At 47.8% G+C, this 144,179-nt stretch overlaps 1 protein-coding gene across 2 annotated transcripts; it reads left to right on the top strand.

Annotated features, from left to right (window-relative positions):
- The first annotated feature begins 35,282 nt into the window (after window positions 1–35,282).
- On the top strand, window positions 35,283–132,671 carry TMEM44 (transmembrane protein 44). Of its 2 annotated transcripts, XM_075338528.1 has the most exons (11): window positions 35,283–35,514; window positions 61,863–61,989; window positions 70,901–70,994; window positions 82,045–82,199; window positions 84,170–84,256; window positions 85,018–85,188; window positions 87,639–87,794; window positions 88,862–88,960; window positions 90,188–90,364; window positions 130,928–131,133; window positions 131,428–132,671. In XM_075338528.1, the coding sequence occupies exons 1-10, from the start codon at window positions 35,360–35,362 to the stop codon at window positions 131,102–131,104; spliced, it is 1,398 nt and encodes a 465-aa protein (XP_075194643.1). In that variant the 5' UTR covers window positions 35,283–35,359; the 3' UTR covers window positions 131,105–131,133; window positions 131,428–132,671. The 2 variants fall into 2 exon arrangements, with proteins under 2 accessions (XP_075194643.1, XP_075194642.1); XM_075338527.1 differs by having other exon boundaries at window positions 130,928–132,671.
- Window positions 132,672–144,179: the final 11,508 nt, after the last annotated feature.

Genomic DNA, 144,179 nt, shown 5'->3' with positions numbered 1-144,179 from the left:
TATAATCTAAAAAAATAAAAAATACTTGGCAAGCTTTTTCAAAAATATATAACACAAAAACCTTAATAAAAAAAATATAGGTTGTTCTGTGATGATACTTTCTCTTAAAGGGAACCTGTCACCAGATTTGGGGCCTATAAGCTGCTGCCACCACCAGTGGGCTCTTATCTGCAGCATTCTAACATGCTGTATATAAGAGCCCAGGCCGCTGTGTAGAATATAAAAATATAATATAAATATAAAAATAACTTTATAAGGCCATGTGTGCACTTTACGTTCAATTCCGCAGCGTGTAAGTCACTCTGTGCGTCTCAGAATGCAGCCGAAAAAGCTGTGTTCTGAGACTCATTCGGCAGAACGCAACGTGCGCACATTCCTGGAGAATTCATGTGTTCTGGATGCTTTATCTGCCATAGACAGAGTGGGAAAAGCATCCAGAACGCACATTTTTGACAATGCGATCCCACTCGGCTCGGCAGCATCCCCATAGACTTGCAGCAGAGCCGAGTGGGACCGCACTGTCGAAAAGAGCATGGCTGGCTGCGAGACAGTGCCGCGCGATCAGAATGAACTCGGATGAACTTCACCCGACTTCATTGTGATTGCGTGGCTACATCGGAAACTGACAGGAGCGGCAGTAGAACACCGCCGCTCCTGTCAGCTCCATGCAGCAACTGAAGTGAGTAGCGCAATCAGCTGTGCTGTCACTGTGGTTACTCGAGGCCACTGCTCTCAGGTGGAGGACTGCAGCTGTGATCGCAAATCCCCTGAGTGACTGCAGTGAGTCGCGCGATCAGCTGTGCTTTCACTCAGGTGACCCGCGGCCACAGCTGCAGTCCTCCACCTGAGAGCGGTGGCCGCGAATAACCTCAGTGACAGCACAGCTGATTGCGCGACGCACTTCACTCCCCCCCAATTTTAATACCAGCCAGATAAAGCCATACGGCTGAAGGCTGGTATTCTCAGGATGGGGAGCTCCACGTTATGGGGAGCCCCCCCAGCCTAACAATATCAGTCAGCAGCCACCCAGAATTGCCGCATACATTATATGCGACAGTTCTGGGACTGTACCCGGCTCTTCCCGATTTACCCTGGTGCGTTGGCAAATCGGGGTAATAAGGAGTTAATGGCAGCCCATAGCTGCCACTAAATCCTAGATTAATCATGTCAGGCGTCTGAGACACCCTCCATGATTAATCTGTAAGTTACAGTAAATAAACACACACACACATGAAAAAATCATTTATTAGAAATAAAAAACACAAACAAATTCCCTCATTACCAATTTAATAAGCCCCAAAAAGCCCTCCATGTCCGCCGTAATCCACGGACCTAGAGCGTCGTTTCCAGCTTTGCTGCATGGAGGTGACCGGAGCTGCAGCAGACACCGCCACTCCTGTCACCTCCACGCAGTAACTGAGGTGAGTAGCGCGATCTGTTGAGGTGTCACTGAGGTTAATCGCGGCCACCGCTGGATCCAGTGGCGGCCACCGGGTAACCTCAGTGGCAGCTCAGCTAATCGCGCTACTCACCTTAGTTGCTGCGTGGAGGTGACCGGAGCGGCTGTGTCTGCTGCAGCTCCTGTCACCTTCATGCTGGAAGCGACGCTGGAGGTCCGTGGATTACGCCGGACATGGAGGGCTTTTTGGGGCTTATTAAATTGGTAATGAGGGAATTTGTTTGTGTTTTTTATTTCTAATAAATGATTTTTTTCAGGTGTGTGTGTGTTTATTTACTGTAATTTACAGATTAATCATGGAAGGTTTCTCGGGGAGACGCCTGACATGATTAATCTAGGATTTAGTGGCAGCTATGGGCTGCCAATAACTCCTTATTACCCTGATTTGCCAACGCACCAGGGTAAATCGGGAAGAGCCGGGTACAGTCCCAGAACTGTCGCATCTAATGTATGCGGCAATTCTGGGCGGCTGCTGGCTGATATTGTTAGGCTGGGGGGCTCCCCATAACGTGGAGCTCCCCATCCTGAGAATAGCAGCCTTCAGCCGTATGGCTTTATCTGGCTGGTATTTAAATTGGGGGGGACCGCACGCCATTTTTTTAAATTATTTATTTCACTGCACAGTATAGACCCGCCCACCGGCTGCTGTGATTGGTTGCAGTGAGACACCTGTCACTCAGCGTGGAGGCGTGTCTCACTGCAACCAATCATAGGCGCCTGTGGGCGGGGAAAGCAGGGAATACGAAATTGTTTAATGAGCGGCCGGCTTTTTCAAAATAGCAAAAGCCGCCGGAGCAGTGTGAATGCCGTGCAGCGCGGCGCCGGGGATCGGTGAGTATATGAGAGAGGGCTGCTCACTTCTGTCACTCAGGGGATTAGCGGTCACCGGTGAGTCCTTCACAGGTGACCGCTAATCAGGACGCGACACAGACAGAGCCGCAGCATGACAATGAAGTCGGGTGAAGTTCACCCGAGTTCATTCTGATCGTGCGGCTCTGTCTGTGTCTGCTGTCATCTGCCTTTCAGCTCTGCTACATGGCTGTCTGTGTCTGCTGTCAGCGGCCATGTAGCAGCGCTGAATGGCAGATGACATAGTAAAAGATACGCATTACACACGCATTACAATTACGCTAGTAAAATCATTAATTTATTCAGAAAAAGCATCGCACTTGCGTTGCACTCGGACCTAACGTGAACTAAAATCAGCCGAGTTTTTTTCAGCCCAGTCCGACCGATTTTACTCGCATAGATGTGTTTCCACCCATAGAGATAGAGAGAGACCGACCGAAAGAGAGCGAGACAGAGAGAGACAGACTTACCTTTGTTATGTTAAAAAAACATGCGGATCGCAACAATAATGCAATGCAAGCGCACTGCTTCACATTTTGGCAGCAATATTCTACAACTCATTGATTTTAATGGGTGTAGAACGCAGCCAAAATGGCAAAAACAATTGCCATGTTGCTTCTACAAACGCATGGGTTTTTGACAAATTTTTGACAATCAAAACGCTGCGTTTCAAAAAGCATAGTGCGCACAGATTTTGCATGATTCTCATAGACTTTGCTGGGGAATCAACGCATGCATTTTGTCAATGACACAGTGCAGTTGTAAACGCAGCCAAAACGCAGAAAAAAACGCAACGCGCGCACATAGCCTAATACCTAAACGGTCGTTTCGGTGCAGATGGGTGTCTCCGTTCTCTGGTACCGGCGCCTCCTTTTTTTGGCCATCTTTGTCGTCCTCCTTCTGAAGCCTGGGTGCACAACGCATCCTACGTCATTCACACTCACCGGCATTGAGGTCCTGAGCAGGACAGATCAAAGTATTGTAATGCAACTGCGCAGGATCTCAATGCCCGCCTAGGTGAGTATTGGAGGGCCTTTTCAGGTGGCAGTCATTTTAACAGAAATAAAAAGCAAACTTTGGCTCTGCCACAAGTGTGAACCCAATAGCCAGTTTCCTACTCCACACTGATGTGGGGCAAATACCTCGAAACAGCTGACTGTGGATGGATACCATGTTTTGGTATAGGCGGTTTCCTTGACTGGAGACTGCCCTTCCCGTGGTTGTTCCTTCCCGGTGAAAGACCTGGCTAGTTTCCTGCCAGCGTTGAGAAACGTGATGGTGTCTCTGCGGCATTCTTGTTTTGCATATTTTTCCAGGGGGTCTTGTTCTAGTGTCACTGCATTGAGAAACACGTGATGGTGTCTCCGCGGTGTTGGATGTTGATCTCCCCAAGTTCAATCCATCCTTACCTATGTAGTCTTGTACTAGGCAATGCTCCCACTAGCCAGTTTCTTACTCCACACTGATAAGGGGCAAATATCCCGAAACAGCTGTCTGTGGATGGATACCATGTTTTGGTATAGGCGGTTTCCTTGACTGGAGACTGCCCTTCCCGTGGTTGTTCCTTCCTGGTGAAAGACCTGGCTAGTTTCCTGCCAGCGTTGAGAAACGTGATGGTGTCTCCATGGCATTCTTGTTTTGCATATTTTCCCAGGGGGCCTTGTTCTAGTGTCACTGCGTTGAGAAACACGTGATGGTGTCTCCGTGGTGTTGGATGTTGATCTCCCCAAGGTCAACCATCCTTACCTATACAAGTGTGAACCCAGACATACAGAAGTTGGGTATTTTTCGTAGCATGTCCTATTTAGTAAAGCAACATTTCCATCACCTTTTGCTGCCCATTTAGCACTCAGAGAGGGGCTGCCATCTGAGTCACCATAAACAGTGTTCAGGTATTCCCCTCACATAGATTTTCAGTTGAATGAGGTAAAGAGTAGAAATTATGAATTTTTTACTCCGTTTCCTTGTAAGACAAGGAAACTGCTGAACAGAAGGTTGAACAGTGTGTAAATTTCATATTTTAGACTCGTTTTACCTCATTCTACTGAATGACTATGTAGGGGAATGCCCGAATACTGTTTTTGGCTGCTAAGATGGAAGCATGTAATGGTCTAGGTTCAGCGTCCGTAAACTTAAACCTTGACATATCCAAATATCTACCACACAGTTGTATACATCACCTATAGGCTCCGATCCCATAATCATGAGATATAAAAATTGCTGAATTTTTTAAATTCAGTGAAATTTAGAAATTATGAACATTAGGTTATAGGAAACCTGCAGCATTTTACAGTGCTATCAGTGCACATGTGATTTTAAAGGAGTTGTCTAGGCTGGGGGTGCAAGTCTGCTGTCACTATGTTAGCATACTGTCAGGATCCTCAGGCATCAGGAGCAGGTGGTATCGTAACTGCAAGTGTGCACTACATACTTCCGTCCGGCCACATTCCTACTAGACGTGCCTGGCCTCGGTCAATTCACTTATATTGAGCGAGGTTACGCATGTCTAGTCAGCAGGTGACCGCATTCATGGAAATCGTATACTTGCAGATACGCATCCGCCTGCTCTTGGTACCAACACCAGGGAATCCTGACAATATGCACACACTATGTGACTGCAGACTTGAGCTGGACAACCCCTTTAAGTAATCTCATGCATACGCTGTAGAGTAAACATGCATCATAAATTGAGTAGCATTGATGATTTTATATAAGTACCTCTTGGATTTTACCATTTGCAATGCAGTCTGCAGTATGTCAGTAGCATTTGCGGAGCTGAAATAGCTGCGATATTCATATATTTTAGTGCGAATATTGCTGCTGTGGAATTTCTGCACAGAATACGTCCCCGGAGAATGTATCCTGAAAGCTCTCCTTGTGGCTAAATTCACAGTGCAATGTTTATCCTGGGAAGAACATTCTGAAACCTTCACAGAACATGAGGTGAAGCATTTCCAATGTAATGCCAATATACAGCTGCATGTCTGCCATCGTGGTGTACGTTTCTTTTATAACACAGTACTAAGAGCTTTTCTAAGGTGGCAGAGTGCGATCCTGTCATATCCAGACCAAAAGGACAACTGGTGGGCACTGCCTCCCCTCCATGGTTTACCAGTCACAGATTTGCACTATTGGTAGCTCTTATGCCTGATGTTAAAACAATGGGGCACATGGAATTTACATTTTTTCAGGAAAGATGAGATGACTCTGGCAGCGGCTTTCTCCTCACCAACAGCTCTTGTGTATGAGAGAATCCGGTGAGATAGGTATTGTGCAAACACTAAAATGCTGGTTTCTCAATTCGACCTGATCAAACGCTCGGACGAGCTCGACGCAAGTAACGAGCATTATGGAAAGTCAATGATTGGCCTGTTTGGGTCTCTGCCCACATACAGCAGCCATAAACACTATTGGTGGGTGTTGTTTTGCATACATGACGGCTGAGAACCTTGTTTTATCAATCGGGAGAGCCATTCAGAGGCTGCGACTGACTCTCCCTTGCAGTGAAGCAGGCGTGTACGTTGTGGTCATTTCACTGACTAAATATCCGAGCACTGGTGATACTCGGCCAAGCTCTGCGCGCACTTGCGCATGCTAATTCTCAATTGAGTGCCGAGCACGTTCACCCATCACTGGTAGCTTGCAGAATGGAGAGTGCAGGGAGCTGCCCTAAATTGACAAACTGGTGAATCCCTTTGAGCGCTGCTTCTTCCTGGGACAGCAGCACACTTAAAGGCAAGGTGCCATTAAAAAAAAATGTAATAACTGAAAAAAATGTAAATTATTAATGTTTTGTATAAACATCATTTGTTTTTAATGGAGCAAAATCTGAAAAAATAATATTAAAAGTTTAATATGTCTGACTTTTATACACTAGAGGGAGCAGCTGCTGAAAACCAAAAACTAGCCTGGATTACAACTGCAGTAAAAGTGGGCAGAATCTGCTCTCATGTGTGCATCACCCCCCCCCCCCCCAATCTGGGTGTTTCCAAACGGATAATTGAGGATGAAATTTAGGGACACAGTGCGGAGCCATTTTGTTGGTGACTACAAACTGATCTTAAACTGTGAAAAATGTCCTGAGGATGGCTGGCATAGTGCCCAACTGTATAATGTGCCCCATATACTCTGCACCCATAATACTGTGTCCCCCAGTGCCTCTCTAGCATACCTCAGTGCTCTATGTGCCCCTCAGCGTCCCCCAGTGCTCACTGTGCCCTCCAGCATGCCTAAGGCGTGGTCAACATATACCAGCCACTGGCTCCATGATCACAGACAGGTACATTTCAATGAAAAACATACTTTTCATAGTTAGGGACCAAGCCATGCTGTGCACTAGTTATACAGGCAGGTCCCCAGCAGTTTCTCTCCACCCGCTGACTGTAACTGAGGTCTCTGCCTATACATGCATGTAGGCAGACACCTGTCAATCACTGTCAGCGGTTCCCTGGTGGTTATTAAATGTATGTTTTCAGAATGAAACATACCTGGCTATGATCATGCAGCCTATGGCTGATGCATGTCGCCCACGGTTTTGGCAGTGGGTATCGGCTGACGGGTTCCCTTTAATACTTCTTTATAATCACTGTAATTTCTGTCACTGTGTTACATTTCATACACAGCAATTGAGATAACAAAGATCTTAAGAAATGTAGGGTGCTCTGGTCCACAGGGGAACGACTTGTTCAGTCCTGTTCTGCTTTTATGTACAGTGGAGCCATCTGAGAAATATTCTCCACAATGGCAGCTTATTATCTATCAGCTTCCTGCTCCCTGACACTGCGAGAGCACTTAATACAATGAGGCAGCACATACTCCCAAATATTTAATGCCTTGTCATTGACAAAGTATAAAGTAGTTTTACGGTTTTATTTTAAGAACAGATCCACTGCGGTCAAAAAAATAAAAATGTATACACATCAGCCAATCCTCTGTATGGCTGCTGCAACTATCAAAGAGTGAGCCGGAGTATGAGATGGTATACATGGAACTTGTGAGACCATGTTCACACTGGCTATGAGACAAAGAGAAACCAAGGAAAAAATTGTGAAAACATACCCTGCTGTAACTAAATAAAAGCATAGTGCATATAAAAATAGGGTACTTAGTAAACACTGTTTTTGATCAAAAAAAGCATAAAGCTATCCCACCAAACGTCAAGGTGTACCCAGTTGGGATAGTACCTACACTCTCTAATATTAAAACCTTACCATGGGTCTAAGATAGGCCTCAATGTGGCTAAGGGCTGAGAGCGACCGGGTCCCAACAGGACACACACAGTCAGGGGGATTCACAGAATGAATGTCCAGCTCGCTGAGAAGGGGGCCACTCCCTGTTTGTACTGAATACAAAAAAAAACTACATAAAAACAAAAAAGTGAGCCGGAGTATGAGATGGTATACATGGAACTTGTGAGACCATGTTCACACTGGCCATGAGACAAAGAGAAACCAAGGAAAAAATTGTGAAAACATACCCTGCTGTAACTAAATAAAAGCATAGTGCATATAAAAATAGGGTACTTAGTAAACACTGTTTTTGATCAAAAAAAGCATAAAGCTATCCCACCAAACGTCAAGGTGTACCCAGTTGGGATAGTACCTACACTCTCTAATATTAAAACCTTACCATGGGTCTAAGATAGGCCTCAATGTGGCTAAGGGCTGAGAGCAACCGGGTCCCAACAGGACACACACAGTCAGGGGGATTCACAGAATGAATGTCCAGCTCGCTGAGAAGGGGGCCACTCCCTGTTTGTACTGAATACAAAAAAAAACAAAAAAAAAAAAAACTACATAAAAACAAAAAAGTGAGCCGGAGTATGAGATGGTATACATGGAACTTGTGAGACCATGTTCACACTGGCCATGAGACAAAGAGAAACCAAGGAAAAAATTGTGAAAACATACCCTGCTGTAACTAAATAAAAGCATAGTGCATATAAAAATAGGGTACTTAGTAAACACTGTTTTTGATCAAAAAAAGCATAAAGCTATCCCACCAAACGTCAAGGTGTACCCAGTTGGGATAGTACCTACACTCTCTAATATTAAAACCTTACCATGGGTCTAAGATAGGCCTCAATGTGGCTAAGGGCTGAGAGCGACCGGGTCCCAACAGGACACACACAGTCAGGGGGATTCACAGAATGAATGTCCAGCTCGCTGAGAAGGGGGCCACTCCCTGTTTGTACTGAATACAAAAAAAAACTACATAAAAACAAAAAAGTGAGCCGGAGTATGAGATGGTATACATGGAACTTGTGAGACCATGTTCACACTGGCCATGAGACAAAGAGAAACCAAGGAAAAAATTGTGAAAACATACCCTGCTGTAACTAAATAAAAGCATAGTGCATATAAAAATAGGGTACTTAGTAAACACTGTTTTTGATCAAAAAAAGCATAAAGCTATCCCACCAAACGTCAAGGTGTACCCAGTTGGGATAGTACCTACACTCTCTAATATTAAAACCTTACCATGGGTCTAAGATAAGCCTCAATGTGGCTAAGGGCTGAGAGCGACCGGGTCCCAACAGGACACACACAGTCAGGGGGATTCACAGAATGAATGTCCAGCTCGCTGAGAAGGGGGCCACTCCCTGTTTGTACTGAATACAACAAAAAAAAAAACTACATAAAAACAAAAAAGTGAGCCGGAGTATGAGATGGTATACATGGAACTTGTGAGACCATGTTCACACTGGCCATGAGACAAAGAGAAACCAAGGAAAAAATTGTGAAAACATACCCTGCTGTAACTAAATAAAAGCATAGTGCATATAAAAATAGGGTACTTAGTAAACACTGTTTTTGATCAAAAAAAGCATAAAGCTATTCCACCAAACGTCAAGGTGTACCCAGTTGGGATAGTACCTACACTCTCTAATATTAAAACCTTACCATGGGTCTAAGATAGGCCTCAATGTGGCTAAGGGCTGAGAGCGACCGGGTCCCAACAGGACACACACAGTCAGGGGGATTCACAGAATGAATGTCCAGCTCGCTGAGAAGGGGGCCACTCCCTGTTTGTACTGAATACAAAAAAAAAACTACATAAAAACAAAAAAGTGAGCCGGAGTATGAGATGGTATACATGGAACTTGTGAGACCATGTTCACACTGGCCATGAGACAAAGAGAAACCAAGGAAAAAATTGTGAAAACATACCCTGCTGTAACTAAATAAAAGCATAGTGCATATAAAAATAGGGTACTTAGTAAACACTGTTTTTGATCAAAAAAAAGCATAAAGCTATCCCACCAAACGTCAAGGTGTACCCAGTTGGGATAGTACCTACACTCTCTAATATTAAAACCTTACCATGGGTCTAAGATAGGCCTCAATGTGGCTAAGGGCTGAGAGCGACCGGGTCCCAACAGGACACACACAGTCAGGGGGATTCACAGAATGAATGTCCAGCTCGCTGAGAAGGGGGCCACTCCCTGTTTGTACTGAATACAAAAAAAAACTACATAAAAACAAAAAAGTGAGCCGGAGTATGAGATGGTATACATGGAACTTGTGAGACCATGTTCACACTGGCCATGAGACAAAGAGAAACCAAGGAAAAAATTGTGAAAACATACCCTGCTGTAACTAAATAAAAGCATAGTGCATATAAAAATAGGGTACTTAGTAAACACTGTTTTTGATCAAAAAAAGCATAAAGCTATCCCACCAAACGTCAAGGTGTACCCAGTTGGGATAGTACCTACACTCTCTAATATTAAAACCTTACCATGGGTCTAAGATAGGCCTCAATGTGGCTAAGGGCTGAGAGCGACCGGGTCCCAACAGGACACACACAGTCAGGGGGATTCACAGAATGAATGTCCAGCTCGCTGAGAAGGGGGCCACTCCCTGTTTGTACTGAATACAAAAAAAAAACTACATAAAAACAAAAAAGTGAGCCGGAGTATGAGATGGTATACATGGAACTTGTGAGACCATGTTCACACAGGCCATGAGACAAAGAGAAACCAAGGAAAAAATTGTGAAAACATACCCTGCTGTAACTAAATAAAAGCATAGTGCATATAAAAATAGGGTACTTAGTAAACACTGTTTTTGATCAAAAAAAGCATAAAGCTATCCCACCAAACGTCAAGGTGTACCCAGTTGGGATAGTACCTACACTCTCTAATATTAAAACCTTACCATGGGTCTAAGATAGGCCTCAATGTGGCTAAGGGCTGAGAGCGACCGGGTCCCAACAGGACACACACAGTCAGGGGGATTCACAGAATGAATGTCCAGCTCGCTGAGAAGGGGGCCACTCCGTGTTTGTACTGAATACAAAAAAAAAAAAACTACATAAAAACAAAAAAGTGAGCCGGAGTATGAGATGGTATACATGGAACTTGTGAGACCATGTTCACACTGGCCATGAGACAAAGAGAAACCAAGGAAAAAATTGTGAAAACATACCCTGCTGTAACTAAATAAAAGCATAGTGCATATAAAAATAGGGTACTTAGTATACACTGTTTTTGATAAAAAAAAGCATAAAGCTATCCCACCAAACGTCAAGGTGTACCCAGTTGGGATAGTACCTACACTCTCTAATATTAAAACCTTACCATGGGTCTAAGATAGGCCTCAATGTGGCTAAGGGCTGAGAGCGACCGGGTCCCAACAGGACACACACAGTCAGGGGGATTCACAGAATGAATGTCCAGCTCGCTGAGAAGGGGGCCACTCCCTGTTTGTACTGAATACAAAAAAAAAAAAAAACTACATTGTCTCATGGCCAGTGTGAACATGGTCTCACAAGTTCCATGTATACCATCTCATACTCCGGCTCACTTTTTTGTTTTTATGTAGTTTTTTTTTGTATTCAGTACAAACAGGGAGTGGCCCCCTTCTCAGCGAGCTGGACATTCATTCTGTGAATCCCCCTGACTCTGTGTGTCCTGTTGGGACCCGGTCGCTCATAGCCCTTAGCCACATTGAGGCCTATCTTAGACCCATGGTAAGGTTTTAATATTAGAGAGTGTAGGTACTATCCCAACTGGGTACACCTTGACGTTTGGTGGGATAGCTTTATGCTTTTTTTGATCAAAAACAGTGTTTACTAAGTACCCTATTTTTATATGCACTATGCTTTTATTTAGTTACAGCAGGGTATGTTTTCACAATTTTTTCCTTGGTTTCTCTTTGTCTCATGGCCAGTGTGAACATGGTCTCACAAGTTCCATGTATACCATCTCATACTCCGGCTCACTTTTTTGTTTTTATGTAGTTTTTTTTTTGTATTCAGTACAAACAGGGAGTGGCCCCCTTCTCAGCGAGCTGGACATTCATTCTGTGAATCCCCCTGACTGTGTGTGTCCTGTTGGGACCCGGTCGCTCTCAGCCCTTAGCCACATTGAGGCCTATCTTAGACCCATGGTAAGGTTTTAATATTAGAGAGTGTAGGTACTATCCCAACTGGGTACACCTTGACGTTTGGTGGGATAGCTTTATGCTTTTTTTGATCAAAAACAGTGTTTACTAAGTACCCTATTTTTATATGCACTATGATTTTATTTAGTTACAGCAGGGTATGTTTTCACAATTTTTTCCTTGGTTTCTCTTTGTCTCATGGCCAGTGTGAACATGGTCTCACAATTTCCATGTATACCATCTCATACCCTGGCTCACTTTTTTGTTTTTATGTAGTTTTTTTTTTTTTTTTGTATTCAGTACAAACAGGGAGTGGCCCCCTTCTCAGCGAGCTGGACATTCATTCTGTGAATCCCCCTGACTGTGTGTGTCCTGATGGGACCCGGTCGCTCTCAGCCCTTAGCCACATTGAGGCCTATCTTAGACCCATGGTAAGGTTTTAATATTAGAGAGTGTAGGTACTATCCCAACTGGGTACACCTTGACGTTTGGTGGGATAGCTTTATGCTTTTTTTGATCAAAAACAGTGTTTACTAAGTACCCTATTTTTATATGCACTATGCTTTTATTTAGTTACAGCAGGGTATGTTTTCACAATTTTTTCCTTGGTTTCTCTTTATCAAAGTGTTACTGACACGCCCGCCCCAGGGCCGGGGGCACTCGGAACCGGGCCGGACTAGTCCGGGGATGTCAGCGGTGGCGGGGGTCCGGCTTCGTGACCCCGGCGGTGTCTTTTAATATTGAAGGGGGGATGACGGTAATAAAGTTTAATAAAGATTCGTGACGCCACCTGTGGATTGCGGCTTTGGAGCCGCGGCTGCTGGACGGGACCTCCGGGGCTGGTGTTATGGCAGCTGAGGTGTTTCTTGCTCCCCACAGGTGGAGCGGGTACCCCGGGGAAACCGTTTGTAAAGTCTATGGTGGATGTTGATGAGGTGCAGGATAAAGCAGACGACACAGGGCTTGCAGTTAAGATGTTTTTACTCACTGTTCGTTCCAACACTGCAGCTAACTCGTAGTATGCCCGGATTCACTGTCATGGGCCTCCGCTGATCCCGAATAGTTCAAGGGTCAGTACCGGTGCACCCCTCAATGTGTCCTTCCCTGGTCGTCTCACTAGCGCCGACCTTCACTAGACTGTCCTGCGCCTCTGCCACCGAGCCTGTCCAAAGGGTGGCTGACCTCAGTCTTTTTATTGCTCCCCCTTGCAGGTGATGGGTGGCAGGTTGTGGCCTCGGGAGCCTGAAGCAACCTCCCAAGCCGTCGGATTGCTAAAGGAAATTTTTTTCTTCTTTAGCCTGGGGTCCGTCCCCGATATTGCGACCAGATCCCTCCAACCCGGTGTTCTTGGTGGAACAAGTCCACGGAGGCCTCCCGCACATCCGTGGCACTCTGGAATCCCTTCAGTCGGTGTCACCTGGGCCTAGCAAGACCCCAGGATCTTCACCTAAATCCTCCTTTTGGCTAGACTCCTCTCTGACTAGATCTTCCTATCAACTGCCACTTCCCTAACAGACTTCCTCACACTGACTGAACTCCCCCTAACTGGTCCTAACCAGTTCTCCTCAACTGTTCACTTTTTAAACCTAGCTCCGCCCACTTTTCTACTGACCCACTGACTCCTCCTACACTCCCCCCTGCCAGGCTCCACCCCTTCAGGCCAGTGAATGGGACTTAAGGCTCCATAACCAGGTATACTGGTCTCTGCTTCTCAGCATTAATGGAGTCCCTGCCTTAAACCCTGACCCAGTGTGTGACCTAACAACTGTTGTGTGCAGGTTTTGTCTGTGAACCGGTAGATGACCCCCTTCTTACCCAGGATGGGATACCACACCTCTGGCTGAGGTGCAGTACCTCTGTGGCGACGAAACCTCAGGGGCGCCACACTCCCCCACAGCGAATCCCAGCACGTCCGCGGTCTGAAACAAAAATACAGTGGTATTAACTGCAAAATTTATAAATGCTATAACATGTTAACATTTAACTTTTCATCCCTTTATGGGAGGCACTTTCTTGAACGTTGCATAACATTTGAACAATTTTATTACTAGAGCATGTAAAACTTTATACATATTCTTGAGTCTTGGGTCTCTTTTACATAGTTACATAGTTACATAGTTACTTAGGTTGAAAAAAGACCTAGGTCCATCTAGTTCAACCTTCCTCCACCAGTTCTACATTTAGTCACTAAGTCATTTATAACCAACAATGTTTTGTGTACTGAGGAAATCATCCAGCCCTTTTTTAAAAGCTGTTATAGTATCTGCCATTACAACCTCTTGTGGTAGTGTATTCCACAGTCTGACCGCTCTAACTGTAAAGAACCCTTTCCTATTTAGGTGTCGGAATCGCTTTTCTTCCACTCGCAGTGAGTGCCCCCTGGTCCTTAGTATTGTTTTTGGAAGAAATAAGTCATGTGCCAGTCCTTTATATTGACCACACATGTATTTATACATATAAATGAGATCTCCTCTGAGACGTCTTTTTTCTAAGCTAAACATATCTAACTTTTTCAACCTGCCATCATATGGGAGGCCTTCCATTCCTTGTAATAGTCTAGTTGCCCGCCTTTGAACTGACTCTAACTTCTGAATGTCCTTTTTAAAATGTGGAGCCCAAAACTGGATCCCGTATTCCAGATGTGGTCTTACAAGTGATTTATAGAGGGGTAACAATACGTTGGGATCACGGGATCTAATCTCTCTTTTTATACACCCTAAAATCTTGTTTGCTTTAGCAGCTGCTGCTTGACATTGAGTGCTGCTGCTCAGCTTATTTGTAATGAGAATACCCAAGTCCTTCTCCTGTTCTGTAGTCCCGAGTTTACTTCCATTTAATGTATACGCAGCTATAGGATTACTCCGTCCTAGGTGCATTACTTTACATTTATCAACATTAAATCTCATTTGCCAAGTATCTGCCCATTCTGACATCTTATCCAGATCTTTTTGTAATATTGTACTATCCAGGTCAGTTTTTAATATCCTACATAGTTTGGTGTCATCGGCAAAGACTGACACTGTACTATCAATCCCATCCACAAGGTCATTAATAAAGAGAGTAAAAAGAATCGGTCCAAGCACAGATCCCTGCGGCACCCCACTGCTGACTATAGCCCATTTAGAGAATGTACCATTTATGACTACTCTTTGTTTCCTATCTCTTAGCCAATTCCTTACCCAGTTGCATATTGTGTCCCCTAGTCCTTGCTTCTGGAGCTTTAGTATAAGGCTATTATGTGGTACAGTATCAAATGCCTTTGCAAAGTCCAAATAAATCACATCAGCTGCATTACCAATATCCAGGTTTGAACTTACCCCCTCATAGAACCCCAACAGGTTGGTTAGACACGACTTATCTTTCATGAATCCATGCTGTTTGTCAGTTATCATATTATTTTCTGCAATATATTTTTGCATGTCATCCCTTAAAATGCCCTCAAAAACTTTGCATACTACTGATGTCAGGCTTACTGGACGGTAGTTGCCTGGATCTACCCTCTTACCTTTCTTAAATATCGGTACCACATCAGCAATCCTCCAATCCTGAGGCACCAACCCTGTTACAAGCGAGGCTAAAAAGATGAGATACAGCGGTCTGTCGATTACGGAGCTCAATTCCCTCAATATTCGTGGATGAATGCCATCTGGCCCTGGGGATTTGTCAATGTTTAATTTACTCAGACGTAGGCGTACTTCATCTTGTGTTAAATTAATTATATCGGGTGGTGGACTTTGATTTTTCACTTGTTGAATGATCCCTGGTACAGTCAGGTACACTTCTTTAAGTGTAGAAATTTTCTAGCAGTACATTTCCACCTTAATTCTGGTAGGGAGCACAACTGGTGCAACTATATACAAGGTGCAGTCCTGGCCACACATAGTCCTGTGGCCCACGTGTCCATCAACTTTTTATCAATCTACAAGAAAACAAATTAGCTGCATATATTTCAAACTTTGTATATTCACAAACATTAACAGGGGAAAGAATCAGGGTGCCATCTTCAAAAAGAACAAGGGGCTAAGGAAAAGTCAGGGTGACATCTTCAAAAAGAACATAGGGCAAGAAAGCGCTATTTACTTCTTGGGATCCCGATATTTTACAGGTTGGGATCCTGTTCTGGCACGGCTCCAGGTACCAGGTAGGCTGTTGACAGCATTGTCTTGAGTTTCCTGGTTTTTGGAGCTTGTTGCTGTGGGGCTGCTGCGGGAAGCTACTACCGGTGGTACATCTTCCCGATGTACAGTATATGTACGTCCAGGGCGTACCACCCACGTGCACCCATCTGTCGGGTGTATTCCACTTTATCAGTGTCAGGACAGGACTTTACTTCATGCTGGGCTGCGCCAGTTAACTGTCCTATTATTATGCCCACTTTCTGGCTTTCGCTCATGGGGTATACTTCAAATAGCCTTTGCAGCCTCTCTCTAAAGTCGCTCAGAGTATGCGACTCCTTTGAGTATTGTGGTAACCAGGCCGCTCCCGGGAGGTATGGCATTGTGAGCGGCATTACGGGCACTGCAGCTGGAGCTGTAGCGGCAGCCTCATCTCCACCTGGGCTGGACATCTTCTTCCCCCTTAATGAATCTTACCAGGCTCCGCGTTTCTCTTCCGGGTAGCGCAGGGTTAACTAACCATCTCTCTGATGGCGGGCTTTCTTCTCGCTCTTTTTCTGGCACGCCCCCTTTCTTCCTGCACCCGGCAGTTTTAATGGCGGCGTCAGTTTCCACCAACAGTAAAACAGTCTATTAAATACAGTTCTGAGGCACACAGTACCCGGTGGTATCGGGCACGATAAGCCTGTTCGTGACGCCAAAATGAATTCCCCGCCCCAGGGCCTTAGGTGACTCGGTATCGGGCTGGACTAGTCCGGGGTAGTCATCGGTGGCGGGGCCCGACTCCGTGACCCTGGCGGAGTCAATGTGGCGGTATTGGGGAAGATGGTAATAAAGTTTGTATGAGATTCGTGACGCCACCTGTGGATGGCGGTTTTGGAGCCGCGGCTGCTGGATGGGACCTCCGGGGCTGGTGTTATGGCAGCTGAGGTGTTTCTTGCTCCCCACAGGTGGAGCGGGTACCCCAGGGCGACCGTTTGTAAAATCTATGGTGGATGTTGATGAGGTGCAGGACAAAGCAGACGACCCAGGGCTTGCAGTTAAGATGTTTTAACTCACTGTTCGTTCCAACACTGCAGCTGACCCGTGGTATGCCCAGATTCACTGTCGTGGGCCTCCGCCGATCCCGAATAGTTCAAGGGTCAGTACCGGTGCACCCCTCAATGTGTCCTTCCCTGGTCGTCTCACTAGCGCCGACCTTCACTAGACTGTCCTGCACCTCTGCCACCGAGCCTGTCCAAAGGGTGGCTGACTTCAATCTTTTTATTGCTCACCCTTGCAGGTGATGGGTGGCAGGTTGTGGCCTCGGGTGCCTGAAGCAACCTCCCGGGCCGTCGGATTGCTAAAGGAAATGTTTTTCTTCTTTAGCCTGGGGTCCGTTCCCGTTATTGCGACCAGATCCCTCCACCCCCGTGCTCTTGGTGGAACAAGTCCACGGAGGCCTCCCGCACATCCGTGGCACTCTGGAAACCCTTCAGTCGGTGTCATCTGGGCCTAGCAAGACCCCAGGATCTTCACCTAAAACCTCCTTTTGGCTAGACTCCTCACTGACTAGATCTTCCTGTCAACTGCCACTTCCCTAACAGACTGCCTCACACTGACTGAACTCCCCCTAACTGGTCCTAACCAGTTCTCCTCAACTGTTCACTTTGCCACTTTGCTCTGCCCACTTTTCTACTGACCCACTGACTCCTCCTACACTCCCCCCTGCCAGGCTCCATGCCTTCAGGCCAGTGAATGGGAATTAAGGCTCCATAACCAGGAATACTGGTCGCTGCTTCTCAGCATTAATAGAGTACATACCTTAAACCCTGACCCAGTGTGTGACCTAACAATTGGTGTGTGCAGGTTTTGTTTGGGAACCGGTAGATGACCCCCTTCTTACCCAGGATGGGATACCACACCTCTGGCTGGGGTGCAGTACGTCTGTAGCGACGAAACTTTAGTGGCGCCACATTACTGCTGTGGCTAGTGATTGGCTGCAGCGGTCATATGCCATCTCTGCCAGAAGACTAAGCAAAGAGATCTGCGAGTGGTCAGGAAGATTAGCAGAAGATTGGTAGGTATTTTGTTTTTTCACAACACACTAGGTTTATTTTTAAAATCAAAAGAGATGAAAAACCCATTCAATGAGAATCTGTCACCAGGATTTTTGCTTTGTTTTATCAGCAGGAGATTATCACCGAGGGGACTAAGAAACCTGCAGCAATGTCGTCTTCAATATTCATAAGCTCTGATTATCCCTGCACACCACCACTGATTGACAACTTTCTGTGTACACCGAGCTGCCAATCAATGGTGTGGGTGGCATTATAATAAAATCATCATTGAGAGAAGCAGCAGATAAAACAGCAGTAGATAAAATTGTAGGTAATAATAATATTTATTCATTTATATAATGCCATTAATTCCATAGTGCTTTCTGTGCAAGGTGTATGTTACAGTGATGTGTCAGGGGATAGCAATTCTGAGGTTGAGCTGCCAAAGCAATTTGCAATTTGTCTACTGTTTGCTGTTTTGCGGCAATTTTAAAGGTGTTTTTTTGTATTAAAACAAAAAAAACATTCACACCGCATACAGGTCGCAGGGCCATGAGACATGATTTGAGGTCTGTGGCAAGTGAGAGACATGCAACCTTCAACCCGCGATAGGAAACGAAAGACATTTGGAAACATCTGAGACTAAAGGCCGCTTTACACGCTGCAATCTCACTAGCGAGATCGCTAGCGTGCGTACCCGCCCCCATCGTTTGTGTGTCCCGGGCAAAATCGCTTCCGATGGCGCACAAAATCACGCGGACCCATCACACTACTTACCTGCCTAGCGACGTCGCTAAGACCGGCGAACCGCCTCCTTTCTAAGGGGGCGGTTCGTTCGGCGTCACAGCAACGTCACTAAGCGGCCATCCAATCTAAGCGGAGGGGCGGAGATGAGCGGGACGAACATCCCGCCTACCTCCTTCCTTCCTCATTGCCGGCGGCCGCAGGTAAGGTGAGCTTCCTCGTTCCTGCAGTGTCACACATAGCGATGTGTGCTGCCGCAGGAACGATCAACTACATCATACCTGCAGCAGCAACGATAATTGGGAATTGGGGAGCATGTCAACGATTAACGATTTTGCACGTGTTTGCAATGATTTTTGATCGCACGTAGGTGTCACTCAATGACTTCGCTAACGCGCCCGGATGTGCGTCACAAATTCCGTGACCCCAATGACATCGCTTTAGCAATGTCGCTGCATGTAAAGCAGCCTTAAGCGTCGCGGGAGGTTGCAGGTCGCAATGCACCATAGGAAATGGTTAAATACGATGTTGCAGTGCTACACAGCAACCTCAATGTTGGTCCAGCATCCAGCTCAGTGGTACTTAGCAGCTAGATGGGTGGCCTGCAAATCTCATGCCTTCCAACGTTCCCAGTGCTATTGATTAGCCGGGACTGGGGCGACGTCATTGGCGCGTCACATCGAAAGGTAAGAGACTTGCAAGGTACCTCCGACCTGGACACTGGGCTGAAGTCCCACAAATGTATCTGCATTTCTATAGCTAAAATCAAGCCCGCCTGCCTGCTTTACTGGAGAAGCAGCTAAAGAAGAAAATGAACTTATATCCTCTGTGCTGTCACTTGCTTCTTGTCTCACGGAGTGGAGCAGTACTGTACAGTGTGTGTGTGCTGTAATCCCTCCTTGACAATGTAACTGCCCACTTTGCACACACACACACTGCATACATATGTGGCGCCCCTGAGGCTCAGTCGTCACAGGGTATTGTATCTCACTTAAGGTGCAGTACTCATCCCAGGTAAGGAAGAGGTTAACCGCAGGTGTTCACTTACACAATAGACACACACCTCAGGTGCTTTCCCACTAGAACTGGGCTAGAAGTGATCACCATAGCAACGGGATTTCCCCAGCACCAGTGAGTCATCAAGAAGGTGGGGGCAGAATGAGGGAAGTGAACAACATGCAGACTTTTACTTCAGAATAGTCTGGGACACAGAAAAATACGGCCACTGTGGAGAGTGCTTTAGAGCTTCCACAGTTAGGACCGGCCTGACTGGAAGGAAGCAGGAGAGCTTACCGGTGGAAGCTGTGGGACACAGGAAAAAATACGGTCGCTGAGGGGAGAGCTTTGTTGATCCCTTTGGACTGGCGCAATTCAGGGTGCGGAGCCCTAGGGTGGCGTATATTTCAAGTTGCACCACCAGAATCCGCCAGACAGGGGGATTTTATGTCCCACTGGCAACCACCAGATCCTGGATCACAGTAGCAACATAGAGCCCGGAGTCGTGATCACGGTCAGGCCCCAAACGGACGTGCGCTGCCTGCAGACGGGACAGGAACCTTAACACCGAACAGGGGTCCCCAAGCACTTCAGGTCATGTGGATTCACACAGAACGCGCAAGAAGAAAGGGCCCACAATCCACAACGGTGGTGACCTCCGAATTAATCGAAATCGCCTGGGGCCCATCACGGCAGAGACCAGCACTCCAAGGGTGACAAATGGACTGTGAGTAAAAGACCTTGAACCGCAACCACTGAGTCAGCCCCTCATTGCCGGTGCCGGCACCCCACACTCCGGCGCCAATGGTCACTACTGCCCCCATCATCCTCCCTGGGGCCCAGTTCCACCTGTGGGGAGCTGAACCATCCCGGCTGCGACACCATCCGCCCCAGAGGACAGCACCCGCAGCAGCTGCTAATCCCTGGCCGCACACTACTCCCAACATCCTCATCCCATCCTTTATCCCTTTTTGGTGTACACCTCGGGCCACGAAGCCGAGCAGGGCCACCTGTGACATCCCAGACCCGACATCACTGACCCGGCGACAAATATTTTAACCCCCTGCCCCGTGGGTGCTACATGTGTTTTTTTAACAGCAGATTTTCTACATCTAATGCAAGTCTATGGAATGAATTTGTACACAGTACTCAGTGTACCCGAGCACGGCTCTTGTATTTGTACGAATCAAGGATAACTCTATACACGTTGGTACCTAGTGCCGCTATTTTCTATTTTTGGACTTTTAATACAGTGAAATTGCTACATCTTAACATAACGTACATCAATCTGGTCACCTTGGGACTCCAATGTTGCTGAGATCCTGACACGCAAGTGGCAAGAAGTCTAGGAACTTAGGATTTCTCGAGAACTAAAGAGAACCCATTACCAATCTGAAGCTGCTTTCTGTTAGGGTGGGCCGGACATTGATGCTGATATTTCAAAATGCAATTTATTGTCCCAAATTCACACAACAATCCTTAATGCCCCTCCAGAAAGCCTGACTTTCCGGCAGAAATCCGGACGTAATTTCCAGGTTTTGGGACCCCGGCATACAGAGCTGCCTCATTGGTTACAAAGCAGTGATGGAACGGTTACGGCTCAAAGCATAGTCCCATTCAGTCACTTAGTTAAAGATATGTCAGCGATGGGTCAGTACACAGAATGAGTTCTCACTATAACACATGAGATCTCAAATTTTCACTGAGAGCCGGAGCAGAGGGCTGTGGGGTCCCTGATTTCACAACACGGAAGTAAGGGGCATTAGGCAGTGATCAAAGTACTTTGGAAAATAGGTTATATTTAGAAAAATCCCCAGTCTGGGTCTGCCCACTCTATTAGATAAATAAAGGGCAGGCCAGGATTGGTGATATGTGCAAGGGAATCTGTCAACAAGTTTTTCCACCTAATCTGAGAGCAGCATAATGTAGGGGCAGAGATCCTGATTACAGCAATGTGTCACTTGCTGGGCTGCTTAGTGTAGTTTTGATAAAATGACTCATTAATCAGCAGTAGATTATCATTACAGGACTACTTTGCCAGCTGCCAGCATATTCATAAGCTCTATAAAACTGTTAGATCTGCAGCAGAGAAGACATTGATTTGATCAAAATGACAGGAAACAGCTCAGTAAGTGATGTGGCGCCCCTGACCTGGTCAGGCACCACTGAGTACTGCACCCATGCTGGGGACAGTACAACACAGGTAATCCAGAAGGCTGACTGGGGTGTGGTACACAGGCGCATAGTAATCAGCTCTCACACATGTACCCATGAGAGGACCCCTGGGGATCCCAGGAGGGGGAAAAGCCTTGACCTTCACTGGAATAGTGGAGGGGGCCAAAAGCCTCCATCTCCTCTCAAGGGGTGTGGTAAGAGAGTCTGGTTGCTAGGTGGCGTAGGCAAGAACAGAAGAGGAGGGGCAGTGAGTCAGTTAGAGCAGAACTCCATAGGGCTCAGTGAGGAGCATACCTGTGGGGCTGTTGCTGTCTAACAGCGCCCGCGCAGTGGCTACCGACGGGGGAGAACGGTCAACTAGGAGTGCTACCCGAAATCCATCTTCAGCTAGAGAGAGAGCAATGGAGTGGGAAGTAAGGAGACTGCTAGAGAGTACCAGGCCCAAACGGGCGGCAGATCCCGAAGCGGAGATAGATCCAACTTTCTTTTGCTAAACCTGCCGGTGTGGGGCTCTCAAAGCCCACGCCACAACACCACAAAAGCCGCAGCCACGTAGCCACAGTTAGGGCCCATAGCTCACAGGAGGCAAGAAGCTGGAGTGATCTGGTCCAGGCGACAAGCAAACGGCAAACGAAGGGGAGTGAGGCTTCAGCAACTTCCCTGGGTGACCCCCATAGGGACTCAAAGTCGGGGTCACCCCAAACCAAAAAGGGCTAAGGAAGGCGAGTTAGTAGTCACCCTCACAAGTCAGCCTGAAGGACACCTGATTCCCGCCTGGTTCATCCCAGCTACGCCCGGGTTACTCACCCTGCCACCTGAAGTGAGTAAAAACCCTGAAAGACATTCTGCCTGTGTGGAGTTATTCTGCGCCTTGTGGTACTACGCACCTACACAGGGCCCTGGGGCTTGCCTCACTCTCAGGAGGCTATTCCAACTAACTGCACATATCATCAGCCCCAGGCGTCCCTCAACCTGCAGTGGCGGTCCCCACTGACCGCAATACTGAGAGTGGCGTCACGACAAGAAGAAGATCTCCTACCTGTGACCAGATCCAGCTGAGTGGAGTCCCTGAAGGTAATGCACCGACACTACACCTGTGGGGCTTCACATCTGGCGTCACGAACAGGATAAGGACTAGACCTGTTCAGACAGGTGACCATGTGCCTGGGCGGTCCGCTTGAAAAATTGGAAGCGCCGCCATATTGCCACCATGAAAAGCGCGCTGAAAAACAACAGCAGCCCGCGCTGGAAGAAGTTACCGCCCACGAAGAGGTGTGGCTACCCAGAGATCCCCTGCAGAGTTCTGACCTCGCTTGTGAAGAGAGCGGAAGCGTCCAGAGACGGCGGAGCAGGAGAGAAGCCAGCAGCTTGCTAGAGAAAATGGCGTCTGAGTGCAGAGACCCAGAGCCAGGCTCCGCTGCCTGGTGGTGCCGGGAGCTCGCCGAGTTCTGCGATCAACTGGAAGCCAGGGTCGGAAGGCTGATCAGAGAGGGACGCGAGGAGTTTCTATGGATGACCGCGGCGGTTCGGGCCTACGAGGAGAGAGCCGCGCACCGAGTGCCAGACCGGGCGGTGACGACTCAGACCCCGATGCTGCTACCGATGGGTGAGTCCAGTGTTGCCCCTGCCGGCCCGGATGCCCCGACCCCTGCTGCCACGCCCGCGGTCCCTGAAGAGGCGCCCGGTGTGGCGACGCTGAGCCAGGCCGCAGCCATGCCAGGTGCGGCCCGCCAAGCCCAGCCCGCCGCAGCGATGCCCTGCTCGGCCCGCAAAGAACCGGCTGCCACCGCGACCCTCATCCGCGCCGCAGGCGTAACGCTGACCCAGGCCGCCGCCCTGCTAGGCCCGGCCCGCCAAGACCCCACCGCCGCAGCAACGCTCGTCCGCGCCGCAAGTGAGGTGCTGAACCAGGCCGCAGCCCCGCCAGGTGCGGCCCGCCAAGCCCAGACTGCTGCAACGACGTCCAGCCCAGCCTGCACAGAGCCCCCTGCAACAGCGACGCTGATCCAGGCCGCCGCCATGCCAGGCGCGGCCCGCCAAGACCAGGCCGCCGCCATGCCGGGCGCGGCCCGCCAAGGAAAGATTGCATCACCATTTTCCCCGGCCTGCAAGGCCAGAGCAGACACCGCTCCCCAGTCCAAAGAGGTCCCTGCTAGGAAGCCCACGCTGGGGGAGGACCCCGCGTACTGGCAGCTGAAGGCTGACATGGAGGCCAAGTTCCCACAGGAAATAGTGGATCAGTACATGCTCCCTCCGCACACCCCCAAGAGGATTCCAGCAACCCCTGCAGCAACCACGCCAAAGAGTCCCCTGCCTGGGCCTGCTGAAGAAAGCCCATCCCCAGCACTGCCACCGAAGGAGTGCTCAGAAGAACTAAGGGGGAGAGGAGGCCAGGAAGCTGAGGAGCTGACTCTGGAGCCACCAGCAGTGGATCTATACTCAGAGCCGGAGATGTTGCCCTATTCCCGTTGGGATGAGGAAGACCTGACACCGTCCGCTGACGAAGATCTGCCTAAAAGTCTCACCTGGGAGCTTGCAAGCTGTACCACGCAGAGTTCAGGCCGCAAGACAAGGCGTCGCAACAGAACAACGCTGTCCCCTGCACCGCCATCCCCAGAGCAGAGAGAAGTCACGGCCAGAGATCTACAGGAGAAAAGGTTCCTGAGAAGAGCCAAAGCCCAGGCCAGAGGACCCCTTTGCAGAGGAGTTGTGGAAGACTTTAACTTGAAAAGCGGATACGGCTTTATTGTGGCACCGGGTATGAAAGAGGGCATTTTCGTTAATATCAGGGATGTGAGAGCCCACTTGCCCAGAGGACACCCTGGCAGAAACCTAAAGATGGGAGACACAGTGCAGTTCACCATGCACCAAGGAGAAAGAGGCTGGTATGCCTTAGATGTAGCACCATGTCCCAAAGAAGAAAGAAAAGACAGAGATAAAGAAACAGATGCAGCAAAGGAAACAGATGAAGATCAAGAAAGAAAAGACAAGGAACCTACAGATGAGACTACCTCAGACGACGACAAAGAGCAAGAAAGCAGCAGGTGCCGCAGCCCAACAGGCTCAAGCCCTGGTATGGAGGAGTAAAGGAAAGTAAGAAGTTCAGCAGTTAGAAAGTTAAAGTTTTGAAAAGTTTGTTTTGCAACGTTTACGTTTAAGCATGTGCCCACAAAAACTATTGTGAGAAAACCATAAACCTTAAGGCTATGAACTGGCTATAGCCACAAACTCTCGCAGTGTAAATAGTTACACCAGAGGGCACCACCACCACCAGAGTCAGCCTGTTTAGGGGCTTGGCTCGTCTGCAACCAGGAGGAGCCCGTCCGTATATAGGGCCTTGGCTCACCTGCGACCAGAGAGCATGCCTGTTTATGGGGCCTGGCTCTCCACCACAAAGAGGGTACCTGGTCAGCACCAACTGTGGAGGCCGCCTCTGCATCCTGCCAGAAGAGGCTGAAGGCGCGGATCCACCAGGCCAGGTATACCCTGAAGACCACCAGCCCATGAAAGCCGCCTCTACATCCTGCCAGAAGTGGCTGAAGTCGCGGCCAACGTGAAAGGGTTTTGGGTGGGTTAACGGACTTGTGGGTGGAGGGTGGTGATGTATGGTACCTGGTGCTTTTAAAATGTTTTACAGGTTTTAATGTTTTATGCATTTTAAAATGTTGTCTTGCAGCCCGAGGACGTGCTGGTGATAACTAAGGGGGAATGTGGCGCCCCTGACCTGGTCAGGCACCACTGAGTACTGCACCCATGCTGGGGACAGTACAACACAGGTAATCCAGAAGGCTGACTGGGGTGTGGTACACAGGCGCATACGAAATTAGCTGGATCAGATCAAACCAAAAAGGATAAAACCTAAAACATAACTTTTAATATTATGCTGATAAAAGTGAGAAAGCTCACAGGTTATAAGCAATGGTGGCCCAAAACCACCTGAACTAAAATTGGGCTAAATATGGTAGGCCCAAACAAAAAGTGTCCCAGATAGGTACCACGGTAGGACTTTCTACACCTTGTAGTTGCTGGTCACCACCTGGGACATTGATACACAAAACATCAACAATCAGAACCCCAACCGTAGGGAAGATGTATGTACTATGTGTGTCAAACAAATTAGAAGTTCCTAGACCTTTACAACCCGTATTTTTCATAAATCCCACTTTAGGTGGGAACGGTCTTACCGGTCCGGAGCTCCGTAGGCATAGAACAATTGGTTTGGCGGTTCAGGCAGGGGGCTGTTTTACCAGCATGTTTAGATCCCTCGGAGGCCTCAACCAAAAACAGGGCATACAATCACCATGCCCACTCCCAACGTTTCAACCTTAGTTCATCAGGGGAGTTTCTGTGGGGAAGTGCAGTCAAGCGGTGTCACCACCGAAAGACTGTTACAAAGTGCCCAAGTCACTGTATGAGAAAAAGAAAAAACACATACACTAAGAATAAGCCCTAAAGCCTTGGATCAAGCCATGTATGTAGCCCATAGGATCGCAATACTCACCGCATAATGGCGTGCACGTAGAGCCCAAAGTTCATATCTGCCGCGCTCAGCGTCCACAGGACGCTCAATAAATAGCCCGGCGCATGCGCGATTGGGCACGTCATCGATGACGGTCACTCCCAGAGTTCCTCCAGGCCGGAAGTGACGCGGCACCGATCGCCATTGATGACGCTCACCTCCCAGCACACCTTCAAACCGGAAGTGAGTCATCACCAATAGCCGCGTCGCCATCCGGGCGTCACGGCTGATACCCGAAGCGGCCACATCCGGGTATATGGAACGCAAGCTGTGTGTAATATTACACGTGGCTTAGGATACGCCCATTATAGTGTGGGCGCATCTACAAGCTGGCCGCGGACCAATCAAAACAAAGAGGGGCACGGAGGATCAAGTCCATAGACATGCCAGTATACGTATTGGTAATAGTCAGGCTCCACATAAGCAATAGATATCAGCAAGTGATTTAGCCAAATATATCCAAGGAAAGTGTCCGAAAAAAAAAGAGAGAAAAACACATGAGCAGCCCGGGGAGGGGGGGGGGGGGGATGGGTTTACAAAGACACCTGGGATAAGTAGTTATTATTATGCATGAGGGGCATGGTAGAAGACAATACCCGACACATGGAGGTTGTGTACCTAGGGAAATGGATATCAATGGGCATATACTCATAGGTCCCAACTCGGCCGATATGACATCATAGGAGGATAGTAAGGTCAGGGTGGAAGAGAGGTAAAACTAAAGTGCACACTCATCTCTCACCCTAACTGCAAGGCCCTACCTATCATGTGGGGGTCGGCACCCTACATCTCCCACGCCCATGGTGCCCCCACTCGGGCGTCGGCTATCCCTCCTCTAGGCCTCCCTATTTCTAGGGTGCTCCTAAAAAAGGGATGAAAGACAGGGATTCATTCAGTCCTCCTGGTGTCATTGTGTCCAAACTGTAAATCCAGAAACACTCTTTCTGCAGGATGGTCCTATCCCAGTTTCCACCCCTGCGTGGAGGAGGAATGAGGTCAATGCCCATTACTCTAAAAGTCCCCAGGTCCCCATTTTGGCAGATGTTAAAATGTCTCGCCACGGGTGTGTCGTTCTTCTTGAGGATGTCTCCCTTATGCTCCCCCACTCTGCGTCTCAATTCTCTACTCGTCTTACCCACGTACATTTTGCCACATCCACAGGTCACCTTGTACACTACCCCTTTTGACTTGCATGTTATCAACGATCGCAGGGAATATAGCCTGGTGCCACTCGAGTTCTTAAATTCATTCCCTTCCTCAATAAACTTACAGTTTATGCAGTCATGACACTTAAAGCAGCCATGTATTCCCGTCTTTGTCCTCACCGGTCTATTTTCCTCAAAGTGACTGTGCACCAGTCTGTCACCTAGGGATTTTGATTTTCTAAAGGTGATTGAGGGATAGCTGAGGAGAAGTTTATTTATTGTGGGATCCATGTGCAGTATAGACCAGTGTTTGTTTAGTGTTTGTCTTAGGTCAAATGAACCATTGTTGAACGTAGTAATGAATCTCAGGACATCTGAGTTATCATCATTTCGATGGTTGGAGTTCAATAGGTTGCTGCGGTCCAGCTCACACGTGGACTTGTATGCCTTGGCAATCACCCCCTCAGGGTAGCCCCTCTCCCTCAACCGTCCCATCAGATCCACAGATTGTGTGCGGAAGGACATATCGTCAGAGCAATTTCTCCGCATCCTGATAAATTGTCCCTTAGGAATTCCCTTTTTTAAGGGAACAGGATGGGCACTATCCCACTTCAAGAGTGAGTTTGAAGAGGTGGCTTTCCTGAAGGTTGTTGTCTTTAGGCAACCCTCGGGACCCTTCTCGACCAACACGTCCAAAAATGCCAGGCTGTCCCCACCTACTTCACAGGTGAAATGCAGACCAATGTTGTTATTGTTGAGGACAGCCATGAAGGAATGGAAGTCAGCTTCCGATCCCTTCCAGACGACGAAAACGTCGTCTATATATCTAAGCCACAAAACGACGTCCTCAGTGTCCACCTCGCCACCAAACACAACCTTCTCCTCCCACCAGCCCAAGAGGAGATTAGCATACGATGGGGCACAGCAAGTCCCCATCGCAGTCCCCTTGAGCTGATGGAAGAACCTCCCATCGAAGGTAAAAACATTCTTAGTCAGGCAGAAGGTGAGTGCCTCGATGACAAATTTATTGTGTTGGATATATTGATTTCCTCTGGTGCCCAGGAAATATTGTACAGCCTCGATCCCAACTGTATGGGGAATGGAGGAATACAGGGCCTCAACATCGATGCTGCACAATATCATGCCCTCCTCCAAGAAAATACCGTCGATTCTCCGAAGAAAATCCGTTGTATCCCTTAGATAGGAGTTGAGTGACAGAACGAATGGTCTTAGAATCCTGTCTACGTAAATGCTCAGTTTTTCCGTTAGACTGCCTATCCCAGACACAATTGGGCGACCCTTTACAGGGCTGCAGCCCTTATGTATTTTGGGTAGGATATAAAAGGTTGCCATGACTGGGAAGGTCGGAAAAAGAAAATCAAACTCATTTTTGTCTATGAGATTTCTATTCAAAGCTGTTTCTAACATGTTCTTTAATTCCTTCTTAAAACCCAGCATCGGGCTTGAATCCAGTTTTGCATAGGATGACTTATCCCTCAAAATGTCTAAACAGATGTTTTTATAGTCCTTGGAGTCCAGTATCACCACGTTACCCCCTTTATCAGAGGGTTTTATGGTGATACTGGAGTCCCTTTCCAGACATTGTAGACTGAGCATTTCAGATTTAGACAGGTTGTAATGACCCCTACGTTTGTCAACATTCTTTCTTAGATCCTTGGTTACCATGTTCACAAATATGTCTATGGCATCAACCTCCGTTGGTGTGGGGGGCATTCTTGTACTCCTATTTTTGAGATTCGTGAACGGTCCTTCCCCCAAATCATTGGGGTTCATATCACTCAAATGGAAGAGGCACCTAACATCTTCTAGAAGGTCTTCTGAGATCCCCAGTTCACCCGAGGCTTTCTCGTTTAGTTTACCAAAATACTTCTTCCACTTAAGACGTCTAGCAAAAAGATTCAAATCTTTAATTGCTGTGAATTCGTCAAAATCGGAGGTGGGGACAAATGACAAACCTCTATCCAAAACCCGTTGTTCAATGTCACTGAGGGGTCTAGAGGACAAATTCATCACCTGAGGTGCCACACACATTATTGCGGATTTATTTGGCCCTTGCTTCTCAGGTGGTATTGATTGTCTAAAAAACCACCCCGGCCAAAGTTGTGGTTGGCACCCCTGTAGCTGGATCGGCCTCTCCCTCTATGCTTTTTGAATTGTTGTGGTCTAAACTGGTTGTTCCTAGAGTCGGTGTCTGAAATATCAGCATCCGTTGAAGAAAAATCTGTCTCACTCTGTCTATTCACTCGATTGCCTGATGGAATATAAACTCTGTTATCCTTGAAGTCCTGGAGATCTCTAATATAGAACTTATGCTTTCTCTCCTTTAATTTGTATTGAAACTTCTCAATTACACCTTGCAGTACGAGTTCCTTGTTGGCAAAATCACCTTCACTGGAGAATTTGCGTGTAATATCAATGTGTTCCCTTAGGGAATTTTCCAGATTAGACAGATTTTTCCTCTCCTCCTCAAGAAGTAATTTCATAAGTCTGAGGGAGCTTTCTGTGGCCTCTTTTTCCCACTTAGCTATGAAGTCCGGATTTTTATGCCGGTACCCTGGCTGTAATGTTATCCTAAGATGTCTAGGAACGATTTCCTCCTTCAGATAGCTCTCTAGCGATTGGACCTCCCACCAGGAAACAATACGCTCCTTGTATATCCTGGTGAGGTCCTTAAATGCCCCACTCAGTGTTGGTGTATACCTCTTGAGGCTTAAGTTTTTTTCCGAGAACACTTCCTTGGCCTCAGAGGCCCACTGCCTTGTATCAATATCTGACGATAAAAAGCCCGCCATCGACCAAGTATAATATTGGGGTAATTAGCAGTATACCAAATTGTGAATCCACAGTAATCAAACGAAATTAGCTGGATCAGATCAAACCAAAAAGGATAAAACCTAAAACATAACTTTTAATATTATGCTGATAAAAGTGAGAAAGCTCACAGGTTATAAGCAATGGTGGCCCAAAACCACCTGAACTAAAATTGGGCTAAATATGGTAGGCCCAAACAAAAAGTGTCCCAGATAGGTACCACGGTAGGACTTTCTACACCTTGTAGTTGCTGGTCACCACCTGGGACATTGATACACAAAACATCAACAATCAGAACCCCAACCGTAGGGAAGATGTATGTACTATGTGTGTCAAACAAATTAGAAGTTCCTAGACCTTTACAACCCGTATTTTTCATAAATCCCACTTTAGGTGGGAACGGTCTTACCGGTCCGGAGCTCCGTAGGCATAGAACAATTGGTTTGGCGGTTCAGGCAGGGGGCTGTTTTACCAGCATGTTTAGATCCCTCGGAGGCCTCAACCAAAAACAGGGCATACAATCACCATGCCCACTCCCAACGTTTCAACCTTAGTTCATCAGGGGAGTTTCTGTGGGGAAGTGCAGTCAAGCGGTGTCACCACCGAAAGACTGTTACAAAGTGCCCAAGTCACTGTATGAGAAAAAGAAAAAACACATACACTAAGAATAAGCCCTAAAGCCTTGGATCAAGCCATGTATGTAGCCCATAGGATCGCAATACTCACCGCATAATGGCGTGCACGTAGAGCCCAAAGTTCATATCTGCCGCGCTCAGCGTCCACAGGACGCTCAATAAATAGCCCGGCGCATGCGCGATTGGGCACGTCATCGATGACGGTCACTCCCAGAGTTCCTCCAGGCCGGAAGTGACGCGGCACCGATCGCCATTGATGACGCTCACCTCCCAGCACACCTTCAAACCGGAAGTGAGTCATCACCAATAGCCGCGTCGCCATCCGGGCGTCACGGCTGATACCCGAAGCGGCCACATCCGGGTATATGGAACGCAAGCTGTGTGTAATATTACACGTGGCTTAGGATACGCCCATTATAGTGTGGGCGCATCTACAAGCTGGCCGCGGACCAATCAAAACAAAGAGGGGCACGGAGGATCAAGTCCATAGACATGCCAGTATACGTATTGGTAATAGTCAGGCTCCACATAAGCAATAGATATCAGCAAGTGATTTAGCCAAATATATCCAAGGAAAGTGTCCGAAAAAAAAAGTGAGAAAAACACATGAGCAGCCCGGGGAGGGGGGGGGGGGGATGGGTTTACAAAGGCACCTGGGATAAGTAGTTATTATTATGCATGAGGGGCATGGTAGAAGACAATACCCGACACATGGAGGTTGTGTACCTAGGGAAATGGATATCAATGGGCATATACTCATAGGTCCCAACTCGGCCGATATGACATCATAGGAGGATAGTAAGGTCAGGGTGGAAGAGAGGTAAAACTAAAGTGCACACTCATCTCTCACCCTAACTGCAAGGCCCTACCTATCATGTGGGGGTCGGCACCCTACATCTCCCACGCCCATGGTGCCCCCACTCGGGCGTCGGCTATCCCTCCTCTAGGCCTCCCTATTTCTAGGGTGCTCCTAAAAAAGGGATGAAAGACAGGGATTCATTCAGTCCTCCTGGTGTCATTGTGTCCAAACTGTAAATCCAGAAACACTCTTTCTGCAGGATGGTCCTATCCCAGTTTCCACCCCTGCGTGGAGGAGGAATGAGGTCAATGCCCATTACTCTAAAAGTCCCCAGGTCCCCATTATGGCAGATGTTAAAATGTCTCGCCACGGGTGTGTCGTTCTTCTTGAGGATGTCTCCCTTATGCTCCCCCACTCTGCGTCTCAATTCTCTACTCGTCTTACCCACGTACATTTTGCCACATCCACAGGTCACCTTGTACACTACCCCTTTTGACTTGCATGTTATCAACGATCGCAGGGAATATAGCCTGGTGCCACTCGAGTTCTTAAATTCATTCCCTTCCTCAATAAACTTACAGTTTATGCAGTCATGACACTTAAAGCAGCCATGTATTCCCGTCTTTGTCCTCACCGGTCTATTTTCCTCAAAGTGACTGTGCACCAGTCTGTCACCTAGGGATTTTGATTTTCTAAAGGTGATTGAGGGATAGCTGAGGAGAAGTTTATTTATTGTGGGATCCATGTGCAGTATAGACCAGTGTTTGTTTAGTGTTTGTCTTAGGTCAAATGAACCATTGGCATGTGCCCACAAAAACTATTGTGAGAAAACCATAAACCTTAAGGCTATGAACTGGCTATAGCCACAAACTCTCGCAGTGTAAATAGTTACACCAGAGGGCACCACCACCACCAGAGTCAGCCTGTTTAGGGGCTTGGCTCGTCTGCAACCAGGAGGAGCCCGTCCGTATATAGGGCCTTGGCTCACCTGCGACCAGAGAGCATGCCTGTTTATGGGGCCTGGCTCTCCACCACAAAGAGGGTACCTGGTCAGCACCAACTGTGGAGGCCGCCTCTGCATCCTGCCAGAAGAGGCTGAAGGCGCGGATCCACCAGGCCAGGTATACCCTGAAGACCACCAGCCCATGAAAGCCGCCTCTACATCCTGCCAGAAGTGGCTGAAGTCGCGGCCAACGTGAAAGGGTTTTGGGTGGGTTAACGGACTTGTGGGTGGAGGGTGGTGATGTATGGTACCTGGTGCTTTTAAAATGTTTTACAGGTTTTAATGTTTTATGCATTTTAAAATGTTGTCTTGCAGCCCGAGGACGTGCTGGTGATAACTAAGGGGGAATGTGGCGCCCCTGACCTGGTCAGGCACCACTGAGTACTGCACCCATGCTGGGGACAGTACAACACAGGTAATCCAGAAGGCTGACTGGGGTGTGGTACACAGGCGCATAGTAATCAGCTCTCACACATGTACCCATGAGAGGACCCCTGGGGATCCCAGGAGGGGGAAAAGCCTTGACCTTCACTGGAATAGTGGAGGGGGCCAAAAGCCTCCATCTCCTCTCAAGGGGTGTGGTAAGAGAGTCTGGTTGCTAGGTGGCGTAGGCAAGAACAGAAGAGGAGGGGCAGTGAGTCAGTTAGAGCAGAACTCCATAGGGCTCAGTGAGGAGCATACCTGTGGGGCTGTTGCTGTCTAACAGCGCCCGCGCAGTGGCTACCGACGGGGGAGAACGGTCAACTAGGAGTGCTACCCGAAATCCATCTTCAGCTAGAGAGAGAGCAACGGAGTGGGAAGTAAGGAGACTGCTAGAGAGTACCAGGCCCAAACGGGCGGCAGATCCCGAAGCGGAGATAGATCCAACTTTCTTTTGCTAAACCTGCCGGTGTGGGGCTCTCAAAGCCCACGCCACAACACCACAAAAGCCGCAGCCACGTAGCCACAGTTAGGGCCCATAGCTCACAGGAGGCAAGAAGCTGGAGTGATCTGGTCCAGGCGACAAGCAAACGGCAAACGAAGGGGAGTGAGGCTTCAGCAACTTCCCTGGGTGACCCCCATAGGGACTCAAAGTCGGGGTCACCCCAAACCAAAAAGGGCTAAGGAAGGCGAGTTAGTAGTCACCCTCACAAGTCAGCCTGAAGGACACCTGATTCCCGCCTGGTTCATCCCAGCTACGCCCGGGTTACTCACCCTGCCACCTGAAGTGAGTAAAAACCCTGAAAGACATTCTGCCTGTGTGGAGTTATTCTGCGCCTTGTGGTACTACGCACCTACACAGGGCCCTGGGGCTTGCCTCACTCTCAGGAGGCTATTCCAACTAACTGCACATATCATCAGCCCCAGGCGTCCCTCAACCTGCAGTGGCGGTCCCCACTGACCGCAATACTGAGAGTGGCGTCACGACAAGAAGAAGATCTCCTACCTGTGACCAGATCCAGCTGAGTGGAGTCCCTGAAGGTAATGCACCGACACTACACCTGTGGGGCTTCACAGTGACACATCACAGGAATCCTACATTATGCTGCTCTCAGATGGGGAGCAAAAACCTGGTGACAGATTCACTTTAAGTATCACCACTGTGCTAATTTGTGGGTCGGCAGAACATGACCACCATTATGTCATGCTGTGGCATTGCCATACTGCGACCTTCACGTAGATGAATATTTGGTTTTAGGAAATAAAATATGAACTTCATAAATTGGATATTGACCAGACCTGCAGAACCAACCTCTATATCTAGGGTGCGCATCTGCAGTTACGGATCCTCTGGCGGCAGCTATCTCACGTGTATGGCCAGCTTTCAGCTTTAGGCTCCTGTGAGATAGTTTCTGTAGCATATGTTGCGATAATGGAGGCAATATCGTATAACATTGCTCTGAGTTGTTATATGGACCTGCTTATAGGATTAGCACGTGTTAGGCCCTGTGCGCACACTGCGTTTTGACCCGCGTTTTTTTTGCGTTTTTGCTGCAGAAATTTCTTGAGATGGTTGTAACCTTTCTGCAGACATTCCCCAGGAAAACCTATGGGAAAAAAAATAGCTGTGCGCACACTGTGTTTTTTTCTCAAGAACATTCTTTCTGCAGAATTTCTTGAGAAAAAGAATGAGCATGTCACGTCTTTTATGCAGGTACCTGCATTTTTTGCCATAGATAATGATAAAAAAAAACGCAGGGGCCAACCTACGGAAAAAACGCACAAAAACAGCACAAAAAACGCACGAAACCGCGGTAAAAACGTATGCGGTTTGTTTTTGGTGTTTTTGACCGCAAGTGCGCTAATCTTTCAGACTCAAGAAATTTCTTGAGAAAAATCCTTTTCCTAGTGTGAACAGAGCCTTATGCATTCTTGGTTTAAAGTGAAATGCATTTAGCTGGCTTTTTATTGAGGTATTTATATGTGACGGTAGAGAAAACCCCAAGTTTGAACAGAGCCATCAATGCTGCAGGATCCATAAATTGTAGCTGCAGGCTTGTCTCGGTTGTGAGCAAATAGGTAAATAGTGTTTATGGCAGGGAAGGGTGGGGTGTGGCCAGGCTGTACAGGTGGAGCAGAACCTAGTGCCTCACCTGTGCAGCCACAGACCAGTATGAGACAAAGGAGGATGCACTAAGCTCCAGCCTGCATGTGCCCCCTCACAAGGTCTGACTGTGGGGGACATGGACAGGGTGGGCAACCTCACCGCGAAGGAGGGTCGTGATCCTGGACTTTGGAACCTGGACTACCTGATCACCTGCTTCGCTGAGGACAAGATCTGCGTGTCGTTCGGGCTGTGGCTGCTGTCCTGCCTGTTCTGGTTCACCTCCTTCTCCCTGTATGTCACCTGCTCCTTACTTATTTATTTTGGCTGCTTCTTTTGCAGGAAATGTTCTCATGATAAGTTCTCACTCAGTCTAGAGAGAGGAAGGGGAAGGTGTGTGTGTGTGTGTGTGTATATATATATATATATAATATGTGTGTGTGTGTGTATGTGAGCTTCTGTGACACAAGTTTGATCTGAACACGTTTTATCTAAATCCTGCCACAGTTTGCTGTGGATATATTATATGTAGAGCAGATTTATAAATGTCAGTCTTCGCCATGTATAGATGTGTTAGAAATGCTGGTTTTCTGCTGCAATGACATGGGGTGTAAAAATCTGCTATGTAGGGACCCTGCCTATATGTGATCATGTTTTCTCCATTTACATCTGTGATCTTTAGAATGTTACTGTATATACATATGCTCAATGATGACTTATTAGTGATGATCAGGCACTACCAGGCTCGGGTGGTCGGTACTCGTAACAAGCAGTTGGATGGGCGAAACTTGAGTGCTTAGTATAATGGGAGCCAAAGGGGAATACAGGCATTTTTTTGGAAGATTTCACCATTACACTCGAGTACCAAGCACCCAAGCCTGGTAGTGCTCGCTCATCATGAATACTTATGCATTGGAAGCACTTGCATGACATGGCCCATGCCAACCAGATTCTACCTAAAAAGCTGGTTAGAAAATGAAAGCAACACTTTTATCTTTTTCCATGTCATCCTCTATATTGTGCCTGTAGTATATCAAGTGTGTGGGATCTATATGGTCGCTATGACTTCATATTTTGTTCAGAATCTGAGAGCAGGTTGTACCCTACACTCCAGTGGTGGACACAGACAGAAGAGGGCCCTGTGCAAGAACAGTATGTGGGCCCTTTCCAGCCCAATAATTCATCATAATGCACAATTCACCTTCTTTGTAGGTAGACATGGCCTGTGTTGTACCAGTGATATGTCCGCCTCCCCCAGTGATGTCCGCCTCTGCTACACTCAATGCTACCAAGGAAGCGACTCTTGTTGGCCACTCTTTCTTTGAAGAGCATACATAGACTCTCCACAGTCTGTATATAGTGCTGATGATGAGAAGAAATCTTAATTTTTATATTGTTACACACTTTTGCAAATATTCATTATTGCATTTTTTTTTTTTTGTCTGATCTCAGTTTTTGCTTGTTTTTCATTTGCTCCTTTTTGGGGGTTCATCCATTGTGACCATGGAGTGATTTTATGAAAGTATGAAATGTTTTCGTTTGCAACATTTTTGAGGAACATGTGTTAGGCTACTTTCACACATCCGGCTGTAGCTTTTGCCGCCGGTTTCGTTTTTCCAGCATTGACTTGCATTGGTGCCGTATTGTGCCGCATGGGCTTGCGTTACGTCCGGTTTTTGCCGCATGCGGCAGATTTAGCCGATACGGCGGCCGGATGGAACCTTCCCTGGCACGTTTTTTGCTCCAGCAAAAAAACGCATCACGCCGCATTAGGCCGCTGCAGCGCATTTTTCAATGCATGCCTATGGACGCCGGATGCGGTTCGATGCGTCAAAAACCGCATCCGGCTGCCACATGCGGTTTCTTCCACTGCGCATGCTCAGTAGCGTGCCGCAACCGGAAAAAAACAGACGGGCCACATGTAAAAATTTATGCAAAGGATGCGGTGTTTTCGCCGCATCCGTTGCATAGGTTTCACAGCCGGATTGAGCCGCAGTGCTCAAACCGGATGTGTGAAAGTAGCCTTATTGTGGATTAAAAGCCGCCAAGAAGGTAAAAGAAATTAGAGGAACGTTTTTGATTTGTACAAGATACATGAACCATATGAGCCATTTTGAATGATTTGGCGCAATAATGTCAACAAATATCACAAAATAAAAAGAAAAGTGATTTAAAAAAGCTTACAAGTGATTAAGCAGGCCCTAAAAGCAAATAATATTAAATGTTTTATAAGATGCAATTTTATTACGTCTTAAATTGCCTGACTGTCTCATAGGAATATTTGCCTCAGGTCAGAGGATCCAATAGTTCAGGCTGGTTATGGTGAAAATATTAATTTTTGTTTATAAATAAGAACATAAAAATATCAGAACTTCGGATGGTACAGATGTAGCAAAAATAGCAGCAGAGGCAGGAGAAAAAAATGGCCGTTAGTGCTGGATCAATAAAGTGCTCTTTTTGTATTTTACACATTTTAATGGCAAATCGGGCCCTTTTCACACATCAGTTTTTTGCCATCAGTCACAATCCGTTAAATTTTGAAAAAAGGGTCCGGCGACTGATGCCACTGGGTTCGTTTTTTTTTTCTCATCGACTTGTATTTGCGATGGATGGTCTCACGTTTCATCCGTCGTTCCACGGATCCATCAAAAAAATGTTTGTCCGTCAGATGGAGACGACAGCCAAAGTAACGTTTTTTTTTTGTGTACGTCAAAAAAACGGATAGTGACTGATTCGTCGCTGTCCGTCGTCTGGTAGAATGGAAGCCTATGGGCACAGGATCAATCGTAATCCATCAAATGATGGAATCCGGCGACGGATTCCGTTTTTTTAACTGAGCATGCTCCAATTATTCTTTAGCCCCCAGCTAGTTGGATCCGTCGAAAAAACTGATCCGTCGAGCCATCGAGAAAACGAATTGTGACTGATGGCAAAAAACTGATGTGTGAAAGGGGCCTTAGACAAGGTATATGGATGCCCTGGATGTACTATTGAACAAAACAATCTAAAAAAAATATTGTATAAATATGCAATGCTATATAAAGTGCCCATGTGCTATAGCAGCCTAAATGTCCAAAAATTAAGCAGGAAGAAAAAGACTAAATGAAGGGTCTGAAAAAGTGAACAGTGCTAGAGCATAAAAAAGGCAAGATTGCAATATATGTGCAAAAAATAAAGTAAAACACAAATGCCTGAAAAGCGCAGTATACAACTGAGTAATATTAATATAATGAAAATATTGACCGCGAATTAAAAAATATAAAGTAATTAATGTGGTCAATAATTCAGTATATGGGTATACACAACTCATACATAAATAAAAGTGCAGTATTAGAGGGCAGATGCACACCGATTGGACCAGTGTAAAAGTATATCAACTAAACATAGCAGTCACGGGGAAATTTACCTTACGCTGTTTCCTCAAAAATAAGCCCTAGTAGGATTTTTAGGGCTTTTTTGAGTTAGCATAAAATACAAGCCCTACTTCCAAAATAAGCCCTAGTTGTGGTTCCATAAGGAAGTGTCCAAGCAGTTAAAAAAGTTGAAGAAACCAAACCTTCCCAAAAAAAAAAACAAATTAACTGAAAAGAAAAACCAACATGAGGTCTATTGTAAATAAAATCACAATATTTTATTAATAAATATAAAAGAACCAGGTAAAAACATAATAAACACCATGAAACATCAATAGGAAAACATACAATTTCGATATACCAGGTAATAATATACAAACAACAATTTAAATAATGGCAACAAATGATAAATACAGAACTCGAGACACTTGCGCAGACCAAAATATGATAGTAGCTAGTAATAAATATGGCTTCTATTGAAGTTAAAATTATTTATATATATATATATATATATATATATATATATATATATATATATATATATATATATATATATATATAATCAGTAAATAGTAATAAATAGTGCTGAAGTATTAATTATCAGACCATAATACCATATGTAATCCCAGAAAAATTGATGAAAAAAACAATGAAAAAACCCTAGCAGCAAGATAGTTTATAGTAACAAGGTGACATATGCAGCAGAAAGGATAGTAAATCCCAAATAGGTCCCACATTTGGCCAATCCAAAAAATGGGGAATAGATGTACAGTAATATTACAGAACACCTATGAGATGTCTGATATACTCACATGTCACCCTCCCCACAAAGCCAGAAAATAAATATAAATAAATAACATGCAATATGTAATGCAATAATACTTGTCAATGATAAAGTGCTGGAGTGAAAATATCTTCGACAATGGCGGTCACATATAGTCCCAATAATGAACTGAGCCTAAGCAGCAAGATGGTATAAAGCAAAGTGACATGTGCAAAAGGATAATATACATGTAAGCAACAGATGGTAATAAATAATGACTATTAGGCCTAAGCCACACGGCGAGAAAATCGGTGCGAGTGGAGTGCGATAAAACATCGCATTCCCCTCGGACCAATTCTAGCCTGTGTGACAGCACACATGAGCGATTATTTTCTCAGCCCTAATCGGACCGAGAAAACAATCGCAGCATGCTGCGATTGTAATCCGAGACTCTTTCTCTCGCACCCATTCAAGTGAATGGGGCGAGAGAAAAATCGCACTGCACTCGCGGTACACCGGTGTACTGCTAGTGCAATGCGAGAATGTCTATAGCCGGCTACACAGGCGAGAGGGATAGAAATCCCTCCCTCCCCTCCTGAGTGCCGGCCCACCCCCCGCAGCTGAGGTCTGCTCGCACGAACGGACCTCAGTTGCAAGGACACACGCATGACACTCGGCTCTGCTGTACTGCCAGCACCAGCCGAGTCTCATGCAAGGGGATCGCAGTAGTCCCCGTGTGGCCCCGGCCTTAATAAGGTGCTAGAATGATGAAGGTCTATAATTTAACACTTGCGAACACATGCAGTCCCAGTAATTAACTGAGCCTAAGCAGCAAGATGGTTAGCACTGCAGTCTTGCAGCTCTGGGGTCCTGGGTTCAAATCCCACCAAGGACACCATCTGCAAGGAGTTTGTATGTTCTCCCCGTGTTTGCGTGGGTTTCCTCCGGGTACTCCGGTTTCCTCCCACACTCCAAAGACATACAGATAGGGAATTTAGATTGTGAGCCCCGATGGGGACAGCGTTCCTGATGTATGTAAAGCGCTGCGGAATATGTTAGCGCTATATAAAAATAAAGATTTATTTTTATTTTTTTTTATTTAAGCAAGGTGCCATGTGCAATGTAAATAGGGATTCCTGGAAGGACCCACAATGTGCCAATCCAAAGGATAATATGCAATAATAGCATGAATTACCTGTAAATGCCCGGTATATACGTTTATCAACCTCCCCTTCGTACTGTTTGGCGTATCTTCTTCAGGGGGTGGGATTACATATGGTATTATGGTCTGATATTAATACTTAAGCACTTTATTATTATTTACTGATAGAATTTTAACTTCAGTAGAAGTCATACTCATTACTAGCTGCTATCATATATTTTGATGTGTGCAAGTGTCTGTAGTTCTGTATGTATCATTTGTTCCCGTTATTGCCACCATCTAAATTGGAGTTACTGTATCTCATTACCTGGTATATCAAAATCATGCGTTTTTTTTTTGATTTTTCATTGTGTTATGTTTTTACCTACACCTGGTCTCTCTCTATATATATTATTTACAGTGGGTACGGAAACTATTCAGGCCCCTTTAAATTTTTCACTCTTTTTCATTGCAGCCATTTGGTAGATTCAAAAAAGTTCATATATTTTCTCATTCATGTACACTCTGCACCCTATCTTGACAGAAGCAAACAAATGTAGAAATTTTTGCAAATTTTTTAAACAAGACAAACTGAAATATCACTTGGTCACAAGTATTCAGCCCCTTTGCTCAGTATTGAGTAGAAGCCCCCTTTTGAGCTGGTACAGTCATGAGTCTTCTTGAGAATAATGCAACAAGTTTTTCACACCTGGATTTGGGGATCCTCTGCCATTCTTCCTTGCAGATCTGTGACGCCTCTGGACAATTGGGTCGTCACAGAGTATTGCACAATCTGTCCTCCCGTGCAGTATCCATCTCCTTCTTGGTTTTGGGTCCCTAACCATATAGTGTTGCCTACATCAGCTAATCAAATCCTAGAAACACCCTGCACCACACCCACCAAACACACCAGTGGACGACTTGAGTGGAATAGAGTCGCCCACCTGGGGGTTGGAGAGGGGAGGTGAGGAGTGTCAAGAAGAGAGTGTAGTCTGAGCAGTGAAAGTGAGAGGTGGTCAGGAGCGAGGCTCATGGAAAACAATCTAAGTTGCAGACGGTGGTCTGGGCTAGAGGAGTCGGATCCCCGGTCGCAGGGGATCGTGGCAAGGGGCACGGACCTGTCGAGCAGGACAGCCGGCGCCGGCCCTTGCCCCATCACCGGTCCTGTACCGAGGTACGACGGGGTACGTGGACCCTAGGTCAGGGAGTAGCTTCAGGCAAACTGATAATTTACCCGAGGAGAACGGAGCCTTCAAGATCCGTAGCCACCCCCTCCAAAATCGGGGCATTAGCGCAACGAGGGGGATTGGACTTTTCAATCCAAAACTGTCAAGAAAATCCCAAGTGTGAGCCCTGAGAGCAAGCTCCCACACTTAGCCATAGTAGGGAGCGGGACCCGGCAAGTTTCATACTACCGGGACTACCAGAGAAGTAAACTTAGTGCCAGGAGGCAGGTCACGGATCACCAGGCAGCACCATTGGGGACGGGACCCGAACAAAGCTCCCCTCAGTGGCAGCGGTGTCCAGATACTTGTTTTACCAGTTGTTGGTGTCTGCTTAGTGGACTGAGTGAGTACCACAGTGACCCCCCCCCCCCCCCCCTCCTTGCACCCAACGACATTCTCCCCCTCAAACACAGAGTCCCAGGGGTTTTCCCTTACCCGTGGAGGGTTCTAACACCTTGCTGCCCCATTACATCACCACCAGGTACTCCCAACTGCAGTGTTGGTACTCCTAATTACCACATACCACGGGTGGCGTCATGAACTCAATAATACTACTTGTAAATACCCCCTTTATTTGAGTAGGAACACGACTCCCAGGTCCGGAGACCCTCGAGCCACTGCGAATCCGGATCCGAGCAGCACGGCTGCTGACATGGGAGCGTCACAGATCCTCTCCAGTTCCGTCAGGTTGGATGGTGATGTGTCGCCCGGGGACCAGGGGGTACTCAGATCCGGGCCACGGGGTCACTTCTGTGGGTATCACGGTGGCGTGACCCGGTCTGTGATCCCAAACTCCACAGTAAAAGGGGGTTTGGTAAGGGAGATTGTCCGTGACGCCACCCACGGGTTGTGGTGATGGTGGACACCACCGCTGCGATGAAGGTGTGGGACTCCCGGGAACGGTGTTGGGATGCAGCTTAGGATGTTAACCCCTCCGTGGGTAGGGGCAGTTGGTCCCGGGGCCCGTTCGGGGATAAGCAGGGCGCAGTGCTGCGGTGCCCGAGGGCACGGGCATACTCACAAGTATTTCACACAGAGTCACTGGTAAACTAAGAATTGCCGGTGTCCGCAGCCTTCGGTACGGGGGGGTGTTAGTGTCCCACACACGGTGCAGCAGCTCCTGTTGTTCTTTCCCTGCAGCCAGGTGCCTCTCTCTCCACTCTCTTCCTCTTTCTCCTCAGCCGGGAACGGGGAATCCACTCCCCTGCAGTGATCCGGGTCACCCTAGGTACCAGTGGGCCACTACCCTGCCCCGGCTACCTCTGGCCCCTTCCTCACTCACAGCCTGTCCCGGCCCTTTCGGAGCACGCTTCACTATCAGCCTGGGAGCTACAACTCCAGACTCCTCTTCTGTCTGTCTCTCCACACACTCTGCTCCAGCCCCTCCCCTGCTGCTCAGTTTAGCTCTTACACTGGGGGGAGGGGTGTGTCTGTAGAACTGTACCAGTGTGGGATCAAATTACCAAGGAGCATTAGATGTATCTGTGACTCCCTGGTTTTGCCAGGGCGTCACATTCCCCCTTGGTTAAACACAGCCCGTCCACGGGCTGTCCGGGCACCGACATTTATTGTAACGGGAAAAAGAAAACGTTTACACATTACAACCATGCATCTTCCCACATTGGGAGGTACGTTTTCTTAAACTTTTAATTATCCTGCCACCCCCCACCTGCTGTGCAGATGGCATCCTTCGGGAACTTGAGGACGTTCAACAGGGGTGACAGTCCATAAAACAGTCAACTTTCAACTTGCGGGTAGCCGTCCATGTTCCGCTACCACTGCTGCCGCCACTCCCAGTACGGGGCACGGGTTCCGTGCTCTGCCTCCTGCTCAGGAGCCAGGCCCACTCGGATGCCCTCGGTGCCGGCTACATCCGGCCTCGCTAACTGCCGAGGGCCCCATCGCTCAGTGGCCTGCTCCTCCTCTCTGCAGGTGCACTCCGGCTGCTCCACAGCTGGGACAGGGTACCTGGGAGCGGCCGGCGCCGCATCTGGGGCAGACTTCCGATCGGGTGTCGCCTCTGCTGCGGCCAGGCGGACTGCCGGAGCCAGGTGAGATGTCATCGGGGTTGTGGCTACTGTTTCCAAGAACCAGACGGGTGCAGAGTCCTGGAGTCCCTGCTCTTTATCACTGTGGTCACATGTGGCACGATTTTCACCCGCCCCCCCCTTGGTCTTTCTGCAACACTCTGCTCTCAGTGGGCGGGGCTTCACTTTCGCGCTCTTACCGCTCGGAGAAGAAGACTCGAGCGAGAATTTTTCGCGCCCAAAAATGGCGGCAAGATGGCAGATTCTGAAATTTTGCAGCGGAGCACCGCTGACAGTCCAGAATAAGGTGCACTTCCTCCAGGTAAGTGGATGGGTAAGGATCCTGTTCGTGACGCCAAATGTGTCGCCCGGGGACCAGGGGGTACTCAGATCCGGGCCACGGGGTCACTTCTGTGGGTATCACGGTGGCGTGACCCGGTCTGTGATCCCAGGCTCCACAGTAAAAGGGGGTTTGGTAAGGGAGTTTGTCCGTGACGCCACCCACGGGTTGTGGTGATGGTGGACACCACCGCTGCGATGAAGGTGCGGGACTCCCGGGAACGGTGTTGGGATGCAGCTTAGGATGTTAACCCCTCTGTGGGTAGGGGCAGTTGGTCCCAGGGCCCGTTCAGGGATAAGCAGGGCGCAGTGCTGCGGTGCGGTGCCCGAGGGCACGGGCGTACTCACAAGTATTTCACACAGAGTCACTGGTAAACTAGGAATTGCCGGTGTCCGCATCCTTCGGTACGGGGGGTGTTAGTGTCCCACACACGGTGCAGCAGCTCCTGTTGTTCTTTCCCTGCAGCCAGGTGCCTCTCTCTCCACTCTCTTCCTCTTTCTCCTCAGCCGGGAATGGGGAATCCACTCCCCTGCAGTGATCCGGGTCACCCTAGGTACCGGTGGGCCACTACCCTTCCCCGGCTACCTCTGGCCCCTTCCTCACTCACAGCCTGTCCCGGCCCTTTCGGAGCACGCTTCACTATCAGCCTGGGAGCTACAACTCCAGACTCCTCTTCTGTCTGTCTCTCCACACACTCTGCTCCAGCCCCTCCCCTGCTGCTCAGTTTAGCTCTTACACTGGGGGAGGGGTGTGTCTGTAGAACTGTACCAGTGTGGGATCAAATTACCAAGGAGCATTAGATGTATCTGTGACTCCTTGGTTTTGCCAGGGCGTCACAGTGAACGTTGGTGGACAGCCATTTTCAGGTCTCTCCAGAGATGCTCAATTGATTTTAGGTCAGGGCTCTGGCTGGGCCAGACAAGAATGGTCACAGAATTGTTCTGAAGCCTCTCCTTTGTTATTTTAGCTGTGTGCCTAGGGTCATTGTCTTGTTGTATGGTGAACCTTTGGCCAAGTCTCAGGTCCAGAGCACTGTGGAAGACATTTTAGTCCAGGACATCTCTTTACTTGGCCGCATTAATCTTTCCTTCAATTGCAACCAATTGTACTGTCCTTGCAGCTGAAAAACACCCCTTAGCATGATGCTGCCACCACCATGTTTCACTGTTGGGATTGTATTGGGCAGGTGATGAGCAGTGCCTAGTTTTCTCCACACATACCGCTTAGAATTATCACCAAAAAAGTTCTATCTTCGTCTCATCAGACCAGAGAATCTTATTTCTCATAGTCTGATAGTCCTTCATGTGTTGTTGTTTTTTTTTTGCAAACTCTATGCGGGCCTTCATATGTCTTGCACTGAGGCGAGGCTTCCGTCAGACCACTCTGCCATAAATTCCCGACTGGTGGTGCAGTGATAGTTGACTTTGTGGAACTTTCTCCCATCTCCCTATTGTATCTCTGGAGCTCAGCCACAGTGATCTTGGGGTTCTCTTTACCACTACCACCAAGGCTCTTCTCCCACGATTTCTCAGTTTTGCTGGACGGCCAGGTCTAGGAAGAGTTCCGGTGGTCCCAAACGTCTTCCATTTAAGGATTATGGAGGCCACTATGCTCTTAGGAACATTGAGTACTGCGGAAATTATTTTGTAACCTTGGCCAGATCTGTGCCTTGCCACAATTGTCTCTGAGCTCCTTGGGCAGTTCCTTTTGACCTCATGATTCTCATTTGGTCTGACATGTACCGTGAGGTCTTGTATAGACAGGTGTATGCCTTTCCAAATCAAGTCCTATCAGTTTAATTAAACACAGCTGGACTCAAATGAAGGAATAGAACCATATCAATGAGGATCACAAAGAAATGGACAGCATGTGACTTAAATATGAGTGTATGAGCAAAGGGTCTGAATACTTAAGACCATGTGATATTTGTTTTTCTTGTTTAATAAATTTGCAAAAATGTCTACATTCCTCTTATTTTTCTGTTAAGATGGGGTGCAGAGTGTACATTAATGACCAAAAGTTTGGACACACCTTCTCATTCAAACAGTTTTCTTAATTTTCATGACTCTGAAAATTGAAGATTCACATTGAAGGCATCAAAACTATGAATTAACACATGTGGAATGAAATGCATAACAACAAAAATGTGTGAAACAACTGACAATTTGTTTTATATTCTAGGTTCTTTAAAGTAGCCACCTTTTTGCTTTGATTACTGCTTTGCACACTCTTGGCATTCTCTTGATGAGCTTCAAGAGGTAGTCACCGGAAATGGTTTTCACTTCACAGGTGTGCCCTGTCAGGTTTAATAAGTGGGATTTCTTGCCTTATAAATGGGGTTGGGACCATCAGTTGTGTTGTGCAAAAGTCTGTTGGATACACCGCTGATAGTCCCACTGAATAGACTGTTAGCTGCTTTATCTTGCCATAATACAAATTCTAAGTAAAGAAAAATGAGTGGCCATCATTACTTTAAGAAAAGAAGGTCAGTCAGTCCGAAAAAATTGGGAAAACTTTGAAAGTGTCCCCAAGTGCAGTGGCAAAAACCATCAAACGCTACAAAGAAACTGGCTCACATGAGGACTGCCCCAGGAAAGGAAGACCAAGAGTCACCTCTGCTGCGGAGGATAAGTTTATCCGAGTCAGCAGCCTCAGAAATCTCAGGTTAACAGCAGCTCAGATTAGAGACCAGGTCAATGCCACACAGAGTTCTAGCAGCAGACACATCTCTAGAACAACTATTAAGAGGAGACTTTGTGCAGCAGGCCTTCATGGTAAAATAGCTGCTAGGAAACCACTGCTAAGGACAGGCAACAAGCAGAAGAGACTTGTTTGGGCTAAAGAACACAAGGAATGCACATTAGACTAGTGGAAATCTGTGCTTTGGTCTGATGAGTCCAAATTTGAGATCTTTGGATCCAACCACCGTGTCTTTGTGCGACGCAGAAAAGGTGAACGGATGGACTCTACATGCCTGGTTCCCACCGTGAAGCATGGAGGAGGAGGTGTGATGGTGTGGGGGTGCTTTGTTGGTGACACTGTTGGGGATTTATACAAAATTTAAGGCATACAGAACCAGCATGGCTACCACAGCATCTTGCAGCGGCATGCTATTCCATCCGGTTTGTGCTTCGTTGGACCATCATTTATTTTTCAACAGGACATTGACCCCAAACACGCTTGAAGGCTGTGTAAGGGCTATTTGACTAAGAAGGAAAGTGATGGGGTGCTACGCCAGATGACCTGGCCTCCACAGTCACCAGACCTGAACCCAATCGAGATGGTTTGGGGTGAGCTGGACCGCAGAGTGAAGGCAAAAGGGCCAACAAGTGCTAAGCATTTCTGGGAACTCCTTCAAGACTATTGGAAAACCATTTCCGGTGACTACCTCTTGAAGCTCATCAAGAGAATGCCAACAGTGTGCAAAGCAGTAATCAAAACAAAAGGTGGCTACTTTGAAGAACCTAGAATATAAGACATATTTTCAGTTATTTCACACTTTTTTGTTAAGTATTTCATTCCACATGTGTTAATTCATAGTTTTGATGCCTTCAATGTGAATCTACAATTTTCAGAGTCATGAAAATAAAGAAAACTACTTTTAGTCTGTACTGTGTGTGTGTGTGTGTGTATGTATATATATATATATATGTATGTGTATATGTGTGTGTATATATATAATATAATATAATTTTAGTGATTTTATTTACATTAGACCTCCATGTCGGTTTTTCTTTTTGGTGAATTTGGTTGTTTACAATTGGTCTACAAAAACATATAATTGTCCTTTTTTGTTGTGGCACCATTTTGAATTTGGTCTTCAATACACATTCACACTCGTGGTTGATTATGTGCCCCTTTTCCGGCTTATCCCCAAAAGAAAGCAGACCCCTGCTCCCCCCCCCCCCCCCCCACCCCCCCCCGAAAAAAAATGCACTCACCAGACCCCAAACAATTACAGTTGCCAAGTGCCACTGGTGGATGGGCTCTCGCATAGAGATCTGCATCGCTGTTAGGTCCCTCGCCATTCCAGCTGCATGCACTGCAACTGTCACAAACAGATTGGGTGCCAGTATTACTCTGAGTGATACCTCATCCAATCACCAGGGGGAGCCGTCCGATGTAGCACTCAGGGGGACTTGACAACGACACAAATTTGTATGTGACAGACCATTCACTTGCCAACTCTAAGGCTATGTTCACACGCTGCATCTTTTACTGCGTTTTTGGCGCATTTTTTGAGGTCACAAAGACGCACCTAAATGCATGCATTTGCTTCTCCCAGCAAAGTCTGAGATTTCTATTTTGCCGTCTACACAGTGCATCTTTTTTTGGCTGCATCTTGGCTGTGTTTTAAAGGAGCAGCATGTCAATTCTTTTTGCGTTTTTGCCAGCGTTTTTGAGCCCTTCCAGTCAATAATTTGACTTAAAAAAAAAACAAAACGCATAGGGCAGGACATGGTAAAAACGCGGTAAAAAAAGCGTCAAAGGTATGCGTTTTTGGTGCGTTTTTGCCGCGGGTGTGTTTTTGTTTTTTGTTTTTTTTTTGGGGCCTAAAATGTTGCATCTTTGTGGTTAAGAAAAGATGCAATGTGTGCATGTAGCCTAATTGTTTGGGGTCTGGAAAGTACAATTTAATTTTAGGTGGTGTTTGCTTTATTTTGGTAAACTTATCAGAATATAGAGATATAGAGAATAATGTAAGTGTGACGCCCTGGCTGGGCCAGGTAGTCACAGGCCCCTGCACAACACTTTTCCCTCACAGGCAACAGCAGCCGACCTTCAAAACCCTAGTCACCCCCCCCCCCCCCTCAGGGCTAGACAGACACCAGAGGGCGTAACCAGGCGGTTGGAAGACGCCCACTAAGGAGTCTAGACAGCCCGGGGCGGGAAAGTAGACAGATTCTGTTGAGAGTTCAAGTTGGAGAGGAGTGTGGGCTGGAGCTGTGTGCAGCACCAGCAGAGGCGAATACCCCAAATTGAACGATGCCAGGGTAGTAGCCCTGGTGCCATTGGCTAGGAGGCAGACGGCAGTCTCCGTCTGCAGGAGCCGGGAAGACTACTCTGTGGAACCGAGGTGGACCAGGACAGGGTAGTGGCCCGCCGGTACCGACCCGGGGAACAGACTCAGAAACCGTTACACACAGGGGGGTACTCGGACCCTGAAGCCGGGACCAGAAGCGACTGGAACCGGTTAATTTACCGATTGAGGCCAGGACTAGAGGTCCTGTCCCACCCAAAGTCCCTATTAGAAGACAACAGCCCACCGAGGGAGATAAAAGGCCACCGCCAGAGCTCAGAGATTCCACGGACCAGCGTCTGCGGGCAAGGGCTCCTTAGGCCACATCCAGCTGGGAGCGGACTCCTGAAGTTGCAAGCACAGGCAGTCCACCATTACACAAAGGTGCAGGAGAAAGACAGAAACCACCAGCCGGGTGGGGGATCAGAACGCAGCCAGATGCGGGCACCGACCACCATCACCTTGGTTTACCAGAGACTCGTGTGTTTCCTTCAATAGTGAGTACACCAGCACCCTGCGGTCGCCCATCTCCCTGCACCACAAAACCCCCCAACGGGTCCTGGGGCCACCATCCCTGCCCACGGAGGGGTTAACAACTTGCTGCATAACATCTCCCCCGAGTGCCCCGTAACTGCAGCGGTGGTGTCCAACCTCACCACACACCGTGGGTGGCGTCACGAACTTAGTATGGCTCAGCCCGTACATATCCATCCTACATCCACCACTACAATTCCCCTTTTTGATCGAAGTGACCGCGAGATGCTTGGGTCCAGAGACCCTCGAGCCACCCACAGAAGGTCCGGATACGAGCAGCTCGGCTGCTGCGAGCGGGGCGGCACATAAGCAGGTAATTTAAATCTTTGTAAATATGGGAAATACCCACCAGTATAGGACTGGTTCTGCACCATGAGAATAGCAGATTAGATAAGAAAATGTGCAGCACAACCAGTATGCCTATGAATCAGATTAACATAAATTATTGATGTTCCGTGGTTATTGCTATTCAAGCCTAGTTTGTATATTTCAAATGTGTGAAAACAGCCTAATGGTAAGGTCAAACATCACAGTCAATGTGATACAGAAAAAAATAAAAAAAAAAAAGCAGCTGTGTATGTTTGTGTGCAAAAACTAAGCAGTCAACTTTATGCGTTTTTTTATTTTATTTTATTGAATTGACTGCATAATATTCATGCCACAAATGCACTGTCTGGCCTTACTCCAGTGTTATGCGCACACTAAGATCTTGATTAATCAAAGCAATTAAGCCAGAAATACAGCATATAATGCTTTTAAGAACCACAACTTTGGTGCAACACAGAGATGTGCACAAATGCTACTACTTTTGGTGCTTTCACAGCAATTTCAAACATCCAAAATGGGTAGAACAGGGGAAGGATGGGTGTGGCGCCCTGGACAAGCCAGGTCGTCACAGGTACTGCAACAACACACCCCACACCCCGGTTAGGCACATCAGCCGCACACACAAAATCCTTGTTGCCTCCCTCCAGGGGCTGATGTCCACACCAGGTGGGGTGGAGCCAGGTGGTTGGCTCCACCCACCGAGGAGTTCACAGTCCTGGAGGCGGGAAAAGGAAGGAAGACTGAGTGAGGAACAGTTAGAGAGTTGAGGAAGTAGTAGTGGAGGAGTTGACTGGCCGTGTCCGGGTACGTGGCCCGGGCACAGAAACAGCAAGGTTGGCAGACGGTGGTGACCGTCTGCAGGCGAGGCCGATTGACGCACAACCGTAAGGACCGGGGATGGGCGGTGGCCCACCGGTACCGGACCGGGGAGCGAAGAGAGGCCAGCACCATTCGGCAGGGCCTACGGACCCCGACCAGGCTTGGAGTCGCCGTTAAACCGGTCAAATCCGTCAGCGACAGGAACCTCCGGGGTTTCCCAGCAGCAAAGACCCGACTAAAGGCAACCGCTCAACCGTAAAGGGAAATACAGCTACCGCCACAGCTAGAGTTCCCAGGGCCAGCGCCTGCGGGCAAAAGGGGCTCCTCCGGCAAATATACCGCTGGGGAGTGGGTTACCGGTGGGAAGCCATCGGGGCCGAGAACACAACACCGGTGCAGGGAGAGACGGTTACCACCAACCTACCGGGAGTGACCGCTGCAGCTGTCTGTGGGACTCGTCCATCCAGCCGTTTGTTTTACCAGAGACTCCGTGTACGTTACTGGCTGAGTAAGTACCACCGTGCCCCCGCGACCCTGCACCCTGCCAAGCCCCGCAATCCACCTTACAGTCAACAACTCCGGGCCCTGGGACTACCAAAATCCCCCTACCCACGGAGGGGAGAGAAACATCCCAGCTGCTCCCTGTCATCGCTCCCGGGATCCCCGTACAGAGCAGCGGTGGTGCCCCAACCTCACCACACACCATGGGTGGCGTCACAAACCGACATCCCAAACCCCAACAGACCACCCCTTTCACTCATGGGCGAGGAGCGCCGCTCGAGTCCCCTGATCCGGTCCACCGCTCGAGCAGCAGCAGCCGGACCAGAGCCGCAAGCGCGGTCGAGCAGCGCACCCCCCCCGCCCGCGACATGGGCGTGGTGATGACCATTGGTCTAAATCATGACAAACTGTGGTTCTTAACAAATTGGGCTTGTCTGGCTCCAGCACACCTCCCTATCAAGACTGGTACCACCTTGATGAATCGGGGCCACAGTCTTCTTGCTGAGCTTTTTGGGCAGAAATTACAAGTTTTTGAGGAAGACTTGTAGAGTTTCTGCTCTAAAAACTAAATCAAAATCTGTGTGAATATACTGCAAGGATTATAGACCAGAGCTGTTAGACAGGCTCAAGAATGAAGTTCATTGCTAACTCATTATGCAATCTGCAATGTAGGAGCAGCCGTGCCATTAGTGCAACTTGTGCAGTCACCCTGGGGCCCAAGATATAAGGGGGCCCACTTCTACCGCCAAGGATGCAAGCAACTTCTCTCACAGACTCCTAAAAGGTTGTATTATGATGAATTATTGGACTGTAAAGGGCTTATGAATGGTTCTTGCATTGGGACCCTATTCTATGTCTGCCCCAGCTGCTGTGTATTGTGTTACATAGAAGGCAGTAGCAACTTGGTTGAAACTTTTATTAAAAAATGCCAAAACCACATTGCTGTGCATGTTCCATCTTCTGTCCCTTCTTCAGGACACTGAAGCAGTTAATAGAAATAGCATGTTCATTGTCCACTATAGTGTGAAATATAGAGAAAATGGAACTGTCTGAAAAAACAGTGACAAAGCTGCCAGTGAAAGCGCATTAGGAAAAAAGCACTGGTGATTTCCTGATGTGGATTCACCTAGAAAAAAACTCTCCTGAGCTTTTGTAGCAGAAACTCTTCAAAAAACGTGCATTTTGAGTGGCAGAAAAACGGCGTGTACACCCACAGAAGGATGTAGAATACCGATTTATATAGTCTTGCATTGCACTGTATGAATTCTTTTGAAAGTGGAGGTACGCTATAAATAATAAAATGCCCTCAAAGGTGTCAATAATATCCTTTTAACAATAAAAACCCACCAACCAAATGAGGGCTTAGCCGGGTTTAGAAAGTAGGCCTGAATTGATCTGCAGTAACCCAGATGTTCACATTCAGTCATCAGGCTTTGTCCACAGGCTGTTTACTTCATGCAGCATTTGCTTGGACCTGTCCAACCCCCAGCCATGATTCAGTCATGGGTATCGGATTGAAATAGACCAGGTGAGTGCTGCTAAGAGCAGTTCTATTTCATATGTGAGGCCGTATGGCACATTTTATAAAAATATTTTAGTGTTGGGACTGCCTCAAATGAGATTTGCCGTGAAGTGGCGGGGTGGCTCAAGAAGAAGGGAATTTTGTTTACTTACCGTAAATTCCTTTTCTTCTAGCTCCTATTGGGAGACCCAGACAATTGGGTGTATAGCTTCTTCCTCCGGAGGCCACACAAAGTATTACACTTTAAAAAGTGTAACCCCTCCCCTCTGCCTATACACCCTCCCGTGCATCACGGGCTCCTCAGTTTTGGTGCAAAAGCAGGAAGGAGGAAACTTATAAATTGGTCTAAGGTAAATTCAATCCGAAGGATGTTCGGAGAACTGAAAACCATGAACCAAAAGAACAATTCAACATGAACAACATGTGTACACAAAAGAACAAACAGCCCGAAGGGAACAGGGGCGGGTGCTGGGTCTCCCAATAGGAGCTAGAAGAAAAGGAATTTACGGTAAGTAAACAAAATTCCCTTCTTCTTTGTCGCTCCATTGGGAGACCCAGACAATTGGGACGTCCAAAAGCAGTCCCTGGGTGGGTAAAAGAATACCTCGATAAAAAGAGCCGAAAACGACCCCCTCTTACAGGTGGGCAACCGCCACCTGAAGGACTCGCCTACCTAGACTGGCGTCTGCCAAAGCATAGGTATGCACCTGATAGTGTTTCGTGAAAGTGTGCAGACTAGACCAGGTAGCTGCCTGACACACCTGCTGAGCCGTAGCCCGGTGCCGCAATGCCCAGGACGCACCCACGGCTCTGGTAGAATGGGCCTTCAGCCCCAAAGGAAGCGGAAGCCCAGAAGAACGGTAGGCTTCAAGAATCGGTTCCTTGATCCACCGAGCCAAGGTTGACTTGGAAGCCTGCGAACCCTTACGCTGGCCAGCGACAAGGACAAAGAGCGCATCTGAACGGTGCAGGGGCGCCGTGCGAGACACGTAGAGCCGGAGAGCTCTCACCAGATCTAACGAGTGCAAATCCTTTTCACATTGGTGAACTGGATGAGGGCAAAATGAAGGTAAGGAGATATCCTGATTGAGATGAAAAGGGGATACCACCTTAGGGAGAAATTCCGGGACCGGACGCAGAACCACCTTATCCTGGTGAAAAACCAGGAAGGGGGCTTTGCATGACAGCGCTGCCAGCTCCGACACTCTACGGAGCGATGTAACTGCCACTAGAAATGCCACCTTCTGCGAAAGACGTGATAGAGACACATCCCGCAGCGGCTCGAAAGGTGGTTTCTGAAGAGCCGTTAGCACCCTGTTAAGATCCCAGGGTTCCAGCGGACGCTTGTAAGGTGGGACTATGTGGCAAACTCCTTGCAGGAACGTGCGGACGTGCGGAAGCCTGGCTAGACGCTTTTGAAAAAATACGGATAGCGCCGATACTTGTCCCTTGAGAGAGCCGAGAGACAAACCCTTGTCCATTCCGGATTGAAGGAATGAAAGAAAAGTGGGTAAGGCAAAGGGCCAGGGAGAAAAACCCTTATCAGAGCACCAGGATAAGAAGATCCTCCAAGACCTGTGATAGATCTTGGCGGACGTTGGTTTCCTGGCCTGTCTCATAGTGGCAATGACATCTTGAGATAACCCTGAGGACGCTAGGAGCCAGGACTCAATGGCCACACAGTCAGGTTGAGGGCCGCAGAATTCAGATGGAAAAAACGGCCCTTGGGACAGCAAGTCTGGGCGGTCTGGGAGCGCCCACGGTTGACCCACCGTGAGATGCCACAGATCCGGGTACCACGACCGCCTCGGCCAATCTGGGGCGACGAGAATGGCGCGACGACAGTCGGACCTGATCTTGCGCAGCACTCTGGGCAGCATCGCCAGAGGAGGAAATACATAGGGCAGTCGAAACTGCGACCAATCCTGAACTAATGCGTCCGCCGCCAGAGCTCTGTGATCTTGAGACCGGGCCATGAATGCCGGGACTTTGTTGTTGTGCCGTGACGCCATGACATCGACGTCCTGCGTTCCCCAGCGGCGACAGATCTCTTGAAACACGTCTGGGTGAAGAGACCATTCCCCCGCGTCCATGCCCTGTCGGCTGAGAAAATCTGCTTCCCAGTTTTCTACGCCCGGAATGTGAACTGCGGAGATGGTGGAAGCTGTGGCTTCCACCCACTGCAGAATTCGTCGGACTTCCTGGAAGGCTTGACGACTGCGAGTGCCGCCTTGGTGGTTGATGTATGCGACGGCAGTGGCGTTGTCCGACTGGATCCGGATCTGCCTGCCCTCCAGCCACCGATGAAAGGCCAATAGGGCTAGATACACTGCCCTTATCTCCAGAATATTGATCTGAAGGGATGACTCTATCGGAGTCCAGGTTCCCTGAGCCCTGTGGTGGAGAAAAACCGCCCCCCACCCTGACAGGCTCGTGTCCGTCGTGACCACAGCCCAGGTGGGGGGCAGGAAGGATTTTCCCTGCGATAGAGAGTTGGGAAGGAGCCACCACTGAAGTGACGTCTTGGTTGCAAGGGAAAGAGACGTTCCTGTCGAGTGAAGTCGACCTCCTATCCCATTTGCGGAGAATGTCCCACTGGAGTGGCCGCAGATGGAATTGCGCGAAGGGCACTGCCTCCATCGCTGCCACAATCTTCCCCAGGAAGTGCATGAGGCGCCTCAAGGGGTGTGACTGACCTCGAAGAAGAGATTGCACCCCTGCCTGCAGCGAAAGCTGCTTGTCCAGCGGTAGCATGACTACTGCTGACTGAGTATGAAACTCCATCCCAAGGTACGTCGGTGATTGGGTCGGTGTCAACTTGGATTTTGGGAAGTTGATGATCCACCCGAACTGCTGGAGAGTCGCCAGAGCGACGGAAAGGCTGTTTTGACACGCCATCTGAGAGGGTGCCCTGACCAGAAGATCGTCTAAGTAGGGAATCACCGAGTGGCCCTGTGAGTGTAGGACCGCCACAACAGATGCCATGACCTTGGTGAACACCCGTGGGGCTGTCGCCAGGCCGAAAGGCAATGCCACGAACTGAAGGTGTTCGTCCCCGATGGCGAAACGCAAAAAGCGTTGATGTTCGGGTGCGATCGGCACATGGAGATAAGCATCCTTGATGTCGATTGATGCTAGGAAGTCTCCTTGTGACATCGAGGCGATGACAGAGCGGAGAGACTCCATCCGAAACAGTCTGGTGCTCACATGTCTGTTGAGCAGTTTGAGGTCCCGAACGGGATGGAACGAGCCGTCCTTCTTTGGCACCACAAACAAGTTGGAGTAAAAGCCGCGACCATGTTCCTGGAGGGGAACAGGGATCACAACTCCTTCTGTCTTCAGAGCGTTCACCGCCTGAAAAAGTGCATCGGCTCGCTCGGGGGGCGGAGATGTTCTGAAGAAACGAGTCGGGGGACGAGAGCTGAACTCTATCCTGTAACCGTGAGACAGAATGTCTCTCACCCATCGGTCTTGAACATGTGGCCACCAGGCATCGCAAAAGCGGGAGAGCCTGCCACCGACCGAGGATGCGGTTCGGGGATGCCGAGAGTCATGAGGAGGCCGCCTTGGAAGCAGTGCCTCCTGCGGCCTTTTGGGGGCGTGACTTGGACCGCCACGCATAGGAGTTCCTCTGGCCTTTCTCCGGCCTGCTGGACGAAGAGGATTGGGGCTTGGCGGAGGGACGAAAGGACCGAAACCTCGATTGTATTTTCCGTTGCTGAGGTCTCTTTGGTTTGGACTGGGGTAAGGAGGAGTCCTTTCCCTTGGATTCCTTAATAATCTCATCCAATCGTTCACCAAACAAGCGGTCGCCAGCAAACGGCAAACCGGTTAAGAATCTCTTGGAAGCCGAGTCTGCCTTCCATTCGCGCAGCCACATGGCCCTGCGGACTGCCACAGTTAGCGGATGCCACCGCTGTACGGCTAGCAGAGTCTAAAACTGCGTTCATGGCGTAGGAAGAAAAAGCTGACGCCTGAGAAGTCAAAGACGCAACCTGCAGAGCAGAATTGCGTGTGACCGCATTAATCTCAGCCAGACAAGCTGAGATAGCTTGTAGTGCCCAGACGACTGCAAAGGCCGGGGCAAAAGACGCGCCCGTGGCTTCATAGATGGATTTTACCAGGAGCTCTATCTGCCTGTCAGTGGCATCCTTTAGCGATGATCCATCTGCAACCGATACCACAGATCTAGCCGCCAATCTAGAGACTGGGGGATCCACCTTGGGACATTTGAGCCCAACCCTTAACCACGTCAGAGGGGAAGGGGTAACGTGTGTCAGTAAGGCGCTTAGTAAAGCGCTTGTCCGGAACCGCTCTGGGCTTCTGGACAGCATCTCTGAAGTTAGAGTGATCGAAAAACGCACTCCGTGTACGTTTAGGGAACCGAAACTGGTGTTTCTCCTGCTGAGAAGTCGACTCCTCTACCGGTGGCGGCGGGTGAGAGATATCTAACACCTGGTTGATGGACGAGATAAGGTCATTTACTATGGCGTCCCCTTCAGGTGTATCAAGATTGAGAGCAACGTCAGTGTCAGAGCCCTGAGCTGCGACGTCCGCCTCGTCCTCCAGAGAGTCCTCACGCTGGGAACCCGAGCAGCGTGACGAAGTCGGGGAAGATTCCCAGCGGGCCCGCTTAGCCGGTCTGGGACTGTGGTCCAGGCCGGAGTCCTCCACGTGAGACCTAGGGCCCCCCCTGGGAACGTGCTGCGGCGCGGACAGAGAGGGGCCTGGAGGTGAAGACCCAACAGGGCCCGGGGCTTGTGTAAGGACCGGCCTGGACTGCAAAGCTTCAAGCAGCTTGGCAGACCATTTGTCCATAGACTGAGCCATGGATTGTGAGAGTGACTCAGAGTTTTTCAGCAAAAACTGCAAACTCTGTCCCTGCCGCCTGGACAGGGGGAGCAATGGGTTCTACCTGAGCCGAGGGGCCCACTAGTGACCGAGGCTCGGGTTGAGGAAGCAAAACAGGGGTTGAGCATTGCTCACAGTGAGGGTAGGTGGAACCCGCAGGTAACTTAGCCGCACAAGAGGTACAGGTCGCAAAATAACCCTGTGCCTTGGCACCCTTGCTCCTTGTGGACGACATGCTGTTGTCTCCTAGGAGAGTGATCACTGAGGGTATATGGGAAGGGTATACAGCCCGACCGAACAGAAATATATAAATATATATATATAGTATCTATTCCGGCACCCTAAGGGGACCAGCACCGGGTGACCGGTGTGGCTTACCGACCGCTAAAAATCGGAGTGTGTGTCCTCCAGATTCCCTGCCTTAGGTCTCCCAGCGTTGCAGAGCTCTTTCCAGGAAATCCTCCACAGGCAGAATGCCAAAGAAATGGCTGCCGGAGCTCTCAGGGGAGGAGTGGAGCCGTGGGCGGCGTTAGAAAAAGTGCGGGAATCTGGAGTCCCCACAGTGATCAGTGAGGGGGGAGGAAACATACAGGATGCTCCGGCCCTCACAGCCGACGTCAGGCCGGCCGTCCCGCCCTTACCCCTGATAGACAGGCCCGGGGGCGGGAGTTTTGCTACTAGGCCGCAATTGAAGCCGGGGACTAAATTTAAGACCGCGGCCGACACACAGGCGCGGTCGGCGCGGAAGTCCGCCGGCCGTCACAAATAAGCAGCTGCTGCAGCGTCCGGGATGAAGGCGCTCCATGCACATCCCCCATGGGGATACAGAGTACCGTTAGTGATGCAGGGCCCGGTCACTGAGGATAAATAAACTCCTGTCCGACAGATTCCCACAGGGGCTGCGGAGGGAGCACGGTCCCAGTGGATGGATGACTGCTCAGGATCCCACTTCTCCCAGAGCCGCTAAGGGATGGTGAAGGAGACGGCATGAGGCTCCGGCCTTTGTACCCACAATGGGTACTTCAACCTTAACAGCACCGCCGACTTAGTGGGGTGAGAAGGGAACATGCCGGGGGCCCCGTGGGGGCCCACTTTTCTTCCAACCGATATAACTAATCTGAGAATTCATGAGTGGATGTGTGCCTCCTTCCACACAAAGCATAAAACTGAGGAGCCCGTGATGCACGGGAGGGTGTATAGGCAGAGGGGAGGGGTTACACTTTTTAAAGTGTAATACTTTGTGTGGCCTCCGGAGGCAGAAGCTATACACCCAATTGTCTGGGTCTCCCAATGGAGCGACAAAGAAATTGCAATTTTTTGCCAAAAAACTCAAATTTATAATAAGTACAGTTGGAATTTTTAGTGCTGAAGTGCACATTTAGTGCTGGCTTTTTGTTTTTTCTACAGTAACCCAGATGTGTTTGCACATCTCTCATGAGAGACCCGGGCATATAAGGATATACCATAAACACTTTATAGATGTGGGACCCACCTCTATCTCCTCACTCCAGCTGGTGGCCGACCACCGGTGAGTTGTGCATGTGCTGGCTCTCTACACTCAATGCTATTGGTATTGAAAGACAGACAAGCAAATACTCTGAGCTTGTAACACTTGTTTGCAGATTTAGGCCGTCCACTCCCCACATAAAAAGCAATGGGGAGGTTGTTGTGTTGGTTTCTCAGCACTTTCCATAACTGCCATTGAGTTTATGAATCTGACCACCTCTCTATAGGCGTCTATGGAGAAGGCAGCCTGGCTAAATTAGTGGAGGGGGCGATTGATGGATCTCTTGAATCTCCCTAAGTTTGATCCAGTGACTACGCTATAGATGTTTCTGATGAGAATCATGGACGGACATAACATTGCTGTAACCAAGAGCTTCTGTCAGACAGAACTATTTTACCTCAAAGAGCTCATATACTGTTGTTGCACAGGGTCCCTTTTTGTCTACCACTTATGAGAATATTCCTATAATTGCCAGATGATATTATTTGGATTTCAAATATCCAAAGTGCTATAATGGTCAGTTTACAACAGATATGCATCAAGTTCTCTGACCATAAGGAAGTATAGTAGTGGATAGTTCGTCACCTGGCAGTCACTCTGGTTCTTAAAGGGGAATTCCGATCTTCAAGTTCCCATCCCAATAAGTAGTGGTAGTGGTAGTGGTAGTGGTAGTGGTAGTGGTAGTGGTAGTGGTAGTGGTAGTGGTAGTGGTAGTGGTAGTGGTAGTGGTAGTGGTAGTGGTAGTGGTAGTGGTAGTGGTAGTAGTAGTAGTAGTAGTAGTAGTAGTAGTAGTAGTAGTAGTAGTAGTAGTAGTAGTAGTAGTAGTAGTAGTAGTAGTAGTAGTAGTAGTAGTAGTAGTAGTAGTAGTAGTAGTAGTAGTAGTAGTAGTAGTAGTAGTAGTAGTAGTAGTAGTAGTAGTAGTAGTAGTAGTAGTAGTAGTAGTAGTAGTAGTAGTAGTAGTAGTAGTAGTAGTAGTAGTAGTAGTAGTAGTAGTAGTAGTAGTAGTAGTAGAAGGTGGTAGTAGTAGTAGTAGTAGAAGGTGGTAGTAGTAGTAGTAGTAGAAGGTGGTAGTAGTAGTAGTAGTAGTAGAAGGTGGTAGTAGTAGTAGTAGTAGTAGAAGGTGGTAGTAGTAGTAGTAGTAGTAGAAGGTGGTAGTGGTAGTAGTAGTAGTAGAAGGTGGTAGTGGTAGTAGTAGTAGTAGAAGGTGGTAGTAGTAGTAGTAGTAGTAGAAGGTGGTAGTAGTAGTAGTAGTAGTAGAAGGTGGTAGTAGTAGTAGAAGGTAGTAGTAGTAGTAGTAGTAGTAGAAGGTAGTAGTAGTAGTAGTAGTAGTAGTAGTAGTAGAAGGTAGTAGTAGTAGTAGTAGTAGTAGTAGTAGTAGAAGGTAGTAGTAGTAGTAGATTATCAAATACATTCAATTAGAAATGTAACATCGTTCTCCTGATTATAGCCATGTCTTTTAGCTTAGGTACCCATGATTACGACTATGGGAAACTGTCACTATATGAGTGAATGTAATTATGGATACATAAGCTGAAATGCCCTGCACATGAGATAAGAGACCTATTGTAGGTAATCAGGAGAACTATACTACATTTCTAATTGGAGGTATTTGCTAATATTATTACACATACTTCATATTGGGATAGGATTTTGGAGATGGGAATAACCCAGTTTTTTTCTGCTTCCAACTCTTATGAACTGACTGCCCCATTTTTGCCTAATAATCCCTTGAGACAGATCCTATAGGCACAAGATAATCAGTTACTCACAAGTGTGATTTTAGTATTCTGGCTAATCAGTATGTACATGTATGTGTATTATGTGGTAGATGATATTGTAGATAACCTGTTCCACTGTCTTATGCAAGGTTCATGGTCTAAGTTTGGGGATCGGGGGTGAGGTATCAGACAGAAACTTGTTTGCCGGTATTCTCTGATTCTCAGACCCTGAATTATATTATTCTACATAAGGGTGTGGGTTTGTTTGGTTATTTTTGGGGGGGGGGATTTGGGGGGGAGGGTTTTGTTCCCTTCATAATACATGAAATCTTGATATTACACAGGATCCAGAATAGTGGAGTGTTTATATGGCACAATCACTCGGAGGCTATCAAATGTTTCTTTTCTCTACTGTTTACCTGGGTGTCACCTGATTTACTGGTTTTGTAATAAATATCTCCAAGGAAGCTACTAATCTTTATTAGAATTTAGAGTTGGTGCAAATCGATACTCAGGACTCAGTCCAGCAGCCAGGCCCATAATCTCAGGTCACTGGACGCGAGCCCTGAGTACCACCTCCATCTTCTGGCATCCTCAAGTCTTCTTTTGATTAGCCGGCCTGGGGTGATTTTCAAATCTGTATCACACTACAATGATGATTTTACCACAGGTTGGCTAATCTTAAGAAGGGCCATAGATTCTTGGATGTAGGAACCAGTTCTCCGGGCTGCCATCAGGGCTGCACGTTGCCTAAAAGTATTTGTCATATACTTGTGCTGCTGATCTTTTATTGCAAATGAACTGGTTATTGTATTACCATATATAATCGTAATTTGCTTGAATTATGAGAGTTCAGACTGTATCATTTTGTCATATTTCACAGGAAAAGTAGTGCTACATGTAGAGTTTTTCCATCAATACAATGGACGCCTTGAAGGCTCCGGACAGACTTTATTATTGGTATTCTAAAAATTTTTTTATTATATTGTTTAGACACTTCTACTTGAGGTGTAAGCGAAAGTCAACCTATGAAGATTCGGTGTTCTGGAACATATATGGGTTTTTTGGTTCTATGTGTAATACAATTGGGGCCTTATTGTCAAAACAGCTTACTATACAGGTGTCACAAACCACCGGGGGGGTCACTCAGAAATCCCCCGCGCTGGCTACCAGTACGTCACAATCGGGGGGTAACAAGTGGGGGTCACCCCTACTTTATACCTCCCGACCGACAGACAGAGCACGTGACGCGCTCTCTAGCGCCCCTCTTATAGTCAGGCCAATTATGGAATTGCCCGACAATAAGCAAGGAGGCCGCTATACTACTTATGCCGATTATTGAAGGGTCCCCGGTGAGAGTAGGGTATATATTCCCCCGACCTCCGCGGGCGGAATATATAATATCTTCCCGGATCTCACTGGCCTCCCCACAATAATCCTTGGCACAACTCGCTGCCACCAACCGATTTACGGTAACTATTAGCCGAACACACAGACGTGGGATTCAAGATCGAGATAACAGAACAGCCCAAGATTAATTATATAATTTAATCGCCTAAGGCACACTAGAAACTACAATATATACAATAGGGAATCTACAGAATATACATATGTCAGAGTACAGTTACAGATAAAGCATGGTTTACAAACAGATATGCAATTCAATCAGTTACCTTGTGTGTCTGGCCACAGGGGGGCGCTGTAGACCAGGTTTCTAGGATTCTTCCTCACAGGTCTTTCCCAACCAGGCCCCCGAGCAGAAGAACGCTGGAAAATGGCCGAAGTAGGGTTATCAACCTGGGCAGATCCAGGTCCCCTCCTACCTTAGTGACCTCACAGGGAAGCACTGCCACTCCCCCTGCATGGATCAGAATTATCCAGCAAAGGGGATTTTGGCTATAACTTTGCCTGGGAGCGTCGTAGGCAGACGCCAATGCTCTCATTGTGACAGTTATGAATTTAGCTACAGAACGAGGGGACTCATGACCTGTCTGCCAGTTCCCCATTGGCTGATATCACGCCTGGGGCATTTCCCAATGTCCTGTTCCCATAAAAAGGGGGTGCCGGCATCGTCCACATGCGGAGACACCATTTTTATGGTTGCCATATTTATCGGAAATATGGCTTGCGAGATATGAACCATTTTTTACTGGAGTCGTTCTGTCTGGCTATTTCCATAGCCTTGCTAACTAGCTAGCAGCTCCTACTACAGGGTGACGGCAGGGAGTCATCCTGTGTCCATTGTCCTAAAGCCACCTAATTTCCATATCACAGGACATGGCCATGGATTTGTTGCTAAACCAGTTGTGTGAAGGGAAGGGGGTAGTGACACCAGGAGAGGGCTTCCTGACATGACTTGAATGTCATGATTTATCGTCATATCTCCGGATTTACCTCACACCTCCCCCCTTTTGAGGGCGCTAGGGGGCAGCACACTCCGGTGTTCCCCCGTGCGCCCGTCCGCGACCTCTCCTTGTCGGGACAGCCCGTCTGCGTTACCGTGGTCACGGCCCCTTTTGTGGCGAATGGTGAAGTTGTATTGCTGGAGCGCAAGGCTCCATCGCAACAATCGCCCATTCGTCCCAGAGACGGTGTGCAACCAGCTGAGGGGATTGTGGTCCGTCTCCACGATGAAGTGGCGCCCGTATAGATAGGGTTGCAGACGCTGCAGGGCCCACACTATGGCCAGGCACTCCTTCTCCATTGTGGAATAGGCAACTTCCCTTGGTAACAGCTTCCTGCTCAGGTACAAGACTGGGTGCTCTTGGCTCGCAGAGTCCACCTGGCTGAGCACCGCACCGAGGCCGAAGTCACTGGCGTCGGTCTGTACTACAAACGGCCGCGTGAAGTCGGCTGCCTGTAGCACGGGCGGGCTGGACAGGGCGTCCTTTAGGGCCCGGAAGGCTGTCTCGCAGTCCATTGTCCAATCGACTGCAGAGGGCAGCTTCTTCTTGGTGAGGTCCGTCAGGGGCTTTGCCAGGCTACTATAGCATGGAACAAACCTCCTATAGTACCCAGCGGTCCCCAAGAAGGACATCACCTGCTTCTTGGTCCTGGGGGTGGGCCAGGATGCGATGGCCTCCACTTTCTCAGGCTCGGGCTTCAGCGTTCCCCCACCTACCCGGTGACCGAGGTACTGGACCTCGCTCATGGCCAGCTGACACTTTCCCGGCTTGATGGTCAAACCTGCCCGGTGGATCCGCCTGAGCACCTGTGCTAGATGCTCTAGGTGGTCCTCCCAGGTGGGACTGAAGACGGCAATGTCATCTAGGTACGCGGCCGCGTACCCTTCAAGTCCCTTGAGCAGGGTGTTGACCATCCGCTGGAAAGTGGCAGGGGCATTCCTCATCCCGAATGGCATCACCGTGGACTCGTACAGTCCAAATGGGGTAATAAAGGCAGAGCGTTCCCTGGCCTTGCGAGTCAGGGGGATCTGCCAATATCCCCGGCTCAGATCCATGATGGTCAGGTACTGAGCCCCGGCCAACTGATCGAGCAGGTCATCGATGCGTGGCATTGGGTACGCATCGGCGACCGTGACCGCATTGAGCCCCCTGTAGTCCACGCAGAACCGAGTGGTTCGGTCCTTCTTAGGGACGAGGACTACAGGCGAGGCCCAAGCGCTGTTGGATGCCTGGATCACCCCCAGGTTCAGCATCTCGTCAATCTCCTGGCGCATGTGTTGCTGCACCTCCAGGGAGACCCGATATGCTGAACGCCGGATCGGGGGATGATCCCCAGTGTCCACGTGATGGACAGCCAAGTCAGTCCTTCCGGGCTGGTTGGTAAACAACCCCCGGAAGGGGTGTAGGGTGGCCCACAGCTGGGACCGTTGGTCCTCCAAGAGCTGGTGGCCAACCTCTACATCCTCAATGGATCCGCCTGCCCTAACCTGGGCTAGCATATCCAAGAGGGTTTCCGCTTCTCCCTCCTCGGGCAGGTTGCACACAGGGAGTGCACATGCCTCCCGCTCATGATGTGCCTTCATCATGTTCACATGGAAGGGCTTCCGCCTTCCACGGGCAGGGTCCAGGGTGACCAGGTACGTTACAGGGTTGAGCTGCTGGTACACGAGGTATGGGCCTTCCCAGGCTGCCTGAAGCTTGTCCTGTGGTACGGGGACCAGTACCCACACCTTTTGACCCACTTGGTAGGTCCTCTCACAAGCGTTCTGGTCGTACCAACGCTTCTGATCGGCCTGGGCTTGAGCCATATTGTCGTGTACCAGTTGCGTCAAGGCCTGCATTTTGTCCCGGAAGCGCATGACATACTCGATAACCGACACTCCAGGGGTGGCCAAATCCCCTTCCCAAGCCTCTTTCACCAGAGCCAGGGGGCCCCGCACACGTCGCCCGTACAGGAGCTCAAACGGTGAGAATCCTGTTGAGGCCTGTGGAACCTCCCGGTAAGCAAATAACAGGTGTGGGAGATACCGCTCCCAGTCACGCCCATGGGAGTCGACCAACATCTTAAGCATCTGCTTTAAGGTGCCATTGAACCGCTCGCACAGGCCATTAGTCTGTGGATGGTACGGGCTGGCCACCAGATGTCGCACCTGGACTTGCTTACAGAGGGTCTCCATCAGCTGGGACATGAATTGGGTCCCCCGGTCGGTGAGCATTTCCTGGGGAAAACCCACTCGGGAGAAAATCTCCAGCAATGCGGTGGCCACCTTGTCAGCCCGAATGGACGACAAGGCCACTGCTTCTGGGTACCGGGTGGCATAGTCCACTACCGTCAGTATGAAGCGTTTCCCGGAGCTGCTGGGGATGGCCAGCGGGCCGACCAGATCCACAGCCACCCTCCTGAAAGGCTCATCGATGATGGGCAGAGATACCAGTGGGGCTTTGGGGCGTGGCCCCGCCTTCCCCACTCTCTGACAGGTTTCACACGAACGGCAGTAGGCAGCCACATCGGCCCCCCATTTTTGGCCAGTAGAAATGCTGGTTTAACCTGGCCTTGGTCTTAGCGATCCCTAGGTGTCCGGCCATCGGAATCTCATGTGCGATCCGCAACAACTCCGTCCGGAACGGATAGGGTACCACCAACTGTCGGTCCCTGGGCCACGCCTCCGGTGAACCCTGCTGGACCGTGGCCCGGTACAGCCGTCCTTGGTCCCAGACCACTCGCTCCGGGTCCGAGTCCGAGGGAGGCTGTGCCGCCTGCTCCTTAAGAGCTTTCAGGCTGTCGTCAGCTTCTAACGCTGCCTGAAACCCCTGACTAGATGTGGCCAGAATCGACGAGACTGTCACATCTTCAGTCAGTACCCCGGGACCTGTGTCCTGGCCTCCACCTGACTCGGCTGCCACTTGGTCAGAAGGGGAAGAGCTATCGGACCTCCGGGAGGCCCCTTGGCTTCCAGCACTCCCACTGCGGGTGACAGCGGCCACAGCCGCTGCGACCGTGGGTCGTGCCTGCTCCTCCTCCGTTCCTGACCAAGTCGCCGGTTCAGGCAGACCTACCTGGCTTCCTGACACCCCGGTTGTGGGGGAACCCTGCACCGAGATCTTACCTGGGAGCACTTCCGCTCCTGGACCGGCCCCAATCTCACCTGCCTGTTCCCCCCCTGCAGCAACAGAACCCCGCTGTGAAATCTCTGGGGACCCCACATTTGCTGTGGTAGCCCCCACCCCACACACTGGTCCTCCCCCTGCAGCACCCTGCTCTCTGCTTATCCCTGCAGAGGGCAGCAGATCCCAGCTCACAGGCTGGTTACTTGTAGAGGCATTGTCACACCTTTCTCTGACCCCCTCCCCTGTCACAGCTGCAGCTGTGTGTGTGTCTATGGTGTCTGTGCAAGCAGAAATATCAGAGTTCACTCCCTCCTCCCTTACATCTTTCATAGATAACACATTAACATTGTCCGGAGGCACGTCAGCACTGGCTGAAGGTTCAGCCTTTGGGGCGGGGCCAAACTGGGAGGTTATTTGCCCCAAATCTGTCCCAAGTAGCATGTTTGCAGGGATCCGATCAGTTACCCCCACCTCCCTCACCCCTCGCCCTGCGCCCCAGTCCACATAAATGTCAGCAACAGGCAGCGCCGGGTCAATGCCTCCAATCCCGGAGACAGCGAGGGTTTTTCCAGGGATCAAGTCTTGGGGGGACACCATCTCAGGCCGCACCAGAGTCACCTCCGAGGCGCTGTCTCGCAGTCCTATGGTCACAGACTGGCCGACGGTGACAGGTTGGAAGCTGTCCAGGGACCTACCACCACCCCCACCCACACAATACACCTTGGGCGGCCCTTGGGACGGGGACGGAGCCGGGGCCTTGGGACGCTGAGGGCACATGGCCTTGAAGTGTCCAGGTAGGTTGCACTGGTGGCACCGTCTTGGTTCTGCCACGGGCCTGGAGAGGGGAGTTGAGGGGGACACCCCCTGCAGTCTAGGGGCAGGTGGGGCAGTCGCAGAGTTCATCTTACCCCCTCTCCAGGTGCTGCTGGTGGCTGCTCTCCTGGCTTCAGGAGCCCGATTGTTGGTGTAGTCATCTGCCAGGGCAGCTGTAGCCGTGGATCCCTTTGGCTTCTGGTCTCGGATGAACTGGCGGAGATCCTCAGGGCAGTTCCACAAGAGTTGCTCCGTGATGAACAAGTCCAGGATCTCCGGTCCGGTGGAAAGCTGCAGGCCTTGGGTCCAGTGGTCGGCAGCTCGGGCAAGTGCCCGCCGGTGGTCAGCCCAGGAGTCCTTTGGTCCCTTCTGCAGCGTCCGGAACTTCTTGCGGTAGGACTCCGGGGTGAGGTTGTACTGTTGGATCAGGGCCCGCTTGATGGTGTCGTAGCCCTGATCCGCCTCAGCAGGCAAGTCCCCAAGGATATCCAGGGCCTTACCCCTTAAACGGGGGGTCAGGTATTTGGCCCACTGGTCCTTGTTCAGATGATGCTGCAAGCAAGTCCGTTCAAAAGCAGTCAAGAAAGAGTCCAAGTCTCCATCCTTCTCCAGCACTGGGAAGTCCTCAACACGGACCTTTGGAAGTTTGGTGTCTGGAAGGTCACGGGTGGCTGATGAGGGCCGGAGCTGAGCTAGCTGCAGCTGGTAGTTACGCTCTGCCTGGCGCTCTTCACGCGCTGCTTGCCGCTCACGCTCGGCCATGAGTTCCTTGTAGCCCTCCCGGTCTCCAGCCTGGCGTAGGGCCATAGCCATTTGAAGAAGGCTATCCGAGCCTCCCAGGCTCGGTGGAATGGCACGTGGTGATCTGCGGCCCGCTGCGGAGCCTGGTGCTTCACTGTCCATTGCAGAGCGGAGGGCTGGCGTCTGGCTCGTTGAGGACCCTTGGGCGAGCTGCTCCTCATCTTGTCCAGCAGTGCCAGGTTGCGCAATGTCCTCGGCAGAACGGTTTTCTGGCGTCGAGCTCCTGGAGGACTCGTGGGCAACCTCCTCATTGCTGTCCACAGCACCGTCCTCCCTCTCTTCGGCTCCTGCCTTAGCATTGGCCAGTTGCATAGCTCTGCTCCTGGTGCCATCAGCCATTCTTGCAGACTTTTGGTCACTGACACAGAACTGACACCTGATGCCTCCACACACCTTACAGTATCTGCACTCTGACACTCTAGTGTTGAGCTAGTCTGAAGACCCCAGCAGCCACAGCTGCTGCAGGCAGTCTTTAGTGTCTGGAAGTATGGGTCTCACACTCACACACACTATTATCTCGATCCCACCGCTATGCCACCAATATGTCACAAACCACCGGGGGGGTCACTCAGAAATCCCCCGCGCTGGCTACCAGTACGTCACAATCGGGGGGTAACAAGTGGGGGTCACCCCTACTTTATACCTCCCGACCGACAGACAGAGCACGTGACGCGCTCTCTAGCGCCCCTCTTATAGTCAGGCCAATTATGGAATTGCCCGACAATAAGCAAGGAGGCCGCTATACTACTTATGCCGATTATTGAAGGGTCCCCGGTGAGAGTAGGGTATATATTCCCCCGACCTCCGCGGGCGGAATATATAATATCTTCCCGGATCTCACTGGCCTCCCCACAATAATCCTTGGCACAACTCGCTGCCACCAACCGATTTACGGTAACTATTAGCCGAACACACAGACGTGGGATTCAAGATCGAGATAACAGAACAGCCCAAGATTAATTATATAATTTAATCGCCTAAGGCACACTAGAAACTACAATATATACAATAGGGAATCTACAGAATATACATATGTCAGAGTACAGTTACAGATAAAGCATGGTTTACAAACAGATATGCAATTCAATCAGTTACCTTGTGTGTCTGGCCACAGGGGGGCGCTGTAGACCAGGTTTCTAGGATTCTTCCTCACAGGTCTTTCCCAACCAGGCCCCCGAGCAGAAGAACGCTGGAAAATGGCCGAAGTAGGGTTATCAACCTGGGCAGATCCAGGTCCCCTCCTACCTTAGTGACCTCACAGGGAAGCACTGCCACTCCCCCTGCATGGATCAGAATTATCCAGCAAAGGGGATTTTGGCTATAACTTTGCCTGGGAGCGTCGTAGGCAGACGCCAATGCTCTCATTGTGACAGTTATGAATTTAGCTACAGAACGAGGGGACTCATGACCTGTCTGCCAGTTCCCCATTGGCTGATATCACGCCTGGGGCATTTCCCAATGTCCTGTTCCCATAAAAAGGGGGTGCCGGCATCGTCCACATGCGGAGACACCATTTTTATGGTTGCCATATTTATCGGAAATATGGCTTGCGAGATATGAACCATTTTTTACTGGAGTCGTTCTGTCTGGCTATTTCCATAGCCTTGCTAACTAGCTAGCAGCTCCTACTACAGGGTGACGGCAGGGAGTCATCCTGTGTCCATTGTCCTAAAGCCACCTAATTTCCATATCACAGGACATGGCCATGGATTTGTTGCTAAACCAGTTGTGTGAAGGGAAGGGGGTAGTGACACCAGGAGAGGGCTTCCTGACATGACTTGAATGTCATGATTTATCGTCATATCTCCGGATTTACCTCACAACAGGTATGTATAATATGCATATAATGTGTAATCATTTTTATTGTGTATCACAAAAAAACATCCTGTTGAGCCCTCCACCCCTCCCCCCCACCATTGATTGCCCAATAAATCTTCTCTGTAGCACTCTGGTCATCAGGCAGAAATACTGAGCTCCTATGTGAGCACCCACGCAGAGTGGTGTATAGGCGCAATATAAAGCTATGAGCTGGAACGCTAGTCTGTGCATGGTCTTGTAGACTTTCCGTTGAGACTTTACACCACTCTCGGCAGGAGCTCAGTGCTAAATAGGAGATACAACATCTGCAAGGCATTTGTATGTTGTCCCTGTGTTTGTGTGGGTTTCCTCCTGGTTCTCCTGTTTCCTCTCCCACTCCAAAGACATACTGATAGGGAATTTAGATTGTGAGCCCCAATGGGGACAGTGATGATCACGTCTGTAAAGTGCTGTGGAATTAATAGCGCAATATTAGTGAGTAAAATAAATACATTTTTCAGCAATTGACAGGAATCTCAGGATCTGATTCCCAAGCAAATTGGAAGACCAGTATAGGCCCCTAAATGTTAGACAATTGTTGGCCAAAACTGCTAATATCAACCAACAGACCAAAGTGTAGGTGGCCCTCGACAGATGATTGTTGATGTAGTGAAGGATCCAAAATGTGCGATTTCAGACTGTCAATCCCTTTGTTCTCTAGAGGCAAACCTTGCACCAGAGATGTCTGGCAGTAGCACTCATAGGTGGGTATGAAAAATTTGGGCGAGATAGTTGCCATCAAAATGATTGCCTAAACCATAGCATATCCTACAGCTATGTAAAGTAAATGGTGGTGAAGGCGGAGGTTAAGTTTAGGTAAATATAAGTAAAAGTAATTTGACAATGTGAAAGATATTTTTCCCATGAAACATTAATGGCATAGATAAGACCATTGTGATAGGTGGGTGTGCCATCCCTGTGACTCCCCCACCTATCATCACATATTAATATGCATCCTAAATATTTTCAGGGTAGCACTTTTTTTTCCTTTTCTTTAATATTTGGTTTACATTTAAACTGTTATCATGTGTTTCTTATTTTTAACAGATTATCACTGGAGCGTATATGGCATTGTCAGATGTTATAAACTTTGTGTTGACTTTATTCCCGGCATGTAACTCCAGCTTCAGAGTGAGAATGAGTAAGAAAGACCTAATTACTACCTATTGGGTGAGGGGGTGGGGGGGTTGAGATTATGTATGAATTTTCGCAGGACTTGTCCAAATATGAGTATGGCATCATGGGCACATTTTGCGAATTTTTACAAGAAAAGGTTTTATTCTTAAGAGTTGTCCATTACTAGGACAACCACTTCTCACTCCCCATGTTTGCCCTCATTAAAATTAAGACTTTTCACCTCCTGTACCAGCGCAGTTCCAGTGGTGCTGGCACTCACATTCTCCCTAAGCCCTGCGACTAATCACCGCCGGCTTCTCTCTCCCCGCCTTCAAACATATATAAGTAATCAACAGGTGAGAGCTGTGACTGGCCTCTCATTTCCTGTTATTACTTATACCTCTGAAGGTGGGGAAAGGGAAGCTGCGGTGAATGGGCGTAGGGCTCACGTGAGCCCCGGGAATGCTGGAACCTCGCCGGCACAAGAGGGGAGTATAGACTTTTTAATTTTAATGGGGGTAACATAGGGAACGAGCAGGAGTTGTCTTAACAGTGTGTGGCGCCCCTGACCTGGTCAGGCACCACAGAGTATTGCACCCATGCGGGAGCAATGCTTCCAGGTAATCTCCAAAGGCCAGGATGAGGTGCACACACAAACATATAGTGATCAGGCCTCCCACATCACCAGAGGGGACCCTTGGGTAGCCAGAAGGGGTTAACTTTCAATTCCCAGCTGGGGGTGTGTTCAGGGGCTGGTTGCTAGGAAGCAGGGCAGAGAGAGAGGAGGAAGTGAGGGAGTCGAGAGGAAGGAGTTGAAGTGTATGGAGGGGGAGCAGAGAAGCTCCCGTGCAGACAGGTCCTGAGGAGTGCTGTAGCTGAAAGCGGAGGAGAACGGAGTACTGTGGGTCGGCCTGAAGAGCATCCAGAGAAAGGGGTGGCTGAGTACGGAGATCCCAGTATCCGAGCACACAAGGGGAACTAGGTCCCCAGAACAGGCAGCAGATCATCCAGAGCTGCTTAACCTACAGGTTGGGGGGGGTACTTCATGCCCTCACCACGACTACACAGAGCTTGAGCCAAGCAGCACACCAGGCCCATAAGGGGACAGGGCCAGAAGCCATCCCACTAAGGCCACGCTGCCGGCAGACGAGCCAGAGAGAGGGGAGCAGGGTGGTAACAGCTTCCCTGGAGGGGTCCTACTACGCTTCAAGCAAAGGATCCTCCTAAAACAGAAAGAGTGCAAGGAAGGCGAGTGGACAGCTACCCTCAGAACGGCCTCCTGGAATTCCTGGTTCCACCTGGTTATCACAGTGTCGCCCGGGCATCTCACCGTGACCTCCAAACAGTGAGTAAACACGTTGAAAGACTTCTTGGACTGTGTTTGAGTCATTCTGCGACCTGTGGTCCCACACACATACACCGGGCCCTGGGGCTTGCCTCACTCTCAGGAGGCTACTATATCCAACTGCACCCACCATCAGCCCCAGGCGTCCCCTAACCTGCAGTGGCGGTCCCCACTGACCGCAATACTGAGAGTGGCGTCACGATCAAAACTGAAGATTCCCTACCTGTGACCAGCACCAGCTACGTGGAGTCCCTGAAGGTATGCACCGATACAACACCTGTGGGGCTTCACATCTGGCGTCACGAACAGGATAAGGACTAGACCTGTTCAGACAGGTGACCGTGTGCCTCAGAGGTCCGACCGCAAAAATTGAACCGCCGCCATATTGCCATCTTCAAAAGCGCGCGCTGCAGCCCGCGCGAAGGAGAAGAGCACCGCCCACGAAGAGGTGTGGCCGCCCCAGAATCCCCACAATTCAGAGAGCGTTCTGACCCAGGAAGTGGAAAGGGAGCGCGCAGATTTCTGAAGAAAAATGGACGCTGCAGGAGGTAATGCCCCTGGTCAGGGCGACGCAGCCCAAGCGATGCCAGCCCCTGTCGCGCTGGACGCCGCAGTCGCAGCTGCGCCGGCCGAAGTCGCCCCCATAATGCCAGTGTCCTTGTTGTATGCCCCAGGGGCGCAATGGCTGCCTCAATACGCCGGTAAAATAGACACGCTGACCGGGTTTAAGAAAAAGATCAACACCCTGCTAGACATGCACGCGATGACTGGTAAACAGAGGGCCGCTGTGGTGCTGGGACAATTGACTGGAGCAGCAGAATTGGAAGCTGAGTCCTGGGCCAATGATGACCGGAGCTCTGTTGAGACCATCTTTGCCAAACTAGCAGCTGCTTTTGAACACCGCACGGAGGGAGAGCTGAGAACGGACTTCTATCACTGCCGTCAGAAGCCCCAAGATAGTATAAGAGACTATGCCCTCAGGCTGCAGGCTACACTACGGGCTCTCAAGCTGGTGGACCCTGTCAGTGACCAGGAAGGAAACCGGATGATGAAGGAACAATTCCTGCGGGGCCTGCGCTCTCCTGAGGATGGGAAGCAGATGAAGCTGTGGTCCCTAGAACACCCCGACATGGACTTTGCCATTCTGAAAGACCGGGCAGTGAAAGCACTCCAACCCCCTGTGGACACAGACCCTGCCAGTTCCACGGCTGCAGGAGCGGAATCCTCCACGCAGGCCCTGATGACTGCAAAAGGACTCAACGCGCCAGCAGAGACCATAAGTACGCTATCCTCCCAAGTGCAGCAGCTCACTAAGGACGTCGCACAAATCCTGAAAGCAATGCAGTTGCCCTCAGAGACCAAAGTCCCTCATCAGATCCTGCTAGCCGACAACCCAGAGGACGTCCCTTGGATGCGGAGGAGAAGGGGTCCCCCAACTCAAGGCAGGAGCAGTGATCGCTATGACTCAGCTGGACAACCCATCTGTCGTCGTTGCCAGAAGGCAGGTCACTATGCAAGGGCCTGTCCTTTAAACGAGTCAAACCTGGGGCCGAGGGCCAGTCCTCAGGATTAAGAAGATCAGGCCCAAGTCGCTGCTGTGATCAGTACGTGGGTGGACGTCCTGTCCTGTCCATCGTCTTGGACGGGATCCCTACCCCGGCATTATTGGACACCGGCTCTCAGGTCACCACGATCCCGCATGTCCTTTATCGGAGGTTTTGGTCGGACGGCGATCTCCGACCACCGGACCCCTCCCTCACCATCTATGCTGCCAACGGACAACCTATAGACCAGATCGGGGTCAAAGAGGTAACCATAAAGGTGGGAAGGCAGGAAATGAAGGGACAAGGACTGATTGTTGTGGACACTGATGTTAGAGAAAGGAACCCGCAAATGATTTTAGGCACTAATGTCATAGAAAATTGCCTAGGGGAAGTGTTGTTGTTGCTTCACCAGATTGTTGAAGGTGCTGACGGCAGGTCGCAAAGAGCCTTGCAAAAGGAGATCCGAATCATTCTGAGGAAGCAACAGGTAAAACAGACTGGCGGTGAGATTGGTAGTGTACGGGTGATGGATGCAAACCCCATTGTGATACCCCCACGGAGTGAAATGATGATGTGGTGTAGAGCAGCGGTAGGTCTCAGAGGACAAGATTACCAGGCTGTACTAGAGCCCACTCATTCAGACCACTGGCCCACGATTCTGACAGCCAGGGGGGTAGTTGATGTACACAAGGGACGAGTGCCTGTACGAGTGTTGAACTGTGGGGAGGAGGAAGCCAGACTACCAAGGTACGCTACCATAGCCAAACTGTTTACATGCTCAGATGACGCCATAACACCTGTAGGTCCCCTGACACAAGCTGACTCAAAAGAGGGCGAGACCTCCCAAAAGCAGTTAGAGGACTGGTGCCAGAAACTACACGTGGGGACTGACTCTACACCCGACTACCAGAAACATGGGGTTTACAGGGTCGTGCAGGAATACGAGCAGGTCTTTAGTAAGAACCCACTAGACTTTGGTAGGATCAAAGGGGTGCAACATCACATACCCACAGGCAGTCATCCTCCCATTAAGGAAAGACATAGGCCTATTCCACCAGCCCATTACCAGCGCACAAAGGACATGCTGAAGGACATGAAGGAGGCAGGAGTCATAAGGGACAGTTGCAGCCCCTGGGCAGCTCCCCTAGTCCTGGTAAGAAAGAAGGATGGCACGATGAGGATGTGTGTGGATTACAGACGGATAAATCAGATAACACACAAGGATGCCTACCCTTTGCCAAGGATAGAGGAATCCCTCGCTGCCTTGAAAGCCTCTAACTACTTTTCTACCCTAGATCTTACTAGTGGCTACTGGCAAGTATCTGTAGCAGAAGAAGATCGGGAGAAGACGGCCTTCACCACCCCAATGGGCCTCTGTGAGTTCAACAGCATGCCATTTGGACTCTGCAATGCCCCCGGGACCTTCCAGAGGCTTATGGAATGCTGCCTAGGGCACCTCAACTTTGAAACCGTCCTGCTCTACCTGGATGATGTCATCGTGTACTCCAAGACCTACGAGGACCACCTGAAACACCTGGCTGAAGTCTTTGAAGCACTATCCCGATATGGAATGAAGCTGAAACCATCCAAGTGCCATTTACTGAAGCCAAAGGTCCAGTACCTAGGTCACGTGGTCAGTGCAGAAGGAGTAGCACCGGACCCAGAGAAGGTCACAGTCATCCAGGAATGGCCCACACCTACTACCGTCCGGGAGGTACGTCAGTTCCTTGGCTTGGTAGGCTACTACAGAAGGTTCATCAAGGGCTACACGAAAATGGCAGCGCCTTTGCAAGAGCTCCTGGTAGGCCACCCAAAGAAGAAAGGAAAGATCTCCGGCCCGCCATTTCACTGGGGAGAAGCAGAAGAACACTCCTTCAGACAAATGAAAGGGGCCTTGACGGGTGAAGAGATCCTAGCCTATCCTGACTACGGTCTGCCATTCGTACTGTACACAGATGCCAGTAATGTGGGACTGGGAGCAGTGCTTTCACAGGTGCAGGGAGGCAAAGAGCGTGTGATTGCTTACGCCAGCAGGAAGCTCAGGCCTACCGAAAGAAACCCAGAGAATTATAGCTCATTCAAGCTAGAGTTCCTGGCCATGGTATGGGCTATCACAGAGCGGTTCAAGCACTACCTGGCAGCCACCAAATTCACTGTCTTCACGGACAACAACCCCCTGACCTACTTGGATACTGCTAAATTGGGTGCCATGGAGCAGCGTTGGGTAGCCCGACTGGCGAATTATGACTTTACTGTCAAGTATCGAGCTGGCCGCAAGAACGGCAACGCAGATGCTCTGTCCAGGATGCCTCACCTAGCAGACGAGGGTGAAGATGAAGATGATCTTGAAGAGATTGAGCTGCCAGCGTTCCATCGCCATGGAGCAAAACAGTGTCGGCAGTCGCGTGCCAACCGCCAAGAGGTGACCCTGAACCCACTACCTCACTACAACTGGAAGGAGACCCAGGAAAATGATCCAGCGGTAGGCTTGGTAAAGAAACTGATCAGCCAGCCTGGCGCCAGCCTTGACAAAGGAGCCCCACCTGAGGCACAGTACCTATGGAAGGAGAGGGGTCGATTATTCATCTATCAAGACAAACTTTACAGGAGCATCATTGACCCGAGGACGCATGAGAAGGTGTGGCAAGTGATTGTACCACAGAAGGATACGAGGATGGTGCTAGAAGCCTATCACAATGGTGCAGGCCACTTTGGTTGGAAGAAACTGGAGGCCCTACTTAAAGTAAGATTCTACTGGGTGGGCATGAGATCTGCCCTAGAGAAGTGGTGTCGAAACTGCGGGCCCTGCAATCTTAGAAGAAAAGACCAGCACCGCCAGAGAGCACCACTCCAGCCAATCCAAACTAAACGGCCCTTGGAGATCGTGGCCCTGGACCATGTAAAGTTGGCACCCAGCAGACAAGGCTACCACTACGCTCTCACTATGGTTGACCACTACTCCAGATTCCTGGTGGTAGTACCAGTCAAGGACTTGACAGGTCAAACTGCAGCCAAAGCTTTCCAGACACACTTCTGTCGACCACATGGCTATCCAGATCAAGTGCTCACTGACCAAGGACCAGCCTTTGAAGCTGAAGTGTTTAAGGAGTTTTGTAACCTATACGGCTGCCAGAAGATCCGTACTACGCCTTACCATCCTCAGACCAATGGCATGTGTGAGAAGATGAACCACATCATTCTCGATCTTCTGAAGACGCTCCCATTGGAGGAACGAAGTCAGTGGCCAGAAAAACTACCCGATCTAGTGGACATGTATAACAACATCCCTGTGAGTTCCACGAACTGCACACCGGCATACCTGATGAGGGCCAGACCAGGGAGATTGCCAGTAGATCTGGAAATGGGAGTTGAGACCCCTGAAGACCATCAACAAGGTGCTGATTGGGATTCCAACCGCCAAGCCCAATACAAGAAAGTACAAGAGTGTGTGGAGCGAAGCCTGACTCAGCAGCGTGAGAAACAAGAAAAGGCCTACAATCGAAAAGCACCTGCTGTTCCTTTGATGCCGGGAGATATAGTTCTCAAGGGAAAGAGAAGGCGTCATAAACTTGACAATCACTGGGAAGAAGAACCCTATACTGTGTTACCATCGACGCTTAGCAATGAAAAGACATGCCTTATCAGCAAAGATGGAGGAAAAACAACAGCTGTCGTTTCTAGAGATCGCTTAAAGAAATGTCCTGAACAACTAAGAATCCCTGAAGAAATTCCCAACCCTTTGCCAGTTCAAGAACCAAAAGAAAGGATGATCCATACTGCGCTTGGAGATTTTCCAGCAAGTTGGCCTCAATACAATGGAGCAGTTGTTATTCCAGTCATTACATTCACTCAATCTAGAGAAGTAGGAGACCTAGAAGCACCTGTTCAGAACCTAGAAGTGCCAAATGTAGCTGAAGCAGAAAACCACGCATTGGTATCAGTACCCAGTACACCCAGAATTCACATTGAGACACATACATCGGGTGGGAGGACACAACCTCAGACAGATGACAGTATAGTACTGCGTAGATCAACCCGCAGCAACTTTGGTCAGCTCCCATTACGCTATAGACAAAGTACAGTTTAGTTCAAAGTGACTGTATGAAATGTAATGTTTAACCTGTTTATAGTTAAGCAACGTTTAAGCGAAATGTGCCCACAAGGACTATTGTGAGACCTTCTTAAAATGTTAGACCACTGGTTATGAACTGGCTTTAACCACAAACTTTTGTATTGTAAAAAGTTGCCTTCTTGGTACCAACCCCAGAGTCTGCCTGTTGAGGGGCATGGCTCTGCACCAACAAGGGGGCACGCCTGTTTATGGGGCCTGCCCTCCAACACTCGGAAGCGGGTACGCCTGTTTATGGGGCCTACCTTACACCACTCCCCTCAGGAGAGGAAGATTGGAGGAAAGGTCTGGGGAATGTGATGGCCCAGACCTGGTTACCAAAAGGACCGGTGACCTACCTCCTGGAGGTTTTTGGGTGGGTTCGGACATGTGGGTGGTTGGTGGTGGAATGGTACCTGGCATGTTTAAATGTAAATAATTGCCCCTGCGTGGGAAAAGTTTGTATTTACCTTTTTTTCTCTTGTCTTTGCAGCCCGAGGACGTGCTGATGATAACTAAGGGGGAATGTGGCGCCCCTGACCTGGTCAGGCACCACAGAGTATTGCACCCATGCGGGAGCAATGCTTCCAGGTAATCTCCAAAGGCCAGGATGAGGTGCACACACAAACATATAGTGATCAGGCCTCCCACATCACCAGAGGGGACCCTTGGGTAGCCAGAAGGGGTTAACTTTCAATTCCCAGCTGGGGGTGTGTTCAGGGGCTGGTTGCTAGGAAGCAGGGCAGAGAGAGAGGAGGAAGTGAGGGAGTCGAGAGGAAGGAGTTGAAGTGTATGGAGGGGGAGCAGAGAAGCTCCCGTGCAGACAGGTCCTGAGGAGTGCTGTAGCTGAAAGCGGAGGAGAACGGAGTACTGTGGGTCGGCCTGAAGAGCATCCAGAGAAAGAGGGGTGGCTGAGTACGGAGATCCCAGTATCCGAGCACACAAGGGGAACTAGGTCCCCAGAACAGGCAGCAGATCATCCAGAGCTGCTTAACCTACAGGTTGGGGGGGGTACTTCATGCCCTCACCACGACTACACAGAGCTTGAGCCAAGCAGCACACCAGGCCCATAAGGGGACAGGGCCAGAAGCCATCCCACCAAGGCCACGCTGCCGGCAGACGAGCCAGAGAGAGGGGAGCAGGGTGGTAACAGCTTCCCTGGAGGGGTCCTACTACGCTTCAAGCAAAGGATCCTCCTAAAACAGAAAGAGTGCAAGGAAGGCGAGTGGACAGCTACCCTCAGAACGGCCTCCTGGAATTCCTGGTTCCACCTGGTTATCACAGTGTCGCCCGGGCATCTCACCGTGACCTCCAAACAGTGAGTAAACACGTTGAAAGACTTCTTGGACTGTGTTTGAGTCATTCTGCGACCTGTGGTCCCACACACATACACCGGGCCCTGGGGCTTGCCTCACTCTCAGGAGGCTACTATATCCAACTGCACCCACCATCAGCCCCAGGCGTCCCCTAACCTGCAGTGGCGGTCCCCACTGACCGCAATACTGAGAGTGGCGTCACGATCAAAACTGAAGATTCCCTACCTGTGACCAGCACCAGCTACGTGGAGTCCCTGAAGGTATGCACCGATACAACACCTGTGGGGCTTCACAAGTGCACAACCCTTGAGAAGTTAAATTCTTGCAAGCAGCATTTGAGCATCCTACCATTTTAGACATTGGTGCATATATGTATATCGGGCTCATTTTCTGTCTAGCATGTGTGTCCTTACTTTTGTTCATATATTATACATGATATCTGGACACATATGTTTTTCATTCAGTCCCTTGCCACATGTATTTAAAATCCAGTCCCTCGAAATAGTCTGCCTTTACTAACATTTGTGAAAGATGGGTCATTATAAAAAGCTCACTAATAGGATGCCACCATTCCAACAAGTGAGTTCATAAATCTCCTTTCCTCCTAAATATTCCATGATCAATGTCAACTGTGGTATTATTGAGAAGTGTTAAAGTTTAGGAATCACAGCAATTCGGCCACTAACACCACATAAAGTTGCAAACTTGGTCTCTTATTAGTGAGGTACAGTATATATATATATATATATATATATATATATATATATATATATATATATGTGCAGAAACGTTATCAACGAACACTCTCCTGACTCAATAACGGCAGAGATTCAAACCCCCTCTGGCACCAACATTATCACAAAAACCTGCACTGGGAGCTTCATGGCATGGGTTTCCACTCAAGCCTTCCATCACAAAGCACAATGCCAAACGTCGGAAGAAATGGTGTTAAGTTCACCACCACATGCTCCAAAATCTTGTAGAGTTTGACAAATGCCAAGAGAAGGTAACACCACTGACTACCCTGTGCCACCTATAAAACTTGGTGAAGTAGTAATGTTATGGAGAGTTGTTTTTCTGTGATTGGCTTGAGACCCTTAGTTCCACTGGAGGGACACCTTAACGTTTTAGCATGCAAGACATTTTGGACTATTCTTTGCTTGCAACTTTGTTGGAACAGGAAGGGAAGGCCCTTTTCTGTTCTAGCATGACTGTGCCCCAGTGCACAAAGCAAGGTCAATGAAAACATGTTTGATGTCTAACAACTTGAGTGGTCCACACAACGCTCTGATCTCAATGACATCAAACCTAAATGGAGGTAATTAAAACTGAAATTTTGGGCCAGGCCGTTTCATCCAATATCAGTGTCTGACTTCACAAATGACCTGGATGAATGCAAAAATATTCCTACAAGCAAAATATTGTAGAAAGCCTCCCCCCCCCACCCCCCCCAAAAAAAAAAATGGAAGTTGATTATGGGATGTCGTAAAATCGTATGCAATTGCAATGTGTAGGTGCCCCAATACATTTATCCATCTAGTGTATGTTATTCAACTTGGAGAAAACCTGCCCTGTTAAAAAATGCTTTTAGCCTGCATATATGGGGTTAATTTGCAGGTTTAATATTGTTTTAAAACTATCCGGCCTCTGCATTGGAAGCCTGGCTATGAGGTGGAAATGAACTTTTACTCCTCCTGGCAGCCTAGGGCTTTCAGTCATAGACGTACAATCGGTGATGTTTCAGGCACCACTGACTACATAGTGAGCAACAGCTGTTAACAATGATCCGACACTGACTGACAGCTCTCTCTGCATTTCATGAGTAGAGAGCCGCTCTAAAGGCTACTTTACACACTGCGATATCGGTCCCGATATCGCTAGTGTGGGTACCCGCCCCCATCTGTTATGCGACACGGGCAAACCGCTGCCCGTGCCGCACAACATCGCCCAGAGCCGTCACACATACTTACCTGTCCAGCGACGTCGCTGTGACCGGCGAACCGCCTCCTTTCTAAGGGGGCGGTCCGTGCAGCGTCACAGCGACGTCACTGAAGCGTCACTGAACCGCCGCCCAATAGCAGCGGAGGGGCGGAGATGAGTGGGACGTAACATCCCGCCCACCTCCTTCCTTCTGCATAGCAGCCGGGAGGCAGGTAAGGGGAGCTTCCTCGTTCCTGCGGCGTCACACGCAGCGATGTGTGCTGCCGCAGGAACGAGGAACAACTTCGTTACTGCTGCAGTAATGATTTTTAAGAATGGACCCCCATGTCGCCGATTAGCGATTTTGCACGTTTTTGCAACGATGCAAAATCGCTTATCGGTGTCACACGCAACGGCATCGCTAATGCGGCCGGATGTGCGTCACAAATTCCGTGACCCCAACGACTCCGCATTAGCGATGTCGCAGCGTGTAAATCCCCCTTTAGTCAATGGTGGGGCATGGATACAGCTGTACTGAACCTGCTCTGGTTGCACCTCTATGCCTGAAAGCTGGAGGCTGCTGGGAGGAAAAAAGTTAATTTTGTCCCTGTAGCTGTGCCTTCATTACGGCAGCCTGGCAGTTTTACAATGCTATTAACTTACAGATAAACCTCATATCTTCATTTTTTTTTACATCACAGGTTTCCTTTAAATACCATTGAGTGCTTGTAAATGGTAAATGGTTTAACGTTTAATTAGGTTGTTGCTTCTTGGTACAACTGAGTTGAGCTGTGAGTTATTAGAACATCATTGTAATATATTATTATTTTCCCATTATGCAGGAAACACCAGAAGGGAAAACAAGAGTCTCTTTTCTGCTTTGTCAATCTCTATGCTTCTAAGTTTAGGGTACTGTTATTCCTTAGTAGAAAATGACCTTCCATCTTTTGATTTGTCTCATACTCCTCGTAGAAGGTTACTCGGGACAATGCTGCAGGTAATTGTCTACATTAAGAATATTAATTTGAATCATTACATTCTTAGGTTATGTGCCCATGTGGCATTTTCTTGAGGTTTTTTTTTTTTTTTTTTATGCATTTGATCTTGCTTATTTTAATCAATAGCAGCAAGGGATAAGCATCCCAGCAAAGTCTATGAGAATCCTGTCTTGCTGTGCACACGTTGCTTTGTTTCGTTGCAAATTTTGTTGCTGATAAAAAAGAAGCAGCATGTCAATTATTTCTGCATTTCTATAATCCCCTGCAGTGCTTTATCACTATAGTGGATTATAGTGCAGCGCTTCACCTCACACACCGTACATACAGCATGGTGTATGAGGCTCTCCGTAGTTCAGTAACCCGGGGTCGTCATGGCGAGATGGTAGTCAGTGAGGCAGATGGTAGTGGCCGTCTGCAGGAGCCGGGAAGACAGTCTTGGTGGAACCGTAGGTAGCCGGGACAGGGTGGTGGCCCGTCCGGTACCGAACCGGGAAGCCACCTGGAAACCGGAGTGCAGGAGGAGCGTACACGAAGGAGAAGGAAAGGACTTACACTACCAACCTGGGGTCAGGGGAGAAACACCGCAGCCGTCTGTGGGACCCGTCCATCCAGCCGTTTGTTCGACCATAGACTCCGGTTAAATTACTGGCTGAGTGAGTACCACCGTGCCATGTGGCACAGCACTGCCCCCGCGACCCTGCACCTCACCAGGCCCCGTAACCCGCCTGTAATCCCTAACCCTCACCGGGGCCCCGGGACAACCAACCCCCCTACCCACGGAGGGGAGAACCAACATCCAAGCTGCTCCCTGTCACCGCTCCCAGGATCCCCGTCCAGAGCAGCGGTGGTGTCACCAATCTCACCACAACCGTGGGTGGCGTCACGGACAATATCCCTAAACCAAACCACCCCCCTTTCACTCACGGGCGAGGAACGCCGCTCGAGTCCCCGGGATCCAGCCCATCGCTCGAGCCACCGAGCAGCAGCAGCAGCCGGACCAGAGCAGTGGGTGAGCGCAGCATCCCCTCCTCTGCCCGCGACATGAACTCTCACGATCGCCATGAAAAAACACAAAAAGCAGGAAAAAATGCTTGTGAAAAAACGTTCAAACATAATAAAAAATGTGGGGGTTTTTTCAGCTGCTTTTTTCCTGCCAAAACATGCTTTTTTCTGTGCAGAAAAGACGCACTCAAAAAAGCAATGTGGGCACACAGCCTTACTTTAGTTTACTACCTTATTGAAACTTTACTAGAAGAATGAAATCTTTGCAAGGGCACCATTAGTGTGGGAAATATTAGTCTACTGTCAAAACATAGAGAGACATTTTTGAGGTGCTCTGTGCCACAGTAGTGGTGTATAAAAAAAAATTGCACTTTATTTTTTTGTTTTACCTTTTTCTTGCCACCCACGACACTTCACTAATAGATAGTGTAGGGTGTAATGGGAGAGGGTGATTAGGTTTAGTATAATTTACGCCAAAAATTATATCAGAAACTACTCCTGGTATACAGTAGATTTCAGTTTCTGGAGCAGGAACTGTCCAAAATGCATACAAAATATAAACCCACTGGAAAGTCCCAAATGTGTGTCCTAAAAACATGATCGGATGTACTAAATCTCAATCCTACGTAAGCTTATATTACAGGTGATCTGAAATGTATTCTCTGAGCATTAAAGAGGACTAGGAAGATCTCCGTTACTCCATAATCACTTGTTCTATATCCTTCAATAATAGATCTGGTTATAAAATGTATATTCTGACATATCGGCGCTAAAAACTGGGGGATAATGAGGGCCGCAGCAGGGGTTGTGTGAATTATATAAAAAGTAACAGTAATAACATGACCGGCCTGCTATCGGCAGCGGCAGTGGCCACATACCGTACTTGACATCATGTTGCATAAACACCTCTCTACATCTAATGAGAACACCACAACTTGCTGACAAGGCCTTTGTCATCATGTTCTAGGAAAATACAGATGTTGTGGGCTTTACTCTTGGGATTATTGCCGTTCTCGTCTCCTGGACAGTGAGAGTGCCTATCATCACGAAAGTGGTAAGAAAATGTCACCACCTGTGTAGATGCCAATTGCCGATAGGAAAAGGACGAGGCCTGCCCTAATTTGACCCTGGCCGTTTTTGTTCTGATGATTGTCCAGCGCAGACTTCCTTTGTTCTGTGTGTAGAATACAGATGACGTACATGTATTTGCTCTGTGAATCTTTTTTTGTACAATGATTATACTATATTTGGCACTGTATCAATTCCCATCACCAGGTAATTGTATATTCACTGGCACCAGAGATATCCAAAGCTGAATGGCTATGTACAAAACGGCGTGCAGACATCTCCGAACATCTCACATACTCTTCATCCTTCTTTTTAGGGTAGGCTTAGCTGATATTCGAGTTTTTCCAGTAAGCGTTTGGTTACAGTATGTAAAACATTTCTGCTGTGGGCTGTTTGTGGATATTTTGTGTGTGGATTTTTTTCATCATATATGTTATATTAAGGCTTTGCTCTTAGTTCTTGCATATGTTGTGTGGATACCAAAGGAAAGCGATAAAACACCCAAAAGTCTTTTATAATTCTTGTTTTAATAAAAAAAGACAAAAACCTAAGGGACGCAGTGGAGCTTTCTCACATTTTTGACCATCAGTTTGTTCCTGTAGAGTACAGAACAGGGTGTGTTCCTGACACCCCCAAAGCATTTCCGTTGCATTTTAGAAATGTCGAATATCAGATTCTAGTAGTATTTATACCAGCAAATGAGATTTACACAACATGCTAATGTGCATCAGCATACTTTGTTTGCAGTGTAAAGGACAGATGTTCCCGGTCATTCGAGTATGGGCCGTGCTGTTTTCTGCCTTGGCTAGTTTGATGTATGCAGCTGCAATCATGTCGCATGATCGTCGACCGGAATATTTTGTCAAAGCAATCCCTTGGTTCCTTATATCAATGGGTGCTGCCGCCCTGGACGTTGCCGTATCCTTTACAGTCAGCTGAACAGCTTTCTTATATATTATATTTGATCATTTAATGTTTTATTTTTAGTTATTTTTTTGTTTTATTTTTTAAACTATGATATTGATGTTTTTTGATTAGGCTAGGTCATTGGGGTTTCATTGATGGGGGTCTGATTCTCTGAATCTTTACTGATAATTTGTCAGACCATATTGCTCCAGTGAAAGGAAATAAATAGCTGTAACATTTTGTTTCTACCTGCCTCTGTTCTTATAACATCTGTATTTTCCTCTGTTGTTGTTTTCAGTCCGTTGCCAAAGGGACCAACCACTTCTTCTAGACAAAATGGGTCCAGTATTTACAAGTTCTTTCCTACAGAGCTTATAAGTACTGCAATGAGGCCACCTTGGATGGATGCATCGTTCCAATAGTTCCCAATCCTGACCACCTCTCCCCATCCCTTCTATACTGCAGATGTAGGGCTACCTTATTGCAGTATCAAGAGCCCATGAAAGAAGCTGCGGACGTTCACTCCTTCACCAGAGAGAGACCGTTCTTGTGGACTGCTTTGAGCGGGGTGTGCAACACATACTGTACCCTCAGGGCAGCATCCCCCACCCAGCAGCCAGTCGCCATTGTGGATGTAGTAGATAGACACAGGACACTGGAGAACTCTTAGTAATAAACCATTAATTATTTTGCCACTTCCCCTTTTTTTTTTTTTTTTTTTTTTAATTTATTATTTATTCTTATAGTGCCATCAATTCCATGGCGCTTTACATGTGAACGGCGTGTACATAATAGGGACAAGTACAATAATCATAAACCATACAAGACACAGACAGGTACAGGAGGATAGAGGTCCCTGCCCGCGAGGGCTCACAGTCTACAAGGGATGGGTGAGGATACAGTAGGTTAGGGTAGAGCTGATTGTCCGGCGCTGTATCAGACTGAGGGTTACGGCAGGTTGTAGGCTTGTCGGAAGAGGTGGGTCTTCAGGTTCCTTTTGAAGCTTGTCAAGGTAGGCGAGAGTCTGATGTGTTGAGGCAGAGCATTCCAGAGTATGGGGGAGGCACGGGAGAAATCTTGGATGCGATGGTGGGATGAGGAGATGAGGGGAGTAGTGAAGGAGATCTTGTGAGGATCAAAGGTTACGTGCAGATAAGTACCGGGAGACTAGGTCACAGATGTAGGGAGGAGACAGGCTGTGGATGGCTTTGTAGGTCATAGTTGGGGTCTTGAACTGGAGTCGTTGGGCAATGGGAAGGTAGTGAAGGGATTGGCAGAGAGGAGAGGTTGGGGAGTAGTGGAGGGACAGGTGGATTAGCCGGGTAGCATAGTTTAGAATAGATTGTAGGGGTGCGAGACTGTTGGAAAGGGAGGCCACAGAGCAGGAGGTTGCAATAAACCTTCACAACAGACATGGCCATACTTATACGGTTCTTCTGCGGCCGCAGTTTCCCGGGGTACTCCATCTGGCCTATCCTGCGAACAGTGACCTAGTCCTCCAACTGCCGTGCCTATGCCTCCGCTTCCCCCCTCCTCTTCTTTCTGTGGCTACTTGTGGTCATCTCACTCCCTCTGACAACTTTTAATCACTTGACTTCCTTAGGCCCATCCTAGGTACTCTCGCTCTGGATGTCCATCTAGTCACTGGACTCTTCTGAGCCCGCTCTGAGGTGAGCAGTAGGCTCTGGACCCTTGGAGGCCCTGACGGACCCAAGTTACAAAGTCGCATCTTTACTCCAGGAACTTCACTGCAGAACTGCCGCCTTACAAGCCTATCTCTACAACCAACCCTCTGGCCATCTGTCACTCCTCCCACCTTTGCTCTCTCTCTTTTGTAACCAAAAAGTGAATCCTTGCTCAACACTAGTACTAGCCCCCCAGTGAGCTGAATCTGAAATTAACTGGTTCTGTTACTAACAAAATCTATCTACATAACATTCCTATGCTTTACATTAGTTCCTATAAATGACATCTTAAACCTTTACCTCACACTATATTCTACTTAGCATTCTCCACTATGCTAGATCTGTAACATGGTTAACACAATTACAGCACATACCACATTACACTTTGCATTGTAGGGGGCTCGGCCACACACACACACACACACACACACACACACACACACACACACACACACACACATACACATACACATACACATACACATACACACACACAGTTTGGCAGCACGAGAATGCTGGTTACCTCAAGTGTCGCTCCAGCAGGGGCTCCCACTGAACTGGGCAGTCGTCGGGAAGCCGTGTGGTCCTGCTTAAAGAAGATCAGTCTCCCTAAATTTCACAATAAACTGTACTACTCTAAGTACAGTACAAGGTGAACACGTGAAATTGACAGACTAGAATAAAATGAGGACTACAATAAATGCACTGTCTCGTGATTATATCTTGCTCCGCAGTCAGCGGGAAATATGGTGTAATCCTTGACACTTATATCTGCAGATAATGTTTCTGTCTTGTATAATGAAAAATAAACTGGTACAACAGCTAGGATTAGTATTGGATGCAACACTGAATGAAGAAAGATGTGAGCTGTTAGCAGAGGAAGAACAAATGGCAGCAGAGGCTCCTATCCCTAAGGCTGCCGCTGATGGAAAGGTTGGTTGCCAATGTAAAGTTCATTAGTAGTACATTGTGAGGGGATGAGATCTATTAGAGGCTTTAGGAACACAGCTTCTATCAAGTCGTGGTCATGACTTAAAGGGAATCTATCACCAGGTTTTTGCTATCCCACCTGAGAGCAGCATAACGTATGGACAGAAACCCTGATTCCAGCGATGTGTCACGTACTGAGCTGCTTCCTGTCCTTTTGATACATTCTCTGTTTTGTCTGCTGCAGATTTAAGATATGTGAAAGTTCTACTCTGTATAGCCTTGACCACACCAGTGACTGGCAGCTTTCTGCCCATGCGCAGTATAACGGGAAGCTTCCAATAAGTGGTGGGGCAGGGGTTACACAGAGATCATGAATATGGAGGACTACATGGCTGCACGTTTACTGGTCCTCCAGTGATAATCTGCTGCTTATAAATCAGTGATTGCATCAGAACCACACTAAACAGATGCATGAATCAGGATCTCTGTCTCTATATTATACTGCTCTCAGATTAGAAAAAAAAGCCACAAAAAGAATATAATTTCTTCCAAAAATTCGGCAATTACTTACCGCAACAAGAGGGCAGCAGTTTTAACCTGCCAAGGCCAAAGGATCTAATGCACGGACAGGAGGCAGCAAAGCCCCCCATATTTATTGGGGGATTTTGCTGCATCCTGTCAGTGGATTAGATCCTTTGGCCTGGGCAGGTTAAAACTGCTGCCCTCTTGTTGCTCTCAGATTAGGTGGCAAAAATCTGATGACATATTCTCTTTAACCCCTTCATGACTTTGAACGCACTGGTACGTCCAAGGTCGTGTCTGTCCCAATTATATGGTCTTGCGCATGACAACTCCTCTCCATAATGGGAAAGTCCTCACTGAATACAGATTTTACCTCAGAATTGAGACAGAAGCAGATTTGTCAGATAAGATATATTACAAAGTTGCTTATTTTCACATGTACTATTGAATTATGAAATGAAGATTAAAATGATGGTTACACTTTAAGCGAAGTTCTGTACAATCGTTATCTGGTAATAACTGATTATTGCCAAATCCTTTTTTTCTAGACTTCAAGCTGGACACCGCTGAAAATGGTTCCTAACACATATTTAAGTAAAGTATCACTTAGCCGTTTTGTGAGACTGAAGGTGGAGAAAGTACAAGAGGTACTAATCTCTTTTCCATGAGATTATTCAGCAACAGATTTTTTTGCTACAAGTATCTTTATTTTTACCTAGCAATCCTAAAATGAAAAATAAAGATGGCAAAACCATTGCCCCAATACAACCCTACCATTGACAGTATGACCAAAGGATTCCAGTGCCCTACAATAATGGTGCATGTAGACGATATGAATTGTATGAGGGCAGAATGATTTCATTTGATCGTTTTGGCACCATACTGCACAGATATTGTATGCACCACATCCGCTCTTTACATGGCTGATGGACGGCAAACCACATTGTTTGTCGGTATAAACCATCCAATCTGCCGTCAACAAAAAGGGAGTCTGTCACCTTTTAAAATGCTTTTCAAATGAGCTATACAATGTTGTAGGGGACTTAGCCCCTATAAAAACCATACTGGCACTATACCTGTTACTGGTACTGTGCCTTGGAAAATAACTTTAATATGTATACAAATGAACGGATTACGGCGCACCCTTAAGGGCATGTTCTCAGGATCGGTGTCCACAAGGTTTGGACGCAGTGTGTTTTCCATGAGTCCAAAACACTGTGTTGTACAGTACAAGCACAGTGGAAGGGGTTTATAGAAATCCCACACCCACTATGCTTTTTTTTTTTTTCCGCAGCGCAAACTGACCTGCTTTCCAAGCTGCAAAATGTCAATTTAAGCTAGTGGAGATAAGAGTGTCCTTGACGGGAGATCGGATTGTGGTCACAGACTTTAACACTTATACTCCCCTCCAGTGGCTGCACCAGTCCAACAGTGTCAGCACTGTCTCTCCCGGGATCACGTAAGAATGTTATGTCTTGCAATCCTTGCTGCCATTCACTTCCCTCCTCCCGCCTTTGGGCATACATCCAAAAGAAAAGAGAGCAGCAGCACTCATTTCCTCCGGATATAAGCGATTTGTCTGAAGACAGGGGGAGTGAAGTGTCCACTAAATGCCCATGGGGATTGTGGTGTTGGCACTAGAACATCACCAGAGGGGAGTATAAGGGTTATTATTTTTAAAGGTGGAAGCCTACATATTGAGAAGTGGTTGTCCAAGTAGTGGACAAACCCCTTTAAGTTGACTAGTCTGTGGATATTTAGTGGTGGGCAGTAAAGAAAATACAATTTTCTAAAGACTTCGCTATAGAATTTGCTCTAAATTTAAAAATGTCTTGATCAAATACTGAAACGCACACAATTTCTTCAATTTTCAGAAAGATATTGGAGCAGTGAGACTCCCTGGGGACGGACAGACTACCCCAATGCACATTAATCATAAGGAACCTGTCGGTTACCTTGACCTGTCTGTGTATCCCCCTCCGCGTATCACACACTCCACAAATTCCCCTTCCTGCTCTTCTGATGCATCTTCTAATACTACAGACCTAGAGGTATGGACTCACTACTTGCTACATCTTTATAGCATGCAATGTTTCTAATATATTAATATGCAGAAAACTGGAAACTGTTAGAAAAAAAGCAAAAGATTCTACTGTCTGCCGTAAAACGACATTAGGCTATGTCCATATACTGCATCTTCAGTGCATCTTTTTATCCTGTGGTCACAGAAACACAGCTTGTGGCCCAAATCGTGCATGAAAGGAGACATACATTTTTGCCGCATTTTTGCCACGTTTTTGTTAATGCGTTTTTTTATGCGTTTTAAAGGAGAAACAAAATTTGATAGGATAGGATAATTAATAGATAGCTAGAAAAGATATTTAGATAGAAAGAATAGATAGAAAGAACAGAATGATGTGGGGTCCCCCCATTTTTCATATACGACACAGGAACAGCAGCAGCTTCGGGCTGTAACCCTCAGCTGTCTGTTATGAAAAATAGAGAGGATCACACGCTTGTTTTATTTATTTATTTTTTTATTTTTTTAATAATTTGATTTACTTTAAAAAAAAAAAAATGACGTGGGGTCCCCCCATGTTTTTAATATCAGCCAAAGTACATTACACAACTAGGGGCTGATATTATTAGGGAGGGAAAGGCCATAGTTATTTGGCCCTTTTCAGCCTAACAATACCAGCCCACAGCCTCCCCAGAAGTGGCGCATCCATAATATACGCCAATTCTGGCGCTGAACCTCTTCCCATTGCCCTGGTGCAGTGGCAGTCAGGGTGATAAGGAGTTAATGGCAGCCCACAGCTGCCATTAAGCCCTAGATTAGTAATGGGAGGCGTCTGACACCCCCCATCATTCATCTGTAAGTGAAAGTAAATAAACACAAGCACCCAAAAAATCCTTTATTTGAAATAAGACAATGAGCACCCTATTTCACTCCTTTATTAACCCCAAAAACATCCCTTCAGGTCCGACACGAGGTCCCACAGCGATTCAGCACTGCTACATCTCAAGCTCACAGCGAGCGCCATTGAACATGATGCCTGCTGTGAGGTTCAGGTAGACACTAACCCAGGGGTCTCAAACTCGGCTGGGTGTATGGGCCGCAAACAGGAAAAAAATAATTTGAGGGGCCGCATTCCTTTCAGGACAAAGTGACATTGGTAGTGGTACCATTTTTTCTTTCTATACACCCTTGAATCACTGTTTTTGAACATTTTTCATTTGTCCATTATAACAAATGTGTGTGTGTGTGTGTGTGTGTGTGTATATGTATATATGTATATGTATGTATGTATGTATATATATATATATATATATATATATATATATATATATATATTATCTACATACATACACTTTTTTTTACATTTTTTCCCCTTTTTGTAAGTAATACAGTTTTACAATAACCACCGCATAGTAATTGTGACCAACATCTAATGTGCCCCATCTTGTTTCCCATTCTGTAAAACTGTGTGCATCCTTGTCCCCTTGTAGCAATGTGCCCCAGCCTCATCTAAAACACACACACACATACCCCCACCCTGTGCAGCCTCAGCTAACACACACCCCCCCACCCTGTGCAGCCTCAGCTAACACACACACACACACCCTGTGCAGACTCAGCTGACACACACACACAAACCCTGTGCAGCCTCAGCTAACAGACACACACACACACACACACACACAAACCCTGTGCAGCCTCAGCTAACAGACACACACACAAACCCTGTGCAGCCTCAGCTAACAGACACACACACACACACCCACACACACACACACCCTGTGCAGCCTCAGCTACCAGACACACACACACACCCTGTGCAGCCTCAGCTAACAGACACACACACACACACACACCCTGTGCAGCCTCAGCTGACACACACACACACACACACCCTGTGCAGCCTCTGCTAACAGACACACACACACACACAAACCCTGTGCAGCCTCAGCTAACAGACACACACACACACACACACACACACACACACACACACCCTGTGAAGCCTCAGCTAACACACACACACACACACACACACACCCTGTGAAGCCTCAGCTAACACACACACACACACACCCTGTGCAGCCTCAGCTGACACACACACACACCCTGTGCAGCCTCAGCTAACACACACACACACACACACACACTCACAAACCCTGTGCAGCCTCAGCTAACACACACACACCCTGTGCAGCCTCAGCTAACAGACACACACACAAACCCTGTGCAGCCTCAGCTAACAGACACACACACACACACACACACACACACACCCTGTGCAGCCTCAGCTAACAGACACACACACACACACACCCTGTGCAGCCTCAGCTGACACACACACACACACACCGTGTGCAGCCTCAGCCAGCAGCAGAAACACACACACACACACCCTGTCCAGCCTCAGCCAGCAGCAGAAACACACACACACACACCCTGTGCAGCCTCAGCGGACACACACACACACACACCCTGTGCAGCCTCAGCCAGCAGCAGAAACACACACACTCACACACACACACACACACACACCCTGTGCAGCCTCAGCTAACAGACACACACACACCCTGTGCAGCCTCAGCTGACACACACACACACACACAGTGTGCAGCCTCAGCCAGCAGCAGAAACACACACACACACACACACACACACACACCCTGTCCAGCCTCAGCCAGCAGCAGAAACACACACACACACACACACCCTGTGCAGCCTCAGCGGACACACACACAGACACCCTGTGCAGCCTCAGCCAGCAGCAGAAACACACACACTCACACACACACACACCCTGTGCAGCCTCAGCGGACACACACACACACACACACACACACACACCCCCTGTGCAGCCTCAGCCAGCAGCAGAAACACACACACTCACACACACACACACACACACACACACACCCTGTGCAGCCTCAGCCAGCAGCAGAAACACACATACACACACACACACACCCTGTGCAGCCTCAACCAGCAGCAGAAACACACACACACCCTGTGCAGCCTCAGCGGACACACACACACACACACACACACAGACACACCCTGTGCAGGCTCAGCCAGCGGCAGAAACACACAAAAACATTCTGCTCACCTATCCTCCGTCGGCTCAGCAGCACGCAGGCATGTGGACCCGATAATGATCACAGCTCCTGCCTGTCACTGCTGAACTTTCTGCCGGCGCATCCAGAGCACTCAGAGCAGTTCTCACTGCACAACAGCCACTGGCCAATCACAGGTAAGCATCTGAGGTCATATGGAGCAGGTGCTTGCCTCTGATTGGCAGGCGGCTGTTATTGTGTTCTGCAGCGAGAACTTTACTGTGCCCGGCAAAGGCAAAACTGTAAACTGAAATAGATAGTTGGAGGCTGCGGCCTCTTGCACCGGTCGCCATCATTACCGGGTCCACGGGCCAGCGTGCCGCAAGAAGCCACCTGAAGGGCCGCATGCGGCCCGCGTGTTTGAGACCCCTGCACTAACCTATGATCAGCTGTGACATCACTCAGATTATCTACAGCCACAGCTGAAGGTTCCCAAGGTCCACCTGTGACCGCAAATCACCTGAGTGATGTTACCGCTGATCGCGAGGCTCACTTCAGTTGCTGCCCGAACCTCACAGCAGGTGGTCATGTTCTTTTGGCTACTAGGTGTGAATTCAGATTAAGCAGTGCTGGAAGAGTCTTGGGACCTTATGTGGATTGCGTTGGACCTGCAAGGGTGTTTTGGGGGTAAAGAAAGTGGTGAAAGGGAGTGCATTTTGTTGTTGGTTTGTGTTTATTTACTTTCACTTACAAATTAGTAAGACGCCTCCCATTAGTAATCTAGGGCTTCGTGGCAGCTGTGGGCTGCCATTAACTCATTACCCCGATTTGCCACTGCACCAGGGCAATCAGGAAGAGCCGAGTAAAGTGCCAGGACTGTCTCATCTAATGGATGCTGCAATTCCGGGCTGCTGCAGGCTGATATTTTTAGGCTTGGGGACGCGCAATAAATATGGGTCTCCCCAGCCTGAGACTACCAGCCCCCAGCAGTCGGGCTTTATCTTGGCTGGGTATCAAAATTGGTGGGACTGCAAGCAGTTTTTTAAAATTACTTATTTAAATAATTAAAAAAAAAAAGCTGCAAGCGGTTCCTCCTATTTTGATAAACGGGCAAGATAAGCTCATGGCTGAGGACTGCAGCCTGTAGTCGTGGCTTTCTGTGCTGGGTATCATAATATGGGGGGACCCTACACCAATTTTTTTTATTTATTTATTTTACTCTATGATATAGACCCACCCACCGGCGTCTGTGATTGGAAGTGTCAGACATGCTGTCACATAGCATTGGGGCGTGTCTGACTGCAACCAATCACAGATGACAGTGGGCAGGGGAAGCAGTGAATATTGAGTAAAGGTAATGAACGGCCTGGGAAGTGAATGGGCGGCCGCAGGAGCAGTGTGACAGCTGCGCCAGTGACTTGGTAAGTATGAAGTTCTTGCTCCTTTGCGCCAGATTCTGGTCCCCATAAACTTTATACAGGGACCGGCATCTGGCGAGATACCAGGGATCAATTCCCTGCCAACCCCGAGTCAGTGGGGGATTGATCTGCCAGTCCTCCGATCACTAGTGAGAAATGCAGGGACAAACTGCAAAAAGAATTGACATGCTGCATCTTCAGAAACGCAGCTAAAAAGATGCACTTTGCGGACAGCAAAATAGAACTCATAGACTTTGCTGGGGAAAGGAAATACATGCATTTTGGTGCATCTATGTAACCACAAAACTTCATTAAAAACACAGTAAGGCTATGTGCACACAGTGCGTTTTTGCGCGTTTTTCGGGTGCGTTTTTGGCCTCAAAACTGCATGACTTTGCTTCCCCAGCAAAGTCTAAGTTTTAATTTTTGCTGTCCGCACACAACTTTTTTATTAAGCTGCGTTTTTGAGCTTAAAAAAAATTGACATGTCAATTCTTTCCTGCGTTTTTCTGCATTTTTCCCCCATGCAATGCTTTGGAAAAACGCAGAAAAACGCAGAGATCCAAAACGCAGCCAAAAACGCACCAAATCGCGGTAGAAACGCATGCGTTTTTGCCGCGGGTGCGTTTTTGTGCGTTTTTAGTGGCCAAAAACGCACAAAAATGCAGCATCAAAAAAACGCAGCGTGTGCACATAGCCTAAAAGATGCAGCGTGCGGACATAGCCTATAGCAAGATTCATGACTAAAATAATTTTGTAAGTATGATTGCTTTTGGAGTAGATTACAAATGTTAGTGCATATGTTTTAGTATATAATATTGCTAAAAATTATTTCCATTCCAATTATTTTGTGATCTGTTGAGAGTAGAATTTTAGCAGATAAATGTCATTCTTTGTATACTAAATAGTCCTAGAATATTACAAAATACTCTTTGGATCAATTCCTTGCCGTTCTCAAGATCTCTGCTTCCTGCCATTTAATAGAGGCCTTCAGTGCTTACTTCCCAGGTGATGAATAGTTTAGTCTGTGAATAGAGATGGGCGGACTCACCGAAAACTGGGACTACATTTTTTTTAATTTTTTTTCTAAAAATCCAGTTCTGATCCGGAATCCAGTACCCTTATAAGTCTATGGTAACCAGAATCTGGCAGTTAAAATGTTGGAGGAAAGGGATGGGGGATAGGAGCGCTAGCGGTGTACTCACCGAAGACCCGTGCCACTGCTTTCAGGTCGAGCATTCACTTCCGGAGCTGCGTTCGTTTAGATCGTGCATTAAAAATAAAGGTAGATGCTAGAATGTACGGGCTCCTGCCAGATATGGTATAATTTGTCACATTATGGGGGGCGTGTTCAAAATGCAGCCCCGTTTAGAATAAGCATTCTTTTTCTAAATCCACGTGGGCATGTAGTTGTTTATAATAGAAGCGAGGGTCTGTGGGTAAGACCCCTGGATGGGTGGGGGGGGGATGAACAGATCTCTCTGCCAGAGATGTGTTCCTCTACTCATCCTGAGCCTCCTGCTTCATGAAGCAGGAGGCTCACAATGAGCAGAGGACACATCGTGGGCGCAGCTCATCCTGAGCCTCTTGCTTCATGAAGCAGGAGGCTCAGGATGGGCAGAGGGGGACACATCGTATTTCTTATAAAACAAGTCCTCTATGAAAAATAAATTATATTGTAGCAAATTACGGAGTGTTATAATTGGAGAAATATTACTTATGGTATCTGGAAAGTTTTATCTATGTTTAATGGCATCACAATGGGGAACAGATACGTTGCTGATACTGCTCTGTAACGCTTTTCATGAGGAAAGACGGGCAGTGAGCCCCATAGGGGTGAACAGGCCCATGACGATTGGGAAGGTTAGGGTAGGAAAGAGTTAAGTGCTAAGGCTGGAGGTACATAGGGGCTGCCTGATTGGTGGGAGAGTCGGGAAAAGGGATTGGGTGAGGGACAAGATATGGGAGGGTTGGTGTGGTGGGTATAAAGGGGGCTGTGCAGAGGTCACTGCCCCTTTTGACCTACAGACAGCGTGCCCTCCCTGCGCTGCTGCCTCCCTGACTGAAGAATGGCGGACTTAGCAGCGGTGCTGGAGCTGGGGCGGGGGGCATCTGAGGCCATCGGCGAGGACGCGCTGCGGGAGCAGTTGGAGGGTTCTGCAGGGCTGGAGCGGCTATCTCTGCTCCTGCGCCCGGACCTGCGCTGCGCGCTCGGCGGGCGCGACCGCCGGAGCGCTACTCACCCGGCGGGGGGGGGGGAGTAATCAGATTTAGGAGCCCCTTCGGGGACCCTCCGGGGCAGCGGAGTGCACCTCACCTTCAGACGTGTCTCCGGCCGCCGGGAGGAATCCTCTCCGGAGATCCCGCGGGCCGGGGGTGGGCGGAGCTTCTGTGAGGCCTACTTCCGGTTCGCGGCCTGCACGGCCACGGACCAGAGCAGCGGCAGCCCCCAGTGAGGTGCGGGCTGGGGGGTGGCGCCCGGCACCACGGAGCGGACGGGGAGACTCCCTGCAGTCGGCAGGGGAGAGAGCATGGATGGAGGGGCGGCGCGGATCGGAGCTGTAGTCGGAGGGGGCTGGTGGCAGGGTCATGCAGTCCGCAGGGCCCTTGCGGCGGTCCGTTATTACGGTACCTCCCAGCAGGGATCAGGCTGGGGGGTGTTCCCGGCATCCGGACGGAGAGGCACGGCCTTCCTGCAGTCGGCAGGGAGGGGACCACCGGGAGCTACAGAGCTTACAGCGGTGCAGCAGGAGGAGGCAGCAAAGAAGGATGGCGGCAGGACGCCACGCCGCGGCATGAAAAAGAGGACAAGCAGGAGGGGCACGGAGGAGCAGGGTGCGGTGACCGTGGGGGTTGACGGCCGCCAGGTGCGGGCTGTCCCCTCGCTGGTCCCCCCAGCGGACTCCAGCAGCTCTTCTTATTCGGGCGAGGAAGAAGGACCGGAGGAGGCGGCAGGACGGATGGAACGGCAGCAGGATGTTCGCGGTACGGCTGCTCCGGATTCGGTTCAGAGCAGCCCGGTGAGAGGACAACCAATATGTTTAATGTTGTGGGTAGTGTTAGCGGGGGCGGGGGTTTCCACCGCGGGGAGTGGTTTGCCGGGGGTTTAGTGCGGTCGGTCAGTCGGGGTTACCCGGGGTGGAGTTTTGGGGGCAGCTGCTAGGGGTGTTTGCAGGGGTTGTCGGTTGAGCGGTCAGGTCGAAGCGGGCCTGGGTCCCTTGGCGGGGGGCGTGGGTGGGTCCCACGGTCGGGGTGGCTGCCGGTGGTACCGGTGCGCGAGGTAGAGGCTTAGGAGGTTGTGCCGGCGGTCGTTGCGGGTCAGGCGGACGTCGCGGCGGCCGTGGCGATGGTTAGCGAGGACGTAGAAAAGGATGATAAGGTTGTGCGTTTGGATGATAGGGCACGGAGCGAAGTTACGGGTGCTTTGAGAGTCCGTTAGGGGTGCATTTGAAAAAGGAGGTGAGGGAGTAGATAAGGAAAGGGGAATATGGGGAAATTTTATCCCTGCTTCCTTGGAAGTTTAACTTGGATAAAGTGAAGCCAAGTGACTCTAAAAGAAAAGGAGGATTAAAAAAAAAAAAAAGGGAGGTGTAGGTTGATCCCGAGGACGTTTACTAACTGGCAACGGAAGGCTATGCGCCCTGGCATCCGGTGGGAACACAAAGATATTTCTCTGTGGATGTGTTTGACGGCTCCGGCGCAGCCCTTTCGAGGGGGTGCCAGGGGGCCCGGGTGCGAGTAGCGGGTCTTCGGCTGGAAAAAAGAAAGTGGCGTGTTGGAAATTTAGTGAGGGGCAATGTAAGTTTGGGGCAGCGTGTCAGTTCAAACACAAGTGTTCCGGTTGTGGAGGTTTCCCACTCTTTGGCCAGGTGTTTCAAAGGGGGAAAGAAAAGTCGGGGGAAGGTTTTGGAAACAGGGAGGACGCCAGTGAGGGTCGAGGCGATGCGTCCCTATTTAAATAGATATCCGGATGATCGGGCGGCGGAGCTGTTTGCGACGGGTTTTTATGGAAGGTTTCCGGATTCCGTTTGAATTTGGGGGCGCTGGTGTTTCGCCCGGGTAATTCGGGGTCCGCAAAAGAACATCCGGAGGTGGTGACGGAGAAGCTGCAGAAGGAGGTGGAGTGGGGTGGATGGCGGGTCCGGTCCAGGACCCGCCACTCCCCAACTTGAGGTTTTCGCCGCTGGGAGTGGTACCCAAGAAGGAGCCGAACAAGTTTCGGCTCCTTCATCATCTCTCTTACCCGGCTCGGTTGTTGGTGAACGGCGGGATTTTCACCCGAGTTGCCGGCGGTCTGTTATGTATCGTTTGACAAGGCTTTGGAGTTAGTGCGGGTAGCGGGCTAGGGGCCCTGATGACCAAGGCGGACGTGGAAGCAGCTTTCCGGTTGCTTCCGGTGCACCCGGAGAGTTTTCACCTTTTGGGGTGCAGGTGGGATGGGGAATACTATGTGGATCGGTGCCTGCCCATGGGTTGTGCTATTTCATGCGCTTATTTTGAAGCGTTTAGTTCGTTTGTGGAATGGGTAGTCAGGGATGTGGCGGGTGTCCACTCAGTAATACACTATTTGGATGATTTCTTTTGCGGGGGCCCAGCGGGCTCCTCGGTTTGTTCCATGCTGCTATTTACATTAGAACGCATTGCGGGAAGCCTGGGCATTCCGTTGGCACAGGAGAAAATAGAAGGGCCAGTGACGTCCCTATGTTTCCTGGGCATTGGAATTGACATGGTGGCTACGGAATGCCGATTGCCGGAGGACGAGCTGCGTGATTTGAAGGCGTCTGTGCAGTTGTTGCACCGGACTAAGAAGGTGCGGTTACGGGATTTCAGTCGGTCCTTGGGAAGTTGAATTTTGCCTGTCGCATTAGGCCGATGGGGTGAATATTTAACAGGCGTCTGGCGAGGGCGACGGCAGGGGTGATTGCTACAAATCAGTTTGTCAGAGTGACAATGATGAGGAAAGGAGATTTGCTGGTGTGGGGCTGCATTCCTTGAACGATACAACGGACGGACGTTATGGATGAGCAAGGCAGTATCAGATAGCCAGCTGGAACTGTTTATTGATGCGGCGGGGGCATTGTAATGGCATGGCAGTGGTGCATTCGATCAATTCATTGTCGGCAAAATCGCCCCCGGTAGTGTGGTACTTGAGACATCTGGTGTTGGGTTGCTTAGAACTCAACATGTGCGTGGTGGCGCAGCATGTGCCCGGAGTGCAAAATGAAGTGGCTGATGCGCTCTCTCGGTTTCAGTTCCACAGGTTCAGGCAACTGGTGCCAGGAGCGGACAAGGTTGGAGAACTATGCCCGGCATGGCTGTGGGACCTGGCATTGGTGTAGCATTTGAGGGAATCAGGAGATCGGTGGCTGAGGCTACTTGGTGCCGATACCAGGCTGTGTGGCAGGAATGGGAGGAATTGGAGAAGGCGGATTTTATGGAGCTTGGTTAGACAGGCCGAGGGCTGGGGGTTTTGTTATTGATTAGCTGGGATTTTTCAGCAGGCCGGTCTGTTTCGGTGATGATTACAAGTTGGCGGTGTTGGCCTTCTTGTTTAAAATGCAAGGGGTTCGGGACGTGACAAAGGATTTTCTGGTGCGGCAGGTGAAGAAGGGTTTTCGAAAGGGCGCGCGGTCGCGAGACAGGAGACGGCCACTATTGTTTCCGTTGTTGGTTCGTTTGGTGAGGTGTTTAGGGGATATATGCTCGTCCGATTAGGAACGAGGCTTGTTTACGGTTGCCTTCGTATTGGCATTTTTTGGGGCTTTCTGCATCAGAGAATTGGGTAGCCCTGCCAGGCATGTGTGGCGCCCCTGAGGCTTCCGTCGCCACAGGTCATTGCACCCCATCCAGCGGTGTGATGCCCCATTCTGAGAGAGGAAGAGAGTGAACTCCGGTCCCCTGGTAAATCCACACTACACCCATTGTTAGGTACATACTGGGACCAGGGAAAGTGGCAGTTACCCCCCCATGCTGCATGCTGGGAGGGGCCGTAAGACCCATCCCTGCTCCTATAGGGTACAACTTGGCAACTGGGGAGGTGGGAGGATCCATCTGAGAGCAGACCCAGAGAGGAAGGTCAAGTTTAGTTAGTCTACCTCAGGGAGTGAGAGAGTGAGCATGTAGTTGGAGAAGAAGAACGAGAGAAAGGAGGGAGGAGGAGGCCGGCTGGAGGCAGGCAAGGAGGAGAAAAGAAAGACAAGAAAGAAGGAAAGAAAGCTCCAAGTCAGACAGGAGCAGAGAAACAGGAGGAGACGCTTCCTGGTGAAGATCCTGGGACCCAGAGGTCCAGGTGACACCACGTAGGAGACAGAAGGAGTCACAGGGCCACGGGTAGTCCTGGAGGTACCACGGGCAGTCCTAGAGGTACCACGGAGAGGTCCTAGAGGCGCCACGGGTAGTTGTAGGCTACGGTGGCCTGTTCCACAATAACATCGGTGGAGGGATCAAGCTGCGACAGGGGACGGTCCCTAGAGACTGGAGGAGTGCAAAATCATCTCCAAACAGTAAAAACCGAGGCCCAGGGAAGGTTGTAGACTCCCAGGGCCAGAACCCATAGCAGACTTCCAGAAAAGGGGTAATCAGCCGACAGGTGACCCCCCCCCCCCCCCCCCAGCCTGGAGGCTGTAGTGGAGGCCAAGCCAGGTCCATCCTAACAAAGGCAAGGCTAAGGAAGACAGTAGAAGAAAGAGACACTAAGAGAAGGGTACCGGCTTTCACTCTCAGAATCACCCAGAAACGGCGGAGGTCCCTGACAGTGGTCCCAGCAGTCCAAGGGTCCCTACAGCTGTGACAAGAAGTGTGAGTAAAGAACTTGAACTGCACCCTTGAAGTGGTCTCTGTTATTTCAGCTGCATAGACAGTCACAAGCACCAACTGTGCCCCGGGGCATTGCTCCACCTGTGGGGAGCAGTACCACCATTGCTGCCATAACATCACCCCGGAGGCCTCACACAGCAGCGGCGGCTTAATAGCCGCATACCACAGGTGGCGTCACGAACACAAACTTTATTCACCTAGCCACATATTCTACTGACACCCACCAGGGCCACGGAGCCGGGCCCAGCCACCACTGACTACCACCGGACTAGTCCGGGCCGACACCGGGTGTCCCATAGCCCTGGGGTGGGCGAGTCACATGCAGGAGGCGGGCTGTTATTGGAGGTTGTTACGCTTGGAAAGGATGGAGCAAGTTCCGGCTACGGTTTTAAAAGACAGATCAAATAGGTCGGGGACGTCTGGTGACATTGTTTGAATTGCCAGGGCACCACCTATGCCCAGTGGTTCAGGTGGCGGAATTCTTGCAGGTGTGGGGTGGCTACCCCGGTGTTTTCATTAGACATGTGGATGGATCTGCCTTATTGCGATTCCAGTATGGCAGTGTTGAAGACGGCTTTAGTACGGGCCGGGGGAGGAGCCAAGGGATTATGGGTCCCACTCCTTTCGGATTGGGGCAGCAACCGAAGCGGCTAAGTGGGGGGGCTGAGTGAGGATTGGATCCGGCGGATTGGGAGCTGGTATTTCTCCAGGTTTCGTTTGTATATTAGACCACATCTGATTAGGTGATGTTTGGTGACAGGGGGGTCCTTTATTGAGTATGGTTTGGTGGGCAGTTTCTTCGTGGACAATTGTTGTTGTATTCAGGGTCTTTATATTTTGTAGGACCATGCCTCGTGTGGATTCTCGGGCATTCCTTTGTGTTTTTGGGGAGCTTTGCGGGCGGATGTTCGCCGGGACGGTCGGCAGCTCGGAGCGGCGATGTAGGAAGCCCGTGCGAAATGGCTCGGAGTTCGGGGCATGACTTGGAGTAGAGTTCGCCCTGAATTGGCGTATTATAGCCGGATTGACAGGGAACCTGATGTTTTAATGCTGCATGTGGGGGGGGAATGATCTTGGAGTGAGGACGGCGAGAGAGTTAAAAAGGGATATCAAGTTGGACTTACTTCAGTTGTGGAGGGCGTTCCATGGCATCGTGATTGTGTGGTCCGATATGGTAGCCCGGATGCAGTGGCGTTTTGGGAGGGCGGTGGATCGGATTCACAGGGCCCGGGAAAAAAATTGAACCGGGCGATTGGCAGGTTTGTAGCGTGGAACGGAGGTTTGGTGGTTCGATTTGAGGACTTGGAGAAGTCCACCGAGCAGTATTTGAGGCGTGAGGGGGTCCATCTCACGGATGTCGGTTTGGATTTGAGGATGTTGGGTTTGAGGGATGGATTGGAACGAACATTGGGGGTGTGGGGGGCCCGGGCCAAGTAAGGTGTCACTTGGCCGGTCTGTGGCGGGGTGATAGGTCCGTTCAGAGAGGTTTGGTGTACCGACAGTAGGTTTGTTGGTATGAAGCCACTCAGGGGGAGTGGCTTCGAGTTGGATGGGAACTTGTAGGCGGAGGTCCTGCAGGTTCTGGGGAGGGGTAATTAACGATGGAACGTTAATTACCCTACACCTCGGGTCGGTTAGTCACGGCCGAGGTGGTCCCCTGGGCCGGTTGGAGGTTACGGCCGGGGGATAGGAATGATGGTTGCCCTCTCGGATGGACCTATCAGGTGTCATTTTGTGGAGAATATGTATATATGTACAGGTTCAGGTGTTAATGGGGTGGCATGTTGAGCCACAAGTTTGGTACATATATAGTGTTTAATAAAGCTGTGGCCATTCGGCAATAAAGTCGGAGTCTGTGTCGTTACTAATATATTTAAATTAAGGGGAAGTTTGTCACTGGAGACCCGCTTATCCCTTATAGATACGTCAAGAAGGATCCAACAGATAAAAAAAAAAATCCAATTTGTTGGGTGCTTGTTTCCTTCAGTAGATACTGGGGGACTGTCTAGCTCTATACCAAGATGTCTGCAAGTAACGAAGCTTGTTCAACATACCAACTGGGCTTTAAAAAGGTTTTCTAGTAATTAGTTTATTAATTCATAGGCTACCACTGGGTAAAATCAACAAACTTTGTAAACCGCACGAGCTCCTGAGCCCGGTATTGTTGACATGATTTCCCCCTTTCAGCCGGTCACCACCGAACAAGACTGTAGTGAGAGCTTTTGTGTCGCCCGGGGACCACGGGGTACTCAGATCCGGGCCACGGGGTCACTTCTGTGGGTATCACGGTGGCGTGATCCGGTCTGTGATCCCAGGCTCCACAGTAAAAAGGGGATTAGATCAGGGAGATTGTCCATGACGCCACCCACGGTTGTGGTGAGGTTGTGACACCACCGCTGCTCTGGACGGGGATCCCGGGAGCGGTGACAGGGAGTAGCTTTGATGTTAGTTCTCCCCTCCGTGGGTAGGGGGTTGGTTGTCTCGGGGCCCGGTGATGGGGTAGGGATGGATGGCAAGCGGGTTACGGGGCCTGGAGAGGTGCAGGGTCGCAGGGGCAGCGCTGTGCCGCACGGCACGGTGGTACTCACTCAGCCCAATGATGCACACAGAGTCTCTGCTGAAACAAATGGCTGGATGGACGGGTCCCACAGGCGGCTGCAGTGTTTTTCCCCTGACCCCAGGTTGGTAATGTAAGTCCTTTCTTGCACCCTCCGTACGCTTCTCCTACGCTCCGGTTTCCAGCTGGCTCCCCGATTCAGTACCGGTGGGCCACCGCCCAGCCCCGGCTACCTGCGGCTCTACCAACTGTCTGCCCGGCTCCCTGCAGACGGCCACTACCGTCTGCCTCACTCTCTACACGGGGCCCTAGACTCCAACCTAGACCCCAGTCTGTGTCTGCCTTTCTCCAGACCTCCTCTCTCCTTCTCTGCGTGGACTTGTCTGCCTTGCTTCCTGCCTCAGGCCAGCTAAACTCCTGGGTGGGCGTCTCCATCTCCTGACTCCGCCCACCTGGTGTGTCTGTCCAAGCCCGAGGAAAGGAATCAAGTTTCACTGGGGATGTCTGCTGTGAACTGCTGGGGGTGGGGGTGTGTGTGTGTTGTTACCTGTGGCCCCTGGCTTGTCCAGGGTGCCACATTCCCCCTTAGCAAAATGCAGACCATCCGCGGGCTGCCCGTCCATCACCGGTTTTATTTTTCTTTTAACTGCAAAAAGTAGAAAGGCATATCAAACATTAAAACACAAGCATTACTTTTTAACTTCCCATCACGGGATGCATATCACTTTAACGTTGCAACAACAATCAAACACTTTTAATAATGGCAACGGAACGGGTCCTTTAGTCACCCACCCAAACAACCTGGCCCTGATGCTGCCCCTAAGAAATGGGCAGCACCCCTTGACCCCAGTCCAGAACCAGGCTGCCCAGATAGTTAACGGGATGGGTGCTTCGCTGCCGTTGCAGCCGGGCGGACTGCCGGAGCCGTCGTCATCTCCGTCGCGGCCGGGCGGACTGCCAGGGCCGTCGTCATCGGCGGAGCGGCTGGGATGGAAGCCGGGACCGGTGGCAGGGCGGTGACAAAGGTAAGACCTGGGCCCTCCCTCACAGACGCTGCGAGCTCCGCTATCGGTGACAGAGGTAACGGGTCGGTCGGGGCGTTGGCTGCGGGCACGGGCACTGAGGTTTCAGCGGTGCCGGATGGACGGGACATCTCGTGCAGCAGTGTTCCAGGAACCAAACACTGGCAGAGTCCTGGCGTCCCTGCTTCCACAGCCGCGGTTCACATGCGGCCGGACGCCATCCCGTCCCCCTTAGTCTCTTTTTAGCACTTCCTTCTTCAAGGGGCGGGGCTCCACTTTCGCGCCTTTCCTGCTCGGGGAAGACGCTCGAGCGGGAAATTTTCGCACCAAAGATGGCGGCTTCTGAAATTTTTCCAGCCGGACACCTCCGGCGGTAACAAGGCGCACCTCTACCAGACGGCAGAGCGGTAAGATCCTGTTTGTGACACCAAATGTGTCGCCCGGGGACCAGGGGGTACTCAGATCCGGGCCACGGGGTCACTTCTGTGGGTATCACAGTGGCGTGACCCGGTCTGTGATCCCAGGCTCCACAGTAAAAAGGGGATTAGGTAAGGGAGATTGTCCGTGACGCCACCCACGGTTGTGGTGAGGTTGTGACACCACCGCTGCTCTGGACGGGGATCCCGGGAGCGGTGACAGGGAGCAGCTTTGATGTTAGTTCTCCCCTCCGTGGGTAGGGGGTTGGTTGTCCCGGGGCCCGGTGATGGGGTAGGGATGGATGGCAGGCGGGTTACGGGGCCTGGAGAGGTGCAGGGTCGCAGGGGCAGCGCTGTGCCGCACGGCACGGTGGTACTCACTCAGCCCAATGATGCACACAGAGTCTCTGCTGAAACAAACGGCTGGATGGACGGGTCCCACAGGCGGCTGCGGTGTTTTTCCCCTGACCCCAGGTTGGTAATGTAAGTCCTTTCTTGCACCCTCCGTACGCTCCTCCTGCGCTCCGGTTTCCAGCTGGCTCCCCGATTCAGTACCGGTGGGTCACCGCCCAGCCCGGCTACCTGCGGTTCCACCAACTGTCTGCCCGGCTCCCTGCAGACGGCCACTACCGTCTGCCTCACTCTCTACACGGGGCCCTAGGCTCCAACCTAGGCCCCAGTCTGTGTCTGCCTTTCTCCAGACCTCCTCTCTCCTTCTCTGCCTGGACTTGTCTGCTTTGCTTCCTGCCTCAGGCCAGCTAAACTCCTGGGTGGGCATCTCCATCTCCTGACTCCGCCCACCTGGTGTGTCTGTCCGAGCCCGAGGAAAGGAATCAAGTTTCACTGGGGATGTCTGCTGTGAACTGCTGGGGGTGGGGGTGTGTGTGTGTTGTTACCTGTGGCCCCTGGCTTGTCCAGGGCGCCACACTTTCTCTAGAACAGAGACGAATAAGTAAAGTTCGAATTGGTGTTTTCACACATTGGAAGCCAAACGAAGTAAAGGGTGAGTGCGTATCATCAGGATTGTGTGTTGGACTCAGCGTGTTTTTGCGGAGTCAAAAATGCTGTGTTGTACAGTACCAGCACAGTGCATGTGATTTATAGAAATCTCATGCCCACTGTGCTTCTTTTAGGCCTTGTTCGCACGTACCTGCTGAATATTCTGCAGCGATTTGACAGTACATGTGCGCTTCAAATCACTGCAGAAACACTGCATAATGGATGCAGTTTTTCAGTAGAAAAAAACCAATTTCATGCGCTATGGCTGCTGCCCCCACCATAGATAGAGTGGGAGCTGCATCCAAAGCGCACAGAATAATTGACATACTCATTTTATGAACGCACGGATTTGGGTCAAAATTTTAGCACCCAAATCATTGCGTTCATAAAAGCAATGTGTCTCATGCACAATCTACATAGATTGTCCTGGGCATGCAGGACGCATGCATTTACGCTGCAGTGCTATATGCAGCATAAATGCATGTAAGTACGTAACGTGCGCATGAGCTCTTAGATGCTCTGTAAACTGACCTGCTGTGTGGGCTTCCAGGCTGCAGAATGTCAATTTATTCTTGCAGAGACGCGAGTGTTCTTTGCAGAACACAGCAAAAATCCACTTTGTCAGTAATCCTGATTGCACGGATAGTTCGTTCTCCAGTACAGGACACGAGAGACTCCACAAGGGAATGATCTGTGCACAAAACACTCCCCAACCCTTAAGGTTTCAGATTTTATAATTAAATATGAAAGGTGCCAGTACACACAATGCATCGGATCAGTCAATGTGCCCATGCTAAACTCTGTCCACAGCTGCTTATGTGACGCCCTGGACCAGAGTTTCCCAACTCCAGTCCTCAAGGGCCACCAACAGTGCATGTTTTTAGGATTTCCTTAGCATTGCATGGGTGTTGGAATGATCACCTGTGCAGGTGATTAAATTATCACCTGTGCAATACTAAGGAAACCCTGAAAACATGCACTGTTGGTGGCCCTTGAGGACTGGAGTTGGAGACCCCTGCCCTGGACTATCCAGGTCGTCCCAGGTAGTCACACACACATCACACCCCTTCCAGCTAGGTAACAGCAGTCAAACACAAAAACCTTGTCACCACCCTCCAGGTTTGATGTCCACACCAGGGGAGGTGGAGCCAGGTGGCTGGCTCCACCCACCGAGGAGTTCACAGGCCTGAAGGCGAGAAAACAGAGTTGTAGTCTGGCTCTGGAAGAGTCAAGTTCAAGGGAGTTGAGGGAGGTTGTGTCTAGAAGCAGACCTGTGCGCAGGCCTGCCATAGACTACTCCGGTGGCTGGGTTGGAGCCCAGTCACCATTGGCAAGGAGGCAGACGGTAGTGGCCGCCTGCAGGAGACCAGGAATACGACCGGTGGAACCATAAGGGACCAGGGCAGGGTAGTGGCCCGCCGGAACTGAACCGGGGAGCTAACTGGATACCGGAGCACCAGGCAGGGTACTCAGACACCGAACTAGGCTATAAGCCACCACCATAGTCAAATCAACTGATTGCAGTCTGGACCTTCATTTCCACCTAAGTCCAGATTGAAGGCAACAGCCCACCCATTCCGGATAAGTGCCACCGCCAAGGGCAAGAGATCCAACTGTCAGCGTCTGCGGGCAAACTGGCTCCTACGACACTTATACGCCGGGGAGCGGACTACCGGTGCCCAGGCACAGGAGTCAAGATTCACACACGGTGCAGAAGAAAGGCGAACTGGAATAGCTGCGGGCCCCGTTCATCACTCCGTTTGGTTTACCAGCGACTCCAGTGTCTTGTATCAGAGTGAGTACACCAGTGCCACCAGGCACCGCACCGCACTTCACCGCAACACCGCGCCCCTGCACCTCGGCCCCCGCAACCGGGCCCCGGCACCAACATCCCCTACCCACGGAGGGGTCAACACCTAGCTGCGCCACTACACTGCTCCCAGGAGTCCCCGTACCTTCACCGCAGCGGTGGTGTCCACGATCACCACAACCCGTGGATGGCGTCACGAACCATCATTCCAAAACCAATTACCCGCATCCCCCGCGCGTAGTGCCACCACAACACCCCCCCCCCCCCCCCCCATCCTTGGAGAGCGACGTGACCCCCGGGTCCGTGAGAGGCTCAAACCATCACCCGCAGTACACGAGCACGGATCCGAGCAGCCACAGCCGAGGCCCCGGGGCGGTACACATATACCATGAGCTAAGATACCCCTCATGGACAGGTGGATCCCTGCTGCTTCTCCCTGCTAGCTGGCATGACACTTCTCTCTGCATTTGTGTATGGGGAGAGACCTGTCACTCCAAGGCAGCAGGCATGGAAAAGCCACCGGGGACCCGCCTATACAACTAGTCTCTCCTGTGCGGCTCACTCATCATCAACTATTAGGCTATGTGCCCACGGGAAATTAAACCTGCGGATTTATCTGCGGAAAATCCACGGATTTTCTGGATTTTCCAGATAAATCCGCAGGTTTCAGCATGTACAGACACTCTCTATGGGACATGGGGAGTGCTATGTCCATGCTGCGGATACGTTCGGCTGCAGAACATGCTGCGGATGTCCCGCAGCCGCACGTAATTGCATGTCAATTATTTCTGCGGAATTACCTGCGGAAATCCCGGCTCTCCACTATGGAGATAGAGGCGAGATAGAGGCCGGGACTTCCTCAGGTAAGCCGCACGAATGCCCGCAAGTTTACCGCAGATATTTCGCTGTACAACCGCAGCTAAAAATAGCTGCGGATTCCGGGGAGCAGCTGCGGGAAACCTGCGGATATATCCGCAGGTACAAACTCCCGTGGGCACATAGCCTTAGGGTATGTCTTTCTCTGACACGTCCCAGCCTTCCAGGGTTAAACCTACCTGGCCGAGATCATACAGCCAGTGTGTGATCATGCTGCCCAATGCCGAGATGGCATGTATCAGCTGTCAGGTTCTCTGTAAGTCCTATAACTTACAAGGCGGGTCCTCCATGCATCCAAAGGCACCTGAACTAGAATAAGATCGGGGACATTTGGAGACTGTCATTACTGTGGACTCCTTGCCATGTTCCTCAAATCCTTTCTGAACAATTTTTGCAATGTCTGGGTGAATTATTCAGCTGAAAGAAGCCACTACCATTAGGAAATCTTATTGCCTTGAAGGAAACATTTAGGTAGGTGCAGTGGCGTAATTAGAGTGTGATGGGCCCCGGTGCGAAAGTTGGACCTGGGCCCCCTCCGGACATTGGTCAGATGAATGGGCACCTGTAGCGTTTTAAATCCTGTCCTGTCTCTAATGCATAATTAAAAAACTATAAATAATTTTAAAAAAATTCTACTCATCTTGCCTCTGCTCCTACATCACCAAGTGTCCTCTGTAGCGAGCGCGGAGTGGCCTGCAGCTGACATCGGAGTGCGTGCTATAGAGCATGACAGTACTACCAGGCTCTGCCCCCAGTCACGGTATGGACATCAGCTGCCAGCCACTGTTTGCCCGGCAGCGTGTATCGCAGTTCAGGGACCCAGCGGGTCTATGTGCTGTGATGCATTTTAGCTGGATGTGCGCCCTCCGACGCTCATCCAGCTGAAGTAGGAGCTGGGGTTGGTGTGTCCCCTGTACCTTTGGGCCTGGTAACAATCTCTACGTTTGTGATCGTTACGCCCCTGTCTGCTCTCCTCACCCCAAACACCAACTATTGGCTGCTGAAGTCAGCTCACGTATTGTAAAGATAAAGCACCCTCCCAGGACATACTGCATCAAATCTACTTTAGGCTATGTGCCCACATTGCGTTTTTTATGTGCAGAAAATCTGCACATAAAAACGCATGTTTGGAACAAAAAAAGCAACTGAAAAAACGAGCATTTTTAATTGCGTTTGCGTGTTTTTTCACCTACTTCTTTTTGAGCGTTTTTTAGTCATGGCAATCATGGGGGTTCAAGCGCTGTACTCCCGCGGTCGCCAGGTCCTAGCTCTCGCTGCCAGGAGCAGTACCCGCGCCGCTCTCGGCAGTTTAACCCTCTAAATGCTGCAATCAATGCGATTGCTACATTCAGAAGGCAGGGAGAGGAATCGCTTACCCCTCTCTGGCGATCGGGTCCCTGCAGTGCAATCACAGGGATCCGATCACTGCCATGGCAACCCTGGGTCATCACCATGATGACCCCGGTTTACTGAAGTATGGATCGCCTCACAAACCAGGGCACCTCCGTCACCAGAGTTCCCTGCAACAAGGTCCCGTGGTAAAGACCACAAGGCCTAGGTGCAGGAAACCCTGGTGACATCACAAGGTGAACTGAGTTCATGGCGGCGGCTCTGCAGGACACCCTGGTGATCCGCAGGCATGAACTCGATTCACCTTGTGATATCACCAGACTTCCCAGAAGCAATGACCTGCAGTAAAGACTGAGATAAGGAAATGGCTGCAGGGAGCCCCAGTGACGTCAAATAAAGCATATAACACACAAATATTCAACGTGGGCATTACACATGTGTTTTTTCCTGCATTTTTCACTGACTCCATTGAAGTCAATTGGTTAAAAAGCAGGAAAAATTGCAGAAACTGACATGCTGCTTCTTTTTTCAGCAACAAAAACTGCAAGAAACAGCGTGGGCACAGCAAGTCAGGATTCTCAGACTTTGCTGAGATGATTTTTCCTTGCTTTTATAGATTAAAAAAGCAAGGAAAAATGCATGAAAAAAGCGACGTGTGCACAAGGTCATCTGTGTATGTAGCAGAGCAGTGCACAGTAGCTTAGCTGGATTTAGATACAGGACCTGGCTGTGCTGCTTTCATCAAACTGCTGCAAGCCCTTCCCCCTCTGCTCACAGTGTGACTGATTCTGTGGGCTGGCCCCCATCACCTTATCAGCCTCATCCTCCTCCCCCCCAAATCCCAAAGTGTCCAAAGCAGCACCTGAACGGTTTACAGTAAGATAACATAGAACGTAAAGGTCAGATAAACTTTCCTGCCATACAGCTCACCCCTCTCCACATGGTCCATCAGTAAATAAACAATCAGACGCTGTCGGTCACTGCACAGAGCGATGGAAGGGAGGCAGAGTATATACAGCCATGCCTGCGCTGCTGGGACAGAGAGGCACGGTAAGTGCTGCCTCACAAACGTGCCGGTCACACTGCACTGCTGCCCTCACCTGTTATATCTCCTGCAGAGGCCGGCAGCACAGTGTACAGTACTCACATGCAGAGACTGGAGGGGGCAGAGCTCACGCTGCCCGGCCGCTTCTACTGAAAATGCAGGAACAGCGCAGCTGCTCTCACTGACAGGAGCGGCTGCTGATCTGCAGCGCGGGCCCCTAACCTGCGGGCCCGGTCGCAATCGCGACCCCTGCGACCGCGGTAGTTACGCCCCTGGGTAGGTGACATGTGCCAAAGTAACACTCAATTGCATGCTACAATCCAGGGGTCTCAGGGAAACATTGACCATGGTGCGATCTTTTCACATGCTTTTATAGAAAACCTGATTCATCAGGATAGGGCACCATATTTCTGCTGCCCCTAAAGGCCACTTTCCACACAGAGAGAAATCTTTGGCAGATCTGTGGTTGCCGTGAAATCATGGACATATTGTTCCATTTGTACACAGCCACAAACCTGGCACTGATTGTCCACAATTTCACTGCAACCACAGATCTGCCACAGATTTATCTGTGTGTGTGACAGGGCCTTTAGTTCAGTTCTGATTTGTACATACCATTATATCATTGATATATAGGGGTTGATGTTGATATGGCCATTGTGAATACATTTTTTTTTCACGGTACTAATCATCCATGCTGCAGGAAATTATCGACACATTTATGTGCGTTTTGCACAGATTGTAAAACTAGGAACATGTGAATCGCACCATAGACTATAATGGGCATGTGCTGAATCCGTGAAAAAAACGAGATACAACAAGCACTGTATGTCTGAATGAGGCCAAGCTCAAATTAATACTGTAAAAGGAAGCTCTGCGTCACTGATTAGTAGGTGCTCTAGGGTAAAATATGACCAAAGAAAACAGATAACCCCGGCACACTACAACTCCCAGAAAAAGGCAAAATGCAAAATTTGTATGCAAAAAATTTTTTTTTTATTTATTAATACAGTAACCTCTTGAATGTTTTTCAGGAAAAATGAATATGGTCCAACATACATGGACGTTTCGGCCACAGGCCTTCGTCAACATGGACTATTATCTGACAAATACATAAAAAGTTACAGTCAAAAATACATTCATAATGAAAAGAAAAGATTCATATACCATCCAACATCATTTTTGAGACAAGGAAAAAATAACGAGGTAGAAACATAAGGTGACATATAGTACATCTGACATCATATGTCTATAAACATAATATAAAATAAAATAAATAGTAGTGAATAGACGGTGCATGTTCTAGGCCCAGGATGATCATAATGTGAGTTACGCCAGTGGTAAAGGTGTGTACCCAGCTTTATCTATGGAAGTCCGACCAGACACAGAGCAGGCTTGCTTAAACACAGACACAGAGCAGGCTTGCTTAAACACAGACACAGAGCAGGCTTGCTTAAACACAGACACAGAGCAGGCTTGCTTAACAGTGGCTACAATTTTCTTATTTCACTGCTTCCTAGCAGGTAATTATTGTTATCCACACAATTATGTTATATACCTTATTGGTCATATTCTATCACTCATGGGCATGTTGCTTGATATACTTGTAGTTCCATTCATTTGGAGACAGGATTCAATTCAAGCGTTACCTTAAGATTACTTATTTGTGCTATTTGACCCAGCGCACGCTGCTCTTCTTTGACGTCTTACATATAGGTAAATCTTTTTTAAGGTGTTATGTGCGTATCACTTCTTCCATTATGGTCCGTAACATGAGGTTTGGTTCTCTTTATTAGGGTCTGTCTATATAGCACCACTTACCAATATACCCTACTCAGAATCCCTGTGCTAACACTTAGTACACCTGATGATTAATGTTGCCTAGATTGGGGGTATATGAACCTACGCAGGTACCGTGATTTTCTATATAAAGAATACACATTAGAGATTAATTGTGAATATATCACGTTTGTATGTTATGTCTGGCTAACACGGATTTTTCATTGTAGTAAAATACATAGGAGATTTGATTCATCCCCATGACTACTAGCCTCTTAAATTGAGTGTCTACATGCATTTGAGTTTGCACGGTGAGTGCTACATTTGTTGACCTTACATGCCACTCCATATGCTTGTTTCCTCTTCAGCTTTTCTTATCTTTTCGCTTATTTTCCTTCCTGCTCTTTATTTCCTCCTTACCCTTATTTTTTCCTTTTTTCCTTCTTTGGCTTTCTTCCTTTTTCTTTTTTCTCTCTCCTTTCTTATTCATTATTATTCTTCTCTCTCTATCCTCTTGCTTCTCCTTTCTCTCCTCCCCTTTTACTCTGGTCGGACTTCCATAGATAAAGCTGGGTACACACCTTTACCACTGGCGTAACTCACATTATGATCATCCTGGGCCTAGAACATGCACCGTCTATTCACTACTATTTATTTTATTTTATATTATGTTTATAGACATATGTCAGATGTACTATATGTCACCTTATATTTCTACCTCGTTATTTTTTCCTTGTCTCAAAAATGATGTTGGATGGTATATGAATCTTTTCTTTTCATTATGAATGTATTTTTGACTGTAACTTTTTATGTATTTGTCAGATAATAGTCCATGTTGACGAAGGCCTGTGGCCGAAACGTCCATGTATGTTGGACCATATTCATTTTTCCTGAAAAACATTCAAGAGGTTACTGTATTAATAAAAAATTTTTTTGCATACAAATTTTGCATTTTGCCTTTTTCTGGGAGTTGTAGTGTGCCGGGGTTATCTTTTTTCTTAGCTCAAATTAAAACCTGTGTGGAAAAGATGGGCAGATAAGAATGCACGGCCAATTGTAGAATACACAAAAATATATGCGAGCACTCCTATAGTATTGCTTAATGTGTGTGTATAATAATCTGTGTGAATGTGTGTTTAAATTCACCACTAGAGGCCACTGTGTCCTTTTTTACTTTTTTTTTTTTTTTTTTTGTACAGCCTCACAATAGACTTGATGAAAGAGCCTAGAAACTGATCATTTTTAGTAAGCGAACCAAATCGACCCCATTTCTTTCATTCATATGTATTACATAGATAAGATATCTTGGCAGTACAATTCCTGCCCTTTCCCTCCACCCCTTCACCTGCGTTTGAGGTTTTCACAGGACATTCTCGGGATCCTCAACCACAAACATTTAAATGGGTTATCCCAGACTAATAATATTATAATAATAATAATAATAATGATGATAATATTATGGGTCTAAGAGCTGTCAGGTAGTTGCTAACTACTTGCCTGTTCTCCCAGCGTCGGCTCAAAGTACTCACTGCCGCTTCACATCAACACTGCAACCCTTCTTTTTTTGTGCTACCTTGTTGACGGGGCATGACTGCCGATGTCTTGCTGATTGACAGCTGGCTCCCACAGGTAGGCAGCGGGGAGCTGGTTGTCAGTCAGCATGACATCTCCAGTCACACACCATCAGCAGAGTGGAAGAGAAGCTACTGACGTCGGTGGAAGTCGCAGAATCGATGGGAAGAGCAGTCTGTGACAGCTCTGTGCTGGCAGAGATCTGCATTGGCAGAACAGAAAGGTAGTTTGCAACTACCTGCCTGTTAATTCTTAGTCCCGTAGTAAAAAAATAAAATTAACCTCATACAACCCTTTTAAGTTAAAGGGAACCTGTCAGAAAAAAAAAATCGACATTTACCTGCAGCGTTAATTCTACTCTAGTTACTCTAGATAGTTGACATCATTACAGCATGCTGATTGCTCACTTCCCCAGTGCCGCGCCGTGGACTAAAAGCAAGTGGGTGCAGAGAGCATATACCGTAACTATTTTCAATCCTCCTCCACAGTTCCAAATTAGGTTGCCACATATGTTTAAAACTGTATTTACTTACAGATTACCATTTTATTTTTTTTTTACTTTTTTTGCCGACCGGTTCTCTTAAAATTTTCAAGTATGGGTGAATTTAAAAACTGTTAATTTATACCTGTCCATTGTTCCAGGGCCAGACTGGGACTAAAATTCAGCCCTAGCATTTGGGGGTACACAGGTGTGACGCCCTGGCCTATCAGGTCATCACAGGGTATTGTGCAGTCTGCCCTTATGCACGGTATCCACCTCCTTTGGTGTTGCTAAGAGCCAAGCCAATCAAAAATGCTAGAAATACTCTGCACCACACCCACCAGATACGCCAATGGGTAGCCTGAAGAGAATAGGGCTGCCCACTTGGGGGGTTAGTTTGGGAGGGTCAGGAATGTAGGAGACAGTCAGTTGTGGAGTGACTCTTGAGAGGAGAGGTCACAGGTTGGGAGCTGGGCTCCTCAATACTAGGTGGCAGACGTTGGTCTGGGCCTGGTAGGAGCTGGAACCCCGGTCACAGGGGATCGTGTCAAGGGGCACGGAACTGCCGAGGAGGGCAGCCGGCAGCCTTGAGCTATCTCCAGGCAGTAGTTTCACGCGTCCTGGTAATTTACCCGACGAGGGCGAAGACTTCATGATTCGTTCTCCACCTGCTCCAAAATCGGTGCACGAGGGGGATAGGACTTTCCCAATACACAGTCCAGATAATCCCAAGCGTGAAACCTGAGAGCAAGCTCACTCCGTTAGCCATACGGGTGAGCAGGACCCGACTAGTTTCAAACTACAGGGGCCAACAAATAGACAGTGCCAAGGAAAAGGTCACAGGCTACAGTGGTGCTAAGAATTCCGGTTTACAAGTTGTCGGTGTCAGTGTTATTGGACTGAGTGAGTACGCAGTGACCCTTTCCTCCCCAACGGTACTCCCCTCTCCCCATCACCAAGCCCCGGGGCACTTCCCCCTACCTACGGAGGGGTTAAACACCTGGCTGCCATACCATCGCCACCGGGCGCTTCCAACAGCAGCGGTGGTATCCCACATTACCACGCACCATGGGCAGCATCACGAACTCTAATCACAAAATCCCCTGTAAATACCCCCCCTTTTATTCCAGGTGTCTGCGCGACCCCTCTCGGATCCAGAGACCCCTCGAGCCACCGCAGATCCGGGTCCGAGCAGCAGCCCGGCTGCTGGCGCTGGGGCGGTACACAGGCCCACTTTTCGAGTGTTGAATGTGTAATATCTTTGTGCACTTGTAGATTGTGTAACACGACCATATAACATGTAGTTACGGCTGCATCCAGTATTTCAGCTCAGGCCTATTCATTGCTCTTAGTAGCAGGACTTGGTGAAGCCGCTATTTTGCTACAGAGCTGGGTCTCACAGATAATGAAGAGGATGCTGCTCTCCATATAATGCTGGGGTCATATTGCTGATGGGCAGGGATACAAAATCAGATCCCCCTGAACTAATTTTGATGACCTATTCTACAGATAGGTGATCAGGGAAGCTGTTGTTGTCACTGCTGATAATTTTGGACACATACCACTTAGGGAATGTGTAATGACATTTTTGGGGGCAGATCCCACCATGGAAACTACTATGAAAAATACTCGAATGACCATATGCATCTATTGCTGTGCAGAGGTTCAGGCTTTTCAGCATTTTTTACCCAGTGGTTAAAAGAAGTGACCTCTCCATTCTTTTGGTGTTTTCCACTTAGAAGACACTCTGTGCTTTACAATGCAGATCAATGGGAAGGCTCGGAAGATGCCCGGACGTTTTTTGTTGTGTTTACCATCGTTTTTTTTTAAAAGTGCAGTAAAAAATGTGACAAAAACAATGAGAAAACACTAAAAGAAAATCCAAAGATGGTGAAAACCATAGATGCTAGGAAACGACTGTAAAACTACACAGAAGATGGGTCAGGAAAAAAAACGCAACAGTTTTCAGCATCTTCTGCTTGTGAAACATGGCGGTTTTGCTTGAGTTTAAAATCCCTTGTGTGCACATAACCTTAGGTTTTCCGGTTTTGGAAAGCCATTCCCTGCATTGTTTGTTTATTTTATTCACTCTCCCGAGGTCCGCTATTGTTTGCAACGCTGATGTCACATCACAATGACAGCGCTGCAACCAATCAAGGAGCTCAGCAGCTAACTGGCTACAGCGCTGCTGATGTGATGTCAGAGATGCAGACAATTATAGACCCCAGATGCAACAGCAGATTGTATTTTTATAACAAAAAGGATGCATCAGACATCAAGAGGATGTGAACAGTCAGCCTCATGTAAAGGGTACTTACATGAATATATCACTAGAACCAAAGATTTAAGGAGGATTTGGAGACATTCTGCTTAAAAAAATATGTGCAAACATATGCTAATTTACACTGTTTTTGGAGCAGAAACTGAGCAGAATCTTGCCAAATTCTCAATCTCAAAACAAAGTTTTGTTTTTTTTTATTTTTAAGCTTTAACATAGCTATGAAACTTGTTTTGGATTGTCAAGTGCAGAACCACCATCAGCACATGACTGTAGCTTCAGAACCACCATCAGCACATGAATGTAGCATCAGAACCACCATCAGTACATGAATACTGCACCAGAACCACCATCAGCACATGAATGCTGCACCAGAACCACCATCAGCACATGAATGCAGGACCAGAACCACCATCAGCACATGAATGCAGGACCAGAACCACCATCAGCACATGAATGCAGAACCAGAATCACCATCAGCATATGAATGCAGGACCAGAACCACCATCGGCACATGAATGCAGCATCAGAACCACCATCAGCACATGAATGCAGCACCAGAACCACCATCAGCACATGAATGCAGCGCTAGAACCATCATCAGCAGATGACTGCAGCGTCAAAACTAACATCAGTACATGAATCATGCTTAGCCCCATGTACAATTGGATTGTATGAACCTACAACTCTCAATTTGTCCTTAACAATGGTAAGGAGATGCTGAGAGTTGTTATCAATTATCAGACTGCGGGCCATACAAGAACCACAGTACTGATAAGACGCAGGCAGCATCACAAATAAACATTTACATCCAGGTACCTTATAAGTGACATCTCTGATCAGAGTAGTTCCTATCCCTTTTGTTTCCACATAGTACAGACACCATCATGAGATTTCATGCCCTCTACTCGTCTCTGAAGACCTCCCTCTTTCTTTTTCAGCAGCACTTCCTGACATAGTGCCTTTAAATATAAAAGTATAATTATTCTAATCCATTAATATGAATATTTCCCATGCTGCAACCCTGAATAAATGCTGTACTTTCTTCACAAAATATCTCCACCCATATACACACTGCCCTTATCCAAAATATCCCCTCACACTACCCTTCTTCATAATATACCCACACGCTGCCACTCTCTTTATTATACCCCCCACGCTGCCACTCTAATTAATATAACACCCATGCTGCTGCTCTCCTTAATATACCCACACTGCCAATGTCCTTAATATACCCCCATGCTGCCACTCTAATTAATATAACCTCATGCTTCCGCTCTCATTATACCCCCACACTGCTGCTCTCCTTAATATACCCCCACACTGCCACCCTCCTTAATATACCTCCACACTGCCACTCTTCTTAATATATCCCGACACTGCCACTCTCCTTAATATACCCCCACAGTGCTAATCTCCTTAATATACTCCACACTGCCACTCTCATTAATATACCCCCATGCCGCTCTTCTTAATATCCTCCCAAGCTGCCACTCTCATTAATATACCACCATGCTGCCAGTCTCATTAATATACTCCTCCCACACTGCCTCTGCAAAATATTCCCCCCCCCATAGTGCCCTTTTGTAAAATGTCCTACACACACACACACACACTGCCCACTCTGAATAAAGTACTCACCCCACTACCTCTCAGAAAGCTTTGTCCCTTTCACGATTGTTCTCCCCTTCTCCAGTACAGTTCATCTTCCGCTCCTCCATGAAGCACTCACCACTGCCCGACGTGTCTCTTTGGTGCCTGCAGCAGTGTGATGAGATCAGCACCTTGCTGACGTCAACCTAAACCTTAGGTTGGCCAGTGAGTATTTTTCCTTATGTGGTGATTCTTCTTACATCTGGACATTCCTTGCATACCAGGGCATAGTGTGGAGAACAGGAAATGGTGGCCATCTTTGATCTGTGTCATGTGTATGATCTAAATAGGCTTATGTAAGGTGAAATGATCTCATTGGACATTTTTGCCCACAATCCCGTACGTCTCAAGGTTAATTACGTATTTGATCCAATGGCCCTTCTCAACACAAGAATATATTGACTTTGCATTTTCCATATGTTGCCTCAGCTGCACTGCCTTCATGTTCTTATTGTACTGTCGTCTCACATATTGTGGAGGACATAGGACCACGAATCATCTCACGATCAGTGAGGTCTCTAGTTTTTTTTTATTTTACTCAGGGGTATCTGTAAATTGTTAAATTCAACATTAATAAAAAAAAAGTGGCATTAGCTGGCACATACGGGGTTAATTGACTATTAACAGAAATAAAATATTACAGAATAACAAGAACTACTCCCCAGCACACGACACCATAAGCCGAAACTGCATAACTATTATATTTTTGCATCGTGTGTGACTATCTGAGGCTGTGGGTTGTATTGATCACCTAGGCAGGTTAACCATGCAATTATTTTTTTCTTCTGCCCACGGTCTTACAGCAACTCTGGGTTGACGGCCAAAACAAGATGGCCCAGTCCACGAGATCCCAAACTGGGTAGTTCCACGGCCATATCAGGCGATTCGCATTGTCTCCCAACTTTTGTTTGGCCCAAAGCTTTTGTATCTCCCGCCAGTAGAGTCTGCAGTCACAGCCTATGCTCCTCCGTTATGACGGACACCAAGACCGTAGGGCATTTATCCAGCTCCAGGTAGCAACAACTGTCCATCTTCTCGTTAGTAGCTTGCTTCCTCCTCAACTCTGTCAGTCGATTGGCCGCCATCAGGATGACAGCCTTGGGTTGTGGTCCCTCCACGGAGCTACCCTCCTCCATTGCTGAACTGACCTCCTCCTGTGGGTGTTCGTGGTCCTACTCTGCCAAGCGTTGTATTAGGGTCGCCTGGCTTTCCTCTGGCAACTACTCTAGCTCTCTTCCAGAGAAAAGGGCTCCCAGCTCATACTTCTTGAGCCTCTTGTAGATGGATTCTACCATTTCTTCTGCCAAGTGACCACTCAGTAACATTCCCCGTTAAGCTGTCCAGAGATGGGTGATCTCACCGCTGCCACCACTTGTGAAGATCTGACATTGCAGGTTGTTTTAATCACCTAGGCAGGTTAACAATGCAGTTATTTTATTTCTGCGGTCTACAGTCTTACAGCAACTCCAGGTAGATGAACAAAACAAGTTTTCCGAGTCCATGAGATCCCAAACCCGAACTGGTAGTTCCACTGCCCCGTACCAGGCAATACCCACTGCTTCCCAACTTTTGTTTTTCTCTCAGATTTTTTTATCTCCCACCGGTATAGTCTGCAGTCACAGCCTTTGCTCCTCCAGATGACTGATCTGACAACCATAGTGAGTGTATCTAGCTCCAGCCAGCAAAAACCCTCCATCCCCTCATCAGTGTCCTAAATACCCCAAGCCGTCCCCAAGGTTCAAGCGCTGGCCCCGGGAACCCCCCCAAATTCTAACTGTTCATTGATGTAAGTGTTTTCCTGAGGTTGAGCCACTCACCTGGGACTGCATGTGAGACCTCCTGTGGTGATAGCACCACTGTGTCTACAATCCGCATCTTCATAATGGCACTAGTGGCTGGGAGAATAATGGCTTAATTGAGGCCATTATTAATGATTGTTTTACCTAATTACCAATCTCCTGCCTGGCCTTCTGTATACTATAAACTTATGAGCAAGGAAATATCTAATAAAAAAACTACAATCAGATTGATGTAACCAGTCCTCCGTGCTGGAAAAAGTCTGTATCCCTTAGAGCCGTGGACTGCGTGCTACATCACTTGTTCCAATAGTTTTTAGTCCGCAGCCAACTCCACACACTCGTATATTAATTGCTTGGGTATTTTGGGAATATACCACACTTATAGAGACAAATTCTGATAAAACATATAATGCTTTCCCAAATGTTTACTTTGAAGTAGCAAGCCTATTGGATATGTATATGTAATTATGATGTCTAAAGACGCTCATACACCATAGATGGCTGTCTTAAAGAAACATCTGACTCTCATACATTTTACTGAGTGTGTGTTTTTAATGAGGAAATGGTATTAGAGCTGGCCTTACACCGAAAGTAACTGTAGGTCCAACACTTATTTGGTAGATGTCTGTGTCTCCTGACTCCCCGTACATGAATGCTCATTTTTTCTAAGCCAATATCCTCAGGTAGCGGCTTATCTCCCAAGAAACCAAAGGATGGGTTGTTGAAATTCCAACTAACCTGACCCTTCTCTAATTTGCTCCGAGGAGAGTCTTGAGACCCCAATACACATTTGATGACTGTCTACTCCTGCAGAGTTTGGCAGATTTGGCTATCTGTTATTTAATGAGTATGGCCACTGTAACCCCCTGCCAGACACCTCTGAAAATGAAAACAAAGGGATTCATCATGGGGTTATCCACATGGCTGAATTTTCTTTCCCCTGACATTATCTGACCAGGGAGAGCTCTGACATCCTCATACACACTGGGGTGGTCATCTGGTCTCCAAAAAATTGATGAGTCCATCAGATGTTGATCTTGTCTGTAGGCAACTGATACTTACATTTTAGCGCAGGTTTGAGATAGATTCTTCAATTTGGACCATAGTTTATTTTTGGAAAATATAGTTACCTAAATTTCAGGGATTTTTAGAAAACAAATTTACTCTGCTTCTGCTATTCCTGTGCAGTTAGTTAATCTTTATTCACACACTGTACAACTGTCAATTTCCTGATCAAAATATGGGTGCTAGAAGAGGAGCATGTGACCAGACCTGTCCATCAGCCTTCTCCAAATGAAAAACATGCTCACATGAAGTTGTGACTAGAGATGAGCGAACCCAAACAATAAAGTTCGGTGTTCATACCGAACACTGACTTTAGAAAAAAAAAATCAGTGTTTGAGTTCAGGTGCTTTACATATGCTAATCACTCGAGTAAGCATCACTGTGCTTGGGTACACTTTGTGCTGTGCTCAGTGGGCTGCTTGCAGTGTTTGAATGGCTCACACTGGGGGCAAAATCAGCGTTATCGAATGTAGAGTGTAAACCCCACAAAAAATATTAAAAGACCCCACCCATATCCCCCATCCTTTCTCAGAGGTGTTCTGTGTATGGCTGGCTGTATGTGGTCAGAGAGCTGAACTGCCCAATCGGGGAGTTCCAATGGGGATCAGGTAAAGTCCGAGTCCCGAACTGAACTTTATCTAAAGTCCGGCTGAACCCGCACTTCAACGGGTCCACTCACCTCTAGTTGTGAGGTAACCGTAGCCTTGAAGAATCACCTTCAGCTTATCTATCTATCTTCTTCAGTTGCAGGAGTAGTCAACCTGAAGTGAGCAGCAGCCACAGCTCTCACTTCCTGTTGATTAACTCATATGTCCAAAGGCGGGGATAGAGAAACCAGTGGTGATTGGTCATGGAGCTCACATTGCATCTCAACCTCATGTGAGCCCCAGGAATGAGAGCACTGACACCCCTGGAACAGTACCACCACCAGAGGGGAGTATAAGATTTTGTATTTTAATTGGGGGAATGAGAAAGGGTTGTCCTAGTAGTGGATAACCCCTTTAACAAAAGAAAGCCCCAGAAGTTGTAAAGCTCCTTAAATGTTGCTCCTAACCCTTGCATCTAGGGGGGTAAGTTAAACCTAAAGTTTTATTATAAAAGGATTGTCTACTACTTTGGGAACACCTTCTTAAATACTACACTTCCCAGTGTACAGTGTAAAATACAAATACTTCTTGCACCAGAGACTTTCCAGGGATATCAGCATTGGGTCTCCAAGTGTTCGCATGACATTATTCCACATTGAGTACTGCAGTCACTCTGCAGCAACTAATGAACTGCTTCATTCACACTCTGTTCAAATAAATCTTGGACATCCAAAAGACGTGTGCAACCTGCAGCTTATTAGCAACTTCTCATTGGCTGCAGTGCTCATGAGTAGTGATGGGCAGACCCGGACTGTAAAAGTTCGGATCCGCGCGGTTTCAAATTTGCCTGGGTGCTAGACTCGGGATTCCAGCTGTTTTATCCAGATTCAGCACTCGAGAAATTAAAAAAAAAATAAATAAATAGGAAAAATAAAAAAAATAAGAGTGAAGCAAGCACTTCATACTTACCGAGGCTCCCGCGAGACTGTACGCTGCTCCTGCAGACTCCCTGGGCTGCTCATCATTGCTCATACGGTATGCACTGCTTTTCCCACCATACCGGCTGGTCTGGCCTCTGTGATTAGTTGCAGTCAGAAGCGCTCCCATCCTGTGTGACCAGTGTCTGACTGCAATTAGTCATCACTCATCGCGCCTCATTCATTCTGTGTACTCACAGCGAGTGGTCATGCTCTGTCTACTCACTGTGACTGACGACATGTAGCAGAGCTAGAATCGCTGTGGGACCTCATGAGGATTACGACACACCTGCAGGGATGTTTTGGGCTTAAAGTGGTGAAAGAAGGTACTCTTCTTTTTTCTTTTTTTTTTTTGTATTTTATTCCAAATAAAGGATTTTTTTTGGTTTGTGTTTGTTTACTTTCACTTATAGATTAGTGATGGTGTGTCATAGACTCTGTCATCACTAATCTAGGACTTAGGGTACCTTCACACTTAGCGATGCAGCAGCGATCCGACCAGCGATCTGACCTGGTCAGGATCGCTGCTGCATCGCTACATGGTCGCTGGTGAGCTGTCAAACAGGCAGATCTCACCAGCGACCAGTGAACAGCCCCCAGCCAGCAGCGACGTGCAAGCGACGCTGCGCTTGCACGGAGCCGCCGTCTGGAAGCTGCGGAGACTGGTAACTAAGGTAAACATCGGGTATGGTTACCCGATGTTTACATTAGTTACCAGTGTGAGCAGGGAGCAGGGAGCCGCGCACACTGAGCGCTGGCTCCTTGCTCTCCTAGCTACAGTACACATCGGGTTAATTAACCCGATGTGTAATGCAGCTACATGTGCAGAGAGCAGGGAGCCGCGCACACTGCTTAGCGCTGGCTCCTTGCTCTCCTAGCTGCTGTACACATCGGGTTAATTAACCCGATGTGTACAGCAGCTACATGTGCAGAGAGCCGGAGCCGGCAGCACAGGCAGCGTGAGAGCTGCAGAGGCTGGTAACTAAGGTAAATATCGGGTAACCACCTTGGTTACCCGATGTTTATCTTGGATACAGCTTACCTCAGCTGTCAGACGCCGGCTCCTGCTCCCTGCTCGCTTCATTTGTCGCTCTCTTGCTGTCACACACAGCGATCTGTGTGTCACAGCAGGAGAGCGGCTTTGAAGAAAACGAACCAGGGCTGTGTGTAACGAGCAGCGATCTCGCAGCAGGGGCCAGATCGCTGCTCAGTGTCACACACAGCGAGATCGCTAATGAGGTCACTGCTGTGTCACAAAAAGCGTGACTCAGCAGCGATCTCGGCAGCGAGCTCGCTGTGTGTGAAGCACCCCTTAGCTGTGGGCTGTTATTACCCTCTGATTACCCTGCTTGCCACCACATATCAAGGCAATCTGGAATATCTGGGTAAAGCACCAGGCTTATCGCACCTAATGGATGTGATAATTCCAGGCGGCTAGAGGCTGATATTTTTAGGCTGGGTCTACCCAGCCTGAGAATACCAACCTGTAGCTATTGTGCAGGAAGGCTTATACATGTGCATCTCAATAAATTAGAATATCAATAAGTTAATTTATTTCAGTAATTCAGTACAAAAAGGGAAATGCATATATTATATAGTTCTTATAAAAAGAATGATCTATTTCAAGTGTTTATTTACGTTTTTCCGTTAATGTTGATGATTATGGCTTGCAGCCAATGAAAACTCAAAATTCATTATTTCAGAAAATTAGAATATTATATAAGACCAGCTAAAAAATTTATGTTAAACTTAGAATGTTGACCTACTGAAAAGTATGTACAGTAAATGCACTCAATGCTTGGTCGGGGCTCCTTTTGCATGAATTACTGCATCAATGTGGCGTGGAATGGAGGCAATCAGCCTGTGGCACTGCTGAGGTGTTATGGAAGTCCAGGTTGCTTAGATAGCAGCCTTTTAAGGCCCCGTCACACTAAGCAACATCGCTAGCAACATCGCTGCTAACGAACAACTTTTGTGACGTTGCTAGCGATGTTGCTGTGTGTGACATCCAGCAACAACCTGGCCCCTGCTGTGAGGTCGTTGGTTGTTGCTGAATGTCCTGGGCCATTTTTTTGTTGTTGCTGTCCCGCTGTGAAGCACAGATCGCTGTGTGTGACAGCGAGACAGCAACAACTAAATGTGCAGGGAGCAGGAGCCGGCTTCTGCAGAGGCTGGTAACCAATGTAAACATCGGGTAACCAAGAAGCCCTGTCCTTGGTTACCCGATATTTACCTTCGATACCAGCCTCCGCCGCTCTCACTGCCTGTGCTGCCGGCTCCTGCTCTGTGCACATGTAGCTAGCTGCAGGACACATCGGGTTAATTAACCTGATGTGTGCTGTAAGTAGGAGAGCAGGGAGCCAGCGCTAAGCATTGTGTGCTGCTCCCTGCTCTGTGCACATGTAGCTGCAGCACACATCAGGTAATTAACCTCATGTGTGCTGTAAGTAGGAGAGCAGGGAGCCAGTGCTCAGTGTGCGCTGCTCCCTGCTCTGTGCACATTTAGCTGCAGCATACATCGGGTAATTAACCCGATGTGTGCTGTACTAGGAGAGCAGGGAGCCAGCGCTCAGTGGGCGCTGCTCCCTGCTCTCTGCACGTGTAGCTCCGTGCGGTGGTAACCAAGGCAAATATCGGGTTGGTTACCGATATTTAGCTTAGTTACCAAGCGCAGCATCTTCCACGCGGCGCTGGGGGCTGGTCACTGGTTGCTGGTGAGCTCACCAGCAACTCGTGTAGCCACGCTCCAGCGATCCCTGCCAGGTCAGATTGCTGGTGGGATCGCTGGAGCGTCGCAGTGTGACAGCTCACCAGCAACCTCCTAGCAACTTACCAGCGATCCCTATCGTTGTTGGGATCGCTGGTAAGTTGCTTAGTGTGACGGTACCTTAACTCTTCTGCATTGTTGGGACTGGTATCTCTCATCTTCCTCTTAACAATACCAGGCGAGTTTGCTGGCCAATCAAGCACAGTGATACTGTGGTTATTAAACCAGGCTTTGGTATTGGTACTTTTGGCAATGTAGACAGGTGCCAAGTCCTGCTGCAAAATGAAATTGCCATCTCTAAAAAAACTTGTCGGCAGAGGGAAGCATGAAGTGCTCTAAAATTTCCAGGTAGATGGCTGCTCTGACTTTGGTCTTGATAAAACACAGTAGACCTACACCAGCAGATGACATGGCTCCCCAAAACATCACTGATTGTGGAAACCTCACAATATACCTCAAGCAGTTTGGATTATGGCCTCTACACTCTTCCTCCAGACTCTGGGACCTCGATTTCCAAATGAAATGCAAAATTTACTTTCATCTGAAAACACCTTGGACCACTGAACAACAGTCCAGCTCTTTTTCTCCTTGGCACAGGTAAGATGCTTCTGGCATTGTCTATTGGACATGAGTGGCTTGATACAAGGAATGTGACAGTTGTGACCCATGTCCTGGATACATCTGTGTGTGGTGGCTCTTGAAGCACGGACTCCAGCAGCAGTCCACTCCTTCTGATTCTCCCTCAAATTGTTGAATGGCCTCTTCTTAACAATCCTATCAAGGCTGCAGTTATCCCGGTTGTTTGTGCACCTTTTTCTACCACACTTTTTCCTTCCACTCAACTGTCCATTAATATGCTTGGGTACAGCACCCTGTGAACAGCCAGCGTCTTTAGCAATGACCTTTTGTGGCTTACCCTCTTTGTGGACTGTGTCAGTGACTGCCTTCTTGACATCTGTCAAGTCAGCAGTCTTCCCCATGATTGTGTAGCCTACCGAACCAGACTAAGGGATCATTTTATACTCTTACGAAGCCTTTGCAGGTGTTTTGTGGCAATTATTCTAATTTTCTGAGATAATGGCTTTTGGGTTTTCATTGGCTGTAAGCCATAATCATCAACATTAACAGAAATAAACACTTGAAATAGATCACTCTGTTTGTAATAACTCTATATAATGTGTTTCCCTTTTTGTATTGAATTACTGAAAAACTTTTTGATGATATTCTAATTTGAGATGCACTTGTATTATCTTGATAGCAAGAGGTCTCCATAACACAACCTTTGTTAATAAACTTGAGCAAACCTTTTCAATTTCTTTTGCAAAGATAAGACTTTTTCTGGAAATCTTTTCTCACAAGTAACACATCTTGGCAATGGAAAATAAAGCCGCAGACCAACCATCATTTACGATTATTTTATGGCGTTAATGACTGAGACTATCAATTTGCATGGTCCGTAGTCTTGCTATGTCTTAAGAGAATGGAAGCCATTTACAGTTTTCAAAAAAGATCCTTGTGCTGAAGTAAAATACTGCTATTGGTTTTATGTCTGCCCCTAGGGGTAATACTCAATGGAAACTGTTTGAAGATTTGTCCAGCAATTTTCCATTCCCATTTAATGTGGTTTTTTTAACCATTCTTTTCTTAACTCGTTCATTACGGATGATCCAATTATCCAATGATCCACAGCTGTTGTCCATTGTATTTACTTTAGTTACACTATATGATCTAAAAATAAAATTATAATAGTAAAGATTATTTTACTTGAGGAACACCTCTTTGGTTCCTGATACAATAAATCCAAGAAGTATTTCCCATAGAATTATGTGCCCTTCCATGAATCTTCAAAATATCTCACGTTAGGGAGTAAAGACTAAAAACAAAAAAATGATCAGGAGGTATGTATAGTAAAAATAATGAAAATCCACAGCCGGTGGACTACTTCTGGCCTTTCTGCTGTTCATGGAGGCAGGATTCCTTTGTTTAGTATAAGCAAAGCATCCAATCATTTCATTAATGGTCAAGGTGTGGGGAAAAGTAAACCACTTATGAGGGTTTCTGGTTTCACTAAATTTAATAAGGTTCTTCAGGCTTTAGGGCTTGTTACCATGGGAGTCGCCGGGTATTCATCTTCTTTCCCAGGTGCAAATGAATGAGGTGTTTTTTAAGATTTTTGTCCAGCTTTGGGAGGGATTTATATTGCAGCATGAAATGTTTTATGTTTACTTTCACGTATGGCTAGAGTGTATGGGCTACTTTCACGTATGGCTAGAGTGTAAGGGCAACTTTCACGTATGGCTAGAGTGTATGGGCTACTTTCACGTATGGCTAGAGTGTATGGGCTACTTTCACGTATGGCTAGAGTGTAAGGGCAACTTTCACGTATGGCTAGAGTGTATGGGCTACTTTCACGTATGGCTAGAGTGTATGGGCTACTTTCACGTATGGCTAGAGTGTATGGGCTACTTTCATTTTAAATGCAGCCTGCAGCCCAATATTTTCAGCTGGAGCAAACATTATTTTTCTAAGTCCACGTGGTCCTGGAGTTGCGTATAATAGAAGCTTGGGGTTTGGGGGTAAGACCGCCCTCAATAGGGGTGATAGAGGGGGGAGTTAAACCGGTCCTTGCATGATTACAGTGGACCGGAAGAAACAACACCACACCCACCAACCAAGCCAGTCACACCTACTAACCTGAAAGGCGTCCATACATTCTAGGCTCAACCCATACAGTACTGGGTAAAATTAGCGAGGTGGTTCACCCCTTTTCATTACGGGCCACATCAATATTATGTTGCGAAACAAGGTTTTTTTCAAATACCTGTGAGCGGCGCTATCGCAGTCCACTCACCCCCATCGCGTGACCCCCGGGCTTCATGACCTATCATGTCCGGTGATGTCACGTCAACTTCCTGTTAACCTGACGTCACCATGGCTGGCCCCAGTCTTCATGAGTCACTGGGCTGTGGGTGGAGTTTCACCGCTCGTCATAGCCTAGCATGTCTCCTGCTTGCAGTGCTCTGCCTTGAAGGAGGAGGGAGACGGGAGATGCTGGGCTGTGATGAGCAGTGAAATGCAGCCCATAGCCCAATCACTCAGAAAGACTGTGGCCCGCCTCAGTTGACGTTATATCACCGGACATCAGAGGTCACAGAGCCCCGGGGGTCACTACTAGGGGGTGACTGGAGCACAATAGCACCGCTCACAGGCACTATTGGCAACACAAGGTATTTGAGAGAAACCTTGTTTCTCAACAAAATAGCTATGTGGCCAGTAATGAAAAGGGGTGAATCACCTCTTTTAAGATTAACTCTTAAAGGGAACCTGTCACCAGATTTGGCGACTATAAGCCGTGGCCACCGCCAGTGAGCCCTTATATACAGCGTTCCAGGCCACTGTGAAGGGTTATTCGAGGGCCGTTATACTGTATGGAAGCAATTATACAGTGTGAAGGTTTGTGTGGAATCCATCATACTGTTTGGAGGGCTAGTGGGGACCATTATACAGTGTGCAGTGGTGTGGAGGCCATTATAATATATGTAGGTACGTTATACTGTATGTAGGTCCTTTATACTGCATGTAGGGCTGTGTGGAGGTCAGAGTTGGGGATCATACTGTGTTAGGGTCACCATACTTCGATGGAGTAGTATAAGGGGTGTGTACAGTAGGATCATTATACTGTGCATGTGGAGGAATTCACTGTGGGGTATTGTGCAGTGTTTGTGGGGCACTTTTGTTGGCATCATACGTTATGGGTGTAATAAAAGGGAAATCCAGGGGCTCAATAAGAGGAAAATTAGTTTGTAAGGCCTTCAAAGTTGTGTGATAATAAGCTCTGCTGAATATATATATATATATATATATATATATATATATATATATATATATATATATATATATATATATATATATATATATATATAATTTATTTTTTTTTGGGGGGGGGGAGGGGGCCCAACTAGAAATTCTGCTATGGGCCCCATGATTTCTATGTACGCCCCTGGTGGGTATAGTGGGGTACCTAATGTTTGATGCCTAATGATCTTTCCTTTTGTGAATTTTATAATTCATGCCAGTCCATGCATATTTTGAATTTATCTTGTCTGAAATACAGTATGACCAGAAAGGAAGGGGATATGGAGACTTATCAATTTTGTTTTATTTGTGTCTGTTTAAAAAAAATAATAAAAAAAAATCTGATATAAAAAGACATAAAATCCAGAGCCAAGTATACCTCTTTTAATTGTGCTGTTATTACTTTTTATATATATTTTTAGTGGGATTTTGAAGATTTAGATCAAAATTGGAAAAAGGACTCTAAATTTCCAAGTATTCAACCAAATGATAGCTGTGTCTTAAAAGCCATCAATATTACGCCTCAACAACCGCTCTCCTCCACCATCTGGCAGAGTTTCAAAAACCCAGCGTCCTCTACAAGCTATAAGAACACGTAATCTGCAGACCTGACCAAAATAGAACAAAGGTAAAGAAAAAGAAAATTGTTCAACTTTGCATCGGAAAAAGGATGTTTTGACTCCATTCCCCCAGTCATTAACCTTTAAAATAATTGTCAACCGGCTACAGAGAACACAATGGCTGAAGTGTAAGGTTGATGAATTAAGGTACTTTCATTGGGAATTTTTTATTTTTTTCATTTTTGTCTGTTTCAGTCTAAAACTGAACTTTAATTCTCCTAATGGGCATTCATACAAATGTAATGTGTTGTTCTGTGTTTGTAAGACAGATTGTGTTCTGATAAGATATTTATCATTCACAGTGGTTTTCCAGAATGAAGACTCATGTCAAGGTGCCGACATCAATTGTGTTAGCGATGTATGTTGAGATTGGAATAATCAGTCTGTATAAAATGTCAGATAAGCTTTTATGGCCAGTTTTGACAGGAGGATCTTAAGGCCCCTTTACACACTGAGACTTTCTAGCGACCCCACCAGCGATTTCGACCTGGCCGGGATCGCTGGAAAGTCTCTAACAGTCGCTGGTGAGCTGTGAAACAGGCAGATCTGGCCAACGACGCAGCAGTGATATGGACCTGCAGAACGACCTCGCTGGAAAGGGAACGCTAGCACGCCTATGGGCTTAGACGCTTACTATGTCATTGTAACGGTGTCAAACACACCGATACATGCTGCGCAGCGGGAAACAAGTGACCATAGAATGGTCCTGAACGACTTGTAGCGATCGGAGACCTCACAGCGGGGGCCAGGTCGCTGATGCGTGTCACACACTGCAATGTCGCTGGGGAAGTCGCTATTACGTCACAAAACTGGTGACGTTACAGCGATATCGCTAGCGATGTTGCAGTGTGTAAAGGGGCCTTTAGTCAGTAAATGACTGCTGATCAGCTAAATGATCCGGGATCATTTAGTGGTTTGTTTAAACAGGCCACCTGTCTACCAAGTGCACACAAGGATTGCAAACACTGTTTATGTATGCATAGGACACCATGTTATCAGTAGCACATCTCCAATTTACAAAGAACGATCTGCTGCTGAAAACAATTTATTTTTAAGCAAGCTTAAAAATCATCTCGCCTAATGAATAAGTGTTTTGCTTGTTTGTCTGATGGTTGCTAGCCTGTTAGATATGCATAAAATCTGCAACCAAGTGTTATTGAGCACACTCCTTCCAATTATTGACCAGTCAAAATTGTTTTTTTTACATTTCCTTATACAGTAGCTGTGTAAAGAAATGTTTTATATTGGATCATTTAATCTCTCAAACATCATTCACTATATTACTGAAATAAGCATACGATTTGTATTGACATTGCACAATCAATAATTGATATTTTGTTCACATAAGTGATTTTCATGATGAACGAGCATTTTTGGACATAGTTTGGTGGTTCACCCCAATTAAAACATCCGTTAATTGTTCATAATGAGTTGTCATTAATTTAATCTAAAAGGGTCCTTCTCTTAAAGTGTCTGAAACTAACATTTATTTTAATCCTATGTCAGTCTATTTAACCCTTTCTTGCAGTGATGGATACAGATAGAAAAGGGCCCGTGTGCAAGAGCAGTACATCAGCTCTTTCCAGTTCAATAGTTCTGCTATGACAAAAGCTCCCTGATGCTTTTCGGGTGGAAGAGGGCCCCCTTACCTCTTGGGCCCCTGTGTGGCTACATATGCTACATCAATGATATGTCTGCCACTGCCTTCATGACATTTGAAATAACTGGATGTTATGTCTCCGCAATGTTCAGTCCACTTAGAGCTGAGGAAAAACTTGCAGAGCTGACTTGCATTGTTGACTAACATTGGTCCGAGTGCAATGCGAGTGTTTCTCGTATTGCACCCGTTCGATTTAAACACTGTGAGCTAGCACTTACAGATGTACTACATTGCAGTACATGTGTATTTCAATGTATTATACCAGTGATCAGAGTAATAAGTTAGTCCCATAGCGGTAAAAAAAAAGTAAAAATAAATACATTGAAAAATTGTCAAAATATTTTTTAAAAAAATCACAAAATAAAAAAATGAAAAAATATAATACCAATAAACACATATACTGTATATATTTATGTAAAAACAAAATAAAGTACACATTTGGTGTCCCTGCATCCAAAACTGCCCAATGTTCAATTAAGGGGTTAAATAAAGTGGTAAATTGTTTTATTCTTTTTCATCAAACCACATCAAAAAAGTTGAATAAAATGCAGTCAAAAACGTGAATGTAAATAAAAATGGTATAACTTGATAATGTAATTTTGCCCCCAAAAAAACAAGTCACCAAACTGCTCAATAAGTGAAAAAATAGAAAAGCTATAACTCTCAGAATACAGCAATGCAAAAACATTTTTTTTCTGTTAAATTGTTTTTATTGTACAAAAGCGTCACAACATATAAACCAAAATGTGGTATCACTGTAATCATACTGACTCAAGGGATAAAGCTGTTTTATCACTTTTTCCAAACTGTAAACAGCATTTAAAAAAAACAAACCTGAATTACTGTTTTTTGTTCTACCTCCCAAAAATTGAAATGGAGAGCAATCAAAATTGATACCAATAAAAATTTAAACTCATCCTGCAAAAAACAAGCCATCACACTGTCGGCAGGTACATAAGAGAACTATAGCTTTACAAATATGGTTTTGCAAAATATTTTTGTAAAAAAAAAAAAAAAATCTAATTGTTTTGTCCCCACTTAAGGGCGATTGAATTTATGTAGTTGTGCAATGGTGTGAGAAGTTCTACCTATGTTTACAATAGGTGAAGCAGACATGACCAGAGCACTCCAAAGTTGATGGATTCAAATGTGCACACGATGAGATGACACACGGTGGTTTATTTTCTCCATAAGTTAAAGACATGCAGTAGTACAGTGGTCCAAGTACCTGGCATTGTGGTTGTCTTGTGATATTGTCTCTGGAGCCGCTATTGGTCAAAAGACTTTGCCTTTCTGTAGCCCAAATGAAGGAGATGTGACACTCACGCACACTGCAGAAAACTAAAATGGATGTCAGGAAGTGAGGTACACACAGGGCTGAAACTCCCCCACAGGCTGAACTAGAAAAAAAACAGGGGAACAGGAGGGCCTGACCACTAAATGGCAGGAGAGAGCAAGCATGAATAACCTACATTAAGATAACAGTGGGTATAAACATTAAACATGGAAGAATGAATCAAAAATTGCAATAAAGTTCCCATGACATTTTATCCTGTGCTCAACCATGAGCGCTTACACAGATGTGAGATTTCCTATGATGAGTCAAATTGAGACACTTTGAATATGATACGGCACAGCCTGTCTTGTTAAATCTGCATGAAAATGCGCTCAAGCACAATTTTGTGCACTTCTGAAAAGGACACCACTGAACAGAGGCCAGACAGAGTCCAGAGTAACTCTGCTTCCTCATTATAGTGAATGGATCTCTTGGAGGTTTCATCTGAAATGCATCATTTTGCGATTTAGATGGAACCTTCGATTTAAGTACTCAGCGTAGAGCATAGGATAAATGTGATCCAAAATTGTATGTAAAATTTTCCCTATAAAAGTCTCAATTCAAGCCACCAATCAAACACGTCCCCACTCAGGTCCGCCATCTATCATTGCAAATCTAGGGGCTTCACATTACTGATAGCACAAACACTCTAAAAAAGTGATGTGGCTCCCCTCCAAAAATAAATGCAGCAAAATCTGTGCTTCCATATCCAAATGTCCTTTGTTTTATCTTTTCTAAGCCTCACAGTGTGCCTAAACCACATTTAGCGTTCACATGTTTAAGATTTCTGTAGCAATGAGAGCCCACTTAATTTATGGGATATTTGTCTCCAGAAGCACAAGCTGGGTACAATATTTTGGCACTACAATGTACTGGGCACTACAATGGCAGATTAACAATTTCACTCCGCAACATCCATTGTTGCTTGTTTCTGAAAAACACCCATGGAGACAAAAACTAACACTCCACCTGTAGATAAATTCCCAGAGGGGTGTTCTTTCCAAAATGGGGTCACTTGAGGGATGATTCTACTCTTCTGGCACATATAGGCTCTGTATAGGGAGTGCACAAACATAATGGGGTATTGCTAAATTCAGCAGAAATTGTGGGGCAATTTTGGTGCCATTTTTACCCATGTGAAAATGTAATATCTGAGGCTAAAACATCTTTTTGGGGGGGTGAAAAAGTAATTATTTTTTCTTCACCGTCCAAAGGTATAAAATTCAGTGACATCCGTCTTATCAATATGATCACTGCACCCTTAGATGAATTCATTGACAGATGTACAGTTAGGTCCAGAAATATTTGGACAGTGACACAAGTTTTCTTATTTTAGCTGTTTACAAAAACATGTTCAGAAATACAATTATATATATATATATATATAATATGGGCTGAAAGTGCACACTCCCAGCTGCAATATGAGAGTTTTCACATCCAAATCGGAGAAAGGGTTTAGGAATCATAGCTCTGTAATGCATAGCCTCCTCTTTTTCAAGGGACCAAAAGTAATTGGACAAGGGACTCTAAGGGCTGCAATTAACTCTGAAAGCGTCTCCCTCATTAACCTGTAATCAATTAAGTAGTTAAAAGGTCTGGGGTTGATTACAGGTGTGTGGTTTTGCATTTCGAAGCTGTTGCTGTGACCAGACAACATGCGGTCTAAGGAACTCTCAATTGAGGTGAAGCAGAACATCCTGAGGCTGAAAAAAAAGAAAAAATCCATCAGAGAGATAGCAGACGTGCTTGGAGTAGCAAAATCAACAGTCGGGTACATTCTGAGAAAAAAGGAATTGACTGGTGAGCTTGGGAACTCAAAAAGGCCTAGGCGTCCATGGATGACAACAGTGGTGGATGATCGCCGCATACTTTCTTTGGTGAAGAAGAACCCGTTCACAACATCAACTGAAGTAAAGAACACTCTCAGTGAAGTAGGTGTATCTGTCTCTAAGTCAACAGTAAAGAGAAGACTCCATGAAAGTAAATACAAAGGGTTCACATCTAGATGCAAACCATTCATCAATTCCAAAAATAGACAGGCCAGAGTTAAATTTGCTGAAAAACACCTCATGAAGCCAGCTCAGTTCTGGAAAAGTATTCTATGGACAGATGAGACAAAGATCAACTTGTACCAGAATGATGGGAAGAAAAAAGTTTGGAGAAGAAAGGGAATGGCACATGATCCAAGGCACACCACATCCTCTGTAAAACATGGTGGAGGCAACGTGATGGCATGGGCATGCATGGCTTTCAATGGCACTGGGTCACTTGTGTTTATTGATGACATAACAGCAGACAAGAGTAGCCGGATGAATTCTGAAGTGTACCGGGATATACTTTTCAGCCCAGATTCAGCCAAATGCCGTAAAGTTGATCGGACGGCGCTTCATAGTACAGATGGACAATGACCCCAAGCATACAGCCAAAGCTACCCAGGAGTTCATGAGTGCAAAAAAGTGGAACATTCTGCAATGGCCAAGTCAATCACCAGATCTTAACCCAATTGAGCATGCATTTCACTTGCTCAAATCCAGACTTAAGACGGAAAGACCCACAAACAAGCAAGACCTGAAGGCTACGGCTGTAAAGGCCTGGCAAAGCATTAAGAAGGAGGAAACCCAGCGTTTGGTGATGTCCATGGGTTCCAGACTTAAGGCAGTGATTGCCTCCAAAGGATTCGCAACAAAATATTGAAAATAAAAAATTTTTTTTGGGGTTTGGTTTATTTGTCCAATTACTTTTGACCTCCTAAAATGTGGAGTGTTTGTAAAGAAATGTGTACAATTCCTACAATTTCTATCAGATATTTTTGTTCAAACCTTCAAATTAAACGTTACAATCTGCACTTGAATTCTGTTGTAGAGGTTTCATTTCAAATCCAATGTGGTGGCATGCAGAGCCCAACTCGCGAAAATTGTGTCACTGTCCAAATATTTCTGGACCTAACTGTAGTTTGTAAATTAGGGTCACTTATGGGGGTTTCTGCTGTTCTGGCATCTCGGGAGCTTTGCCAATGTGACATGGCACTCCCAAACAGCAAAATCTGCACTAGAAGACCTCAATCAGATGTTTAGTATTTGGTCTGTATTTTACATCAGTATGTGTAAGCCAAAATCAGGAGTGAAACAATCAGAGGAAAAGTATAATAGAAATGTGGACCACTTTTGTATTTTTCACTCACTCCTGGTTTTGGCTACAAACACTGATGTAAAATACTGACCAAATACTGAACTTGTGGTTGTGGTTTAATATGGTGCTCCTTCCCCTCTGAACTTTCAACTGTTACATGTAGGGTATTGGCTTACTCAGGAGAAATTGCACAACAAACTGTTAGGGGTACTTTGCACGCTGCGACATCGCAGGCCGATGCTGCGATGCCGAGCGCGATAGTACCCGCCCCCGTCGCAGCAGCGATTTCCTTGTGATAGCTGCCGTAGCGAACATTATCGCTACGGCAGCTTCACATGGACTCACCTGTCCTGTGACCGTCGCTCTGGCCGGCGACCCGCCTCCTTGTTAAGGGGGAGGGTCATGCGGCGTCATAGCGACGTCACACGCCAGGCGGCCAATAGCAGCGGAGGGGCGGAGATGAGCAGGATGTAAACATCCCGCCCACCTCCTTCCTTCCGCATAACCTACGGAAGCTGCAGTGATGCCGGTAGGAGATGTTCCTCGCTCCTGTGGATTCACACACAGCGATGTGTGCTGCCGCAGGAGCGAGGAACAACATCGGACTGTCGCGTCAGCGTAATCATGGATTACACCGACACTGCACCGATGATACGATTACGACGCTTTTGCGCTCGTTAATCGGATCATCGAGCCTTTACACACTACGATGTCGCATGTGATGCCGGAAGTGCGTCATTTTCAATTTGACCCCACCGACATCGCACCTGCGATGTCGTAGTGTGCAAAGCCCGCCTTAGGCCTATTTTTCCTATTAGCCCTTATAAAAAGTAAAGGGGTTAAAGCAATATTTTAGTGATAAAAATAAAATTATTCTTTCATCACCACCCAGTGTTACAAAATTCTGTGAAGTACAGTCATGGCCAAAAGTTTTGAGAATGACACCAAAATTATATTTTCACATGATCTGTTGCCCTCTGGTTTTTAATTGTGTTTGTCTGATGTTTACATCACATACAGAAATATAATTGCAATCATATTATGAGTACCAAAAGGTTATATTGACAGTTAGAATGAGTTAATGCAGCAAGTCAATATTTGCAGTGTTGACTCTTCTTCTTCAGGACCTCTGCAATTCTCCCTGGCATGCTCTCAATCAACTTCTGGAACAAATCCTGACTGATGGCTGTCCAATCTTACATACGCAATGCTTGAATTTTGCCAGAATTTGTTGGTTTTTGTTTGTCCACCCGTCTCTTGATGATTGCCCACAAGTTCTCAATGGGATTAAGATCTGGGGAGTTTCCAGGCCATGGACCCAAAATCTCTATGCTTTGTTCCATGAGCCATTTAGTGATCACCTTTGCTTTATGGCAAGGTGCTCCATTATGCTGGAAAAGGCATTGTTGGGCGCCAAACTGCTCTTGGACAGTTGGGAGAAGTTGCTCTTGGAGGACATTCTGGTACCATTCTTTATTCATGGCTGTGTTTTTAGGCAAGACTGTGAGTGAGCTGATTCCCTTGGCTGAGAAGCAACCCCACACATGAATCGTTTCAGGATGCTTAACAGTTGGCATGAGACAAGACTGGTGGTAGCGCTCACCTCTTCTTCTCCTAATAAGCTGTTTTCCAGATGTCCCAAACAATTGAAAAGGGGATTCATCTGAGAAAATGACTTTACCCCAGTCCTCAGCAGTCCACTCCCTGTACCTTTTGCAGAATATCAGTCAGTCCCTGATGTTTTTTCTGGAGAGAAGTGGCTTCTTTGCTGCCCTCCTTGAAACCAGGCCTTGCTCAAAGAGTCTCCGCCTCACAGTGTGTGCAGAAGCACTCACACCAGCCTGCTGCCATTGCTGAGCTAGCTCGGCACTGCTGGTAGTCCGATCCCGCAGCTGAAACAGTTTTAAGATACGGTCCTGGCGTTTGCTAGTCCTTCTTGGGCGCCCTGGAGCCTTTTTGGCAACAATGGAAGCTCTCTCCTTGAAGTTCTTGATGATGCGATAGATTGTTGACTGAGGTGCAATCTTTGTAGCTGCGATACTCTTCCCTGTTAGGCCATTTTTGTGCAGAGCAATGATGGCTGCACGTGTTTCTTTAGAGATAACCATGGTTAACTGAAGAGAAACAATGATACCAAGCACCAGCCTTCTTTTAAAGTGTCCAGTGGTGTCATTCTTACTTAATCATGACTGATCGCCAGCCCTGTCCTCATCAAGACCCACACCTGTGTTAATGGAACAATCACTAAAACAATGTTAGCTGCTCCTTTTAAGGCAGGAATGTAATGATGTTGAAATGTGTTTTGGGGGTTAAAGTTCATTTTCTTAGCCAATATTGACTTTGCAAGTAATTGCTGTTAAGTTGATCACTCTTTCTGACATTCTGGAGTATATGCAAATTGCCATGAGAAAAACTTAAGCAGTAGACTTTGTAAAAATTAATATTTGTAGCATTCTCAAAACTTTTGGCCATGACTGTACATGTGGTGCCAACATGCTCACTGCACACCTTAATGAATTATTGAGGGGGTGCTTTGTAAAGTGGAGTCACTTATTGGGGGGTCTGCTTTTCTTCCATATCACAAGCTCTGCCACTGTGACATGGCACCTGCAGTGGGTGAGCAGACCCCTCTGCAAAAGGGAGCATAGTTAACCCGGAAATGTTATTAATAAAAATGTTTTATGTTGTATGCGTGTATGCTGAGTCAGGGTACTCCCTAGGTGCCAGTGTAGTGAGTGGTTCCCCTGGTAACAGTGACAGGGAAGGGGGAGGAGCTGGCAGCTTAGGAGGAAAAAGGAAGTGTGTAAGACAAGCAGTTGTCTCGGGGACAGGAGCGGAGCAGCAGAGCCGGGGCAGAGTGTGGAGCTGAGTGGGCAGAAAGCAAGAAAGAAAGAAGGGAGCTGGAAATCAGGGAAGCCGGTGAGAAAAGGAGCGAGCGGAACCTCATAGTGTGAAGCAGTCCGGTGTGGGTCCGGACTGTGGGTAGCCAGCAGTGGGAGCCGGGCGAAGTGGAGTAGTCAGGCACATCACCACTGGAGGGGACGCAAGGACAGGCTTCCCCCAGCTAAGAAAGCGTCTCAGCACCTTTATGGCTTTGTTCGGGACTTTGTGAGAAGTAGCATCCGGGGCAGCAGTGTGTGCACGTCGGGCAGAGTGTGTGAGCAGAACAGCAGGGGACACCGGAGAGAAGGAGGTGGACGTAACCTCAGAGCCTATTCTGCCGGTGTGGGTCCGGTGTATGCTTGGCTGAATAGTGGGTGCCCGAAGGAAGTAGAGTACGGAGGGCATATCCCCACCCGAGGTGACGTTTGGTCAGGGTGTCCCCAGCTCCACAGGAATTGTCATCTGCCAGATTTATTGCTGACCGGATTGCTTTGTCTGGATTTTTAACTGTGAAGAATAAAAGAATGTTTGTTCATCGCATTGTACCCTGCCTGAAGAGTGTTTGTGCGCCGGACAACATCTGCACCACGACCACACTCTGCCCCACCAAGTCAGCTCCTGTCCCCATAGTGACGGTGGAACCAGGGGTAAGCCTGATACCGAGGGCCACGACTACAAGGCCGGAGGCACCCCTGGCACCCCGTTACACACCTTCAAATCATTCCAGCATAATCTGCACTGCAATATGGTGCTCCTTCCTTTCTGAGCTTTGCACTGTGCCTCAATAATAGTCTTGACCACGTATTGGGTATTGGCATGCTCTAGTAAAATTTGCTATGCAATTATTCCGGTCATCTTCTCCTATTACCTCTTTGGAGGATTATAAATTTGGGGCCAAAGGAATATTTTAATGGAAAAAATGGTAATTTTTAATTTACTCAGCCACTATTATACAATTTTGTGAATCTTCTAAGAGTTAAAAATACTCACTATTTCCTTTGATCAACTCTGAGAGATATAGTTTCTAAAATTGGGTCCCTTGTGGGTGTTTCTGCTGTTTTGGCATGTCAGGGGCTCTTCATATGTGACATGGCATCCGCAATCTATTCCAGCCAAAGTGACGCTTTAAAATTCATATAGCACTCCTGACATTCTGAGCCATGCCGCGTTCCTAAAGATTAGTTTGCAACCATATATGGGGTATCCTCGTACTCAAGAGAAACTGCACAACAAATTGTGAGGTCCAGTTTATCTAGCTAAAGCAACATTGTTGTGGAAAAAACTTAATTTTTTATTTCCACTTCCCAGTGTTATAAAGTTTTGTGAAGCACCCGTGGGACCTAGATGCTCACAATACCCATACATGAATTCTTGAGGGGTGTACATTCCAAAAAGGGGTCACTTCTTTGGGGTTTCTGCTATTTTGGCAAGTTAGGGGCTCTTCAAATGTGAAATCTATACCATCTATACCAGCCAAAAATGCGCTCTAAAAGTCAAATTACTCCCTTCCGAGTAATGCTGTATGCCAAAAGTAGTTTTCCAGCAAATATGGGACATGGACATACTTCGGAAAGCAACATTTTTGTGGGAAAAATGTAACAATTTTCATTTTTTTTTTTCCTACCACATTGCTTTAATTCCTGTGAAGCATCTAAAGGGTTAGATGTGAGTAGTATCAGAGGTGCAGTTTTTAGAATGGTGTCACTTTTAGTTATTTTCTAAGGCCCCTTTCACACATCAGTTTTTTGCGGTCAGTCACAATCCATTTTCTCGACGGATCAAAAGATCCGTCGCAGATTGTGGCTCAACTGATGTGATGGATCCATTTTTCGACGAATCCAACTAGATGGGGGCTGATAATAAATTGGAGCATGCTCAGTTAAAAAAACGGATTCCGTCATTTGACGGATGACGACGGGTCCTGCACCCATAGACTTCCATTCTACCAAATGACGGATCCGTCGCTGTCTGTTTTTTCGACTTAGACAAAAAACATTACTTTGGCCATTGTCTCCGTCCAACGGACAAACATTTTTCGACTGATCCATTGAACGACCGATGAAATGCGAGGCCATCCGTTGCTAATACAAGTTGATGAGAACAAAAACAGATCCAGCAGCATCAGTCGCCGGATCCGTTTTTTTTTTTTTTCTCCAAAATTCAGTGGATTGTGCATGATGGCAAAAAAACTGATGTGCGAAAGAGGCCTTACACATAGGGCCCTCAAAGTCACTTGAAATGGGATGATGTCCCTAGATAAATAATTTACAAAAACATTGTTAGAAAGAATAAAAATTGCTGAAAAACGTTTAACCCATCCAACTTCCTAACAAAAGAAAATCTTTAAAAAGTGATGCTGATGTAAAGTAGACATGTGGCAAATGTTATTTATTTTAGTAATATGACCATTTTGTTTTATGGGTAGAAAAATTCAAAGTTCAAAAATCCCAAATTTTTCAAAATTTTCATAAATTTTTCCATAAATATATGCAAATCATACTGACCTACATGTGACACTAATATGTGGTAATAACTCAAATGTTTCAATATACTTCCCTGATTCTGAGATTATTTGTGACACTGTACTTCATAAAGTGACACTGGTCAGAATTTAAAAATTTCGTCTGGTCAGGAAGATAAAAACAGGCTCAGGCGTCAAGGTGTTAATGTAATCTAATCTCTTTTCTAATATACCACCCCTCTAAGCATTTACATATTTGAGAAATAATGAGAATCCTGACCACAATTTCACCTTTATTATGCAATTTCCCCCTCTGCACACCACCTGTACAATTGTCAGCTTTTCTTAAAAGGTCTGGGCCAGGAAAAACTGTGTCTCTGCAGTTTGTCCCTGTTTAATCTGGTTCAGTGGTGTTTCTTTAAGTGCAATGATACTGAGAGGTGATGCAATAGCCAGGCACGAGAGAAGAGAAGAATGTAGAGAGTGTGCACTTCTCTTTAACCCCTGACAGACCCATTTTCCATATCATACAGGGGGACACAACACAAAATGTACCAGTACATCTAATGTCGGTAAGGGATTATAGGAGACCTCTCATGTTCCACATATAGTCTTATGGACCATGTTAATAGAGTAGGAGCTGAACAGACCGGTATACAGAGTTTAAGTATAACATGTATTCTCTTTATTTAAATTGTCCCTACTTGGTAATGGTGCTTACAGAGCTTAGGCCTCACTCACACTTGCGCTATTTTGACGCAAACGGAATCCGTCACTACTGTATTACAGTTCATTTATTTACAGTGTAAGCGCGACACCATGTGGACACAGGCGGGTAGTGCATGAGTCATGCTGTCGCTCTTCCACTGTAAATAAATGAACTGTAAACATTAGTGACGGAGTCCGTTTGCGTTGAAACAACGCAGATGTGAAACCAGCCTTATGGGATTCTTAAAAAAAAAAAAAAAGCATGGATTTAAATTACAAGTTGTACCAAATTGTTTCCTACAAATCTATACAGTCATGAAAGTGTTGACACCATTGAAATTGTTCCAGGAAATTAAATATTTCTCCCAAAAAAATTACAATTGCATTTACTCATGTTTTGTTATACACAAGCAAAGAACTGTCTGAGGACTTAAGAACCAAAATTGTTGAAAAATATCAACAGTCTCAAAGTTACAAATCCATCCCTAGAGATCTTGATGTTCCTGTGTCCACAGTGCACAACATATTCAAGAAGTTTACAGTCCATGGCATTTTAACTAATCTTCCTGGATGTGCACGGCAGAGAAAAATTGCTGAAAGGTTGCAACACAGTAGACTGGATAGTGAATAAGCAGACCCGATCAAGTTTTAAAGAAATTCAAGCTGTTAAGTAGGCTCACAGTGCATCAGTGTTATCGCAAACTATCCGTCGACATTTGAATGACATGAAACATTGACAGGAGACCGAGGAGGACTCACTGCTGACATAGAGACATAAAAAAAAGCTAGGCTGCAGTCTGACAAAATATACATGAGTAAGCCAAAATCCTTCTGGGGAAGCATCTTGTGGAGAGATGAGACCAAGATAGAGCTTTTT

The sequence above is a fragment of the Anomaloglossus baeobatrachus genome, chromosome 3 (genome assembly GCF_048569485.1).
Source record: "Anomaloglossus baeobatrachus isolate aAnoBae1 chromosome 3, aAnoBae1.hap1, whole genome shotgun sequence".
Classification (NCBI taxonomy): Eukaryota; Metazoa; Chordata; class Amphibia; order Anura; family Aromobatidae; genus Anomaloglossus; species Anomaloglossus baeobatrachus.
This window is presented reverse-complemented; position numbering and strand designations above follow the sequence as displayed.

What these genes read in the sequence shown, in the direction of transcription:
- TMEM44 (XM_075338528.1), top strand. Translation starts at nt 35,360, where the DNA reads ATGGACAGGGTGGGCAACCTCACCGCGAAGGAGGGTCGTGATCCTGGA. An exon ending in TGCCTATCATCACGAAAGTG is followed by an intron (nt 84,257 to 85,017) that starts GTAAGAAAATGT and finishes CTTTGTTTGCAG; the next exon opens with TGTAAAGGACAGATGTTCCC. An exon ending in AGGTGGAGAAAGTACAAGAG is followed by an intron (nt 88,961 to 90,187) that starts GTACTAATCTCT and finishes TTCAATTTTCAG; the next exon opens with AAAGATATTGGAGCAGTGAG.